Source organism: Homalodisca vitripennis, chromosome 2, assembly GCF_021130785.1.
Source record: "Homalodisca vitripennis isolate AUS2020 chromosome 2, UT_GWSS_2.1, whole genome shotgun sequence".
Classification (NCBI taxonomy): Eukaryota; Metazoa; Arthropoda; class Insecta; order Hemiptera; family Cicadellidae; genus Homalodisca; species Homalodisca vitripennis.
Window position 1 is genome coordinate 216441326 of NC_060208.1, and position 122177 is coordinate 216563502.

A 122177-nucleotide genomic window follows, 5' to 3' on the forward strand; every position below is an offset into this window, starting at 1 on the left:
GTAGTACTAAAATTGTGTATTTATATTGTATTATATTGTTACAAAAGTTTCTTGTAATCAAATATAGAGATGTGGATTGACATGACTTATTTAACAACATGAGCTATAAAATGTCATTTCCCTATTATCAACTTACATTAATGATCTGTAACGAACTTTCGAGGATTTCAATACAGGGCTTTACTTCTTTGTTAGGCACACGTGACCAAATCTGATTTTGTGCGCAGTGAAATGTTCACAAGCATCTTGTAAGTGTTCTATCTAGCTGGGTTTTAGAACCTTTTGACACTGTGGGTGAAGATTTACAAGTCAGCAGGATGGAAAAAAAAACAATGTTTAGTTTATTTGTTTGGCATCCAAAGTTGTCTATAGACGGTTCCTACTCCCGATATGACACTCTCCTACCTGGATTAAACCACATACCAGTATGAACACGATTATAATCGACTGATTTCACGTATATTTAGGTATGGTATACGGTCACCGGTACGGTATGCGGTCACCGGTATGGTATACGGTCACCGGTATGGTATACGGTCACCGGTATAATACTATATACGGTCACCGGTATGTTATACGGTTACCGGTATGGTATACGGACACCGAACCAAGAGGGACCAAGTACAGTCACATTGCTCCCTTTACCCAAGGGTTTCCAGGTTGATGTCGGCACCCACTAGACGGGATTCGGCCTTAGAAGCGTTCAGGCATAACCCCACTGATGGAAGTTTCGTAACACCGGTCGCTATTACAAGTGTGTGAAGTGTCGTTCCTCTCGCAGTGAACAGGACTGCTACTGTAACAACTCGTTATCAGTAGGGTAAATCTAATCTGTCTCACGACACGATATAACAGTAAATTCTACTTACAGACTCGTTATGAGTTCAGTGTACTACTGCTTTGCAATTTTTAAATAAAAACTATTACTCAGTGCTTAATAAGTTATAAATATATTTTGTAATTTACATGTTCATACTTAATACATACATTATATTTTTTGGTAATTTTTCAGCAATATTTTTATGCCCCGCTGTCGATATATTGCATGACGTTGTTTGTTTTCATCGTAGTCCTAAACTTTCCTACAAATATTTGCTATAATAACCCTACGCTTGTTATTCTATAACCAAGAAAATATGTTGAATATCGTGATAGTGTTAAAATTATGGAAGAGGTCTAAGAGTAGATATGTATTAAAAATGATAGCTTTCTGTAAACTAAGTAAATAATTACAGGTCGTTATCTTCTATTAATTAATTCAAGCCTTTTTTTGTAAAATAATTTTAATATTTTTGACTTATCCTATTTACCACCACGAGAGAAGATTATTTTTGGTATAAAAACACCAATGATTTATTAATGTACTTCAACGTAAGTGAACCGCTCGCTGTTAAAATTGGATAAAACGCATAAATCAATGACTAAAGTTACAACACATTGATGGACCTTTGAAGAGAAAGGCGAAGATGATTAATGTTGGAAACTGAAGAATGAACATATCAGAAACCGTTAATCATCGACATCTGTCACGTATTATACTGCAGTAGCCGCTACCCATAGTGTCTTCCCAGTGAAACCTGGAAGGTAGGTGTTTGAGATGATATACTTTTAATTACCTCTATCAATAATTTATTGGCTGGGCATTAGTTGAGCCTATTGCTCTAGGGGCTGGCAAAATCTCATTTGTTCCTCGCTATATCTAGGAAACGAAGTAACCTATAAGTTTTACATTTTGCGTCAAGCTTCATCTTTATTTAGTCAACACTAAGTTCGATTGTGGTGCATATCATTCAATGAGATTTGGCTGAGCGGTAGCGATTATCTTTCTATTGGTATTGTGGGTAACTATGATGGCAAGGAAAATATAACAGAATAAATAAATTTGTAAACGAACTTAGTATAGTAATATTAGATTTTAACATGTGACATTTTCATTCATAGAGGTAAAACATAGCGCAGTGGATTAAGTCAACAGATTTGATTTCAGCGCACTCTTGCGTCGTATAGCAACCTTCCTAGCTCAACGGTACTTTTATTATTTAAATATTGGTTTGAAACCTAACTTAATCAACAAAAAATTGTATATATCATGTGCAAGATATATTGAGAAAGATTTAAACTGCAGAATTAAATTTTGCATCAAACTTCATCTCCACATAAAAAATGAGTTATTATGGAGTATGTCCAACTATGTAATTTCTTTGAGTATCATTGAATTCCATCACTCAGTAGGCAGACACAATATCTCTTTATATTTCTCGGGGGATGTGAACATTTCTTTTCTGTATGTCCGTAAGACATCTGAAGAATAAAATGAACATTAAATTTGAAATTGTACGTAAGTCAAGGCTTACGTAGTGTGCAGTACTGTCACCTTGTCAATATTTATGCATGAGTAGATGTAATAAGTATAACTTGTATTGTGAAACAACATTATACAGAAATGTAAGGAAAATTACTTGAACGTGTTGAATAATGAAAATTAATATCTTTAAGGAACATTAGGCAATACCTTTCGTTCTCCCGAAACTTATCATATGATATAGAGGTTCCATATTGAGAAAGATACAATTTTAAAAGAAAAGGTACGCGATAAATGTTGAAGCATTATTTAGATTTTTAAATTTAGTCTATATTATACTCAATATGCATTTATCTTTATCGACGTTACTATCTTTGATGATGTATTCTAAAATATTTTCAGTAAGACTTATACTACAGTAGTTATGTTAAAATATGGTAACAATTTCATACTGTGCCTATATGATCAATAAAGTACTATAAACGGTGATGGGGTATATTATATTTATGAATTTATTTGAAAAGTTCTTCTCACAGTCTATTGAATATCTTTTTAGAAAACAAGAAAACCAAGGAAAATCTTTTGGTTATTCCACTTGGAATTTAGGATATATGTATTAATCAGGCCGATAGAATACCGATTAAAAGGATATGTTATTTTTATAATCATTGATAATAGGAAGAGAAATGAATAACCGAAAGGGGTTTACTCATACAAATGTAATATCCTTAAGGGAAACTTCAATTAAAAACCCATTAATTTTCTTACGGCCGAATGTAAATGGACAAAATCGCTATAAATTACACAAATGAATCTTTAAATATACTATTAGGTTTTGGATGTTACAGTTCCTTTTGGACAGTCTGACTACATTACAAAGCATCCTTTTAGTTAATCGCTTTCATAGAGGTAGAACAAAATAAGTATCTTAGTTTTAATCCAGTCTAAGATGGATCTACAAGAAACATTGCTTAATTCTTACTAGCGGCAATCTTCATGTGTGTTATGGAACATTTTTTTGGGCTATTTTTGTCCTTTTTGGCGATTTTAAAATTTGTTTGGCTGTTAGGCGAAACGAGCTACGCTGTCTTCTTTTTCGCGCCTTTTCTTACCGGCTTCTTTTACACTCTCACTGTTAGTGGGCTTGGCTCTAGCCCTTGAAATTGGATAACGTTATTAAGAAATGACATTATATCTAAACTAAGTCCTCAACCAGAAAAATGTATGTCAAGTTAAAGCTTAAAATATATATTTATTGATGCATGACAAACATACAGTGTTAAGTATTTTTATAATAGAGTCTACATTCAAAAGTTACAATGGTCTTAGTTTGATGTAAATTAGGTAAAAATATAATTAACACAGATTTTTTAAAGCTACGCCTATAATTATATGTTATAGATAAGATGTTTTAGAAATTAGGAAAATAGCAGATTCGTTTTTCAACTTTGTACTACGATATAAATCTAAACATATTTATTGATTTCAGTTAAACTAACAATGTATATTGTCATGGAATACTTTTACAAATTAGAATAAATGTTTAAACAAACCATAACCAGTATTAATTACTAATTTTGTTACACTTGAAAAACATTGGCTGACTCGTATATAATGCTTAGACTCACAGGTCCCTTGATACTTACACAAAAATATTTTAACATTGCAAACTGCCTATATTATGAAAAAAATCCAATTGGCGTTTTAAATATAAATAACGGTATATTAAATTAGACCAAAATGACAGTAGTTTTTATCTTAAAAATAGTGTAATGTTAAAATCTTTACATTATAACGAAAATTATTTGTATTTAAATTGCTTCTGAAGACAACTACCATCACTTTCGTGTACTTATTTTCCAGTGTTACAACAGACGAAGGTGGGTGCCTGTTTCCAGTGAAATATCTTAGTCGCCGACAGGGGTCGATCACCATGTAGCCCACCCCAAGATCTGTCGTCAGATTTATTACCCCTAAGGATCTCTCCTGCGGCTGCCAAGTATTTATCCTTCTCTCAGACTTCCTCCTCTCTCATCTCCCTCTCTGATAAAACCGCTGAGAGAGCGGAAAGTTCAATCAGACCTTCTTAACGTGATACTAAACATGATTCATACTTGGATTTTGTACAGTAGGTGTGATTATTTTCAGTTTTGAATACCGTCTTGCTGATAAATTTTCGTAGCTAACTCGTAAATTAAAAAATTTTTATTTGCAAAATGTTCTACGTTTAGGCATAAAAAATTAAATAATTGCAAAATTAAATATTTATTATTCTTCAAGATTTATTATTTACTAGTTAAATATTTTCTGAATTCATGCATTTACTGTACTATGAATTACCTTATATATCATCTCAGTTTGTCTGACTGAAACATATAAATGTTATAACGAATTTTTCCATTAAAGAATCCTATCAAATATAGTTGTATCATTTAGTCTTTTACGTCAAGAAGAGATCAGATTGCAGATCTCGAAATGCAGTGTTACCGATTGTATTGTATCACTTAACGGTGAACGATGGCAAATATGGGGAAAAATCATGTTTCCTTCACAATCCTTCCATCGTCGTAAACAAATTTCAAACAAAGAACCACACTGTTATCGTACTCTGACCAATGCCCTAACGTATATTTCAGACTTACAAAATGTAGCATAATGAACTTAAAATCTAAAATTTTTACGTTCTCTAAATCATGATGCAATACACGCAGTGCATGTTAGAAATATGTACTCCTTTGTATTGCATATATCCACCCTGTGATGTATCTACTAGGCGGTCATTCGTTGTCACTCTACCCTAATGTCAACTCGTAATTCAATTACAGAAAGTGAATAAGAACGAAGATTAAGGACAAACGCATACATGAAAACAATTAATGAAACAACGCCTCTTTATAACAGACCTACAAATAATTAGCCTTAACCTACAATAACACAGTGCAGACATACAGACACAGTAGTATGTATGCATAATGTTGCACCAAAGTGTGGTTATGTCATTATTTAATGACCGGTTAAGCCGAGATATGTATTTACATATAAAACTCTTCTACGTCATTTAAGGAAAATGTGAAAAAAACGTAACTGCGTTCTTATTGTATTGCCTAAGTCAATAACTTATTGTTTACAACACAGTATCGCCTTAATAAGCTGATAAAACACTTTACTAACAGGTCGCGGACTTTTGTCGTGACTCAGGCAAAGGGCAATTACTACGATTGAATTAACCGGAAGTGGAGGTGATCAGTCGAGTCAAACAAAATAATTTTATAGGAGCGTCCATTATGATTGAACAAAGTAGGTATTCCATAATATTTCATTGCCAAGTATGTAAGTATGTGTCAAGTATGTTTTATTGTGTATTGTTGGTAATCCAACTTTGAGGAAAACAATGGTTATTGTTCTCTAACAAAAAAGGAGGATATTAGAGTATTATTGCTGTGACAAAATTATTAAGGTATTCGAATAACTTTAATCGAACAAATAGAAAATTATCCAAGTGTAACTAATCTTCACGAAATATACAAGGCATGAGAACACGTCCTTGTTACATTAACATTGTTATAAAAGTATTGAGCCGTTACACTTTGATCTGTACAATCATCCATTGTGTTTTAAAACCCCCTTTGTTTAAGTCGCCCACAAACAGCAGCTAAGAGTCTCCTTTGACTGAAAGGCACTCGGCTTGACACAAGGACGCTTTAATCCAAAGGACTATGTAACGGTTTTCATTATAAATAGCTTATATTTCGGCGTCTCGGAGCCTTTACACCTAATTTCTTCAGCTTCCTTCAAATAAGCCACCAAAATATTATATTAATCCTGATTTTTTTTCAGTTTATTAATTAACACTCCTCCATCTATTAATTAGATATTACTCCTCCATTTCTTGTTTCGATATATAATATTACTTATCATTTTCCTCTTTGGAATGGGGTTCTAAAAACTTATGTCGATTTGGATATATGTAGAAAGCAGTATATAAAAGTGTTAAAATTTTTGAGAATTGTGTCATACATAACAAATAAATTACGATTTTTCAAAAGAGGAGGAAACCTTTAAAATAAAATTTCATTATAAAAAATAATTAAAAACTTGATATTTTATTCTCAAGAGAATTCTTTTTGCCAAAAACCTTCGACTGTATTTTGCTTGTAAAACAACTTTACAAGTGATTTCTCTGACGTAGCCTCTCAATTCAACTTCATCTTGGTGGCAATAAATTGTGTCATTATTATTTAGTACTTTTTGGGACTATTTCATCGACATTTTAACAGACGTTATTAAACCTTTAGTTTGAAATTGCTTTCTTGTTTCGGTTTACATTTAATTCTACGATGTTCTAAAACTATCAATAGTCAGATCTTATTATTTTATTGTTATTTCTGTTAAAACTAGATAAATTTGTGTTTTCTTAGATATTTTATGTACTTACGTTAATCTCTACATTGTGAGCGATTGTTTTTATATTATATTATTGTTATTATTTATTTGTTGTTCTTGCCGATAGTATAATTATTTTGTTACTGTTATTTCACTATGCGTACTTTCTTCCCATTATTTTTTGTTTAATTTTTCTTTTCAAATAAAATTTTAGTATAATTTATTTGTCGCGGAGGAGTATGTATTTAATGTGTATACTATTATATGTGAGGTGGATTAATTTCTAATAAATAAACAGTCGTTGATTGCAGATTGAATGCTGTTACTTTATGATATGAATAGTAATGAATTCATAAAATATTTAATAATTTACCTATCAACTTTTAATTTAATATATATTATATTTTCAATTAATTTTTAACGTGTGCTACATTTTCTTAATACCACACTAATATAACACATACCAGTAATCTTCAAATGTGTTTTTAGATTAAGACTACTTGTTTAAGTATCAAGACATCAAGCACGCTAAAGTTACTACAGGCGTATAAGTTTGTTTTGTAACTTCAAACATGTGCCTTACGTAACTTAGTATATGTTTGTTTCCCATAAGCCTTGAAGATTACTTGGTTTAATCCTACACCATCTTCTGGCGTTTGGAATAAGGTTTTAGGGCCAGACATTGAAGGGAACTTATTCAATAAAATAGCTTCCAGTATAATTTAAAAAATTTGGACAGCTGAATTGTTTTTGTTCAGAGGTTATATGTTTTACATTAAATGGCATATTCCGTAAATGAAATTGTTCTTTCATTGTAGAATAGGGTTCAAAACAAAACACAGGACTAATGGTTTGAAGCAATTTGGTGTTTGATATTGTTAGTTTATCATATTGTAATTCAAGGATGGGGGATTACTAATGATGTATATAGATATTATTAAACTACAAATAAATAAGCAAATTACAGGAATCAAATGTGTTACTGTTTCATACTTTTAATAGAAAAATATGTGTACATTATGTTAAGTACTTGAAGGAAAGAGCGAATTCTGATGTGTTCGTAAACAGCAACTGACGTTGTCAGGACTTTGTCACTCCAACTTCACGCCTTGCACAGTATATGCACTAGCTGCACCGCATTTTCTTTCATGAAATGCAACATAATCTCTTTCACACAACTTTGCTCGTTCCTCACAGCTATTTAAGTGACTACAGTATGATGAATCTTGAATCTTTGTACCATTCTCACACCTGTATAATGCTTTGTTCACTGGGACTATAACGTTTTAAAACTGAACTACAAATATTTATACGGTTAACTAATTGTGTTATCTCCTAATCCTTGCTACTCAAACCTACTAAATATACAACAGTAGACGAATCCGTTGGATCTTATACACAGTGTTTTAACTAAAAGGTGTCATAAATTTCTCTCTCTGGGTACTATAATTCTAAATTTAAAACAAAACATTTTTACATAAAAAAAGATCGAGAAATATCTTCACGAGCCGCTATTCTATTTCTTTAAATAAAATTCTCTCTCTCCCTCTCTCTCTAACTCTTGCGTTCTCTCGCACTCATACCACCTATACAACTACGAATTAATTGAGTTGAAAGTTTTTCTCGAATGTGAATGACAGTTATCATAAAACATTTATTTCGTTGAGACCGACTAACCAAACCAAACCAAAAGTACGTATGACTTTAGTACTTGAAGTTATTAAAATCATTCGGCAGTTATCGTGTTTCTATGTAATGTACCTAAAACAAAAGCGTGATGTAGGCTATTTATAAAAGAAAGAATATTCATCAAAATTTGTTTAAAACATAAAGATGGCTATATATGTTTAACTAACATATAGTGAAAAATTATAAAAATATATAAAAAACGTAAATTGGAAAAATGAGAATTTATTAGAGTTTCTTACATTGTGGTACCCAAAGGTGAAATGGTTATCATCGTATAATATAATAACCTAGAATTTTACTCCTTAATAATTCAGCTTAACGCCAAGCATATCTGGGGGTTTATTTGACATATAAATATGGAAGCAATCTATTTTTATATTCAATAAAGTCTGCAATATTGTTTTTCTTATAAATTGTATTTTAATTTTTGGTATTCAACTGGTGAATAGCAAAATAGATTGGCAATTTTCTATACAAGAAATAAAAATATATACACATACATAAATTATAAAGTATAAACTTTGACAGTCGGCGATCATTGTTGGAGGCCTGTTTAAATACCCAGGCACTAAACCAAAAATCCAAACATGGGCAAACAATCGTATTTGAATCTATTTTATAAAACACGTTTCGTAAAATTTTAGGTAATGATTTCAGGATGTTTTGGTATGCTATTTCATATTTTAATAAGTTTGGTTTTCTACTTGTAAGAGACAGAAGGGTCAATTGCAGGAATACAACTTTTAACGCCAAAGAAAGTACGTTATTGACCAGTTATTGTTATGGAAATAAAAATATGTCGAAAATCGCAATGATACGGTAATATACGAAACAAGCAGCGTTTAATGCCGGCTTGAATGCAAGGAAACGTGCCTTCTGTCGTCAGATCGTAACTAACATGTCACACGCCAACATATAACTGTTCAGCACTGTAAAGCAGTTGTGATTAAACACAGTTCTATCTATTAAGTATCTCTATTTGACTGAATAAGTTGTGGAATTTTTAGAGAGCAATAATGTAGCACGAAGTACTCAGAGTCAAGATGACACTTAGCCGAGAAGAATGATACAGCACTATCGAAACTGTCATTACTTTCTATGAAGGTAAATAGCTTAAGAAAATCCAACTGCCACTTTCTAAATTCAATGCACAGCTTGAAGTTTTCACCAGCTTTTGTTGTGTTTTATTTTAATACCGTTATTTAGGCCTACGTACATACGAGTTGTAAGGTGAAGGGATTTGACCGAATTGAATCGAATTGGGGTCCTTGTATCGTTCAAACCATTATTAGTATAATTAGAGATATTGTGAGTGTCCAAAAGGATATTTGAGAATAGTCTAACTTATATTAGTGAATTTAGTGGCACAGATTTATAATTGACTGAGAATGAGAAGAAGGAATAGATTTGGTAATAAAGTGCAGATTCGGTAATTAAGTTTGGATTTTTTTAAGTGAGGTTCAGGAGCTAAGGAAAAAACTTAATTAATGGAATCACTGAGCCAGATTATCAGTTTGACCCAGAATAAGGAATGGGTGGGGGTTGGAATAAAAAAGGGTAGGTGAGAAGGCAGGCTCTCAAATCGTTTTGCGGTTACTACACGCAATTTTCATTTCCGTTTAATACAAAATTAATCATAGATAAGGAAACATACAACACTAAATAACTGTCGACCTTGTAACAATTTAAATATGAAAAATTCAGTTCACGGTAACTTTAGTAAGTTCAGATTCAGTTCATGTGACTTTAGTATGGTACATAGATAACTTTTGGCATTTTCCTTGTGCCTGTTGAGATAAATTAAAATATGAAATAATTTCAGATAAAGAAAATTAAAGCTTGTTCTTAATAAATATTCCGAAGCTCTTCAATACTATTCCACAATATATAAAACTAAGACAATTAATTTTTTTAATTGAGTAAAAAATATGGGTTTTCATTTGCATCGCTATAATAATAATAATAATAATAATAATAATAATAATAATAATAATCTCTTTATTGCATTCTTTTAACAATTTTTTACATCGTATCACAATCGTCAATAGTTTGTCAATTTACACGATATTATCTACACATTCACGCAACCTCATACTCACAATTCCTACAATCATTCAAGACACAATCGCACTGACCTCAGATCCAGCACTCTCAAATATCCCAGGGGCTTATCATGAATTCATCAACAGAGTAGAAAAGCCTTGGACACCAATAGGAGTTTGAGACGCGTTTTAAATTGATTTTGATTATTGGAAATTTTGATTTCTTCAGGGAGCCTGTTGATTAATCTGACACCAACTTCTTGCGGTAAATGTTGCGCTAATGTCAATCTGCGTTGATGAGTTCGAAAGTTGTCCCTGCCTCTAGTTTCATATTGATGAACGTCACCGCCACGAATCAAGGTGCACCTTGATCTGCAGTACATGATCACCTCAAAAATATAGAGACAGGGCAAAGTCAGCAATCTCAACTCCCTGAAAGATTCCCTACACGACTCTCTGTAATTCAAATTTTCAATGATTCTGACAGCTTTTTTCTGGAGTCTAAAGACGCGCTCCATTTTGTTTTTTGCACAACTTCCCCAAAGTCTTATTCCATACGCAAAATGAGGATGGATTAGGCCATAATACAAAACACATTACAGCTTCTATAATATTATACTTTTATTATACTTAGTATAATATCAACTCTCCCCATTATGTCTCTTCAGTATTACAGCTTTTGGCGCAAATGTGTGGGGTTTTTTAAAGAATTTTCAGAAAAAATTATGGTTGCCTGTAAAGTCGGTTTTACGGTCGAAGATTTTACGTGACAACGTATTTTTCTCGGTAGAATATTTATTGATATATGAATATTATTAAATTGCACAATAGGAACAAGGAATTGAATGAAAATAAGAATTGCACAAATTTTAACTATAGAAATATATTTTGTTTACTAAAACATTGTACATAATTTGAAATTAATTAAAATTTGTTATTGTAAATGGTAAAGTTGAATAAAACATTTACTAAAATTGGAATTTGAAATTCTTGCTAAACACAGTTAAATTCTAACTCCGCGCGTGGTGATTGGTCGGTTTAGTTCGTTTGTTTGGTCGCACTGTTATGACAGGTTAGAGGTTATAATTTGTTATTTTAAATGTTTGACTAGCAATACGCGCTGTTTCTTCTCAATCGACTGAATTACGATTGATTGCAGAGTGATTTAAACTAATAATTTACTTAACACTATCAACATTTGTCAATAGTATGACATAACCTATAAACTCAGTTTCTCAACTTTTGTGTCAATCTAACAATTAATCAATCAATCATAGTTTACGATAATGAAATATCAGTGTACAATTATTTACCTTTATTGTTGTAGTTGTTGTAAATGACGAATCTAAGCACTCCACATTTTCACGAATAAACATAGTTATCTGCTTTATCCCGTGCGGCGGACCCACAGTTATCTGCTTTATCCCGTGCGGATCCCGTGCGGCGGACCCACTGGACGGGCATCGTAACGTTACCGGGCGTTACACTTTTTCATGAGTGACTCCGAGCCGCAACCTAATTTAAGACGTTGTCACGTCAAAAAATATAAACAATACGACCATCTTCCTCTTTTAAGATTATAAATATCTGTCCTTTTTTTGTTTGAATCTCTATAAAAAGCTAATTAAATAAAATATACTTATTTAATATTTGAAACTACATATTTTTACTGTTAATTAAAGAATCATACCGATGAACGTTAAGATCTATTTCCCTCGCAGAAGAATTCGACCTGTGGAAGCATCTACAGATCATAAGAACAGTGTGTTCATTTCTTGAAGATCATATTTAGAGCATAATGAAAGTCTGCCAATATTATTGTGTTCGGAGGAACACGATCGACCATTTATTTTACCTCATATTCTTGTAGTAGTACTTCAGAAATGTACTTAAACATAGTATCAATCTTCCGTTTACCTTTTATTTCTGACAGCTTGGATTATCTTCAGCGAATAAAAAATACTGAACGAAAGTAACAAATATTGTTTGGGATTATAAATTTATAAGTTATCAAAATATTGCAGACTTCTTGTGAAAGAATAATGTAGTAAAGTAGTTTTATTTTGTATCTTTCCAAAGTGTGGTAAGTAATAAAACGATAACTATAACATTTGTTTAATTCATTTTTGTCTTAATCAGTGCGCTATTCGACTAATTAAATTTACTTCAATGACATTGTTGATAAGAATGAAAATCAGTAAATTTGTGGTGTCCTCTCTGAGCAAAAATTAGCCTTTGCGTGAAATTAAAAGTTATATCTCGATCCACTCGGCCGGCAGAGATTACTTGTATGGCCAGCAGGCAGCCAACGTACCGGCCCGGAAGCGTCGTCATTTCACAGTGAAACTATACTCGCACAGTTTCCGTTTTCATACTTCAAGTATAAGATCTATATTTCGCATGGTTTTAAATTCCTTCACATTCTTTCAGGTTTATTATTATTACAAATATATAGTAAACAGTATAAAAAAAATAACAGTGATGTGTATTGTAAAATCTGTCACTACGAAATACTATTATAACACCAAATGCTTAACCTGTTACAAAATATTTTACAATTATTAAATACAGTATATGTAGAATTCAAACCACAGGTTTTACTATACAGTTTAATTATGTGTCTTCACTTACCATTAGTAGCCTAACAGAAATCATTTACCAATATTCATAAAAGCTTTTTCTGCAAACATTCACTACTCTATTACAGATAGTTACAAGTTTTGCACTAATACAGTTTCGTGAAAAACATAAAAATTTCGCATTTCAAGGTCGATTTTTGACATATTACATGAGCAACTTCGCTTGGTCCCCAGAACCGTATATTTTATTATACAGTTGAATACATTTACTTTTAGCTACAAATATCCCGTAGTACAAAATAATAAACTTGTTACCTACAAACAATGTCGATCTCATCATGTAGGATAAGCTGAAAATGATTAAATTTAACAAGGATGTTATCAAACTTGTCACTGATTTGGGTTAAATTGTCATGGTGAATGAATTCCGACAAATATAATGAATAAATGAAACGCATATCTCTCCAAAATAAAACGCCATCAGTTGATCAAACAACATTTAATTATCATGAGTGATCATTTGAATTATTTGCTAATTGTTTACGTACATACAGCCATAGCCACTTTAAGCTTCTTCATAATCCCTTGCACAGTTGTAAACCTTTCTGGAGTTACTCTGAAAGTAAAATGTCCAGGAACTTTTATAAATTTATTATTCTTCAATAAATAATTGCATCTTTAATTAATTTTCCATATAATTTTGATGACATAGGTAATAACAATAAATTATTAGTTACTACTGTACATACTGTATAAATAAGTTAACAGTGGCCGATACAAGCTCCATCTTCAACAACAATTATGTATTATCTTTTTATTGTTTTTTTATAAGAGCTTTCATATTGTTGATTTACTTTTTGTATGTAAATTAATGAAAAATATAAAATAAATATAAAATTGAGTGAATTTACATTCCCTCCGGTATGTTTGAACCCTTTTCTTTCCCTTATTTAAATCTTTCTGTTCTTTATTTTTGTATGTATTAATACCTCCCCCACCTGACGAAGAGGATAGATTAAAATCCTCGAAACGATTTGTTACACATTTTATAATCTATAACGATGGCAAATTTCCAAAATCCTGTTACCCTTTTCAAACCTACCATCATCAATAACAAATATTAAACAAAACAAAAAATGTGTACCTGTATTGAATTTTTTATTTGAACTTGTTTTTAAACCTCTAAAAGTAAAGTAAATGTATTCCACAATCCGCTATTTTAGACTATAGTGTGCACATTGGGCAGTGAATTCAAAAGAAGACAAATGACTTTGGACCTTTTCATGTATCACTTACAATTTATGGTTCCCCAACATTCCATTAAGTGAGGTTTCCCTGTGCAGCTTTGTTTGCTTTGCTACCAAAAATACGCGTGTTCATGCCCCGTTATTGTTAAACATAGGCTACTCTGTGGTTGTTATATTGATTAATGCAAATATATTTTTAAACTATTACGTTATTAAAGATTAAATAATTTTATTTTCGTCGATTGCATTAATTCAATTCTTTTTCCTTATAGCCTATTTTTCTTTCCGAAAATTTAAATAAAACGTATAGAATTATCTAAGATTTGTTCTTATTTATCTATTTTTTCGATTCAAAAAAATTTCTACTCGACGTAGTCAAATTTAACTTTAATTTAAAGAATCTAAAAAAGTTAGCTTTTAAAATGTATGCATTTGGGATAGTAGAACCATACTTTTTGTGATGAGTTAGTTAAAAGTTTTTGTTTTTCACATTAATTAAGCTATACTTTGAGAAAAAAATTCTTAACAAAAAGTGGGCGAGAATTATTTATTTACCTTAACAGTTATTTAAGTATGTTATTTGATAACGGTATCAATTGAATACAATCAGTATGATCTTCAATAAAGAAACAACAATAGAAGTCTTATTTATGTCACACATTTCTTAACCAGTTTGGGGTGATTGGGTGTGAACATATATTTTATTGGTCAAACGCGTAATATTTTAATGTGAAAGAAGCAATAAAATAAGTAGTCTCTATACTTATTCATGGTCGACCATCATAACTTCAAACAGACTGTTACTGTATTTGAACTTGAAATTTTGTTTTTCTTGTTATCCACTTGTTGACATGGGCACTCATAAAAAAACAGTGTCATATTTTCAGTCTCAGTCACCGCACCTAAAAATATAACAGGAGCATGAAATGAAAATTTTTAAAATAAAATTATGTTTTTTATGAGCCTAAAATATACCAGTTTGTTCCTTTAAAATTATACACTATTCACTTGTTTTAATAGTGGCGTAACTATTTTATAAATTATGTTGTGCATTATGTTTAGAGCTGCAACCAGCATTTACATTTTTGTATCATATTCATTCTTTTGGACATGAGCCATGGTGCGATTAGGCTACAATAAAAATAAAGAAAACAATTCAGAAACTACGAAATTGGTTATTCCGTCTAACACAGATAGAGATAGAAATACAAAAACCTACACATAACCTTACTATACACTTAATAAAACGCTATATTCAATATTTCCTGTTCAAAATGGGTGGAAACATTTCTTACTCAATTAAACTATTGAAGGCTTTCCATAACGAAACGAACATATCTCAAGGATTTCATTGTGTAAGCAATGTTTCGAAATGGTGTGAACCGAAAAACTTGTATGTTTGTTTTGTTCTGACACGTAATAACTTCAACTGTTAAAAACGCTGTTTGCGGGGAGGGAAAACAAAAACCTAAATGAGACTTTTTATAGTACCATCACACTTAGACTTCTTACAGCTAATTTTGTACGGATAAATAGTCTTAAGCTAAAAATAAGTAATGCTGTAATCTGGTCCAAGGAATGCTCTATTGCGAAGCTTACGTCCTGGAACATCTCAGAGTAAAAATGGAGTTTATCATCGTATGATTTACATAAATTTATGAGAACATAATCAAGAAAGCCGAGAAACAAGTTCAAGACAAAAATGAAAATAAAAGTTTAGGAAGTATATTAAAAAGAAGGAGGAACTATATTAACTGTGAAGATTTGTATCCAGAATGATTTCAGAGCATAGCTTGATGAAATTTGTCATTTTCAGTGTTTACGTCCATTAAAGGGATCAAAGACAACACTTACACACTTTTTCAACGATAACTGGTGAATAAAATTGTAAAAATTATTTTTAATTTAAACTAAAACCTAAAAATGCATCACATTTTGACAATTAAATATGTTTTGTACAAAAGAATATTTTTGTTATAAAATCAAATTACAAATGTTGTTATTTCACAGGATGCCCACAATAACTCTTAAGAAATTATTTTATATTTTTAATTATAATTTTTTGCGTTCATGTAAATTTTTAATCAGAAACTCAATGTGAGGTTTTGCGAGTATACATTACATTTTAACCCTGTATATGGCAATATCGTCTTAAAATTCTGCAATACACAGTGTATATTACCTATTTTATATAAAATATTAACTTTGAAGAATATATGAGTACTTTCTAAAATCTGATAAGGAGCTTTTGGAATATTGTTAAGCCATGATAGCTTTTTATCGACCATATATATCGGCAAATAATTATTCATTCACAAGAATATTTTTTTTCTAAAATCATGCAGTTTGAATAAACCACTATGCATCTCTCATTAACATGAACAATACGATGAAATATACCTAACGATTAAAGGATGAAATATTGGTTAACTACGCGTTAATTTTAAAAGAAAATGAATTACATTTACCGACGTTATACAAAAAAACGTCGATTTCAGTCTAGTATTAGTTTTTACTGTTCATTTAAATTATTTTTAAAGTGTTATCTCCAAAAATTACACTCCCAGAAGTAGAACTTAGGTGAAATATAAATCAAGATACTATATTTTTCTATATTTGCCTAACAAAGTTTCAATAGGTTTAACTAATCACACTCGTGCAAAATAAATTATTCCTTTACCTTGACAATACGGTTATGTATTGGTTAATGGTTTTTAAAGGGACTTTATCAGCCCTTTTAGTAGTCCGATATCCGCAGTGTCCCCTGGTCTGCCTGACAATTTAACAACGCTAGGCCACAACCTCGTGTGGTCTGTCTGCAGTTTACCTTCCACATCGCACAACCTCACTGTGTTCGTTCCTCATGTCACCCACTCACTCCATCGAGGTGTATTGTTCAACTGTGTAGAACTTGATATCCTGATATAATTTTACTATCTGAAAGTTAGATTTCCGATAGTATTGACTAAAAAATACTACATTTTTAAGTTTTTAAGGTAAAAAAATGTAAAAATATGCATTATTCACGGCATTAACTGTTGTTTGATCAAAAGGGTAAACTTTTCCTATTGCCGACAAAGTAGTACAAGCTCTGGACTTAGGAACATATTAGGAAAAGAATGAAAGGTTTCGTTACAAGGCAAGTATAGTACTAAGCGAATTCCGCCTTCAAAACCCAATCTTAATATTAAGGATCTGGAGTAGGATAGTTTTGGGAAAGATGATGCTCAATATTATACCATGCGACAATGAAAATACTGCTGTTATACTAGATGCTATCAAGAGCATCTAATTGAACTTTGGACGGAGGAAAATCACATAATATGTTAAATAAGGATGGAAAAAAAGTAATTTGAGCATGAAGAGGCCAATGCTCTTTATAAAAATAAAAGCTTTTCCTAACAATTTCACATAAAAAATTGTTCTTAATGGCGCAGTGTAGCGAGTAAAACGGTTATCACAAGATCAAGCAACGCCGAGCGTGGCTGCTGCTGGGATGGGTGACCGCTGAGCGATCCTGTCCTTGCAAAGCAGCCCGCCTGCCCGGCCATTGGTAGTGGTTCAGAAGTCACCTTTAAGCCGTTGGTCCCCAGGTTAAGCGTTAGAGAGAGCTTCTTATTCCTAACTTCACCTGGTAAAATAAGGCATCTTTACTTTACTTTAGTTTCAAAACTGGTTTCTCGCCACTCCAAATATAAACACATGTATAACCTCGCAAAAATTTACAAAAAAAAATTTAAATAACATTAGTAATGCATTATTAGCAATACATGCATCATATCTAAAATATGCCTACTCCTGTCTCTACATACTGTTAAAAGGTAGGTTATTTAAATGTAAAATGAAGAGCTTATAATTATATAGCTTATAGAGAGCTTATAGTTTTGGATTAATAGCAATAAATAAAATACATGAACTAATATTCTAACCATAATATTCGGAGAGATTTGATTATATCTATGAAATCAAACCGTTTCGACCGCAGAGATTCAGTATGATGAAATATCGTTCCTGCGAATTTTCTGTGAAGACGTTATATTGATCTCCCTGTAGTTTAATTTCCCCAGAATTTGATATCTATAATATAATATTAACGACCGTTTTAGCCAAATGACCTAAATTACAGGAATACTTGTATTACAATTTGGAAAGGACAAAGATTGTTCTAAAACCTAGGTTTAAATTATGTTGTCCTCAACTCCCGTCATACGTTATAGGTCCTTAAGAGATGTATACCTCATTGCTTTTGGTTTAATATTATTAATTATGATTAATAGATTATTAATTAATAATTTATTGTTATTATAATCACACTGAAAAAGTAACCGAGTACTTTCGGATAATATCCATGTTTATTATATATGCTAAATACTTCTAAATGTGCCTTTTATAAAATATAGAGATAGATTAATCTCTCTAATGATTTGTTACTGTTGACAAACCAAATATCCATAAATCCAATTCCAAAAATCCATCCTATACTATATTATTAAACTTCGATTTCATTACTTATCTGCAATAACCAAATGAAATGTAAATTCACTGCCATAGGACTCGGTAGTTTTCGGCTGTACATTTTAATTTTATAAATTGGTATATGCAACATTACAATGAATTTAGATACTGACCAGAATTAATTCACTTATAGAAGTGATTGTGAGAGATTTTGTCTTTCTTTTCGACGAAATTGCGTACATATTAAATCAAGCTTTTCCAAACTCAATGTGTCATTCTGGAATATTTTTCTCACTCTCATGAATAAACTAAAAGCTCTCAATCGAAAAATTTGTGTAATTGTTAACTTTTAATAACTATTAAAAAAAGTGTTTTCTGTTAGCTACAACTATTTTTTGTATTATTGTGTTATGATAATTTTTCTTGACGTAGTATTATAATTTTAAAAATTTTAGATAATTCAAATTAAAGTACTACTAGTATCAAGAGATTAGTGGTATAATTTTCTTTTTAAATAATGAAAAATAAACTTACAAAATTCATCCATAGGTTTGAATTTTATTTGTCTATCGATGAAGTAAGTGGAATAAATATTATTGACAGTAATATTTCATTAAATGAAATTACAAAATTTTCAGTTATAAGGTTAAATTTAGATAACCTTTTTTTCAACCTATATTCTTGATTTGAGTCCAACTGAGGAGAATTCGTAATCAAGGGCTATATATGTTTTAAAAAATCTTAGAAAAATATAATTTAAAAAATACTGAGGATAGCGTATTGCATAATTAGAGAACTCGATTTATCCTTTCAAATAATTGTACTTTGAGATCCAGCTAAAAATTTCATTCAGATATTGTTTGTATTACAGAGGAATGTTTAATTCTTGATGAAACAAGTAAAGAGAGTTATTGAATCTGTCCTGTAAAATTGTTAATTACAACACTACTGTATATGTCATTGATAATATAAACTGAATAAATTATAAAAGCTTTATTTCTATAATTAAACACCCTGACTCTAAGAAAATACAAGTACTTTAACATCACCAAAATTCAAGCAGCCATCACATTATTAAATACTGGTAATAAATTAATAAAGAAATAAAAAATCAAATTCAATAAACAAAGCTAAACAACAATGATTAAATCCAAGACACTTATTAAATTTAAAAAAATTACCTTACTAATATTGCCTTTGACTTCGTCTTCAATGAAGAAATTGACTTATCCTGTAAAGAAATCTGGACGGATGAGAAGCAGACACCTATGTACAGACATTCGCCATCGTGGAATTCGATATATAGAAAAGAATTTGTTTTGTTCAAATTTTCAAGTCTACAGCCAAAATCATTCTTGAAATATCCTGGAGACAAACAAACAAAAGAAAAACTTTGTCCCAATGATTGGTTCGGTGACACTGGCTAAATAATACTACAGATTTTCCAGCAATAAAATAACAATGATATAATAAAAAAATGATGACACCGATTTTGATCGTATTAAAAATATTATGGTCAACAGATGATCAATAATTATTTCACCTTCATCTGTCCTATTACCGTAGGAGCCGAGAGTTTTGTCTTAAAATTGGGAGAGAAGTTCACGCTGATTTAGAATTTATTTATGTTTCTGATTTTTTGTTTTAAGTGCTACAGTCAATGAAATATATGATCTGGAAAACATAATCGATTCCCACCAAAAACAGTGCAACTGTCAATCGATTTCGCTCTTGCTTAAGCGATTAAGCAAAATGTCTCTACCAACTAATAGAAAACCCGGTTTCTGTGTTTATACAGTACGTTGTATAAAATACAACGCAAATTCGCTCTCCGCTTCTGGACTATTGTTTACAACTGTAAACTGCAGACTTAAGTTTATTGGTCTATTTAAACAGTCTATTAATTACAAAATTTATCTTATCTGCATGAATTTACTAGGATAAACAGTCCGGTGTATGACTCATCTGGACGTGGTTACAGAGTTGAAAGCTGTCAGCGCAAATTATTATAAACAAACACACTTTACCTTCTTGTTACGGTGACTGTATTCAAGGTTAATTTTCAAAGTTTATTTTTCTTTATGATTATTATCTCGACGGTCAGGTCTTTCAACATTTCATCGTGGGAAATCACTAATTTCATATCTAACCCTCCGAGATTTTCTCAACTCTCGAAAAGCAATGATGGCGTCCTTAGCTGGGGGTTTTTTAGACTGAGTATCCACTAATGTGAATTTGGAAACTAATGGGCTATAAATCGGAGGCATACACTTTTCCTGAGAAATATATCAGTTCTAAAAATAAACAAATAAACGAAATAAATTGTAAAATAGTTAAATAAACGATCCTAGAATGCATGATTTGTACTTCCTCGTGTATCAGAGTCCAGTGATGATGTTATCACTGTGAATGAATCTCTATCGTACAAATATATAAACTTTGTTACGCCTCGTCAGCGAAATTCGCTTCCAAAAATCTATGGAAGTTCTGAATGCAAACCAGTTTTCAGTTCTACATCAATATTTTGTTTTACAGCTCTCATTTTATTTATACTTTAACTTGTTCCACATTGATCGCGCTTTTATGTTTTGACTTTGGCTATTTTATTTTTATTCTGTTTTATTATATCAGTAAGCTTAAAATATATCCGTACCCTCTTTTTCTTATTAAGTGGACAAATATTAAGTGTATTTAATAAATACAAGCTATTGAGAAATAACAATTAAATCATATAGTCCGATATTTTATTGATTTATAATATTTGCCTAACTATAATTAATACGGTGATGATATTCATAATAGTCATATTGTAAAAAAAATGTTAATATAATCACTAAATGGAATGTTTTTCAGTTTGTGGAATAAATTATATGGAATTTTTGTGTTGATAAACATATATGGTCATAGCACTCGCAAAGTTTGACATTGAGTTGTGGTGTAATCAAAACCCTGGCAAGTCCTGGAACTGCGACGCGGCACATCAGATATGCAAATTGTGTTACTAAGCTTCCTCAGCCTGTAATGGGGACGTTGTTACATGCAGTGGGATGAGAACGAATTGGGAGGAATGGAAATACAAATGGGTATGAGAATATTTTATCGCAACAACATCATATGCTATCAATTATATTAATGTAAAAACTAACATCAGAACATAACTTATGTTAATAACTAGTTCGACGCGCTTTACTACCAAATATTATATGGATACTTTAATTTACAGTTATTTAAAAATTCACCAAGCATGCTAAAATAATTCATATATTTCTAATTTTCAGTCATTAAAAATAATGAGCAGTAATAGAATACAGAATGAGTTACAATGTTCCTGGGACTTTGACAAGAGCCAAACTAATTATGAGTATTTATTAATATTTGATGTAACTTAGACCGCAAGCTTGGTTGTCTCTTAATATAACTGGCTTATATTACATAGTGTGAATTAAGAACTGTATCACTATTATATCTTAAAATTATTAATCGATAAACGTGTTTAGTCCTATCTCTATAATAATCTGTAACAATTACTACATCCATTTAAATGGATCGAATTTGCATACATATGTTTGTTTTAAAATTACTGTAAATGAAACAAGTCACATATAACTCTGTCTAAATAGATAAAAAATGACATTGTTTAAGTCACAAAATAATTGTATACAAAACACAATACAAAAGGCACAAATCTGAAGATCAAATTACTTTTTTGTACGTAAACCGAAATTAAAAGCTCAAGATAATTTCTTTTTTACCAAGCAACGTTTTTATGAAAAGCATCCGTATAGAAAGTTATTTTAAAGGTTAAAAACTGAAGTTGGTTTCTCAACATTTCTTAATAGTAAATTAAAACACTTTAATTTATCCTGAACAAAGAAGTAAGCCTTCTGCCAATCTTAACGATATTATAAACCTTTATCCAGCTTTCTTATAATAATTAGTTGCGTTTCCATTGCTGTTTGAATAAATTATAGCAGAGACAATTTTATGAAGTGTAAGTAAAAACTAATACGGTGTTTTAGACGTGTCAAGATTATGAAATCAATTGACCTAATTACCTAGAAATAAAGATCTATTAAACTAATCAATATCATACATTGCTTTTACATAAATTACAGTTTATCGATCTCTTATAAAACGGATATTAATTTATGAGTGAATGACTTTAGTACAAGTCAGACAAAAATAATATCAGTGAAAAAAATATTTAATAAACATGTTTCCATCCTAGCGTGTTCGGCCTCTGTTACTTCTGCCTTTGTTGTCAAAACGTTTATTGCATGTTTTTCAACTTGAGGTTTTATAACATTGCAATTTCTTTTAGTGCTGGTTAAATACGCGTATAGTAATTCTTACAATATACAGCGGGTACCCTGTTTTTCATAAACTGCTGTGAAAGCTAGTTCCAGATACTTACCCGATGTTTTACTTATATATTGCGTCTGCAGTCTTTATATTCTCGGCTGGCAATGCCTAATTAACTCCTTTTTAACTTAAAATACTGTCTTTCAGCCTTCAGGGATGGGGACACTTTTTCTTTTCATTGTTGAATTGTTTCAACCGAAACCGCTCATCTCTTTATCTTAAACCGTATTCCCATTAGACTCTGTCGTACTATAATTCAAACTGCTGAAAACAAAACCAGGCATTATTTAATTGTTTAGAAATCCCTAAACTATTTCTTAAGCCTAATTAATCCTATCAAACGAATGTTTACTTTGATAGTTATAATAATTTGCCAGTTTTAGATACTTAACAATAATTAATATACAAATAAAGTATCTATAATATTGGATTTTAATATGTGCACATTCTAATCTAAGTTACGTATTACCCCACAGAGGTATTAGAAATTCCATAAAACTCAAAAAAAGTTATTTTTAAAACTTTCTTCGGGTTAATTATTTATTTATTTTGTTAGTTTTAAGATTTTGAGAGGTTTTTATATAGAAAAGTCATAAATATTCTCCTAAATAAGTGTGATAATCAAAGGCGCAAGTATTTAAAAGTGTTTATTCATAACTTGTACTTCCCCTAAAATAACTGAATTTGGATGATTAAATGTGTCATGAAACGTAGTGATCATCCAATGTTCATAAAGATGAATTTTAGTCTTAAAAAAAATTGACCAACCGTAAATAGCCTACACACAAAAGGTTTCTGCCATCTTTATACATTTAACGTGATAATTTAATCCATGCGGTAGATGTTTTGGGAAGTGTAGTGGCAACTGAACTCATATGAAAAGTACTCATCACAACCAATCTATTAGAGGACTGCTGATCAATAACTCAACGTCCGTACATTATTTACAGCGTCCGACGTGCGATGCTTTATATTGCATAAAATATGACATTGACAGAAATGATTTTGATATTCTGTAACATCATTCAAATGCATCTATTGTTATTTCATGTTTTAATATTTCTCAGCTACAAATTGCATTGTGTCTGTTATTTTAAATATTTATAAACTCGAATCTGTAAATACGTAATTTTGTTTGCAATAGTTATTCTTATTAGAAAAATATTCATTTATTTACCCAGTTTTTCATATAAAGTTACAATATTTTATTATTAAAGTGAGTAGAAGCAAATCTATAAATATCCAAAATGCAAAATGTCCCCACTGTTGTGTTGTTTTACGCTCACTAAAAAACAAAACGTTATTACCTTTACATATTATGTAAATTATATATTTTTTTCATTGTTATGTACATAAATAATCAGAAGAAAATTTAATTTAAAAGTAAACCTCATTTGTAGCCTTTGAAAGTGACACGTTAATTTTAGGCACGGTTCGTTTTATCATGGTTACGTGATAAAATAATATTATAATAATATACTTCCTCCTGAAAGTATATTATTATTTTCCCCAAAATAATAATACATACTTTGATCATTCTGAATATTTTTGGAAGAATATGACAGATCATTGGAAGTAATTTAGTTGGTGAAACATCTGAAAAACGAACTATAATAAATTTCTAGATTTTAAAATTATTAATTTTTTAATGTGTATCTAATATGGCTATATGACAGTACTTTTCAACTCGATGTTAGAGTAATTTCTACTATGGCAGACAAGTAAACCACTGTACCACTCGTAAGAACAGCTGTATTGTTCGTTACTAACTTCTTGTGTTGACTGTAATATTTTGTATATTTTAAAGGAGGACACTGTGTGTAAACCAAACCAACCAGTTATTGAGGTAATTTAGAACTTTCAATTCCTTACTCTAATACTTTATGTGCTATTCGTAATAAGTACTTAATAAAATCATTCGAAGTATGTGCGTTGCTCAGAGCACTCCTAGTTAATGTTAGATGAACTATTTACTATAAATCATTCCATCGATTTTATTGAGGTCTCTCTGCAATTCATTGAATTATTTCCAGGCATTGCAAATAACTATCCAATAACAGATATTCTCGTTTTTTATTGGACTCTTTATGGATATTTCATCCAAGTAAAATTGCATTAGAAGAATATGTGATGTCATTTATTTTCAGTTATTTAACTTTAAACAATAAAACGAGTAATAAATATGTTGAATAAACATTTCTTAACTCCAACTAATATGTATTTGTGTCATGAAAAATAATAATTTTAATCCTATACGAGAGTAACTCCCTTCGCAGGTATCGTTCACTTTTTCTTGGTAGTAATCAGCTGTTTAAAGGATGCAATAAAAGTACTCTCATAAGATTAAAAATATAACTTTTGAAGCACGAATGATAGAACCTATAGTTAGGTATATTTTTAATTCCTTAAAAGGAATACACCTGGATACATATAAGAGCCTTCTACTGGTAATATATAATTGATATAAGGAATATATATATTAAATTTATAAATTATAAATTATATTCATATAAATCAGGATTATATGATTTGATGTATATATAAAATCACTCAGTTAAATTTTTTTTTAATAAAGTAGTAAATTGTTCTTCAAAGTCGCACATACAAATTTAATAGTTACACATATATAAATTAATAAATTAGTAACCGGAAGTATAAATAACTCAATAATTGCTTTTATTAAGAGAGAAATAAACAATGCATTTCAGATAAACACTTCATACGAAGTTTCAAGTGGTTTAAAACCCAGTTCCATTAAATTATTATAAAATACTCGTTTATTAAATTATTCGAATTGTTTTTCAATCTACTGAAATAGAACATAATTATTAGTGATTACATTTTACCATACCTTATCATCAGTTTTGTATCCGCATGTAATAGAAACTAAAGGCATGTGAGCAAAGTTGCAATGCAAGAAGAGATCAGCACCTGAGGAATATATCAGATTTAATATCTCGAAACGTTATTGTAACTAATTTATTGTATAACTGATCGGTACAGGAAGTTTCTTTGTAATGAAAGATACGCAGTGAAGCAACATACAGACGCTTAAAGAAACATTACCTACTATCTTGTCATAAATCAGGAATGTACCTTACTAAATAAAATGAAAGAAAATTTTTTATACTAAATGTAAGAATTACTTTGTTTTTATGACTTTAAATAATTTTCATTGATTTTTCTCTCTCGATTTTCGTGTAGCAAACATTCAATAGGGGAAAACACTTTAAAACCACATAAAAATCTTAAAAATGACACATATAAAATGATTTATAGGTTAATACTTCATTTCCCTGTAGGTGTAAAACAAGAAATTACACCGTAGGCTATATATATTACTTGCATCTGTTTCGGAACCGACAAGTCTGATTGATCACTTTCAATCGGCAATGAAGCGTGATGAATTTCCCAACATCTGTGTACAAATCTATTTCCTCTCAGAAACCCGGGTATCCGTTATCAATTATCAATCTGAACCAATAGCTAAAGTATGTCACGTGATTTGATATAGCTTTAAATCGGCAATTTTGCGGATGTCCCAATATCTGTGTACAAATCTGCGTCGGAAATATAATTCACTCGAACCAGCAGTGGTCATAAAAGTGCACTAAACTGCGTGCATAGCGGCGTGTAATAACTTCTAGCAGTGCAGATACAAGAGACAATACAGTCTAAATTTTTCTATACATTTAAAGACTATTATAAAATCTATCTGAGTTGCCTTTTGACAAAAGTAGGATTCTCAGAGATATATAATTTCTTGATCGGGAGGGAGGCATATTCAGCCTTCGAACAATAACTACTAAGACGGGAGTAAATTAAAATGACTATAAATATTTACTTTTTAATATATTTTCTTGTTCCTGTTAAGAAATCAAACTCAATATTCAATATTCAGAAATATAATTATCTCGAACCGGAAGTGCTCATATAGGTGCAAAACATACGAAATTGCGTGCGAAGCCGCGGGTAACTGCTAGTAATAAATAAATATTAAATTAATAATTAGTAATAATACTTAAAAGTAAACCTTTAACAGGAAATCCAACTAAAACTGTTCATGACATATGACGAGTAAATACACAGGGGTGTCCTTTAATAACTAACGAAGCTTTAATAACACCCAACCTAAATTTAAGTACATCTAAATTTAAATATATCTAAATCTAAAGAAGTAATCTAGATAAATTACGTCTCTATTGATGGGGCACACTACCAGTTGTAGTTATTAACTACCAGTGTGTCCTCCCAGTGTGTACAATCAATAGTGGTAAACATTTATCCGCTCATAACTTGGGTTATATCTTTGTGTGTACTCTAAGAGTGTACTCTTTTTTAAATACAAAATAACTAGTTTAGGTTTACAGGCAGTAAAGAATGAATTTAGTAAAATACTTTTATCTAAAAAAAAACACTCTTAAGGCAAAAAACCTCTTATAAATGGTGTCCATAAGATTCAATTTATAAAACTGTTTTAAGAATGCCTTTTTATGTTACATTAAATAAGTTTATTCTAAAAAATTCTTTGTTTCTAGCACGCAGTGCAAAACATTCTGTTTCTAGTTATATACCATACGATAATTTCCAAAAATTTTAGCAATTTTGAGATGAGAGAACTAGTGTCAATAACATAAAAAACATAATAATAAGAAATATATAAAGTCAAAATTATTTTGAGTGATAAACGTTTAGCTAATGCAAGGTTTTACTGTGGGTAAAATTTTCATGAACTTCTGGGGTTTTCCCCCCCACCCCCCCCCCCCCCCACCCCCCCCCCCCCCCACCCCCCCCCCCCCCCACCCCCCCCCCCCCCCACCCCCCCCCCCCCCCACCCCCCCCCCCATTTCATTGGTCGGTTATTTGCGACACCTGTTTAATAACCGTTCTGTTGAACCTCGGTCTCTTGTTAATGGTTGATGCCTTTACAAATAAGGGTGGGTCGGCTGACCTTATCTTACAATGTTAGTTAGCCTAAGGAGCACATAGTCAGTGGCCTATATTGTTTATTTTCAAATATATATATTCTTGATTAAATGTTAAATTAATTACTTTTAAAAAGCTAAATTTTACGAATTAAAATTAAAAATGAAACATTTTTAAAATCTAATATGTTATGAAAATAATAGCAAAAACCTAAAAATATAATTTTACCAAACAAATCCAAATCCCCTTTAAAGAGTAAAACAAGAAGATCCTTCAAATTAAAATTACAAATCCTAACAAAAAGATTACAAATCTTTTTATATGTCGGATAGAACATTTTTCATATATTATAATCACATTCGATGAACTAGAAAACGAACCCAATTATATTCTCTAAATATAATGGGTATAACATCAGTTTTTGACAGACAGTACTTGCAGAGTTTTTATTTTGAAGAAACCATTAATGTGGAATTATTCTCTCCTTCAGTCTGTTTCACTCTCTTGAAGATTGTTTATGAACCGCAATATTGTACGTTAACTTGAAAAATGTTCTTTTTAATCTATTAAAATTTATTTCAAGCCTTTTAACTTTTTTATAAGTATGTGCCTTGGTTGATAAAAATTACTAATCTCTTAGTTAAAGATTTTAAGTGGTGATTACAGCTAGCATTCAAAAAAGGCTAATAATTGATTGAATTCATAAAAGTATCGTCATTTCATTCTTTGTTTGAAGGTTATTTTTGACGATGGAAGGATTGTGAAGGAAACAGGATTTTTCCGGACATTTTCCATCGTTTAGTGAAACAAGAAATCAGTAACACTACGTTTCGAGATCTGCAATCTGATCTCTTCTTCAGGTAAAGAACTAACCTATACATATTACAAACTAGGTTAAAATAAACAAATCTTACCAAAGCTTTGTGACACGCCTAAGTCAGGAATCACAACCTACATGTTGTTTGTCAACTTCACTAACTCTATAAACATGCACTTAATAAAAAACTATAAAAAAAAACACTAATCATTAAACTTGAACTACGGAATACAGGTCACAATACGTCTTCATTCGTCTACTAACCACCTACGACTGAAAATTGTTATTGTCATTTCATTATAGCACCGTTATCATTTCTAATATTTAGTGTACTGGTTTGATTTTGTTTCTTTGGTAAAACTAAAATATTCTTGTAAGTACTTTGCAAACTCGTCGTTTCAAACTTCTAATTCTCGTTGTAAGAAAAAGAAAATCAATCTTGTTTCCTAAATTCATCACCAATCAAACAACACTGTCCATTACAAACTATAAGTGTAAATTTCGGGTGCAGTACATTCCGGATTGGTGAGACGTTGATATTAATATGATTGATTGAAACACAGAGGAAACACGTCATTGGTTGGTTATTGTTCCCAGAACAAGTTACGGTTAACTCACTTCCGTTGGAGTTAACTTCAGGAACAGTCAATTACTCGCAGTCTCTTGTCAATTAACTCACAGTCTGACAAGGAGCGCCTCACACACGTTACGTGCCTTTCTTCGCTCTTAATAACAAGAACATCAATTTTGCCATTACGAGTACTTCTTTCCGGGTGATTTGCAATTTATTATTTAGGTTGCTGCGAGTACATCAGCGAGTGTTCAAGTGATAAAGCTCATCATTGAGGAACATAGTCCTCAAATTCATTAATTTGTCACTCAACGAACAAACATTTACATGTTACGTGAATTGCAGTGGTGTTTTACAAAATTCTTTAGCTTTTACAATCTCAGACTTTGGAGCCTATATTTACTGTTTTTACCACTGTTATGTTTTTTGTTTATAAATTATTATTCCGTCTCGAAACGTCGTATTTAATCGTGGCTTACAAATCAATACAAGTTTTCATAATAGTAGTTTGCTTCGCTATTTCATAAGTGTTGGCATTAAAAGAATATCCATACAGGGTGTTCAGTAAAAATATTCCAATAGTTTGAGATTTTGTTCTACACATAAAAATTATCAAAAACGTTCATATTAAGGTATGTGCTAAAATATTTAGTTTCTCCGTCTATCGGTCTGTTTGTGTTTATTATCCAAAAAGTTATATCTTTTGAACCAGTAAATTTAAAGTTATGGAACTTGAGAGTTGTATTAAACCTATAGTATACCCTTCGGAAAATAAAATATTAACAAAATCCTTTTACCAGTTTCAAAATGGCGGACGTTTAAATTATTCCATCAAAATAACTCAAAACCGATTAACGTCCGCTATTTTGAATCGGGTAAATGAATGTTTTTATTATGTTATTTTCCAAAAGGTCCACCAAAGTTTAAAACAATTTCAGTTTCATAACTTTATTTTAACTGGTTCAAAATATATAATTTTGTATAAAAAACACATACAAACAGATAGACGGAAAACGAAAGGTTAGGACATATCTTTATATGAACTTTTTGCTTATTTTTATATGTAGAACTAAATCCTTAAGGATTGGAACACTTTTTCTGAACACACTGTATATACAGCAAAGACAAACGTCTGCTAAAATACTTTTGGTTGTGTAGATAACTGAGTGCCGATAGAGCTACATTATCAGTTTGCCCCAGCCCTTAACAATAATAAAGACTGCAACAGTATCTGCTACACAACAGATGATCCATTTCCCCCGAAAGTGTTAAGTGGTGTTAATTACCCAGGGTAGTGGATAAGTGGATTAGGGAGTTTAAGCGGCGCTTGTCCCCGCGACTTGGACAGTAAATCTTCTCCGTGAACTCTCTCAGGCTGATAACCAATCTGGATCCAACTTTGCTGGAAACTAACTGAGTGACATTTGTCTACATCTGACATTAAAGTTTCAATTATAATAATGAATTCTAACAAGGAAACTAATTTGCTAATTTGGAAACTACATTTAAAGTTTAAATCTGAACCGATCCTGATCTTCATAACGCGATTTGTTTAACTTAGTGTTTCTTTAACTCAGTAAACTTAGTATATTTATCATTTTCAAATATATTTTTAATTATTTGTTTGAACTTTACACAAACAAACCTTTCCTTTCAATATTACTAAGAGCAGTTATGAGTTTCCTATCACAATAAGTTAAATGCACTTGGGAAAAAAGATTGCAAGGCTACAAAATATTCTATTTTAGCAATTTTTGTTGACATAAATTATTTAAATTTTGTAATTTTTCATGAGGCATTATAGTTAAAGTTGAGCTATAATTACTCGATATTGGTTTTTATCTGGTAAAACATTATGGGACTTGCCTGCATATCTTCCTTAAATATTAAAAAATATCAAATTTACGTGGCATATATTATAAATATAAGTCTAAAATTACCACAATTGAAATATTTCGCCATTAGTTTGGAGATCAACCTTCAGGCAACCGATATTAAACAGAACTACTAATAACACATTACTAAAAACTGCTCTTTAGTTCCCATCATTAAACTAAAAAACAAGGAAGGGAATACATAAATTAAACATGTATTTCGATAACGCCAATGTCTGATTAACGCAAGAGTGATTGTCGGTTACATCTAGATTATTGAAACCCTTTGATTGCACCTTTCCGATTCACGTTACAAAACTAGGAACAAACAATAGGGTCTGTGTAAAAAGCGTGTACATTGATAACCTGCCAGAGTCATTGTTGGTATCATACAGATTATTCTAGCAGCGTTGACAGCATCTGTTCAGTTTACATCACCAAACTGCAGACAAACAATAGACTATATCACATTATTCTCCATATTCCTAGGCTCACTACTAACAATCAATGACTACGTGGCAACCTCTTAACAAGAACGTAGCTAGAAAAAGATTTTGGGGTCCATACAAGTAATATTTTCCCGTAGTGGACAGAGGGTAAGGTCCCATTAGAAGTTCTTGTTCCTTAAGAAGTTTCTTGACTCGTTTCTTTGTTGAGACCGATTTTTCAGCAGTACATGTCAGTAATACTGAATTATTTAAATAATAATAATCGTTTCCTAAAAAATGTATTTAAAAAAATTAAAATTTGGGGGTCCTGACCAACTTAGATCCCCTCGCTGGCTACGTACCTGCCTCCTAACGAAAACACAAACTGGGAAGACTAGACTATTACACTTCTCCCATTCTTCGCGATTTCTCGGTGTCCTTCCCCATCCAACTTTATTAAGACACAAAATAGTACAGCATTGGTAACATACTGAACGTAGGATTGGATATTTTTAAAAAAATCATATTTTTTTTCTCTTAGTACAAGTACCACAACGAACGAACTTAACAGTTTTCCAGTTTAATTCGCATCGAAAATTGCTATCACAATTGAAATCTTGGAATATTTCAACCACGCTGTGGGAGCCATTTTGTTGATTGAAGATTGCTCTCCGGGGCGAGGCCGAAATATTTCAGGATTCGAATTGTGATACCAATTATTCAAAGTGATTTTAATCTTGGTTGTAGTCATAGCTGCGCAGGCTTAAGAATTAAATTTTTATTTCCATTGAAGTGTTTTACCTCCTATATAAATCTTTGTAAGTTTGTCCCTTGTTTGGTTTGACTTTAATTTTATTATCTAGGACCTTCTGATCCTCCCAAGCTATTATTTACATATGTTTACAATGTTCTTTACGTATATTCTTTACAAAGGAGGAGGGTAGAACGGGTAGTTTAGTCCAATTCAACATTTACATATATTTTACAGACGACATGAACATACCTGTAAAAATAAAATTTCTGCTGGCATAATTATAACAACAGTTTCTGATTACTATATTATTGCTGGTAAATACAACCTGCTAAGATATCTATTAGGGAGGTATTGAGATGTTTAAAAATGAATTAATGTAATTTTATAGAAACTTTTAGAAATCTATACAAAAACAATGTATTTTTGGAAAATTTGATTTAGGAAACACCACAAAACAGAAATTATATTATATGGGTTTGCAAAAGAAGTGAACAACATGTTAAACAGAGCACGATGAGATAACTAACGCACTATTTCAATTAGGAGTGACTGCCTATCACTGCCTATTTACAAAAGAGAACTTTTGTAGTAAAGGCGATAAATGCTTTCAATTAAGAAAATACCCTAATTATAATTTCCAGCATGGTAGTCATCTTGGGCCAGGTCATCGATGCGCAACCGATACGATCCTGAGAGGTTTCTGTTTATGACAGTGATGTAAATATTGAGCTCACACACCACGACAGAATGAACATCAACACTGTGGTGTAGAACATGGCAACCTAATTGATATATCAATTAGGGAAGACCACAGAGATTCATGTAGCGGCAAACAACAAGCGTAGTGTTGGATTCTCGATATTGCAGCTGTCAACTGTGGTAGGTGTCTCAGTATACTGTTCATGGGGAGTGATGTAAATACTGGAGAGCACATACCCGACGACAGAATGAACATCAGCACTGTGGGTTGTAGAACATAGCAACAGAATTTTTATCTATCAAATCTAGGGAAGTCCACGGAGTTTTCATGTAGCGGCAAACAACTAGGCGTGTAGTGGTTGGATTCTCGATTTTGCGCTGTCCCCCCCAACTTGTGGTATTGTCTCAGTAATACTGTCATCACCAAATCTGGGAGTGATGTAAAATACTGAGCGCACATACCACGACAAAATGAACGATCCAAGCACTGTGGTGTAGAACATAGCAACAGAATTTTATAATATCAATTAGGGAAGACCAATGAGTTTCATGTAGCGGCAAACAAACTAGCGTTAGTGTTGGATTCTCGATATTGCAGCTTTCAAACTGTGGTATGTGTCCTCAGTATACTGTGCATGGGAGGTGATGTTGTAAATACTTGAGGCAGCACAATACCACGCACAGAATGAACAACAGCACTGTGGTGTTAAAACATAGCCACCGAATTTTATGTATCAATTAGTGGCGAAACCACAGAGATTCATGTAGCGGACAAAAAACTAGCGTAGTGTTGGAATTCTCCGATTATTGCAGCTTCAACGTGTGGTAGGTGTTCTCAGTAATACTCCACAGTTTCAATGGCAGTTTATGGGTGTGATGTATAATACTGGAGCGCACATACCACGACTGAGGATTGAACATCAATACTCTGTGGTGTTTATAGAACATGGAACAAATTTAATTGATATGTCTATAGGGAAGACCACTGAGATTCATTGTAGCGGCAAAGTATCGCAAACGATAGTCGTAGTGTTGGATTCTCGATAATATTGCAACTATCAACTGTGGTAGGTGTCTCAGTGTACTACCGATACTGTTTCATGGGAGTGATGTAAATATACTGAGAGCGCACATACCTCACGACATAGAATGAACATCAGCACTCCTGTGGTGTAGAAAAAAGCAACAAGAATTTGATATATCTAATTAGTGGAAGACCACTGATTTTCATGTAGCGGCACACTACAACTAGCGTATGTTGGATCTCTCGATATTGCAGCTTCAACTGTGGTAGGTGTTCTCAGTATACTACGATACTGTTTATGTGATGTGAGGTAAATATTGAGCGCAACATACCACGGGACATAAATGAACATCAGCACTGTGGTGTAGACATGGCAAAACCTACAAATTTGATATACCCAATTAGTGGCGACAACCACTGAGATTTCATGGTAGCGGCACACAACAAGCGTTAGTGTTGGCATTCTCGAGATTGCAGTTTCCAACTGTGGTAGGTGTCTCAGTATAATACGATACTGTTTCATGATGAGTGAAGTAAATATTGAGCGCACATACCACGACTAATGAACATCAACTCTGTGGGGATGTAGAACATGGCAAACCTAACTGATGTATTTATCAATTAAGTGGCGACCACAGAAGATATCATGTAGCGGCAAACAACAAGCGTAGTGGTTGGATTCTCCGATATTGCAGCTATTCAATCTAGGGTAGGTGTCTCAGGTTTTACTCCCACACGATACTTTTATGGCAGTTTATGAGGCAGTTGATGTAAATATTTTGAGACTGCAACTTACCACGACATAATGGAACATCAACTCTGTGGTGTAGAAACAAGGCAAACCTAATATGATATGTCAATTAGTGGAAAGACCACAGAGATTCAATGTTAGCGGCAACAACAAGAATGTGTAGTGTTGGATTCTCCGATAATGCAACTGAAACAGCGTAGGTGTCTCAGTAATACTAACCCGTTACTGTTTTATGAGAGTGATGTAAACTAATGAGCGCACATACCACGACAGAATTGAACATCAACACTGTGTGTGTAGAAACATGTAAAACCATAAATTGATATGTCAATCAATTAGGCAAAGACAGACTGAGTTTTCATGTTGGGATTCTCGATATTGCAATTCAACTGTGGTAGGTGACTCAGTAAACTAACCGATACTGTTTATGAAGTGATGTAAATATTGGAGCGCACATACCACGACATAAAAACATCAACACTGTGGTGTAAGAACATTGGCAACCTAACTGATATACCAATTAGTGCGACCCCAGATATTTTATGTAGCGGCACACGAACAAGCGTAGTGTGGATATCTCGATATTGCAGTTTCAACTGTGGGTAGGATGTCTCAGTATACTTACCGATACTAGTTTTATTTGAGAGTGATTTAAATATTGAGCGCACATACCACGACATAATGAACATCAACTTCTTGTGGTGAATAAACGATGGCAACCTAACGGATATACCGAATTAGTGGCGACCACAAGAATTAATGTAGCGGCAACACAACAAAGCGTAAGTGTTGGATTCTCGTAAATTTGCAGCTTCAACTGTGGTAGTGTGTCCTCAGTATACAACCGATACTGTGTATCGAGATTGATGTAAATATTTAAGCGACCTAACCGACTACATAAAGAACATCAACTCTTGTGGTGTAGAACATTGGCAACCTAACTGGATATACCAATTAGTGCGACCCCGAGAGATTTATGTAGCGGCCACACAACAAGCGTAGTGTTGGATTCTCGATATTGCAGCTTGAACTGTGGTAGGCTGTCTCAGTATACTACCGATACTGTGTATGAAGTGATGTAAATCTGAGCGCACATACCACGACAGAATGACCATCAACACTGTGGAGTAGAACATGGCAACCTAACTGATATATCAATTAGGAAAGACCACAGAGTTTTCATTAGCGGCATACAACCAGCGTAGTGTTAGATTTCCGATACTGCAACTTCCAACTGTGGGTAGGTGCCCAGTATTCTGTTTATTGGGAGTGATGTAAATAACTGAGCGCACCATACAACGACATAATGAAACATCACATGAGGTGTAGAACAAGCCACCGAATTTTATGTATCAATTAGTGGCGACCCACATAGATTCTGTAGCGGCAAACAACAAGCGTAGTGTTTGATTTCCGATATTGCAGCTTCAACTGTGGTAAGTTCATCGGTGTGCTACAGATACTGTCCTGGGAGGTTTTTGTTTATGGCAGTGATGTTAATACTGAGCTCACATCACGACAAAATGAACATCAGCACTGTGGTGTAGAGAGAATTGTTTAAATGTTTTCAGCTACCAATGCCTGAACATTGTTTAAATATAATGTTCTCGGAGCTATAATACACATTTATTTCTTCCAATATTATAATAAATTAGTGTTGTAAATATAATTAATGAAAATACAAATGTTGCGTGATTAAATGTTTATAGTCCAAGGTTACTCACTTACCAGCATAGTTCCATGCCTTGGCCTACACATCAACATGTAAATTCATAATTACTTTCCGCTAATATTCCTTCAGTAACAAGGTTCATAGCTTAATATAGCTCATAGAGTTGGGCATAGAGTTTTGCCAGAATTCCCCCTCCTTGAGACTAATTGAGCTGAATGCTCAGGTTTCGGTACTTAAGAAACTGATTCTTAAATACTTGAGAAACTAATTGGACTATCATAAGTTGCGCATTTTCAAGATGATGTTCCAAGTGTAGAAAAATCCTACAGATTCATACAGAATCTGAAATGTTTACAGATGAACGAGAGCTGATATTTTTATCCGCTGTATGACTGGTTTCACTTGGTTTAGCCAATTAATTTCTCAAGCATTTCCTTATTGTCAACACAGAAATAGGTTTTGCAATGAATGCAAATCTTCTCCACTTTATTCAATAAGTGTAACCATTTAACTGTGTCACCATTTAATGCTTTATCATTCAAAATTACATTTTTAAGTACTAGTTATAGATTGCACCAATTTTATTACCAAAAACAGTCACTTAAAACTTTAAACTTTGCATCCCTATGCTTAAAATAATTTTAAAATTCGTGCTCTTGGTTACTCGTAATGTTCAGAAGTCCTTTTTGAGGGTCTAAAAAAAGTCATAAAAATTAATTTTAAATATTTAAATATCTGTGAAAATTTCATAAAAACCAATTAAATCGGGTGTATTTGACCCACACCATACTCAGTATGACTATATCCAAATCATTGGAAATTTACAAAAGATGTATGATCTTTGAAGAATTGAGGGATATCTCGAGTTTCTTAATTTAAAATTTGCAACATTGAAACGTACACAATTAACATTAATGCACACTATTAAATTTATCAAGTAACAAGGTATGGGCCATTTTTAAATTGAGAGCAGCGTACAAGTGTGTTAGAACCATCACCATTGACAGAAAATTTGTTTTCAAGGCTCAAAGAATAATTTTCAGTAAAGTACTTAATCTATGAAATCTTCTGGTAGGCCTAAATTGTTACCTAAACCAAATTACAAATTCAGATATCAGTAATAGCTTTTAGGTTGTCATTCTTTCGAACAAGATAAACTTTGTGGTACATTACAAATAGCACAACAACGAAAACATATAGAATTCTTAATAATACCACCTACAAATCCAAGAATGTTATTTACTAATTATCGTGTAAATTTTGTCGAAAATACTATTTTGGTTTGAATACAGATCCATTGCTTATAAGAAGTAATAAAATATGTACCTATAAAAAATAATAAAACCGAAATTTCACAATTAATAAAATATTATAATAAATTAATAACACTTTATAATTAACATCAGAACTAAGAATCCATGCTGAAATTAAAAGGATATTTTACTGAAATCAAAGAACTCTGTAAAACTACAAAATGGATTAACGGCAACCAATTTGTTATAAAGCTATTATCTGAAAATTAAGTCAGGATATTAATCAACTAATGGTTTTAATTTTTCATTACACCGCTTGATTAAGTGGAAACTTTTTATTACATTACTTTGATATTGTTCACGGTTTCTTTTAAAAGGCTAAGTGCAATTATTAGATTATTTGAATCGTTTTATAAGGTTATGGATATCATAAGGTATACTTTACTAGACGACGTCAAACTTGCAAATGGATTGATGGGAGGAATTTAAGCAGTTCTGAGATAATGTCGGGAATATGAGACATCGTAATCGTATACGTTAGTCATGATCAACATGTATAACGTAAGTATTTGTCATTAATATAGATTCGTAACAGTTAATATTATAATATTATCAATATAAACGTTTCTTAAACTCAACAATAAATTAAACTAAACAATATACTTTGATTGCGAGTGTTGAGTCAAGCTCCAGTCCACCTTCCTCTTACGTGAAGCGTCTGAAACCTGATGCTGTCGCAGACTCCACTGCTGAAATCTGGATTCATGTTCAGCAGGTACACAATTGATGAGACAATGAGAATACATCGTCACCTAGATTACATTACATTTTGTATTTTAGGAGTGATGTCGAAACTATATAAAGAGTTCGTTAAGAGTCTTCGTTCTTCGTTTTCGACTATTTTTGGAACCCATCCCACCACAACGTTATATACCGTGGTGGGATATACCGTGGTGGCTACAACGTTATATGTATTTTGAGTGTTTTTTTTTTTTATTTATTTCAATCAGGGTGAAAAATCTGAAAATGGGTGATAAATAAGTTGTTTAATTTATTTATGCTACAGCTGATGTTGAAAATGTAGTGCCATCATCGTATAAAGTTATTGTGCAAGACATTTACAAAGATAGGAACAATTTTCGTGACCAACACAACACATAACCAATGCATTCAAAAATTTGCCTTCTCAAGTTGGTGTCAGATTAACAACAGTCTCCCAAAGAATATCAAACAACTAAACGGGAAAAAAATCAAAGCTAATTTTAAAACTCTACCGGTGTAAAAAGAATTTACTCGGTTGATGAGTCTATAATGAATCAATTTTATTAGGATAGTTAATCAAACAATAAATCCGTATTGATTCACGAAAACTTTGAGAATCGAACTTGTGTAAAAGGTGTAAATATAGTTATGTGTCTGAATGTGTTGTTAGACTGGATGGTTAGGTTAAATTTCGCAAGATTGTGATACAATATGTGTACAGTCTGTTTACAATAAAGAACATTATTATTATTTGGCTTTCCTTTTCTGTAAACAAGCAGGCAGATACAAAGTACACTGTAATCTTCCAGAAATCTGAACACTCAATGCACGAAATAGAAGACGTAATACATGTGGGAGACTCTTGAGGAACCAATTTTGTAATTGTAAAACATGAGTTTAATGAAGCACATGCCAGATAAAATGTAAGAATTCATATTTTTTTGTACTGTTTAACTTTTAATATAATATTGAAACGCCCTGTATATCCAAAAAATAACGAAAATAGCGTATGAAACCCAAAATACGTTCGTAAACACAATTAGGTCAAATATTTAAAAAAGACTACATTTTTGTGTACCACTCTATTTCACCTTTGATTCATTCGTTATTTTAAATCTGTGCTATAAAAAAGTTAAATTAAATTAATGACAGTTAAGTTATTAGTCTATCTTCTTCATCTATGATAACTAAAAAAAATTATAACCATATTTTAAGATTAAAATTGCAATATTGTGGTTGCCACGAGTACAGGTTTTAATTATACCAACAATATAAATGATTTAGTTATAACTTTTATAACACACAATAGAAAACATAACATTACTTAAAGAGTGAGATTTATCTACTGATTTAAGCGTATCACTTAAAACAGTGTAAATGCTGGAGGTGAAGAAATGTGTGTGGAAGGAATTTCCATCGCAACAACTGCGCACCGAAGTTGCCCCAGCCCGGTCAATATGATTTGATTGAAACTACTGGAGCATGACGACTCGAATAAAATCAATTCCGGTGGCTTTATTTGGTTTCCTCTTCTTGGTAATAAATACGATTTATTACGTTCACTTCTTCCTCCTATGTGTATTAACAGCATATAAATAACATTTATTTTTATCTCGAGTGTTATGTAATATAAAGGAAAGATAATACTGAGTATATTCTTGAAACTTTACAAATCTTTGATTTTTAAAATTAACTCCTGACAAGTCAAGTCTAGACAAATTTTAATCTTGAGTTTAGTTCCAGTTCAACTTCCTTTTATTGCAGCGTCTGGTACCTGACGCTACCACATACTTGACTCCTGGAACCTGGAGTCATGTTCGTCAGAAAAGATCCAAAGAAAGTCGGTGACGAATAAGCTAAAAACGAACCTTTACATCGTGAAGGAAAAAGGATTTTTCTGGATATTTGCCATCGCTCAGTGATACAAAAAATTACAATTCACAATCCTTCCATCGTCAAAAACAAACTTCTTTACTTAGTTTCCACATTAGAAACAATAAAAGGATGGTGAATTTGTGCTAGTGTCTCTGATGTCGAAACGATGTAAAGGTTCCTTTTGAGCCTCTTCGTCGCCGATTTTCTTTGGATATCTTCAGACAAACATGACTCCTGGAATCGTACACAGCGTCAAATACCAGACGCTGCAATAAAAGGAAGGTGAAATGGGGGTAAACTCAAACATTCACATTAAATCAACCATAGCTACGTCATGTCTAGATACATATTCGGTGAAGGTTACGCCCGAGGGCTATTCAAAAAGTATTTGAAGTAGCGGTACAATATTTGAATATCCGTAAATGCCAGCTGCGCTACGGTAGTATCTTTTAGAGGACAATTCAACCTTTTTGTTTATCCAACGGTACTAGTTATTACAATAACCCTGTCAGTGAAATACCGGGCATAATATGAGAAAATGTAGTATTTAGATATTATTATCATCAACTGTGTGAAGTTTACTATGATAGTTACATAATCGTTTCTCGCCCTTTGCCGATTTGTATCTTTCGGCTGCGGTTTTTTATGTCGAAATTTTCACCACAGAGTAAGGCACGCTACCTTCAGTTCGTTATTGGTTAGGTCGACTGTGCCATAATTTTATCACGCTGGTGGTTCTTAGCGATTCTGACAAACGATACTAATTCCTTGGCTACTGTGTGCCATTCCTGCTGGCGAATCTCTGGTATTATCGTTCACTCGGCCGTGATTGTCGCCAACATTTGTAGTCTTTTACAGATTAGATTTGACAGATCCTTTTAAATTATTAGCGAAAGCGAAGTGAACGCTGAGACTTTAATCTGGACCTCAAACCACACGGCTTTTGATCTTTTTGTTCTGAGCAACAACACTATTCAACCTAGACATACCAGATCACACCAACTGCCGCACTAGTTTCGTATCTTTCAAATGAAGAGGATTTGAACAGAATATGACCAAGATTCGACGTAACTCGAAACATATTCAACATTAACACATAACATTATATAACGCAGTGAAACTAAATGTATCAGCGCTCAAGTTCTTTGCGTATTACATTGAGCCACACATCAAGAGCCATGTTGTAGTAATGGTTGGTAATTTGATATCAGCCCCAGGGCTAAGTATTAGCGCACCCTCCCCCCTCCCCGTAAACTCAGCATGTCAAAATATCGTCACTACTCCCCAGTAAACTTGTGTGTTTCCATATGTTCCCCTCCCATTAACCTCCTCCTCTTTACATCATGTTTATGCTCTACTCATTGGTTGTAACTAAATATGACAAAACAAAACATAAGCTAACATTTTATAACGTCACGGTTTCTTTAATGTTAACATTGTCAACATAATAGCTGTTTCTCGCGGCATCGCACGCTTTTCATAAGCTGTGCACGTGTGTAAGCACTTCTGGTTCAAGAGAATTATATTTCCAACGCCGATGTAGAGTTTACGTTGTTGCAACGATCAAGAAAATATTTCAAAAGTGTACGTTTATAACCACTGTATACGAACATTTATTTATTATTATAAAGTGGTCTAACACTGAAGCTTTAAGTTGAACCAAAAATGTATTTTAAATACAAATATACATCAAAACGTAGCGCCTACAAATAGTTTTAGGCTATTTAATATACGTAACTGTGTCGTAATTGCAGTTTATAATATGCTGGTGCTTTAATAACTTTTGTATTTTGCAGCGTCGCCTGGTGGTGAGTTGCATCAATGGGCATAGCATATAAACTTCCTACTTCAAAAATTACATATACTTACAAATTTTCGTAATTATAGGTTCGTAATTATAGGTTAAATAGTTTCTGAGTCTATAAAGGACATACAGACATGTAAATACCCAAGCACGTTTTTTTCAGCATTGTGTTGTGAAGCTGAAGCGAACGCCAAGACTCGTTCTAGTATTTGGTAGCACAGAAACATGTAAAATATCTAAATCTGTTTAGATAGTCTGTTTACCCCTTAGTCTTGATTACAAAAAATTCTTTGAGCGACTAGTATTTCAACTTTTTCATCCACAGCATCGAAACACTGCGCACATAATCTTGCAGTAATATGTCAACAGTGATCAACAACTGCGAATGTTGATATGCTGTGATTGTCAACAGATTTTCAATCGAGACCGACATCAACCGTTAATGTTTACATCTGTTGATTGAAGATGGATCTCCAAAGTGAGGCTGAATCATGTCAAGAATTCAATTGTTCAAGCACATGTTATGTTGTTGCAAATACATGAAAAGGTCTAAACCAAATGAACATCGTTGCAACGTAGTTAGTAAAGTTTAATTTACATTCACCAATAGGTCTATAATTAAACAGCACCACGTACAAGTCCAAAATAATAATTTGATAAATGAATAACTATATTCACACCTTGAACGACTTTAATTTAAAAGCAGTAATTTTAGATCAACAATTTCAATATTTTCTTGCAATTGTCCACCAATAATTCATAAAGTAACGGTTGTTAACGTATATTAACCTTTCTGGCTATTCTCCAAGCAAGGAATATTAGTGTTCACCTATGTATTGTCCAGTATTGATATTTACCAAATTTTGCAAACAAGTGACTGGAAAGTCGAAAAATGACGCTTAATAAACCCTTCATGTGTGCATACACATACATTTTTTGGTTAGTAGTGATATTTACCGAATATAACAAACAAGTGACTGGAAAGTCGAAAAATAATGTTCAATAAACACCTCGTGTTGGCACACATACATATTTTTCAGCAAATGTCAAGTGTAACATGCGAGGAGTATGAATATTCCAGTTATAACGAGTTAGTAGTTCCTCGCTACATTTTGAATATTCTGCTATCTACAAGTACCACACTTGGTGAGTCAGTTTAGTTAATGACTAACATTTCTTCGGTGAAAATAATATGAACCACTACGTATAAATATATGTATAATTCCATTAAGCTGGCGTTTTGTTGAATTTTATGCTTGATTTGTATGGGTAAAAAACTGTAAATAAATCAGAATACTTTTTTTAACAGTTTAATACAGTAACACTTTTACTCATGTCTTTTCTTAGAAGCAGAGAGCTAATTTGCAATGTCCAGACACACAACATGGCTTATTACTAATTTGTAGAAAAACTTCCCCTAAGAAAGAAATGGATCGACAGTTACCTACACTAGTTATGGTGAAGTTTGAAATGGGACGGTATGAAAAGATAGATTCGTTGAATGAACACTACCGCGGTCGGCGTGGTTTGGAGAGCCAAAATCTAATTCTTGATACTCAAGAATCAAGATTAATTACTTACTAATCCAAGAGCCGACAGTCGATTTCACTCTTTAAACACACATCATATTTTTATATCATATCAGCGAATATATCCTTTCGCTTCCATTTCAAACTTCACTAAAACTTGCGTGGCTGACAATCTATTTTTTCTTATGGGAAATTACTCTATTAATTTCAAGAAAAATACTATATAAGGTATTGTTACTTTATAAGTCACATCCCTTTAAAATAACGCTCTTATACACACACAAATTTTATTGCTTCCGGAATAATTATAGACATTGTATAATATAACAATACTACATTGTTAATGTTACGTTACTGTTACTGTAATAGAGTTATGAAAATGTTGTATGTCATTACATTTTTATTCTATTTTAATTTGTATAATCAATTAATATTTATTGGTTGTTATTATGATATTTTAATATAGTTGTTGTTACAATATTTTAATATGTTACTGTTATGTACCACACCAAAATTTGATAGTAACTTTACCCTATAGTGCTAGACATATCATGGCAATCCTGTGTTGTGGCAAATACACCGCTGTTTAATTCACTTAGGCCTTAGTTATATTGTTTAAACTTCACATAAGTATAGAAGGTTAGTACATTACGACGAGACTAAGAAAGTTACTAACTGAATCTCTTTACATTATTAATAAATAATAAACGGCCATTCTTGCACTTATGTGTATCGTAAATGTTATGTAATTAGATGCATTCATATTTATGTAGCAAGAAAATAAATAAGTATAAATGAAAACTCATTAGTTAATTTAAAGAGTGGAAAACAAGAAGCTTCGATCGATAATAAATTAATCTGCTTGTCTACCTCGGATAAGAAAAATTTAATTCGCCAAACAATCTGTCCAAGATACGGAAGAGCGTAAACACCAGCAAATCGCTTCGAGTTTAGATTAAATTTTCCAGTCTTTTGATCTTACTTCCTGCAACAATGAGATGAGTTCTTGCTTTCTTTGTCCAAGTCTGTCACGAAGCTCGTCTATGAAAAATCAAATTATCAATATTGGATCTGGTTCTGCATTGAACGGTCTTAAAAGCTAGACTTCTAGAGAGAGATTTCAGACCTGTGTTCCTTACAATACAAGGTAGAAAGAAGTACGCCACACCAGGTGTCGTAACATGCCCGCTGAGATTGCATACAAAATTTCAAATCTACATCTCATCTCATTTCATTCTGGAGATGTTCTGCGAATAGATACGACAGAAAGATAAACATACAAAGCAGAAGTTGGCGCAAATATGATGCATCATAGAACTCATTCTAGTAGAAATTAAGTTTCATCCGAAATTTCAAATCTACATCTCATCTCATTTCATTCTGGAGATGTTCTGCGAATAGATACGACAGAAAGATAAACATACAAAGCAGAAGTTGGCGCAAATATGATGCATCATAGAACTCATTCTAGTAGAAATTAAGTTTCATACGAAATTTCAAATTTACATCTCATCTCATTTCATTCTGGAGATGTTCTGCGAATAGATACGACAGAAAGATAAACATACAAAGCAGAAGTTGGCGCAAATATGATACATCATAGAACTCATTCTAGTAGAAATTAAGTTTCATACGAAATTTCAAATCTACATCTCATCTCATTTCATTCTGGAGATGTTCTGCGAATAGATACGACAGAAAGATAAACATACAAAGCAGAAGTTGGCGCAAATATGATACATCATAGAACTCATTCTAGTAGAAATTAAGTTTCATCCGAAATTTCAAATCTACATCTCATCTCATTTCATTCTGGAGATGTTCTGCGAATAGATACGACAGAAAGATAAACATACAAAGCAGAAGTTGGCGCAAATATGATGCATCATAGAACTCATTCTAGTAGAAATTAAGTTTCATACGAAAATTTCAAATCTACATCTCATCTCATTTCATTCTGGAGATGTTCTGCGAATAGATACGACACAAAGACAAACATACAAAGCAGAAGTTGGCGCAAATATGATACATCATAGAACTCATTCTAGTAGAAATTAAGTTTCATCCGAAATTTAAAGTCAACATTTGAAGTCTTATATTGCCACATAATACTTTCAGGCTTCTGTTCATTAAACCGGGTTTCATATTAGTGTTTAAATGATAAAAGTCTCCACACCAAGTCACAATAAAATGTTTTTTGGGTTGGGATAATAGGGATACATTTGTTAATTTATCGCATGTTTGAGTATTTTATATGTTAATTGGGTTTGTTTACAGATTTATTTATTCTGCTATTTTCTCTAAAATTTACTTTTAAGACCAATGTAAAAATATTCGATTGGTCTTAGCTCAGCCAAATTCCAAAGTAGTGAAAAGGACCATCTCGGACTCAGTGTTCCTCATATAAAAATGAAGCTTCATGCACAATTTCTATTCCATAGGTCAGTTCCTTTCCGAGATATCGCGCGGATAAACAAACAGACACAATTGTTTACCCGCCCCCCCCCCGAATAGTAATAATAGTATATAATAAATCACGTAGTAGATAATTCCAATACCATTCAAATTATTCCTAGGCTGAAAGTTGAACTGTTTAAATGGCAACACATCACTGATCTGAGGCCCCCACTTGGGCGACAAGCAATGTCATTGATTTCAAAATTATGATTAGTTACAAAATGTAGCATCAAAAATGTTTTATATGTGTTGATCCTCATTTTTTTTTAAGTTGTGGTTATTTTTATGTTATTCCAAATATAAATTTCGGTTTCTTTAATATTTGACCCTTCTTTAGTTGTAAATATACAATTTTGGTTAGTAAAATACAAAACTAAATTCACCATTTTTTAAACAATTAATAATTTTGAAACTAACTATTCCAATATTATTTTAATTCAGACTTGAACTGAAATAGTCAATGAACACATTCTATCTTTCATATAATACCACGTACTTCATTCGTACTGAGCTTACCATAAGGGCAAACGCGCACTAGCACGGCCAAGACCAAGACCAAGACCACGACCAAGAACGTGCAGCCAGGACAACCTGAAATGATGTGGAGCAACGCGCACTAGTCAGACCAAGACACGACAAACGCAAGACAGACGCACGACCACAGCTGTACGCTCTGGCCGCACAGACCAAGCGCGAGACCAGCTTGACGTTGCGGCCAGACTTCCATGAGCTGTTAAGGTAAACGCGCACTAGCACGGCCAAGACCAAGACCACGACCAAGACCAAGACCAGTACTGGTCTGGAACAGCACGGCCACAACCTCGACCAAGACCAAGACAGTTTTGTAATGTACTAAACAGACAACAGTCAGTCTGAAAAATGGATGTCGAGGAAATAGCAGAGGCCGTGTATGTGTACCGTAAATATGTAAATGGTAAAAAAAAAAACACTGTTGTACAGACATCGCCACCGAATAGCAATGTTATTTCTTCCCATTTTTCCTTCTTCATTATTCTATTGGCATAATCATCTGATGAAAAATCCCACAAACAAGGCCTTTCCTTTACCTACCTCCTGTGTCAAACACTGATTCTGTTGCCATTTTACAATAATGTCTACTAAACTTCACAAATCATAAACAACTCAATCGCACACACAACCTCTCTCAACTATTCCTGGTCGCAGACTGGCCGTAGGCAGTGCGCGTTGTTCTATAAGGGCAAACGCGCACTAGCACGGCCAAGACCAAGACCAAGACCACGACCAAGAACGTGCAGCCAGGACAACCTGAAATGATGTGGAGCAACGCGCACTAGTCAGACCAAGACACGACAAACGCAAGACAGACGCACGACCACAGCTGTACGCTCTGGCCGCACAGACCAAGCGCGAGACCAGCTTGACGTTGCGGCCAGACTTCCATGAGCTGTTATAGAACAACGCGCACTGCCTACGGCCAGTCTGCGACCAGGAATAGTTGAGAGAGGTTGTGTGTGCGATTGAGTTGTTTATGATTTGTGAAGTTTAGTAGACATTATTGTAAAATGGCAACAGAATCAGTGTTTGACACAGGAGGTAGGTAAAGGAAAGGCCTTGTTTGTGGGATTTTTCATCAGATGATTATGCCAATAGAATAATGAAGAAGGAAAAATGGGAAGAAATAACATTGCTATTCGGTGGCGATGTCTGTACAACAGTGTTTTTTTTTTTACCATTTACATATTTTACGGTACACATACACGGCCTCTGCTATTTCCTCGACATCCATTTTCAGACTGACTGTTGTCTGTTTAGTACATTACAAAACTGTCTTGGTCTTGGTCGAGGTTGTGGCCGTGCTGTTCCAGACCAGTACTGGTCTTGGTCTTGGTCGTGGTCTTGGTCTTGGCCGTGCTAGTGCGCGTTTACCTTTAGATCGGATTTCAGACATTTCGAGATGGCAAGAAGATGAACAATAATTGTTTTCGTTAAGTGTTACGAATGACAGAAGCTCTTGACGTTTCGATTATTGATATTTGCCTTCTTCTTCATGTGTCACATCTTAAGATATTAGATCTTAAGATCAAACCATTCAAACACAGGACGATGAACACAAAATTGATAAAGTTTACAATTAAAAAGTTATACACCAAAGACAGTTGATGTGTGTAATTTGATGTAAAAAAAAGAAAAAGAACGACGACACTTCATTGATATTCCGCTGGAACCAATATATCTACTACTGTATAAGCGCGCTTGCTATATTTGTATGGTGTGTGTCATAGTTTTCCGTATTTGCTTGTCTAGACGTGATGCGGAGTTCAGGTATCTTTATATTCGTGGTTTTTACTTTCCTGAGATTATTGCCCAATTTCAATTATTTACAATTGTATGCTTAATATTGTGTTTTAAGATTTGACAACTGAAGATGAATACTGACCCCAGTTCTCGAAACGTTAGGCTATACCTCTACCATCGTTATGGTTACAAAAGGAATAACAACGTTTCGAGGATTGGAATATATCCTCTTCGTGAGTTGGATATGGTAATAGTACATACAAAAATAAAGAACAGAAAGAAGAAAAGAAGGGAAAGAAAAGGGTTCAAACATACCCAAAAGCTGCTCGGAATCTAGTCCAGGCGTTGTTACTGCAGAGAATGCAAGTTCTGAGCACAAGTCACGAGTACGAGAAACACAATCACACATCACACAGGTACGGATCAAAGTAGGATATCAACACGAAAATCATTGTTTCAGATGACAAAGAAAGAGCCGACATCGATTTTCGAGCTTTGGTGTGTTTGAACCCTTTCTTTCCATTTTTTTGTTCTTTCTATTCTTTATTTTTGTATGTACTAATACCTCCCTCACCTGACGAAGAGGATAGATTCCAATCCTCGAAACGTTATGTTATACCTTTTGTAACCATAACGATGGCAAATATGCAAAATTCTATTATCTTGTCAAACCTTCCATCGTCAAAAGAAAATTTTAAACAAAGAAGCTATATACCTCTGTTATTGTAACACAACTAGGGCAAACTTCCATAATTCTATTATTCATTCAAAGTTTAAGGTTAGATTATTTTGACAGCCTGTACCGACAGTGTCAAGGTCACTTACGACCATCTCGGTCTTCGCCCATGGTAGATCTGCGGGTACGTTTCCTCTGTATTCAACACAGAGCTTCCAACTCATTAGTAGACAACATTCTGAGATGGCAAAGCAGGTTAACAATCACGCAACATCTCATACAGTTCCGTTCCTCTTCTCTTATGTTATTCCGATTTGAAAATTAGCAATTCAAATTCTGAATTGGGTTAGTAGATGGCATATGTATAAAATGACGAATTACTAACCATAGTTATAATTGATAAACTCATGCACAGACAACTTAATCCTAGACTGGTGTTTGTTTTACGACCAGTTAACAAAATAACCCTAATCCTGTCTGTGACCGTTGCACTTTTTATCAGTACCAGCGACCTTGTACTGTATCGACTCTCCCCCTTATTCTGTTTGATAAGATCCTGCCACATGCCAGTGGCCCATGAGGACGGGCAGAATAAGGCTTAAGAAAAATGTCAGGCCTGTGTTGTTCTACATTTCGGTAAATGATATTTTATGAATTTAAACGTACGAAGGCACTGTGAACTTGTTCAAGAGCGACTTCTGTGTTCTTTGTTCTCGTGCTTAATGCAGTACAGGTTCATAATTACGCGTTTAACATCTTTCACTAAACAAAGATTTAACATTCATTTTACACAAAGTTTTTACTTTTATTCGTTGTGTGTACAACACCAATTACGAAATTGGTCAAAATTAGCTTCATTACTATTGCAACGTTCATTCCTATGAGTTATTTTAAAACGTAGAAATTGCAAGTATTTCTATATATTTTAAGTAATAAGTAATAACTAAAAACTATCTTACTCTTAGAGCTGTAGTTCCCAAATTGACTGATGGGTCGGCCTCCGCCCAAACTTTCTAGTATGTAACTCAACCCATTTAACTACTAACGAGTATACAAAAAGACAATAAAGAAAACATTCACAGAGTTATTTCCACCAGTCCGGAAATATTGCATTTACGCTCAGACAATAAAACTAATTTAATCTGCGACTCTTCTCCAACTACTCCGAGACAATTTAGCACAATCTACAAGTTGTTTTTATTTTTTAGTTTAAGATTTTCTATTGTGTGTTGAGTTGTGTGTGTTGAAGTTAATGGTGTACTGAGTTGTCTAACAAATTATTTTATTATCCAGTTAGTGCTTCCAGAAAACGTTTTAGATTTTAAATTATACAGTAGTATGTTTCAATAAAATTGTAAATACGTAATTAGCTGAACTTCAGTGAAATCTAACACTAAATTGTCTTGTTTCTGGCAACATTTCTATTCTGTCTGTCTGTCTGTCTAAGTGTCTGCACGACAAGCTTGTAAAAAAATTCAAGATTGAGCTAAAGAACTTTTTGGCCTTAAATTGTTTCTACAGTGTAGAAGAATTTTTTTGAATGTTGTGCGAGCACTTTAAACAACCCACCGTGACCCTTTCCTAGGGCAGTTTGACCTGCAGAAGCCCAGTTTGGGCCAACTCCTGCGGAATTAGAAGAAGAAGAAGAACAATATCTCGAGAAAAAACTGACCTACAGATTTGAATTTTCACAGGAACCTTCATTTTTATGAAGGCAACATCGAATTAAATTATATTGCATGCCAATTTATAGAATTTGACTGAGAGTTAGCGAAAATCTTTACATTGGTCTAGTTAATACCAACGAGAAAATTACAGACACAACAAACTACACAATTACAGATTTGTTAACAAACTAAATACAATATATGACTATAACACATAATACTATAACATATATGTCATATGAAAGTTTAGTATGTGTTATAGTAACACATGTATAAAGTTACGTTGTTACAATATAATGATGAGTATTCCTCCATATGATTCGGTTGGTCGTCATTAAAGCATGTCACTCAGTAGGCTACCAAAAGTTCTATTTTGTCTCTCTGGGAGCTGTAAAAATTTATTTTCTGACTGATATTATGTACATCTGTAACTTCGAAGGACATGTGGAGAATGAAATGAGCTATAGACTTATAATTTTGTATGAAAATTCACCAAAACCTGTAACTCTAAATGTGCTATGGCATACTTCTACTCTGATTATATATCACAGGATTTTTTTATAAATCGCATAAATGTTACATCACATACAAAATATGTTTCACAATATTCTTCCTAGAATCATATTTGATTACAATTTTGTGTACAAATGAAACTGAAATTGTAACGATCAGAGAAATTCTAGACTATCTAGATTTTACTGGACTATATGTGTGGAAATTATTAGCGTAAATTGGCTTATTAACTGAGGGGATGTCAATGCATGTGGTGTAATGTATATAGGGGTGTACTGAATACAAGAGTGTACTGTATGTAGGGGTTTACTGTATATAGGGATATACTGTGTATATGGGTATAGTGTATATAGGAGTGTACTGTATATAGGTGCAAACTGTATATAGGGGTGTACTGTATATAGGGGTGTACTGTATATAGGGGTGTACTGTATACAAGCGTGTACTGTACATATGGTGTACTGTATACTGGAGTGTACTGTACATATGGTGTACTGTATACTGGAGTGTATTGTATATAGTGGTGTGCAGTATAGAGGATTTACTGTATTAGAGGTGTACTGTATACAGGAGTGTACTTTATATAGGAGTGTACTGTATATAGGCGTGTACTGTATACAGGCGTGTACTGTATACAGGCGTGTACTGTACATAGGGGTGTACTGTATATAGAGGTGTATTGTATACATGATTGTACTGTATATAGGGAGTTGAGAATAGTTTGGTTCTTGCACGATAAAATAGAATCCTATTAAAATTAATATTAGCTTACTAATAAACAAACTATACAAATTTAAAATAACATTCGTAGGGGTTTTTTCTTGTTCCCACTTTTATTTTTCCTCAAAGTGGGGTTGATTTTACTAATCCCTCCCGCATTTACGCCAATGGTGGAAATTATTAAATAAAATCTCTAGTGTGAAAATTTCATTATATCGCCCATATACCCCATACGCCATAATATAAGTACTTTTCTAATGTCTCAAAATTAACGTTAATTGTTCGCTATTTGCAATGTTGTCATAAACAACATTGTCATAACACGTTAATATGTTAATGTCGCTTTATTGACCTGGATGATACCATTTGAACTGCATCAAACAATTCCTGTTTCGAAGTTCGCTTCAATTCCGCTGCAAGCAGCACGAGCTAGTGACGATGTCGTTAATGCAGTTTTTAAAACATCCCCATTACATAACATCGAATTTTCGTTTGACCTCATTAATGAAATGTTATATAAATCAATATGAAAATAAATATAGTAATTAGAAACTTTACATAAAAATACAATTTTAAACATGTTCTTAATTACTTTAATCACAAAAAGGGGTGATTTATTGATAGCACATCTCATAAACATATCAAATATTTCATGCGGACAAAAATATTTCATATGTTTTTGTCCTTTTTTATATGTCCATTTTATGTGTGATTGAAATTACGTGAATATTTATTAGTTCAATTTTTGAATGGTTAAAATAATATTATTTACTACTGCTCGTTTTAGTACTTTACCCAACAATTAAAATAGTATTAATCTAGGTTTGATGGAAACTTAAACTATAGACCACCATTTCGAATAGTGTTACTATAGAAATGTTTATTTTCACCGTTCTTCTAACATGAATACTTTAAAATGAGACGCTAGTATTGTATGTTTGGGTGAGCTTCAATGTGTATGAATGGCTAGGAAGAATATGACGCTTGCAACACAATTGTAAAATTGTAACAAATGCAATAAAGAATTTATTTATTTATTTATTTAAAATAATGGCACGCCTTCTCTCATTTTTGGGATAAAATTACTCAATAAAAAAGGAACAAGGTTTATGGAAGAGCAAAACTATGGACATCAACCACGTGTAGGTTAATAATAAATAATAACGACGCGAATTTACACTCGAAATTATTTACATTTAAAAGGTAGAGCTAGCCTGTCATTTCCTTCCTGATCCAAGTTGTGCTGTAAAGAAATCTGTAGTACAAGTTACAAACATCTGGGTGGTTATCACAAGATTACTACAGTAACACAAAATGATGAAAAGAAAAGGTTAGTGGTACTGATATAAATAATGTCATTCCAGAGCCCAATACTATTAAAAATACACCTCTCATTCTTACATCGTGGCAACAAGACAAAATTGAGAATGTGAACATGTCAGATATTAAATTTGGTATCCTTAGACATTGTGAACGGTATATTTACAGTATTTGAAGGAACAATATATATATATATATATATATATATATATATATATAATTATATACAGATTGTTCCCCTCAGTATTTTGGGAGGAATGATTTTGTTTAACATTAGTTGGGTTGTCTCGTCTATAATGATCCTGATTGGATTCCAAAGTCTTCTTTCTAACGGGACGGAATTGTTTGTTTTGTATTTTTCCATACACAGGACAACCTTTGTAGTTAGCCGGATGCTCACTAGAGCACAAAACGCAAGAAGGGGGTACTGTTGAAGGTTTATTGCGTACCTTTGTATCATGTTCCTGGGAACATTTAGCACAACGAAATGTATTTTGGCAATATTATTTAGTATGTCCATAACGTTGGCAACTTTTACATTGAACAACATCCTTCTTTTTATTAGGTAGTTGAAAGAAAACTTTAGCGTTTAGTAAATACTGAATTTGAAATAGAAAATATCTAACACGAAATATATCAAGATTTTAATTGAGTTAGTAGTGCTTTAGCGCTGTGTAAACCAGAAAACCGAAATGGTAGTCACTATAGCTTAACGTGTTTCATCGAATTTATAACTATCTGAAGTTCGTTACTATCGAGCAATGTCGAAAAATAACGATTGCAACACACTGCTCAATGTGAAGAGAAACGCCGCTTGAGCTTAGTTGGGTTGACTACTGAGGCCTTATATTCTGATAGATATTATGTCCAAATATTGTTTTAACATATTTTTACAGTAGTCACCACCACCAGACGTGTCAATCATGTGCTACTTTGCGATTGGCTATTACTCTGTAATTTAGAATGGGGTTAGTTCTGTCACTATGTTATATGCAGTTCTTGTAGTAGTAATAATAATAATAAAACGTCTTTATTGCGTTCACAATAATTTAAGAAAAATTGTAGTCTCCTAACGTATTTCACGTAGGAAGTTACACTTTTAAACAAATTTATATTTCTACAAATTGCAATTGAATTGTGATGCTAGCTTATGTATGTATTAAACTGGCTCGTTTTATAAATCTTTTGGGTATCCAAGTGCACAGTCAATTTTGCATATTGCAACAGCAATGTAACATTTGGCCTATGGAATCTGACTATTTGACTTAGTCCTTATCAACCAGAAAATACGCTTTGCAGAATATTCCGAGATACTATTGGGGGCTGGCCCTTTTATTAATTAGGTACCTTTACCATCAGCATTTCATCTTTGTTTGTTTTGTATATGTCGGAAGCCTAAGAAAGCTTGGAATCTTGGCGCAGTGAATCATCATCGTAGAAAACCAGCGAAAAACTACATTGACATCTCGTATCTTTAATCTAATTATTATCAATGTGTTACAGACTATGAACATGTTAGATGTGTACTAAATAGATGTGTAGGCTACTAAATAGATGTGTACTAAATATTAATGGTCTCTGACTGACGCAACCAGCATTTTCTAATCATGCCTCTGTTTAAAATGTTTTTAACTTACAGTGGTATCACCGATTCAAACTTTCTGGTGACTAATGACGGATAAAGTGTCAAAGGTATTGTACGTATATAAATTACGGTATTCGCAATCATATATGTTTCATTCTACTACATTCCTAAGGTAATTTAGGTTGTAGGTTGGCATCAACTGAACTTGTTCAGTTTGAACTTTGTTTTGTTGTCTTTTTCAGATTTTTGTTGTATCGCTTGTTTTTTTACATAATTTTAAAAGTAAGTACATTCTATTCAATTAAACTAACTTATTAATTTTAATTTTAAATATAAAAACTTCATATTTTTATTATTTGCACTAATATCTCTATCTGTGTAATAATGTAAACATAGTATCGAATTTGACATTCTCCCTGAATAAAGATCGACATCACTGATTCTGTCTGCTGCTACTGCTTCTAGAGTTTGACATCAAACCGTGAATATTGCTGGTTAGTTAGTTCTCATTACAAGTGTAATTTAATTAAAGGTAAGGCCAGTGACTTTTTATCAGTTTCCAATGGAATAATAGTTCTAAATTTTGCTAAATATTTGAACTAACTAGATTTATAAGATTTACAAATGTTGTTTGAGGCATTCGAGGTTAAGGCAATATTGGCGGGACTCCATTACAGTACCATGAAGGCTGGAAGCTTGCTTGTATTGACAAATGTGTAGGCCTATTTCTCGATTTTCATTGCTAGAAGTGGCTAAATTGCCATTTTCTCTGTCGCTATTCATGATTAAAGCCTTATTGCCTTGCATTTAGATATTCTAAAGCTAATTTGTAATATCTAAGCAAAAACTTTTTCACTAAAGATAGTTGTAGTAGGCTTCTTCAATAAAAACAAACTTCTTTCAAGGACCTCTACATCCAAGTGTTCTTTATTAGTGTATTTTAATAAATGAAATAACAATTTAATTGATGTTCCTTCAATATAATATTTATAATTTTCTGATTTATCCATATAACATGTATAAAGGCATAAGTAATATTTTTAAACCCCCAGTAATAAGTTGGAACATAGGCTATGGACATTTTTAGGATGTTTATATACTAATCATTATCATTATCATCTGTATTTACTTTTTACAGATCAATCAAAAGTTTTTAGGCTAGATAGCCTAAGTGTTTTCAGTGAAAGTTTCATTATAAAATCATTTTAAAATTGGTATATTCATAAACTATACTCTATAGGTCTATGCAAACCATCAAAATCAAACAAGGTGGTCTAGATTAATAATATTTGGGAATATAATATATTGTTGTGAGTGTGCTGGTATATATATATATATAGCATCACACTCACCCAGCAAGTGAGAGATCCGGGTTTGAGTCCCTGCGAAGCAAGTACTTTTTGTGATTCAATGTTTATATAACCTAACAATAAGTGGCAATCATGTCAATCGAATTATCAATATTTCTAATTATCTCAACTACTATTCCGAACAATAAAAACCTGTGTTGAACCAAAATTCATTATAGATATTTCAAATTATAGTAAAGCCCAGCTAGGCTTTGTTCTTATGTCTAATAAAAGTAATAATTTAATGATGAATTAAGTCAAATTTCCAGGAGCAAAAAACATGTCAGAGTTAATATGCATCACATATTTCTTGATCTCAGCTTGTGCAAGCATAGGCTACTTCTAAACAAACCGAACGAGCTTGTTGTTGTTGTGTGCTTGCTTATGCGCTGGCAGATTTCGTTAAAAAAGTACCACTCGAATTTTTATCAAAATGACATATTAGCTAGGTGGTATCTTGTACAGTTTTTGAATAACTATACTGGTTTGTTTGTTATTTTGCAACAGGCGCCATTCATTTAAAGCTAATCACACCACTATTTTTATAAAATTGTTCTTCTATTTATTACAACATATTTGTAAAGTTCAGTATCTGCAACTTTACTACCTAGTTCTAGAAATAATAATTTTTTTACAAAGTGACGGCTAGCGACTAAACCACACATTTCTTGACCTATGTTTATAAAACCATTTTTGTTTTGATTGATGTATGTACTATCAACCACAGAATTTTGTGACACCCTTTTGTGAACAATCTGTATATGTGTATCTATTTGAATGTAACAAACATAGCTGTGTAAAAATTACTATTTTGAAAGATAAATATTCTGACAACTTGTGACAAAAATCACATGTTCATTACTTTTGTACCTTTGCGGATGCAGTATAATAAGCGGCCACCAACACAACCAAATCATGATTATTGATTTAAAATATCCATACTATTGAATACAAAATTTGTCCTATAGATATTCACAATTAATCATTGCCAGCTGTTTTTATTTTATTTATGGCCACAGTATAAATAGCGGCCACCCACTCAATCGGGTGATGATTATCGATTTTAAATATTGATATTATTGACATACTACATTTGACATAGATATTCATGATTAATCATTGTCGGCTTTCTTTATTTAGACTAGTAACGTAAGTACAAGCTGTTGTTATTTTGTTTATGTTGGAGATGGTTAGTGACAAATACAAGAACAATGGCGATGAATATATGCAGATATTGGCTCAAAATGTTTTTATAAACAAAGAAATCTTTAAAAACTGGTCTAAGAAGTGAGTCCATTGCTAAGCATCTTGCAAAATATATGTATCGACGAGAAATCATGATCATTGGTGGTGATCCATTCAAGTATTTTTGAAACGCTATCAAATATGTCTACTCTGTGAAGTAATAGTACTATGTGACTCAAGAGTACTTTAAATACCATTTAGTTATATTGTATCGTTAAAAAAAACTAATTTCTTTTACATATAAAAATATAGTTTCTCTATATTAACATTTTTTTAAGCCTCAAACTTAATTCAATTCAACATCATCCGTTCAAAATTTATTCAAAGTAAAAACATATTTGGAAATAAATTCAAAACTAAAATTATTTTTTATTAACTAATGGCGGCAGGAACAGTGACGTACACCTTGTTTTTGTTTCACAATTAGTCACGTTTATCCTTCAAAAGAAATAAGTAAATGTTATTGTTTTGTTGTAATTGTATTTTAATTTGTAAATTATATTAATCTTATGTATACATTAATTTCTATGATTGAAGACTAGCCAAACCATATTGTTCTTTGAAATATCTTTTACGTTATTTAGTCTGACATTTTGCTTTCAGTTCTTTGGATGGTCATGAGTATCGATGATTCCATACCATTTGATAATCATCATACGATTGTGTTGGTGACCGCTTATTTTACTGCAGCACATTTATGTTGTAAGTAAGCTAGTGACACCGGCAATAACAATGCGATGAAAAAGCAGTTTGTATGGAGGAGATGGAAACTAGGTGAAAATCAAATAGTGTTGTTCCACCCCGCACTCTGGTAAAATAGAAAAACATCCCTTGAGATAGTATCCAAGTTTAAGCTTAGTTCATGTGAGCATTTGTAAAGGTTATCTCTAACTTTGGTACTACTAGTAACATTTTTGTGGTAACCTAATCTAAACCTACTTATATATCGGGTAATAACGAGAAGTAGATGGGGACAGAGTGGCCTACATGTTACTGACATTGCCTCCATTTGGCTAACTTTTCTTGATAGCTGCACCAAGGCAAACTCAACATTAACGTCGAAAATACAATCCACTTTAACCAGAAGACCTCATACACGTGCAAAGCGTATGAAATTGCGTGCGAATCTGCTGGTAACTGCTAGTTTTGTAATAATATTAACAATTGTATTACTTTTTCAGGTAAAGCAATAGCAAATTTGGTCTGACATGGATCCAGCAAATTCTGATGAAGACAATCATGATTCAACCGACTCAACATCGCTGCCAACGAATGATGTAAAAGTGGAAAAGTCATCAGCAAATAGTGAGAAAGCTATCAGATTACGAGCAAAACCTGATAGTAAGTTATCTTAAACATAAACTTAGCTATGATGGGAAGGATTGATTTAATGTGAATGATTAGTTAAGCTACATTTCACCTTCTACTCACTCAGTACAGTGTCTGAGCTCTAGCAATGTCACAGACTTCATTCCGTGTCCGTCTGAAGAAATAAAACAAAGTCGATGACGGACATTTAAAATAATCTCTGCATTGTTTCTACATCAGAGACACCTAGACTACAAAAGGTTTTGGTCTGGTTTACCCACCAGCCATCCAGTATAATCCAGATGAGGTGTTCTTATTCTTTCATTTTTTGGATGATGAATCTACAGTCATATCGCTTGTTATCAATTTTTCGCCTGTAAACAGATCAAAATTGAAAAATGTATACCTATTGAGAAAAATACAGTGACAACCTTTTGAATTTCTAACAGAATTTAACCGCTTAACAAATTAGTTAGTAGCTATTTCTGTTGTTTTCCTCTTTTAATTGGTATTAATTCAATTATCTTATTAACATTAAGATGCCTCTTTTTGGCTTTTTTAAACTAAAACATGGTATTTGTAATCCTAAATTTAGATCCCAAATCTCTGACAAATAACTGTGTTTTAAATCATTTACAATATTTATTTTAAGTTAAAAAACAATAAATATCATAAACAATCTGTTATGTAACCTATGTTGCACAAAACTTAGAGCAAGTTCACGCAATAATGGTCTGATGCTTCTGATTCACCCCCTCTACATCCAGCCAGGGTTACATGTGTAGAACATGACTTGATCCTGACTTACTGTACATGCGCGTTAATGCAACAGTGGTCGTGCTACCCCCTCCATTTTCAGTACAGTAATCAAACAGAGGTTGCTTTCTGAACAGCCCTTGTATAATTAGCGGAGTATTAGATCAATAAAGAATGTCTTGTAGTAGATGAATAAAAAAAAATTGTCATATGATGAACAAAACAGATATTGGCAGTGAATCATTAACTACTGTATGGGTGATGTACTATAATTAGTGTGAAGTATGTTAATACCAGATACCGTAGTAGACACATGATAAACAATTATTGTGTTGAACAAAAAGGATGTTGGCTGTGAATGATATGACGATTACTGAAACATGTGAAATAGTGTTATAGGTATCTTTACCCACTCACAGCCAATGTCCACTTTTTCATCAACATGATCATTGTGCAAAATATTGACTCAAAAAGTACTCGTAAAAAACATTCACATGACAAAATTTCATCCTTTAGTGCGGGACTTGCCCTGAACCGGAGTATACCCAGCCACTCCAGTTGTTTTTGCCTACCATCTTGAGTCAGCAAACTGGTCTTTGTTGGTTGTTATTATTTTAAGTTACATTTTAAAATATAGTAATCAAATAACTGTATAAAATGATAGGAACACTTATTACATTACTGTCGTTTTCTAAATGTTTGCATATAATAAAAATACATTTTAATAATTAAGACAGGTGCAAAGCTCAATTTCACACGAGGCACGTTATCCTGCACTAATATCTTTAAAACTAATTCTTAACAATTTGTAATGAATACAGTGTAAATAATCTTGAGCCATTCTAAACAGAAGCGATCATTGCACTCTATATTGTTGAAACGATTAGCTAATTTAATCATTTGTTTGGTTTAAAAAATCAGCTAGATAAAATATCTTAGTAATAGCAATAAGATAGAAAAAGTTGTCCTCCATCAAGTGAGGCAAATAACAGCTTGAAATACATTCAATTGCCATCGATGCAAGGCTTAGAAATACTGTACTGTCTACAGAACTGCACTCATATCACACATGTTAAAGGGTGTGATATGTGTTATGTTAAAGGGTTAAGTGCTTTTATGTCAGTTTTGTCACTAATACTTTATACTGGTTTTCTCATGAAGCATAATAATGCCTGTATATTAACGTTTAATATCCAACTATAAGATGTATTCATAATAACATTATCAAATTTAACACAGTTTTTTATAGATTGATTTTAAGTATATCTTAAATTAGATGAGATTGTTTTGAGGACATGTATTGCATGTTAAAATGAATTTTCAAATTTTTCGCAATTTTGATACAACTTTTTATTTTCAGTTCCTGTAATGTTTTCTGACAGTGAAGATTCATTTGATGGTTACTATTCTAAAAAGAGAAAAAACGATTCAGAAAGTGAAGATGATTGGGCACCCAAAAAAGGTAAAGCTGCCTCACCCAAGAAGAAAGTAAAAACAGAAAAACCGCCCAGAAAGCCTAGAAAACAGAGAGAGTCAAAATCAAAAACACCAAAAGAACCTAAGCCCAAGAAGGAGAAAGGAACGCCCAAACCGAGGAAGCCGAGAGGAAAGAAAGCAAAAGAGGTGAAAGAGGAGAACTCGAATGATGCATCAGACTTAAATGATGAACCAGACCCGCCCCCTGAGAAGAAAACGGAGGAGGAAGTGGACGGAGAAGGTGATGTTGATGGTGATAACGACACAGCTGAGGAGAGCAACCCACCGTCGGCCGAGTACAGTGTAAGTTCGTCGTAATTAAGTCCTCTCGTGAAGGGAAGTGTTGACTTTTACAACTTTCCTAATAATTGTTAGTCATTGAATTAATTAACAATTAGCAGTTGACCTGCTGATTTAATCGTGACTGTACAAATTTAAAATTTTAGGAAATGACATAGTTTTTATAAGAAACCCTCTTATTAAATGAACAGTATTCCTGTTGAAATATTCCTTGCAACTCAGGAGCAAATACGTTTAAGTAAGTAAAAGTAAATTGTTTGTTATATCTCACTGTACCTGCTGACAGTTCTTTTTCCCAGTTTCTTGTGTATTAGATAAGCAATCTTTCACAAGAGAATATTATGTCTTCACATAAGTATTTCATTTATTGAGTGAATCACCCATCAACAGATAAGTTTTGTTATTTTCCTTACTATTCGTTTAGAAAATCTTTTTGAATATTTATGTAAATATTTTGTTATTATTCTAATCTAAAATATTACAATTACAAAGAAGTTGCAACTAATCTCTAATATACCCAATGAAATTTAGAAACCTGTCGACAGATACTTGGTTTGAAATTATCATTATTGTTTTATTTGCTTGTAATAAAATTAACCTCATTAAACAGTATTTATTAATATTTTTTCCAAAATATTAACGAGAAAAGTGGCTTTGAGAAAATAGCGAGAAACATTTTCCTGATGATACCTATGCAGCATCTGTTATAAAACACAAATTATAGTTTCCCTGTGTTTGATATAGCATACACAGCATGTCATACTGCCAACAAAATTCAATTCAAATATAACTGTGGTATTACCCAGTTGAAATAGGACTGTATAATTTAACGGTTGTTTCATTTATAAAATAAATATTAGAACTTTCCATATATTACCAGAAAAAAATAAAACTGCCTGATTTATGTTTTAGTTTATTACAACCGAAGGATACAGTATTCAAAAGGCATTTATAACTGGCCAAAAGTTATCCTGCACTTTAAAAAAATATTATTTTATAACAGTCCTGTTTTACTTGTCAAATTGGTAGGCCTATTTCTTTACTTTGCATAAGACAGACATGTTTTGGCTTGATGTTATGATACAATAGGCCTTCAAACACATTTGTATTATTTATAAGATTAAAAATAATATTTGTATTTCGTATTAAGAAAACCCAAGACAGATTTTACAATTTGTAAAACCATTTAAACATTTTAATTCTATTTTATTATTTGCGTGACCTATTGTTGCTTAGTCATACTGCAAGAAATTAAGTGCTGAATAAAAAGTAAATTTTCCCCAAAAATATTTACTGTGTTTCAAAAATTGACTTGATTTATTATATTATATATAAAATCATGCAGATAGAATCACAATAATTTTTTGAATAAGGTATGAATAATATCTACTTGAAAAAATAAATAATGAATTGGTAGATAGTGTAGATCTAGCAGTAGGTTGCAATATCTCTTTAAATATATTTTCAAATTAATTATCACCTTCGCGACGGCGTAACCCACCAGTGGGTTATGCTGTCTATTAGAAATGTCATGTCCCACTGGTCGAACAATGGTTCTCGAATACTCTCTTAATATTAACCGGCTACATTTTATACATTAAAATATGTTTATGGGCTCTTATTTATCACTCCAGAACATGTTTATCTAAAAAAATGTATGGGCATTTTTCATTTTTGGTCGAAATTGCACTGTAATTTTAAAAAGTACTGTAATTTCTGTTGTCACAAAGTGTTAACGTAGTGTTAAGTCTGTTCTGCTGGAAAAACCTACAACTATACTAGCAAAAGAATATACTGAAAAAGTATTACATTATTTAGAAGTTATTAGGTTGGATCAGGTGTATTTTGGTCATTGGTAACTCACAAAAAAGATTATATATTTCTGGTAGATTTTAACTGTACCTATCACACCTGTTCAAATCTACTTTCTGTAACTGTAACAAACTTTTTTTTTAATAACCATTGAATAGTAAAACGAGTTCTTTTATTATGTACAATAAAATATGTCTGGATTTCAACTACCATATCCCAGGGAATATACTATATGTTTAGAGGAATTAAGCAAAACTATTTAGTGTGATACAAATTGTTTAGCACACTCCAGCATTACTTGATGAATTGATACCAGCTACCAACTAAACTTTAAATATAGTTAATTTTGGTTTATTCTGACAAATTCACGGGGCTGGAATGAAAAAGGTGAGCTGTACTCAGATGTATAACGTGACTTCGTTATATGTAACCTTATATTTCCTAGGGCAAATATATTTTATGTGTAGGAAAAGTAACAATATAACTGTAATCTAACCCAAGTTAAATTTTAACAGAAAACTGTGTAAGTTCAGTGTTTACTGTGGTCTCGTAGACAAGTCAATTAATTATCCAAATTGTACCTTTGGCAGCTATGCTTTTTATAACTATACAGATAAAATAGAATCAATGTTCCTTTCTTTTTTTTTAAGAAAAGTAATGTAAAGTCCACTCTCATTTAAAAATAATTGTGTATTTTTAAAAAGCATTGTTGATAATAAGTACATTTAACATTAACATGAAACAAAAAAAAGAGTGATGAAGAATCAACAAAAGTTTACTGTAATGAATAAACTTCATGCTAAAGCATGGTATGTCAAATGCAATTATTGCTTATTTCTTTTTAAGGCAGCTTTTAATTTTTTTAGTGTTCAATATTTCAGTATCTGTTTAAGAATTAAAAATCAATTAATGTTGGTAATTTAGCAGTAAATCTATATTCTCTGATTTAAAATATTTATTGCTCAAATAATTAAGTTAATTATATCTTTTAGTCCTTTTAGAAGCATTAACTAAAATGTGAAAAACTTAAGAAGTTTTTTTTATTATTTAATAATAGTGTTAACATCAATGATAAAAAAGTAAATAAATGCTCCTGTTTAATATAATGTAATGTTGTGTTTTCTTAAAGGAATAATCAAATAATACTTCTAGATATAATAAGATATTCAAATTTATTATTATAATTTGGGAATGGTGAAGCTATTGTTACTAGAGTAGTATGGGAAACCAGATGATCACCCTTGTTTGTCAATGTTTTTCCTCAAAAACGTATTGTGCATATTAATGTTGAATCTCAAAAGTATTATAGATGTTTTTTGTGTTTAAAAATTACACGTTCAAGTTTATTAACTACATCACACAGTAGAAAATTAAAGGAATTATTGAAGATTTTACAAAACTGTTGAAAAAAAATTTTATTAGATGTAGTTTTTTTTATTTTTGAAAGTCAACTAGATGCAGTATAACATGGAGCACGGTCATTTTATCTTATAAATTAAATTAAATACTCTGTATTTAATGATAGTGAAATTAAAAAGTTTCTTTTCTTAATGTTTTAAAATGACTTATGTACAACTTACTCAATAAAGACCTTGAAACATGTTCTTGTCATATACTATTAGATCACATCTTGTCTGTAATTTTTTATTTGTATCTAAAATATTTTCTTTTGTGCAGGATTTCAGTTTCTTTATAATCTGTTATTTGTTGTTGATTTCTATTTCAAAACAACAGTAAAACATTAAAGTAAAATAAATGTTTCTAAAATCTCTTGGTTTCAATCATTCAAAGCATTTTGGCAATCATCGAAATTGCTGTCAGAAGTGAGCCTTATATTTAGTGTGTTAACAAGACACAAAATAAGCTATAAAATTTTATTTACTAAAATTAAGTTTCATTTTGTAAGGGAATTAACTTTTTAATTTGTTTACTTCAATTTTAAGTGTAAAAATACTTGAGGAAGGTGAAGATTTAGTTTATGCACACTGTTAAGTTCAACTATAAAATAATAAAGTTTGTTTCAAATAATTTATTTTCATGTTATAAATTTTTGTGTATATTCAGCTTGTTGATTTTGTTTGAATTTAAGTATATTTCATTTAAATCCAGCTTCCACTTAGGGTAAATGTTATGCTGTAGATGTAATGTAACTAGTTTAGAGAATTACTAGTGAAGTTGAGTGTAATGTCCAGGAAATGCTTGTGCTTGGAAATTTTATAACTGAGAAGATTTATTAAAACACTGTACACCTTGGTATTTTGTCATTTATTTACCTTTTGGACAAATACATAGTACCTCCATAAGGTTATTTAATTATAGTATAATTTTTTTCTTAAAAACGTAGATACATAATTCTGTGGATAACAAAACACCATGGATATTGATGTTTGGAGTAGGTTTTGAAGAAATTTAAAATGTCATCTGTATGACTACAAACAAAACTGACAAAGTCTAGGACGTGTGGTAATTTGAAAATGTTATAATGTTTATTTACCCCATTATGTTTATCATGGTAGCTTCACATACTCATCCTGAGAACATTGCAGTTGTAGTCAGTATTATACGTACAGAACACAATGCATAATGTATCTTCATTGGTTTCATTTTCTTTATCAAAAGAAATGCAGTGACACTATTTACGTCACAGTCAATGGAGAGTTAATTGCAGCATTCATTTTGAACGCTAGTTTAGAGCACTTCAAATGGCATAGCAACCTTCACTGTGACACTACCAGATGCGTATTAAACGTAGCTACAAAGGCTTTTCAGAAAGGAAGAAATGTTTTGGATTAAAAAAAAACGAAGATCAAGAAAAACATTTTATTAAATACATGTGAAAGAGGAACTAAAATACTATTTTCCAACATACAAATTCAGGCACTTATCATGGTGGACAAACTTTCAAATTCCTGTGTAATACAACTCTGCCACCTGTGATCTCAGCCACTAAATCACGCGTAACTGGAGCTCCTCATCATTGTCAAAATGTTGTGTTGTTAGCCAGGTCTTCACTTTCAGGAACAAGTGAAAATCATTTGGAGCAAGATCAGGACTTTAGAGGGAATGAGAAAAGCCTTCCCAGTTGAATGAGTTGAAGTGTTCTTGGGTACAGTTTGGCATGTGAGGTCGGGCATTGTCATGCAAAAGCAAATTTTTGGAAGACAAATTTCCTCTGCGCTTGTTTTGGACAGCTCTCCTTAGGTTTTGCCATGTTTGGCATTACCGGTCAGTTATTATTGCACCATGCCCGTGAAAATCAGAAAGAGGAACACCTTGTCTGTCCCAGAACAGAAGTTGAGTATTATTCTTTGGGTCACGTCTTTAATTCATTTAAAAACAAACATTCTAACAATAATTACATTTTATCTGTGTGAGGCCTTTTGTTTTCAAAGAAAAGATCGTCAGACCCACATAACTTGTGTTTGTTTTTTTGACTAATTATACAAATCCAATAAGAAAAAAAGCGTCTACAATGAGTCACATCTTGTTGTTCTCGAATGATAAAAATGGAAGCTCATGTCAGAAAATTTAGTGGATATACTTTAGGTTATTAGTTCTCAGTTTAATTTATCATGTAGATTATGTTAATGTCAAAATAGACATTTGTTTTGAACTTATAAATATAAGAGCACTCCATTTCATGTTTAAAATTTTATTTTCTCAGAGTACATATTTTGTTCTTATAAATATTCAAAATTCCAAAACGCACTAATGTTCAAAGTATGAGGAGTATCTGGAAAGTAATGTAATTTTTTAACCAATAGATTCACTGTAAATATTACTTTTTATATCATTCATAGTAGTTCCTTTGGGCATCTACACATTTTCCAGCAAAAATGCTAAGCACAGTGTGCGTCCTTGAAGTCTTCGTAAAGAACCTCGACAAGAACCCTTTGTCACGGCACCTTGAATGGGTTCAACCAACAAATCAAATTTCTTTCAGGATGATTTTGACCTTTAGGAAGAGAAAGAAGTTCGGCGAAGCCATTTTTGGACTGTATGAGAATTGCAGCAAAGTTCTAAGCCCTCAAACCTATATGACTTGGAGCAGTGTAATTTAATAGTGGCGATCTTTATTTCTGTCTCAGGCGAAATTTTTCTAGCACGTCAACATTGTAGGTAGCATTCACGATTTGCCCTACCTTGAGAAGAAACTCTGACCTATGCATCATTTTCACTTTTGGCTTTCTCAATTTGGGGATTACAACCGGGAATTAGCTATTGCAGCTTTGAAATTTGTTTTAGGAATGTACTCAAAACACCATGTTTCATCCCCACTAATGAGATTGTGAAGAAAAATGTTTTAACGGCCATGTGTTTGAGAAATTGTCATTATAGTCCACGATCAGTCAGCGATTCCACCGCATCTCAAAGCACAGGCAATAACAGCGCTGATACAGTAATTGGATTGTGTAGTTGACTGCATTTCTGTCTCTTAGCACACAAAATGTTAATGTTATTATAATAATATTGAAAATTGCATGCTGGTACAATTAAAACTGGTGTGATATAAAAAATAACCGACAAAATATAATTTTATTGTTACTATGCAGCCACATATAATGAAATTTACATAAGATCTATGTTTATTTCTTCAGAGAAATTTAATTTTTTCAGTTGTTTTTTCAAAATTATGTGAGACACCTAGAATATGGTCTTAATAAGGGCCTTAAGTTCTATGCCTCTGAACCTTGTAGTATTTGTCAGTTTGTGAAATTTATACTAAAAATGTCAAATTTCATTTATACAATACAATTTACTACTTTAGACAAAATTTTACCATAATAATTTACCACAATGATTTATAATGAAAATTATTTTTTAAGAACTGCCCCTGTAAGTTGTGCCTTAAAACAGATGCTGCATAGCTGTAATATTACATCAGTTGTAGAGAGAGTAAATGTACTTGTTAATATAATATGTATAGAAAGCAATGTTTATAATGATTTAGAAAATCACTGGTGTTGGGTTGGATTTTATTGTGACTGAGTTCATGTCACATAAGCTCACAGAGTTGTCAAAATAATATTCAAAACTTTTCACAAGTGTTTAAATCAAATTGTGCACCAGGTTTTTGAATATTTTATGTTATCAGTGATCAGTAGAGATAAGCAGATTGTTTAAAAACATCCATTGAAGTCTGTTGACACAAATATAAAATTTAATGGTTACCTGCTGGTAAAAGGACCATTTATACTGATTTCCGAGAGTTGATGAAGATTTTTATCATTTGATTTTCTTGGAGAGATGTTAATGATCATTCAAAATTAAAGTCTACACGTGTTTTTCTGTGCTGAAGACGAGGAAAAAGTGAAGCATTCAAAAGTATGCCCAGTTTGTATTGCCACCAATTATCCAACATTGAGGTCACTAGGGATTAATTAGCTTTGGTTTGTTTTAGTCACTACGGTTAGAATTTGTTTATTTAGTAATATTTTCAAAGGTTTTTAAAACAATTCATAACTTATCATATAATTTTGATTTGCCTTCGTTTTTCTGCAGATTACTATGAAACAGTGGTGTAACCAGGCCTAGAGGAGGGGGTTGTGATTGAGGAGCACACCATACCCGTGGGGGTTATGGAATAAATGTAAATTCAAGTCAATCGGATAATCCTAAATCAAAGTAAAACGTTTATCTGCTGTGTTTGGGACAAGTTAGATTACTGTTATCCATATTTTTTTAATTTTTAGGGCTTTTGGGAAGGACTCTAATCCTCTTGCCCTTCCCTTAATCACACTACTGCTATCAAATATGATTGAACCCAAAATTTGAAGTAACATTTTATTTTTTATTTCCACATTTTACCAAAAAAATCTAGCATCAAGTGAAGATTATAAAATTGAATTAATTCAGGTGCAGAATTTGATTGATTTACCATGTCAAATTACAAGCAGTTTTAATATTATTTTATTTTACTAGCTAAAGAAAGGGTTGATTTTTATTTTCATATTTCTCAAAAGTTCACATATAATAGTATAAAAGAGACAATTTACACACTAAAATGCCTGCTGGCTTAACATTATGAAGGTGAAAACATCTTATTGCTTCCAAATAATTGGTGTCAGTTTTTATCAGTGAGTATTTTGGGATGATGAGAAATACAGTAATTAGATAATTGAATGGATTTCTTACTTAGAGTTAACCAATTAGTATTAATTATGTAGAAAATAAGGTTTGCAAATCACTTGGATATTTGAGATTGATTGTATATTATAGTTGTGTCCTACTTGTAGACTGAAATGCAGCATCTGAGCATTTAGACTTCTTCTCAAGTGTCACAAGGGGGTTCCTAAAAGGATTAAAATGCTATATTCATATTTGTGTGTTAACTATATTTGCTAATATAATATAGAATATTATATGCCAAATTTAAACAACATACACTAAAACTTAAAATTTTCATCAATTGCCATAGTAAAAATATATACAGACATTAATTTATACTAGAGAAGAAAGAGTTGTAAATTAAAGTTAAAATTTAAAAATTGACAGAGATTACAGTCTTAGTTGTTCTAATTTAAAATCAGATTAAATAGTGCTATCTTCATATAAATGTGAATACTTCTAGCTTTTTCTAATCTTATTGATAGTCAATGAGTACATTTCTTATAACAAATAACTATATCTTTTCTGATCAAAAAGTAATATAGAGATTTCTTCACGTTGATTAAACAGCAATATATACAAATTTGAGAGTTTTCTAGAGACTAATGCATTTGCAATGTGAAAGCAATATGTGTAATAAATACTACAGTTGATTGTCTTTGTCATTTAGGAAATAAAAAGCTATAATCAAATTGAATATTATCAGTAGCACTATTATTAATTTTTTTTAAGAAGAAATCTGTGTAATTTTTCATGGTTGGTCAACACAACAAACCCAACTTAACTACCAGAATGTATACTGAATGTCTGTCTGTGTAAATGGAATAGTTAAAAGAGAACGTTTATTTGCTATCTGATATGATTTTCATTTAACTGTCCTAGAGCTATTTTTAAAGAATGATTCTCTTTGTTAATAAATTTTACTAAATTTGTATTGCAACTCAAACCGTTGCATTATCTCTGCACAGTATTGATGGAGAACACTAAAAGCAAAATCATTTACAGTAATAATAAAGGTCTAATAACAGATCCCCGTGGAACAGTTTTAGAAATTAAGTCAGATCCGTTATTTCTCTGAACTAAAATCTTGTCCTATGACTTTGTAGTTAAGTCCAAGTTCCAGTAGTCAAGAATCAAGAATTTTATTGCCATTGACAATTTACATTGAATAGGCAAAGTCAACCTAGTTTGTTAGTTATATAAATATTGCAAGAATAATAACGAGAAAGTACAGAATGAGAATCATTATAAATATAACTATTACGAAACAGTTTAACCTAGACATCCCTTTGATAGTTTATAGATATATATAAAAAAGAGAGAAAAAAGAAAAAAAAATTATTATAATAGTAACAATAAAATATAAAAATTCAATCTTAGGCACAGTAAATTAAGTTATTTAGTTAAAATTGAACATCTATGTTACAATTTAAAAATTCATTTATACTATATAAAATGGGTTTTGAAGAAGCCAATTGTATATTTTATGTTTAAAAGGTCTAAAACTAACAGACTTTGCACCATCAGGCAGCCTATTGAAAAAATTAATACAATTTAGCTTGAAAGAGGTGCCAGTTTTAGCCAGTCTATGAGGAAGTATATTGAGTTTATTCCCCCCTCTAGTGTTATAATGATGAATATTATTCCTAATTGGAAAAATTTCTGTAGGTTTGATTTAGTGTATAATAGTACTTGAAAAAATATACAAATTGACAACTGTGGGAATCTTAAGTTCAATGAAAAGTGGCTTACAGTGATCTAGTGAACCAACTCCCTGCAATATTACGAACTACCTTTTTCTGTAATAAAAGAATATTATTTATATGGGGAGAATGGCCCCAAGCTTAGTATACCATATAGTATATGTGATTGAAACAGACCGAAATATGACATTCTTAAAATATTCTAAGCTTACAAAGTTTTTCAATTTCCATAGTAGATAATTAACTCTTGATATTTTTTTACAAAACTGTTTCGATATGCAGAGGACCATTGTAACTTAGAATCTATATAAAATCCCAGAAGCTTAAAACAGATTCCAGATTAATTTCTTGTTTAAGGCTTAAAGTTAGGTATTGTGTTTTTTCAGGATTAGAAGATAATTTATTAGAAGAAAACCAGGAAAGAGCCTGCTCTTCTGCTAGTTCAGTAATCTGTTTTAAGTAATCAAGATCGTTTGTGACGGGCCACTAAAGTGGTGTCATCAGCATAAATAATGGAAATGAACATTTAAATTTTGAGGTAGATCATTTATATATACTAGAAAAAAAGAAAGGTCCGAGAACTGAGCCTTGAGGCACGCCTTTCTCGACAGGCTTTACAGTTGAACATTTATTTTTTATTGAAACAAATTGACTCCTACTGAATAGATAAGATTGAATTATTTTTAAGGAGTTATCCTCGATGCCATAAAATTTGAGTTTATTTAGCAGAATATTAAATGGAAACGCTATCAAACGCTTTAGTAAGGTCACATAAAACTATAGAAACTGACTCTTTTTTTTCAAAAGCGTCCAAAGATAAATCAATTAAATTAAGTACTGCAGTGGTGGTAGATTTTACCCAGCCGAAAACCATGTTGATTTGTGGAAAGTAAATTATTTGATTCAAAAAAATAACTAAGCTGGTTGTACATTAGTGATTCAAATATTTTTGAAAATATAGGAATAATTGAAATAGGTCTGTAATTTTGGGGCAAGTTTTTATCTCCTTTTTTGTAAACTGGGGTTATTTTTGAAATTTTGAGCGAGGGTGCAAAATATCCCTCACACAGGCATTTGTTGAAAACAAAAGCAAGTGGTTCACTAATCAGATGAATTGTTTGTTTAATGATAGAATTAGAAAGCCAATAATAATCTGTTGATTTTGAATTTGAGAATTTTGAAACCACTTTTATTACATCAGATGAAGATATTTCTGACCAAGTGAACGACAGTTGATTTCCTGCCGTATTTCCCAATAGTTGTTCTGGATTGTTGGGGCTTTGATCTATTTCTGTTAGATAACTGATTAATAGAGTCCAGAAAAAAAGTATTTAATTCATCTGGATCAAGATTGACCTCACTACTCTGGGTTGGAGAATATTTTCATTGCTGATCACCTTCCACGCTGCCTTGCAGGGGTTAGTGGAATTTCCAATATACTCCTCAACTGCTAATCTTTTTGCTTGCTCCAATTCTTTATGGTAAATTCTTTTTTGCTGTAAGTAAATGTTATAGGCAGTCTGATAGTGCTCAGGACCCCCGCTTAAGTGAATTTTTGTAAATTGTATAGAGAGTTAACATTTTTAGTTTTTGTTTCTCTCAAGGCAGGAGTATACCAATCTACCAGTTTAGACCCTTTAGAGCTAGTTTTGTTAGAAATTTTAATTAAAGGAGAGCAAAAGTGCCATAGATTTACATAGGTCTTAAAAAAATTGTCAAATAGAGTTTGTACATTAATTTTGTTCAGTTGAAAATCATTTATCATCTGCCAATTTTCTCTTTCTAAACTAGATTTTAAAACAAATCAAACATGTTCTTTTTTTTGTAATCTAACATATTTTGAATCCAGATTGGTTTTGAGTTCCTGAAGGGCTCACAACCAAATACATGTAAAATAAAAGTGGTACATGATCTGAAAAACAGTTGGTCTCCAAGAGTGATGTCATATAAGTTCCTATTAAAATTAACAATAATATTATCGATACAAGAGTTTAAGCGAGTCGGTTGATTATTACAAGGGAAAAGGTTTAATGCTCTGAGAAGGTTTAAAAATCTTAAGGAAACTGCATTAATTTTACTTTTGTTACCCATTTTCTATATTAAAATCACCAGCTACGATGAGTTTTTGATTATTCTTTTGTAACTTTTTTACAGAATTTTCAAAACTATTGAGAAAAAACTGTCGACATCACCACTTCGGGAGACCTATATATGCTAAATATAACGACATTTGCTTCCAATAATTTAATACAACAGCATTCAAAGTGTGTCTCAGAGTAAAATGTTGATACATTATACAATATTGTATTTAATAGAATTTAAAATGTAAATACCTACACCTCCATTTTTCTTACTTTTCTGCACACAACATGAGCAGGTATATACATTTTTTGGAACAAACAGATTTATTTGATTATCTTCCAACCAATGCTCTGATATGCCACATTAAATTTAATTTCTTTTCTTGACATAAATCTTCTATTTCTAAAATTTTGTTCCTTATACAACAAACATTTATTTGCATAAGCCTAAAAAACAGTCCTTTTGATTACTTTGTTGCTGTACATGGGAAGAGATAGTTGTGGTTGGTGGAGGAGTGTTTGAGGGAGTGATAGTTGTAGGAGCAGAGATTTGTGGAGTGTTGGCTGTTGTAGTGGAAATTTGAGGAGTGTTTATCTGATACAGTAGTGGGTGGTGGAGTGGTGTTAAGTAAACAAATTGAGTGGTGTTAAGTAGTCAATCATACAAAATTAATGTGGAATATCAGATAATATTTCAAACCACAAATAAAGTCACAGTACAGTGCAACCTCACTGTGTTACTATCATTGCACTATCATGTATACAGTACAAAATTTATCAACTTAACACACTGCAATCAGTAACCTCCAATAAATTATGAACAATACAGTAAGCAAAAAATAAAATCACCATCTCACACCATATCTCAGAAACTTTCTATATTATATGTACACTATTCGAAAACAGAAAAACAATGCTGTTAAATACACTGTTGTTACGAGCTGGGATTGCTGATTGATGGCTATGAAGACACACTGCCTTTGTTTACTGGCCGGATTACTGGGAGCACTGGCGCAGGGCCGGACTGTAAAGGGACTATTGTATTCCTACGACTTTAAAACTATTCATCAAAATTTTCACAGTTTAGCCAAATGGTTACTGAAATGTTTTACATTTTATAACACTGGTCTTATGTAGGTTATCAGCCCTAAACAGTACAGCCATTAGATCTGTTCTAGGCACACAGCTCAGCAATTTTTATTGCTGTGATAAAACTGTTATGCACGGATGAAATTCAACAAATGTATGAGACTACATTTATCTCGTATGTTTATCCTCAGTTGGCAATGAAATTTTCAAAATTATGGGTGCCGCTGTATCAAGAAAATTTATATATACTATGAAACGTGTTTGGAAAAATTACACATTATTGGTAAAATCATCTTGCTATGGGGATCTTTCGATCTCAACTCTCCCAGTAAAATATTGGATATAAGTGATATAGGACATGTTACAAAGAATGCAATCCCATCAGTGAGACAAGAGGGACAGAGGCAACAGTGAAGATGATGAAAGCCGAAGAGAAAACTGTGAGTATTAATAATTACAGTTGTATTGCATTTTTATAATCCTCAGCAGATATAAGGGAATCAGATCAACAGATTTATTTAAACCAGTGCTCAAAAATTGTTCCAAAAACATTCAAATGCCAAATTTTAAGCTTGGCTGGATAGAAATATAAATCTCATACATTATGTTAGCCCAAGCAATGGAACAATAATGCGCATCTCGACTATGTCAAATCACTGTTCAAGACAGTGTAAATTGGACATAGTTTCGAAAATATATGATCAAATTTATATACTGGGAGGTATTGGTAATAGTAACTACTACCTAAACTCTATGAATGCCAAGAACCTGATTTGTTTAAAATTCAAATTCAACTAGTGTTTCAGTCTTTTTTCACAAATAACAATGGCTAATGTCCACAATCCAGGTATACTTCCATGGTCATCTAGGGATCAGTGGTGTGATTACAGAGGGATGAAGGGGATAGAACCCCCTCTCCAAAGAGCCCTAAAAATTAAAAAAATAATTTGTAACAATTCAATTTGTTTTGAAAATAGGAGTTAAACGTTTTACCTTAATCAAGACCCCACTAATTCATTCAAATGCAGATTTATTCCATACCCTTTGGTATGGTGTGTTCTCCAATCAAATTCATCCCCTCCTCCACATAGCCAAATCCTAGTTACGCCACTGTGAAGGATTGTAAATAAAAGAAAACAATACTAAAATTGTGAGGACCACAGACTCTCAAAGTATTTATCATCAAAAAGAGAACCAGAAACAAAGACATAATTTTAAATCAGTTAATGATAATACTTGTAGAGTATAATCATTAGTCCAAATTGATCAATACAGATATACCTACCAAATCTTTAATAAGTTGAATGTATTTACCAAGAAAGGTCAACTGGCTTTTATGCTGTACAACACAGAATTACAGTGGCGTAGCCAGGGTTTTTGCATTAAGTTAAGATAAGCAAACTATGCGTGGTTGGTGGGGTTCGCTGGCGTGGTGCAAAGAGGATACGAGGGAGAACGGTGTTTCCGTCAGAGGTCGGCCATGACCAATGCTCATCATTTGCAAGCAGCGGCTGTTACTACACACTTTACCCATCCATTGAGTGATAAGCTTGTTTTCATTACTGTTTGTGACTTACACTGTTTTAATTTACATCTAACTGTGTAGTTTTAATTTTATTTTATTTGCAATTATGAAAAGATGCACAATCAACCAGTTCTTTAAAGCTAATGTAGTAAAGACTGAATGTATTCCTGAGTATGAAGCACCGACTGTGACAATCCGCTTTGCCCTCCAATATCTGCTGCCTATGATGACTCAGAACTGGATTTAAGAAAATACTCTACTTCTTTTGACATAGGTGTAATATCTAAAAATCTGTATGACAGTGAAAAGGTCGTTAGACCAGTGATTTATTAAAGCACAAGATTTTGACTGAACTGTTTGTTCCCGAAAAGATATTTAATCACTCTATAAGAGAACAACAATAATAAACGTAAGATTCAAAAAAGCTGGTTAGAAAAGTGGCATTGTTTTGCATATTCTAAGGAGAAAGATGGTGCTTATTATAAAAATTGCATTGCTTTTGGACCTGAATATATTGGCAAAGGAACTCAAAAAAATGGGGTTTCAGGTGGCTGCTCCATTTAGAAAATGGAAAAACGCAACAGAAAAGTTCACAGCTCATGCTAATTTGGACCACCATAAATTTTCAACAATCACTGCTGAAAACTTCTTGACATTCAAATGGCCAAAGAAAGGAGCAAAATCCTTAGTACTTAAGGTCCATTGTTGATACCATCATATTTTGTGGAGAAAATGAAATCCGTCATGGTCATTTATTTAGAAATCACTGTAGGCCGCTAACTATAAAAAATAAAAATGAAAAGTTCAGAGCCTTACTTAGACTTCATGCTGAAACTGATGAAACATTCAAGCAGTGTTTAAATAAGTGTGTGTGCAAAACACAGCTTATTTGATGTGCAAAACGAGATTATTGATGGTTTTGGAAATTTGATTCAAAAAAACTCAAACAAGAGATAATTAATAGTGATTGATCTTCAATCCTAGATGATGAAACAATGTACGTCTCAGGAAAGATGCAATTTTCGTTATGCATTCGCTACTTTACAAAAGATGCCAAGCCAGTTCTAAAAGAGGATTTTCTTTCTTTTATACAGATCGTTGATTAGTCTGCCAAACATATTTTCACAGTTATTTTGTAAATAGATACATTGGGCTTAGATATGACTAAACTCGTTGGCCAAGGCAACGATGGATGCTCCACATTCAGTGGACATATATCTAGTGACTATCAAAGATTTCAGTATCCATATCCAAAGGCTATGTACATGTTCACTGTACCGCTCACAGGTTAAATTTGGTTTTAAGTGATTCACTTAACGTTCCTTGGTAAGAAACTATCTGGTACCTATTATAAATTATATATAAGATATTCTTAGGAATAATGTGCTGGCTAGTGATGCATTGAAGACCAACATTTCTAATCTAGTCTCTAAAAGTAAAAAAACTCGCCTTTTGGGATTGTGTGAGACTAGGTTCATTGAGTGACATTTTTGGAGCTCATTCCAGCTCTTCAAAGTGGTGTGATGACAAGACAATGATAAACTAAAACAAATTATGGCCATCTTGGACAACTGTGATCAACTTTTCTACCCTAACATAAACTACTTGTTGCGGATTCTCGTAAGACTTTGCTAGTATCTATAGCTGAAGTTGAGAGATAATTTTTGTCACTGAAGAGATTAAAACGTACCTTAGAAATTCCATGGAAAATAATCGGGACTAACTCCATTATCAGTGCATTACCCAGTTTTCCTAACAGCAGACGAGGTGGCAAGATCAGGGATGTGGAATCTTTGTTATAAGATGAACTCAGGAAACTTACATGTTTACTTCAACTTTTTGAACCAAATTGCTATTCTAACTTGAATAAAGTTTTTTTTTTTTTTTATTTGTTTCTCAGTATTAACTTTGAATTAATAAAAGGTTTCATACAATAAATTCTTGCCCAAAAGTAGTGTTTAGCCATTGTATTTTTTAAACTTACTGAGGGAACACGCCCGGACTGTCTTTTTTCTGGTGGTTATAACACCCCATACTCCTGTTATGGGCCCTCCCCGAAAAAATGTCTTGGCTACACAAATGTGTATGCAGGCCTGCCAAAACTTTTGTAATTTGGATATATTTACCAAGAAAGGTCAACTGGCCTTTATGCTGCACAACACAAATTATAGATATGAAGTGTGGTAAAAAAATACAGTGAATGAATTTGTATAGTGGCAACCGCTGTCGCTACATCCATATGATATAATTTGGGTAGTAGCGTGATTTGTTGAGAAAGGCAGCAACAAGTTTCAACACGCTACAGCTTATCAGTCGACTGTTACAGTGAGGTCGTGTTCATCGTGCCTGTTGATCATGGATTTCGTCTTCAAGCAGATCTGGACTTCATGACCAAAATTGTAACTAGTGATGAAAGTTTGGTATATGGATATGACCTTGAGACCAAAATGTCCAATGTAAAACCAATGCATCCTCTCGCCCTGAAGAGGCACGTCAGTCAAAATCAAACATCAAGGTCATGTTCATTGTTTTTTTTGCTAGTAAGGGGATAGTGCGACAGAGTTCGTTCCAAGGGGAACAACTATGAACTCTGAATTTTATATGGGTGTACTGCAATATTTGTGAAACAACATACGAAGAAAGAGACCAGAAAAGTGGGTGAGTGGTTTTTATCTTTATCACGAAAATGTGCTGTGTCACACTGTAAGTATGTAGTTTCAGTAAAGAGATTAAAAATGCAAGCAATCCCTTTACACTAAATTTACAATCTGTGAAATGCAAGGGTTGTCCACATATGTTTTAATAATATATCATACTGGTGAGGCGGAGCTAGAGCCACGATCTTGGTGTCAAAACAAACACACAGTAGCATCCAGCAGTGATATATGCTGACATGCCCCCTCCTAATTTGCTCTCTGTGATATGTTAAAATGTGCACTACAACAACAAATCCTGTCACTTGTGAGATCTGTTCTGTCTTTGTTGATAAAAACCAATTGAAATTTGTAGTCATTTTTGTGATGAGAATGTAAAAAGAATAAGGAGTGAAAGGCAATTGTGAATTTGTTTTCCAAAATGGCCATGCCTATGTTCATGATGAGGAACTTGTGGTAGGCCTAGTCTTGTGGTTGATGAACTGATTTAAAAATAAGCAACAAAATATGTGAAAATTGTTTCATAGTTATGGATTTTTAGAACATTTCCCTCAAAATTAGTGGAGTTTGGTGCATTAAATTGTAGTGGAAAAGCTTGGTGCTAGGGGTTCCCAATACTCTAATGGTAGATAACAAAAAAAGATATCGGCAGCTTTGAGTTTCCTCTGAGGTGTGAAACAAATTAACAAATATATTCTTGTATTAACTTGGAAACATGAATTAAATGCAGCATGGCAATTGTGAAACAATAATCCAATCTATGAAATGGAGATACACAATTATCTATGCTGGTGTCAACTAGTGGTTGAGGTTCAGAAATTTAAAAACAGTTGTGTGTGCTTGTGATGTGCAAGGGTTATCGAAGAACAGGAGGGTAATTTTTAAATATATAAACACTAAAACCATGTATAGTACATAGAACACACATAGACAACTTCTCTTAAAAGCCAAATGAAAAAAAGCACAGAAAAAATGTGTTTACATCATAATTTGCTCTTGTGTAAAGGAATACACAGGTTAGAAAAAGGCCACTAAATGTAGCTTAAAGATAATTAATGAACACAATGACATTACGGGGAAAAGTTTAAAGTTGGTCAACATTGCTGTTCTGAAAATCTGTAACTGGGATAAAGTTGACACATGAATAATAAAAGAGTGTAATGAAGAGAATTTTTAAGCGAAAACTAATTAAGACTTTGTATAAAGACAATCCAAATATACACATAACGTAGCTATGGTAGGAAGGGTTGATTTAATTGAATTTTGAGTTCAGCTCCAATTCACCTTTCTTTTATTGCAGCATCTGGTATCTGACGCTGTCTCAAACTTGACTCCTGGTCATGTTCATCTGAAGAGAGCTAAAGAAATAACTGGAGCTGAACTCAAAATTCAATTGAATCAATCCTTTCTGTCATTGCTATATTATGTGTAGAAAACTCAATAATATTGTTTAGTAAGGAATATTGTTAAGTTCATATGTGTCTGGCAATATCTGGTCATACAGTGATGTGTAATGCATGTTATGAAAGGTAACGTACCTTGTACTAAAGTAGTACAATACTTGTGTTAAGTTTCATATGTGTCAGGCGTTATCTAGTCATACAGTGATGTGTAATGCATGTTATAAAAGGTAACATACCTTGTACTAAAGTAGTACAATACTTGTGTTAAGTTCATATGTGTCAGGCGTTATCTAGTCATACAGTGATGTGTAATGCATGTTATGAAAGGTAACATACCTTGTACTAAAGTAGTACAATACTTGTGTTAAGTTCATATGTGTCAGGCGTTATCTAGTCATACAGTGATGTGTAATGCATGTTATAAAAGGTAACATACCTTGTACTAAAGTAGTACAATTACTTGTGTTAAGTTCATATGTGTCAGGCGTTATCTAGTCATACAGTGATGTGTAATGCATGTTATAAAAGGTAACATACCTTGTACTAAAGTAGTACAATACTTGTGTTAAGTTCATATGTGTCAGGCGTTATCTAGTCATACAGTGATGTGTAATGCATGTTATAAAAGGTAACATACCTTGTACTAAAGTAGTACAATACTTGTGTTAAAGTTCATATGTGTTCAGGCGTTATCTAGTCATACAGTGATGTGTAATGCATGTTTATGAAAGGTTACATACCTTGTACTAAAGTAGTACAATACTTGTGTTAAGTTCATATGTGTCAGGCGTTATCTAGTCATACAGTGATGTGTAATGCATGTTATAAAAGGTAACATACCTTGTACTAAAATAGTTACGATACTTGTGTTAAGTTCATATGTGTCAGGCGTTATCTAGTCATACAGTGATGTGTAATGCATGTTATGAAAGGTAACATACCTTGTACTAAAGTAGTTACGATACTTGTGTTAAGTTCATATGTGTCAGGCGTTATCTAGTCATACAGTGATGTGTAATGCATGTTATGAAAGGTAAACATACCTTGTACTAAAGTAGTACAATACTTGTGTTTAAGTTCATATGTGTCAGGCGTTATCTAGTCATACAGTGATGTGTAATGCATGTTATAAAAGGTAACATTCCTTGTACTAAAGTAGTACAATACTTGTGTTAAGTTCATATGTGTCAGGCGCGTTATCTAGTCATACAGTGATGTGTAATGCATGTTATAAAAGGTAACATACCTTGTACTAAAGTAGTTGTGATACTTGTGTTAAGTTCATATGTGTCAGGCGTTATCTAGTCATACAGTGATGTGTAATGCATGTTATGAAAGGTAATGTACCTTGTACTAAAGTAGTTGTGATTACTTGTGTTAAGTTTCATATGTGTCAGGCGTTATCTAGTCATACAGTGATGTGTAATGCATGTTATGAAAGGTAATGTACCTTGTACTAAAGTAGTTGTGATACTTGTGTTAAGTTCATATGTGTCAGGCGTTTATCTAGTCATACAGTGATGTGTAATGCATGTTATGAAAGGTAATGTACCTTGTACTAAAGTAGTTGTGATACTTGTGTTAAGTTCATATGTGTCAGGCGTTATCTAGTCATACAGTGATGTGTAATGCATGTTTATAAAAGGTAACATACCTTGTACTAAAGTAGTACAATACTTGTGTTAAGTTCATATGTGTCAGGCGTTATCTAGTCATACAGTGATGTGTAATGCATGTTATGAAAAGGTAACATAACCTTGTACTAAAGTAGTACAATACTTGTGTTAAGTTCATATGTGTCAGGCGTTATCTAGTCATACAGTGATGTGTAATGCATGTTATAAAAGGTAACATACCTTGTACTAAAATAGTTACGATACTTGTGTTAAGTTCATATGTGTCAGGCGTTATCTAGTCATACAGTGATGTGTAATGCATGTTATGAAAGGTAACATACCTTGTACTAAAGTAGTTACGATACTTGTGTTAAGTTCATATGTGTCAGGCGTTATTAGTCATACAGTGATGTGTAATGCATGTTATGAAAGATAACATACCTTGTACTAAAGTAGTACAATACTTGTGTTAAGTTCATATGTGTCAGGCGTTATCTAGTCATACAGTGATGTGTAATGCATGTTTATAAAAGGTAACATACCTTGTTACTAAAATAGTTACGATACTTGTGTTAAGTTCATATGTGTCAGGCGTTATCTAGTCATACAGTGATGTGTAATGCATGTTATGAAAGGTAACATACCTTGTACTAAAGTAGTTACGATACTTGTGTTAAGTTCATATGTGTCAGGCGTTATCTAGTTCAGTGATGTGTATGCATGTTATGCTTGTATAAGTAGTACACTACTTGAGTTAAGTTCATATGTGTCAGGCGTTACATACAGTGATGTGTAATGCATGTTATAAAAGGTAACATACCTTGTACTAAAGTAGTACAATACTTGTGTTAAGTTCATATGTGTCAGGCGTTATCTAGTCATACAGTGATGTGTAATGCATGTTATAAAAGGTAACATACCTTGTACTAAAGTAGTTGTGATACTTGTGTTAAGTTCATATGTGTCAGGCGTTATCTAGTCATACAGTGATGTGTAATGCATGTTATGAAAGGTAATGTACCTTGTACTAAAGTAGTTGTGATACTTGTGTTAAGTTCATATGTGTCAGGCGTTATCTAGTCATACAGTGATGTGTAATGCATGTTATGAAAGGTAATGTACCTTGTACTAAAGTAGTTGTGATACTTGTGTTAAGTTCATATGTGTCAGGCGTTATCTAGTCATACAGTGATGTGTAATGCATGTTATGAAAGGTAATGTACCTTGTACTAAAGTAGTTGTGATACTTGTGTTAAGTTCATATGTGTCAGGCGTTATCTAGCCATACAGTGATGTGTAATGCATGTTATGAAAGGTAACGTACCTTGTACTAAAGTAGTTCAATACTTGAGTTAATTTTATATTGTCAGGCATTACTGGTCATATAGTGATGTTTAACTTGGTGTATAGGTTCCTCTTGATCAAAGAAAGCAGCCTATTGATTTGGAGTTTAAGGACTGTACAATATCTTTCTAAGGATCTCTCTTTCTAAGGAATAACTCTCGGTTAAAAGGTTATAGTGACCTGAAACTTTATTCATAGGTTTCTCTTCGGCCTATTTAAAAAGTGTGTCATTGTTTGTTTGTCTATATGTATGATAACATATCCAGCAGGGATCACTTCTGGCTGGTTTATACCTTCCAGTTGAACCTATCAATGGGCACATCAAAAACCGATGTGTCACCTAAATCTGGGCAACCCAATGGATGTCCAGGAGCAGCACATCACTAACCTCAAATGTTGAGATTCTGAGGTGCAAGGGCAATTCGATAGGTCTAGTCTACTGCGGGAGATGACTGTTGGAGTTTGGTGGGGTTCGTTTCCTAACTATCAGGGGTTCTTGCTAGTCTCAACAAGGGTGTGCCTCCCCCTGCCTGCTTTGACTGGAGAGGCTGGTTCAGAGCTGGCCTCCCCTTCTTACACATGATTTTGAGATTAGTGCCCTAATTCTTCCTTCATGGATCTCGATAGGAGGTGGCCCCTACTCCCTAACCTTACTTAATATCCTTTCAATCTGGAAGCAGCGCTAAGGATCCTTATAGGATTAAGTTTAATTTATAAGCTTGTTGTCCTAATAGAACAAAAACAAACAAACAAAAATGTGCGATAACTCTTGATAGAAAGATCTTAGAAATGTCAAACTAGGTATATAGGTTCTTTTCAACCCTAGGAGAACTTATATTGGTCTTGGAATCAATAGGTAAAAGAACAGTCTGTCCATATGTGTGAAACTCTGTTCTATTGGCTTATTTACTTTACTTTTTTTGGTTTTTTTAACCAAAATGTTGGTTCTCTTCTAGTATATTGTTCCTGTTTTCAGAGTAAAAACTCTACCACCCATTCCACAGCGTAAAATTTGTTTTTGTTTACAGGTTCTTGAGAACAGAATGAACCAGCCTCATAGATGATCAATGCCGAGGGTTGAATAACAAAAAATATTGTAAAATACAATTTTTATGGGAGTGTAATTGCAAGCCATTTCTATTATTAAATGCTGTTGTGTACAGGTGCCCAAACCAGCATGGGAACAAGGCGAGCTGCTGTCAGAGATGATCAGTGTTGAGAGGAGGATAGCGGAAAATATTGTGAAACTTTTCGAGAACGAGAACACAATACCATTCATCGCCAGATACAGGAGGGACATGACTGGGGATATGAGTCCAGAGGATCTGAGGAAGGCAAAGGATGCATTTGAAACAATAAAGTAGGAGAAAAATTCTTATTTAGATGTATTTCATTAACATGTACTACTTTCAGTCCCAAAACCATGAAAATGAAATGTTAAGAGTATTTATTAATTACATATCAGAGTTCATCATAACCATAGTCTGTTTTCTACCAATTTGCATGATATAAACACACACATATACAGATAGACCACATGTTATACATCTATACCTTGAAACCTAATCAGATATTGAAATATTTCTAAGTGTATCACTGCTATAAATAACTCAAGGATTACGATTACGAGGATTAATCAAATATTAACCAGACTTATCTTTTCAAGATTCAGTTGATGAAGTGAGTGGCACAATATCTTTGTGTTTTACTAATTGATTTACTAAAATACAATGATAGTAAATCTATAAATACAACTGGATATTATAAATGGGTAAGGGTTATTAATTTTATGGAATTAATAAAACAGAATCATAATTTCAATTATAATGTATGTCCACAGTGGTTAACTTTTTTCCCTCTTCTAAGTTTCTCTCTCAGGATCGGGTTGGTTGTGCTGACAAAATAAGTGGTGAAGGAACCTATCAGTGTTAGCTTGCAGTTATGAAATAAAAAAATTACCAACTAATTCAAAATTTGAGTAAATTAAATTACAAATTATGATTTGGAAATAGCAAAGTGAAAATGTCACTGGTTTAAAAGAATGTTGAGTGTTGAAAAAGAATCCAATTAAATTAATTAAAATCTGCAGCATTAAAATTGCTGCTTTGAGTTCATCTGTTTCTTATAAAAATATAATTTCACAGTTCAGTTCAACAGTTTGGTATAGTTTAGGTTTAAGTTCAAATTTAATGTAAATTTAGATTTTCTAATTAGTTCTTGACAAAAGCTTAAAGATTTTGTGAAATAAAATTGGTTTTTTCTCACTAAATTTTGTAAACTCTTCATGGGGCAGATTTTCTTGTATTGGCCCAAAAGAGGTTATAACTGCGTCCTTGGTACTTGAAAAATATGAAATGTCCTGCTTTTGGTGCTGGAATACTAATTTAAAAGGGAATTATTGATTTGAACTGTGCCCAAAATTTTAATTCTTAACACAGGCCAATTTCAATGTGGAAGAAAGTTGAAAAAGGATGTCCCTTTTCAATATCTAAGCAACAATGCCTTTAGCACTCACTAGCCAGGTAACATGAAGCACTTCTCTTAACAATGTAAGAACAGAGTAAGAACAATTGTTTTCATTTCAAAACTTTTATTACATAAAACAACATTCTTATTTGAATTAATGATGAATGTGACAATAAATACAAATATTTTCTAAGAGATGAAAATTTAAATATTTTAAAACAAGGATTGAACATTTAAACATTAAATAGAGTAAGTAGATTTTGTGATAGCCCAAACATTATTAATTTATTCCTATGGGCTTTACATGTACTCAGTATCTGGCAACGAGAAAACACAGAATAAATCAATGAGTATTGTGAAAAATCATATGACATTTTTTAGTAGCTTATCAACTTATACAGTGAATTTACTTTTTTGGATTGATTAGTTTCATACAAAGTTTGAACGTTTTAGGTTAGCCTGCAAAGTTATTTTATAGCAAGTTAAACAGGAATGGGCCTTTTACTGAGTTTTGTTCAGTGATCTACTAATAAAAAATGGAATGGACGGAGAATGGATCTAATGTATAATAAAAAAGAATCTTGAGAGTTTCTACTAACTTTTTTATGTCTGTTAAATGAAATGTTTGTTAAAGGGTTGATTGAAAACTAATGTTATGGAGATCTAGATTCTTGAAATTAGGAATACTTTATAACAGTACACCTGCTGTCCTGAAAATCAATGGATGTTTGTCATCGGATAGTGCTGTTTTTTTATTTTTATGTGGCTTTACTTGGTTTGTGTATAGAAGATTTATAAGGAAAATTACAGTACATTTATTGATTTTAAAATCTAAATTTGTATATTTTAAATCAGCCTCTTCAAAGATCAATTGACTAAGCATTTACCAGAGCCTCTCTTCCACCAGTTGATGATGAAATCAGTTTAATGCTTTGTGTGTGTCTTTATACACGATAACTTTCAAACGAGTTAAGTTAGAGGATTTAAATTTGTATGAAACTCCACTTCTACTACCTCTATATCAAAATTGAAAATGGGAAACATTGGTTCATTTGGGAGTCGTTTTTTGGGCCATGATGCTATTCACTGTGGGTCAACATGAAGCTTTCCATACTGAAAGGCTAGCTTGCATTTAACTGTGTTAAATAATCGAAGAAATTACCCATAGCATTAATTCATTTTTTTCAGGCAAATTGCTGAAAACAATCTTAAACTAAATGTACTGATTTAATTTTGTATTCTTTATTTAATATAATCTCCTGTTTACATTAAATAAATATGATACTTCTATACATTTTAATAATTAATTATGACTTTTGTGTGTCTTAACAGATCCATTCAAGCAAAATCAACGTCAATTTTAAAAGCCATCAACAAGATTGGTAAACTGAATAATCACTTGGAGCGTTGTATTGTCGGTGCAAGAAGCATCGTAGAATTGGAACACTTGGTGAGTTAATATTTGTAGTACACTGATCGTTAATAGTTTACAACTAAAATTTACCACCAGCATTTCATTGGAATTGCCATCATGAAGTGAAACAATACAGTAATACTCTGTTACAAGATCTGTTGTCTAATATCTTCATCAGATGGATAAACCTTACACGTAGACTACAAACCAGGTTAAAAAGAACAAATCACATCAGTACTTTATGATACAGAGAAGTCAGACATATCGATAAATGTTGTGTATCATCTCTATGTACATTATCTCTAAAACATGCACTTAATAAAACTAACACTAACAATTATAAGTTGAACTAAAGAGTTGAACTGTAGAGTCACACATCTGTTGACAATAGCAAACTGTTATTCTCACAATAGAAACCAGTTGGTGGCACATCAGGAATTCTTCATAAACCATCCATTGTTGTCCACAAACCAAACTTTAAAAACGTTTAGTTAAACTTTGTCCTCATTTGTAATGTTGCATATTTGGGTGCTATAATTATTTTGATATTTCGAGATTTACACCATAGATACAAGAAAATCTTTTGAAGTGAAACTTGGTCAGTCTTTTGCCATTCATCCTTTAGCCATTGACAATTGTCTATTTTTGTATGTTGTAGTGGACTTAATATTTTTTTTTAATAGATTTAACTAAGTTATCACAACGTGATATATTTTAACTTCCAATACTTTTTCAATACTTGTCCAGCCAAATATGGTTTTGACTTCAACAAAACCTTTCATAATCGACACATAAACCTAAAACATCATATTAAAACTCGTTAATAAAACAACATCAGGACTATTTGAAAAAATACATTACTCAGAATTTGTCTAATTTAATAACAAAAGCCAAGAAAACTTATGGCCTCCACCACAAACTGCCCATTTAATGAGTTCCTCCCATCACTAAAAGCCATACAATATTTTAATTACTTTCTGTAGAACTTCTAGGCATCTTGGTAACCTTTTTTTATTCTCTTATTGTTTTACAATTACTGTCTTTTGGATATGTCAAAACTCCACCAAGAGTAATCTTTAATGTATTTATCCTGTATGACCAGTACGCACCGTACAAGGCTGGTGGAAAGCGCACCAAGGCAGATGCTGCGCGACAACTGGGTCTGGAGCCTGCAGCAATGACCCTGCTGGAGGGAACGGATTACATGGCACTGGAGCCTCTAGTCAGGGAGGACACTCCGGGTCGTGAGACCATCTGGGAAGTGGAAGCGAACATTTCGTACATCATCGCTGATGTCATCAGTAAGGACAAAGATGTCCTGGATCATCTGAGAAGCCTGTGAGTCACATATGAGATTGTCAGTCAACATGAAACTTAAGCTGTGTTTGGTCATAAGGAGTAATTTTTTATAAAGGAGAAATCCTTTCTTATGCTAGAAACTCATTTTTTTATGTTTAGGAATACATTTTTAAGAAACTAAAATTGTTGACATTGTGTGCGCTCATTCATACCTAGCTTAAAGGTAGGTTCAGTGTTTTTAAGTGAATTTTCAAGGAAATGTTAAAAAAAAGAACTCATAGTTGAAAGGCGTACTTAAAATGTAATTTGAATGTTACATGGAACATAAGCCCTTCCCACCATAGCTGCATTATGTGTAAAATGTAATAATAAACAGCTTACGTTGCAGTCTGTTGATGGTTCAGGTCTTATGTAACACATAACACATAAATTAAAGTTGTATGACTCTGATGACATTGGTAGTGTAAACAATGTGAGAGAATTTTAAGTTAAAAAACAAAAATTATTAGGTAGTAAGAAATGGCTTAGGTAAAGTATAACGAAATGCAGAATAATCTTATATGTAGTAAGTGTCTAAAAAGATTTTACATAATACAATGAATAACTAATTAATCAACACTTAATTCTGAAGTCACCATAATTGAATATTCATGAAGTTGCCAACTTGCTTGTCCCTGCAATGAGCCAAGCAGCTATCTCCTTCTCCATCACACTAATTTTAACATTTTCAAGATTGTGACAAATAATCTTTACCGTACTAGTTTATTTCTCTATTATTTATTTCACAATATTGCAACAGCTAACTCTTAGTAACATATGGTGTTCCTCAGGGATCTGTGTTGCATCTTGTATTGTTCATGTTCTTCCTCAGCAATTCCCCCAGCATCGAAAAGCCTATGAAGACACACTGCTTTACAAAGATGATACAATACTCATGTTGATAAATGAATCAAAACCTTTTTAGTATTGAAATTGTCATACATATTATCTTTGTAAAAAGTAATGCACTGCAATATTAGAAGCTACAGAGGAGGATAACACCAAATTTCTGGGACTGTAATATACTGTGGGTGAAAGGCACACATGCTGGGTCTTCTGTTCTGGGTTTAGCAATAACCAATTTATTTCTTGACATTTCCACTAGAATGAGTTTTCATGCCCTCTGCTAAGTTTGGTGATTTTTGTGTGTGTGTTTTTCAAAGTAATACAATAAACATCTATTAGAATGGGCTTAGATGTTCTGTTACCATTAGTTTTGTTTGTAAATGGCTGTTGGTTGTATGTTTTTCTCATTGCAGAACTTCAAATAAGTGTGAGTAAAATATTGTGGTTTCCTCTTTATTAGTTCAGATTTATCTATCTATGAAGTGTTTAGCAATTTATAAATATATGTTTTAGAATAGCAATTAGTGCAATAATAAACTATTGCAAGTAAACTGCGTACACACCACAGAACGTCTGCTGCTGCACTAGCTGGTACTGTAAGTAACTCTGGCCGGACAATTCTGTGGATGTCCGGAAGGTGTACCACAAATTTCGAGATATTGGGGTGCAAGGGTAGATTGATACATCTAGTTTAATGTGGGAGTTGACTGTTGGAGTTGGTGGGGCTCCCTAAGTGTTAAAGGCTGTTGCTAACCTAGACATAAGGGCATGCCAAACCTGCCTGTTTTGACTGCAGAGGCTCATACAAAGCAGGCCTCCTCTTCTCCCAAGAAGATATGACAGATCAATGCCCAAAAGTCCTTCCTAATGGATCTCAACAGAAGGCAGCTCCTACCACCAACCTTACCCATCCTTGAAGCAGGGCAAAGATCCTTTTAGTACTAAGTGAAATTTCTCAGTTTCTTGGCCTAAGAGAACAATAATGGGTTATTGTCAACTGACTCTTCTGGAATTCTGCCTTGTTGAGTTCTTTTGTACTGTAAAATACAACAAAACAAGAATATTTCCCAATGAACCAGTTGACAAAACAGACAGAGAACAAAGAAAATCTATTCATCAAAGGGTCCAAGTAACTTCATCTTTTTACAACCAATGTTATGTCTAAATTCTGCAAGAGATTTGCCGCTAGGTAGCAGCACAGGACAGGTATATAATATACGGACCTTTACTAGTAAAATGATTATATTTATTGAATTAAATTCACTGTAGCTCTTTTTTGAATCTCAAATTTTTTATATCACTGGAGTCCTTGTTTACTAGTGTCCACACTTCTCGACATTTTAGATTCTCAACTGAATTTTTTACTGTGGAGAGAAGATAGTGTCATAGATATTAAAAATTAGGTCCTTAGTTTAATGTTGAGCTTTACTTTTGTAACTCAAATACTTTATAAAAAATCATCAAACAGTTTAAAAGCTTTTTTACATTTTTAGCAAATGACTTTTACAGTTTGGAAATGAACGCAGTCCATACAACTATTGCGTTTTTTCAAGTTCGAGTTTGAAAAAGTGGAGTTGTTTTATTACACTGGCTAATGTCATTATTTTAAATTACAAGTATGTTTTTTATTTCAGGCAGCAGAATGCAGGAAACATTAGAATTGAGAGCGCCATGTCAAAAACAGCCAAAAGCAGTGGTAAAGAAAAAACCAACCCTAAAAAAGACACCAAGCCAGAAAATCTTGCACAAAAGAAGGGAGTAGAAGAGGGAAAATATGAGTTGTATTATAATTTTTCCGTTCCGGTCAGACATGTGAAACCACATCAGGTAACATTACAATTAACAAAATTACATGATTAGTTACAAAAAGATGTCTGTAATGAAATGCTTTAGTTTATTATATAACACTCCCTACTATGTGTCTAAGGCAATAAGCCAATAAATTTCTGGTTTATAAAATAAATAATTGTAATAAAGTATGATGTAGTATAATCTCTTTTTGATATATAATATCATGCGAATTTTATAACTTATGAAGTTTTTTATTTAGTATTTAATCAGAACTTTTTAAAATATATTGTAGTAGTAGTACACATAAAAATAAATATTGACATCTTTTTAAATAATATTCTTCGATAATAAATTTACCACCTGTGCTACTACTGACTGTAGATTATCAGAGTAGATGCATTGTCATTGTGTAAAAGCCATGACATTTTTTGCCACAAATCCGGGTTTTTTTCCAATTTCTTCATGCATGCCATTAATATCTAAGAACACAGTGAGCATAACCTTCAAGTTTCTCTGCACTTGTTGATCCTTTTTCGGTCTTAGTGATCCAGAATGCCTCCACTGGGGTGATTGAGCCTTAGTTTCGACGTCATATCCATAAACACATGTTTTGTCACCTATTATAACACATTCTAGTAATTCTGCACCATCATTGACTTCTTTTAGTGATTTTTGAGCAACTTCCATTCGCTGCTGTTTTTGTTCAAAATTTAATACATTTCTTACCAAAAACGTATCATTGTTTAATATCATGGCCCAAGGCAATTGATATGCAAAGATCATCTTCAACTTCTCTGATTGTAATAAGGCGATTGTTCATAACCATTTCTTCCATTTTTCATGTTTTCATCGGTTATTATTGTACAAAGGCAACCAAAGTGTTCATGTTCACGGCCATCTTTTAAATGTTTATACTATTTTTAAATCTTTGTTTTACTCGTAGCATGTTTCACCATGTCTTTAACATTTCTAACATTTGTTGTTATATCTGGTGTTGTCACAAAACAGTAAAGGTTACAAGAATTTACTGATACTTCATTAAGAATGAAGTAATTTTATCCAATTGGGTAATGGATGGGTAATTTTTTGTTGTTAAAAATTAATTCAAAGACTAATTAATTTTAACACATTATTTTGATTTTAATATTATACTTTAAAAAGCATTTAAGAAATTGCACACATAGCACGAGCCATAAATATTCTTTATTCGAGTGGTGATTGTGAGGGCAACCCTGCATTGTCACTAATGATAAACAATAAATATTTGTTACAGGTGCTCGCAATCAATCGTGGAGAGAGCCAGAAAGTGCTCTCTGTAAAGATTGCAGTTCCAGACTGGCTGATAAACAAACTACACGATTTCTGCAAGTATCGGTGGCTTAGGACCGGGTATGAATATCCTCTTAGGCTACATTTCTTTGAGAAAAGCTTCAAGGACGCTTATACCAGACTGAGTACGTTGTTTGTATAGTTGTGTTCCATTAAAATATACAACATTTAGTCAGCTTTTGGGGAAATTGTCATGTTTAATGATGGACCTCCCATATTCCAATGCAAATGTTAGGTTCAGTTAATTTCACCTTCCGCTTAGTGCAGCGTCTGAAACCTGACACCAACTTTTTTAGGATCTTTTCAGATGGACATCCAGATTCTATGAGTCAAGTCTGTAGTAGAGTCAGATTTCAGACTATGTACTAAGCAGAAGGTGACCCAGCAGTGATCACTGCTGGCTGGTTTGTACCTTCCAGTTGAACATACCACTAGTGACTGGGCACAGCAAAAACCGATGTGTCACTTAAATCTGGGCAACCTTATGGATGTCCACAAGCGACACATCACTAACAGCAAATGTTGAGATTCTGGGGTGCAAGGGTAATCCGATAGGTCTAGTCTACTGCAGGAGATGACGTTGGAGTTGGTGGGGTTTGTTCCTTGAGTATCAGAGGTTCTTGCTAGCCTCAACAAGGGTGTGCCACCCCCTGTCTGCTTTGACTGGAGAGGCTGGTTCAGAGCTGACCTCCTATTTTTCCAGGGGGACGTGACTTAAGGATTAGTGCCCTAATTCTTCCTCATGGATCTCAATAGGAGGCGGCCCCTACCCCCTAACCTTACCCAACCTGAATATCCTTTCACTCCACAGGCAGCGCTAAAGTCCTTAAAGGACTATATGCAATTTATAGCTTCTTGTACATAGAGAACAAAAAAAAACGGAAGGTTAAATGAGCTGAACCCAACCCTGTATTGAACCAACCCTTCCCACCATTGCTACGCCATATATCACTTTGGCACCCAAGTAGTGCAGTGTTCAATATTCGCATTTGCAATACAGTCAGGTCATATAACTGTGGGTTGGGAACGACTTAAGTCATCCTTATCCAGCTGAATCTTATTGATACAATGACAGTGTATAATTGTATCAATCATATTATAGTATGATATAATTTTCCATAACTTGAAGATGGTACGGTTTAACCCCTTAGCTCTGTAACCTAGGGGACGCTAGGGAATTGGAGATTTAAACTTTGCAATCTCTGTATGATAATTATAAAATAATAACTATTTTATACAAAATGTTATAGAACACAAGGCACTGATGTTCACACATATAATAGAAGATCATGTGAGGTATCATGAAAGTACAAACTAGAAATTACTTGAATACCTTTAAATCTATAAACTAACTATAACAAACTATAAATCTAATCAATGTAACAACCTTCACAGTGGTATTAAAATTGAAACAAACATTTAAAGTCTAAAAACATAACATAGATGCTTGTTATTGTCTGTATTATAGTTTACTATGGACAGATGTATGGTCAGTTATCATACTACTTAAATTTACAATCAAAAGAACAAATTATTCAGGCATCTTTTGGATAGCTGATGAAGTTAATCATAAGAGGTTTTATGTTATTATAATAGCTGTTAAAATGAGTAAAAACTAGTTATTTATTAGGAAACATATAAAATATATACTTAAATCCTTTAGATAAGAGCTCCAAAATAGCTGTTGATAATGCAGCCATGTAGGGTTATGTGTATTGTTGTAATTACAGGTTTGTTCTAGTATAATTTGTTAGTACTATATTAGAGACTTTTTTAAGTTTTCTCTCTGGTTGTACTTCTTATTCTTCTTACTTATACTGCATTTATCAAAAGTCGTTTAATTCCTCAACTTACTAAATGTTGTTTTTTCTATAACAGTACATCCACTAATCGCCAGGCAAGTTCGGTCAAAACTAAATCAGGAAGCTGAACGGGCAGCTATTGACGTGTTTGCTACAAACCTAAAGAAGCTTCTCCTCACACCACCGTTACGTGGAACTCCGATCCTCAGCATAGATCCTGGTGAGTTAGCATATATTCTTCTCACAGTCACATGCAGCAGGAACAGGTACCTACTTGTGTGTTGGAATTAGATACATTATGAAGGTTTTGAGCTACTGGGCAACATGAACTTTGGTATGAGCCATTCTTTGTCTTTTGATGTCATTAAAAATTAAGAGCTGCCTTTGATGCTATCACAAGTGGTTATACAGAGTCTGTTCAATAATTATCAGGACTGGTTAAAAAAAATCAAAATTTATTGCAGGTATCATTACAACTACTTAATAATCTTCAACATACATTCCCCCTGCATCGATACACTTAGTTCAGCACGTCTCCCACTCGTCAAAAGCCGCTGGAAGTCGGTTTCAGAAATACTGTTCAGAACCTTTCTTGTCACCTCTTGAATCGCCTCGATGGAGTTGAACTGATGTTCTTTGAGCTCCCTTTCATTTGTGGAAATAAGAAAAAGTCTGGTGGAACCAGGTACCGTAAAAACCAGGACACCGTAAAAAATCACATGTCACAAAAATCCACCTCCTGTCTCAAAGCATGCTCACAGGCGACTGAATTAAAATATGCCTGACTGGTGGGAGACCCCTCTACCGAGGCAAACTGGTCAGACCCCTCTCCACCTTATTGAACAGACCCTGAAGTCCATGGCTGAATCTCAAGAGATTTGTCAAGGACTTTAAAAGGTCTCTCTGCAAGACACTATACAAGGACACTGTAATATCTTATTTAAGAGAATGCAAGAACACTGTAAGATCTCTATGTAAGACACTTTTCAAAGACACTGTATTCTCTCTACAAGAGATTCCTTAAGGGTCCCAGTACCATACTCATGTCAATGAATTATTGAATTGAGAAGTTTGATTTTTTCGTATATGAATAAAAAATATAGTAAAGTTCCATTAATCCGGCAAGATTAGGACTTGGGGCATGCCGAATTATCAAATATGCCCGATTATTGGATATAAATTAGAGAAATAATAAATAAACAAACAATCACAGTAAAACACTTTTTTATTATTCAGCTACAGCCTTTAGGTAATCCTCGTTATATTAGAATAGGATTCCATGAATTATTATCATGTGTTGTGTTTATTTCTGTTTGATTGTTGTGTCATCATAAGATGTATTGTAATCTGTAAATGTAACATATGTATATTTTCTACCCAGCAAGTGAAAGACCCAAGTCCGGTCCTGAGGGAGCAAGTATTTTTTGTGATTTAATCTGCATTGAAATTAAATTAGGCTATTGCAGTTTATGAAATTTAACAAATATATCTAAATATAAACAAAATCAAATTTAAAGTCAAGCGGTACCAACTTTAGTAAAAGCTACATTTACAGTGTCATCCCATTAAGTTTTAATACAGTTCAATTTTTTTCTATGCTACCAATGTTTTATCCAGGTGTCTTCCAGTAGTGACACCGTAAAGGGACCATAAGTCACATTGGATTGAATTAACGAGAAATATATAATCTTAAGTGATTGTCAATCCAAGATTATATACATTTTCCTTAGAGCAAGAATTGCACCTATTGTTTTATTTAACACTCTCTATGTGCATATTCCAGCTTAAATTTTCATCACTCATTAGACAACAAGTATTTATTTAGTATTTTTGTTCTATATTTTGGTTGTTTACTATAATTTTAAATTATAATTTACTTTTACTTGTTTGGTTACCATTGAGTAGAAATTCATTTAACTTGGTTAAATCTTTACTGGCAGTGGTATCAATATCATTTTTATCTAGTATCTTTAGTATCAATAGTAAATAATTTGAGTCATCTACATATAGATAAATACCACCTGTTTAACATCCAAGGAGGCCCTTGAGATAGCAAATAAACAACAAAGGACCCAGGATGGATCCCTGAAGAACAATATGCTGTGTTGTCTCCAGGGATGACTTGTTTTCCTGAATATGGTTTGTTATATTTTGCTAACATCTGGATGTTAGCAAAATATAACAAACCATATTCAGGAAAACAATATATAACAAAATAACAATATATAAAACAAAATATAACAAACCATCTCATAGACATCACTTTTTGGTTGTGTGAGTGCCATATTAACTTATCTATAATTCACATTAAACATTTTATTCTGGGGAAGTCAGGACATTTTATTTTTAGCTTTGCATGACACTGTTAAAATTACTTGGACACAAACTAGGAATCAAAATGTATTTGTCCAATTCCACCTTGGTATAAAAATCATAATCTTGAAAATTACAACTGTAATTGTTTTATTAATACATTTTTAAATAATTACAGTAACTGTTTTAAAAATTTGGATGTGACAATAAAATTTAGGGATAAAGTTTGGTTGTTCTAGGTTTCAGCAATGGCTGTAAGGCTGCTGTCATTTCATCTACAGGAACTGTTCTAGCAGCTGAAGTTCTCCATATAAACTTCAAACCTGTCAAGTTCAGGCCACCACCTGAGGATCCTGTCGCTGTTAGACTGAAGCAGCTTTTGTCCACCCACAGGTATGGTATAATAGTTCTCACTGGTCAAATCACTTTGTATGTCAACTACACAACGTGTTCTAGCACCTGAAGTTCTCTATATAAACTTCAAGCCAGTCAAGTTCTGGATGAGGGATCCTGTCAGACCCGTTTTACCGAATAGGCACAGTAGGCACGTGCCTAGGGCGCTAGGCAATTGGCAATTTTGAGGGGGCGCAAAAACATGGGGGGAAAATTGCGTGTGTCCGAACATTACAGCGATGGAAAAAGTAGGGTGAAACAAAAGCTTTCGGTCAACTTATTTTTTGTCGCGCTTTCGAACGGAGAAAGGATCAAAAGAGACTGGGTTATTTACTCATAATCAACAGGGCAGGTATTTTGTAAATTCTGCCCTATGTTTCAATCAGAGGACAATACACATCTTTTAGCAAAGGGTTTAATGATTGGAAAAATTCCTTTGCATTAGCTGAGAAACATGAAAAATCTGACGACCACAGGGCTAATGTTTTGAAATTTATATTGAGGAAAACAACCACATGTAATGCCACCAAACAAATTCAAAGCCAATACCAGGAAGAAGTGAAATATTGGCGGGAAATATTGACAAGAGTTGTGTCTGTTGTAAAATGTTTGTCGAGTAGAGGTCTGCCATCTAGAGGAGATAACCAAGCGTTTGGGTCTACATCAAACAGACTTTTCTTGGCTGTCTTGAGCTGATAAGTGAATTTCACCCATTTCTCGCCCAACACATAGCAACACATGGCAACAGAGGCAAAGGTAATGAATCATTTCGTCTAACGTTTGCAGTGAATTTATTGAAATTGTAAGTAAAGAAGTACTGAAACAAATCTTAATCAAATCAAGCAAGCTCACTATTTCTCTTTAATCACAGACTCCACACCTGACGTGTCACACACAGACCAATTGGCTGTAGTACTTCGGCATGTTTCATTGCCCAATGCTTGCGTCAACGAACACCAGACACAACTCTTACCATGTGTATGCCAAAAATCTGGAAGTTTGGAAGAAGCAACCCTCAGTTTTACTTGAGAAACTTGAGCTAGATCAGACATGTCGTTGCATATAATCAGGTCTTCAGGCAAGGATTAACAGCAAATATGATCTTGCTGACTTTGTACCATGCAGCTCCACTCACTAAACCTTGCTGAGTGTTTTTCTGAAGGCGTGTCCAAAAAGCCCACAATATTTTTTTACACTCCGTACAAGGTCTGTATGCTTTTTTCTCGGCATCCACTTACAGGAAAGAACATCCTAAAAAGTCATATTGAAAAGAGTACTTACTCTTACTCTTACTCTCAGGGCCATTTATATCGGAGGTGATATTTAGCCGCACCAACAAAGCTCCTCCATCTTGAACGGTCCTCCGCATCTTCCTCTGACAGACTGCCCACCTTCTCCATATCAGCTTCACCTGGTTCCACCATCTCACTTTCGGTCTCCCACGGGGTCGTCTTCCTTCTGGGTTACCGTACATTACCCTCCTCAGTTTGCATTTCTCTTCTCTTCTCAAAACATGGCCAGCCCAACGGAGTCTTCTGCACTTTTATTTCTCCTATTACATCCGTACTATTGTAGAGCTCCCCTGATTTCTCTATTATGTTTTCTTCTCCATACCCCTTGTTCATATGATGGCTTTTTCTCATCCTTCTTATTTAGCCTCCACGTTTCGGATCCGTTACAAAAGCAGTGGGAACATATAATTGTTTTGTATATTCTAGTTTTTTAGTTTTGTGAGAGAGAGATTTATGGTTGAAAGAGTAAAGAAGGAAAATCAAAGAAAGATCAGAGAAAGCTAATGGTAAAACCCCTGAGTGACATAAGATGGTCTGCTAGGACAGACGCTCTTCAAGCTTTAAAACAGAAGTCGACATGGAATTAAAATATCTCCTTGAAGAGCTAAAATAAAGACAATACTCAGACACCAAACATAATGCACAGCCGCTTAGTTTCTAAAAAACACTCGGAAATTTCTCGTTATTAACCGTGATCTGAGATGAAATTCTCGAGAGAGTTCATAAATCAAGTAAGACTCTTCAAAATCAAGATTTAGACCTATTTGGTGCTACAAAGGAACTTGAAACACTATCCTCGTTTTTGAGTGAAAAGAGAGATTTATTTGATAATTTCCAGTCCAAAGCATTGAAACTTGCAGAAAAAGAAGAAGCTGTATAGACAAAGTAAGAAAAGAAAGTTAGCTGTAAAGGACAGAAGCATGGAAGAAACATCTCCTCGAGAAAGATTTCGCAACTGAGGTGTTTATTGCCATTGTTGACAACATAGCTTCGCAACTCCACAAAAGAAGGGAGGCCTATAAAAATCTCGACATAACATTCTAAGATCTTACAAAATCTAGAAGAGAAAAATTCCAAAGAGGCGGCTTGTGAAGCTAAACTGTTTAGGAAAAAGTATACAAGAACGATATTGATTGGGAAAGACTTTTTTCCAAGGAATGTAACCGTTTCAAACAATACATGGTTTTGGAGAACCTTTCTAATATCAAAGAAATGTACGCCTACATATAATCAAACATATTAGAGAACACTTTCCCCAATAGCTTGGATATTTCTAACCTTACCTGTGACGAAACTACACAGCTGAACGTACTTTTCAGCTTTTAAAAAGAGTGAATTCAGTAGATTAGATCGTCGATAGCTGAAAAAGCTTAATAGCTTATTGTTGCTGTGCACCCAAAACGACATTACTTTAAAATTAGACTACAAAAGCATTATTGAAAAAAGCTATTGTATGAATCTCTGGTCAATCTAGTAGTAAGCCAAAAAAACCAAAAATAATCTAAAGAAAATTTAAATTAAACGAATACTGTAAATAAATGTAGATACTTCAAATGTATAGAAGGGAGGGTGGCGCGGCGGGTCCATAGGTGGGTGGATAATGGGAAAGGCTCATGAAAAGGAAATCAGGATAATTTGTTAAGTAGAGTTAAAGGACAAGTTAAGTCCCTCCCGAACCAAGACTGGCATTTCAGACTAAATCTAAATTTACACAGGGTATAGGCGTTATGGTAGGGCTGATGGGGAGGGTGGGCGTAATCAGCTGCCAAGGGTATAAAAAGGGGCGCTACTCTTCGATGTGCCTAGGGCGCTGGCAGGGTGTAAAACGGCCCTGGATTCTGTCACTGTTAGACTGAAGCTGCTGTCTTTTTATAAAAATCAAAAACATCAGCTAAACCATATTAATGTGGTATTTTTAATAAACCCTAAAGGAATTAAGAACATGTATTATTTCTAATTTGTCAGTCAAGTGTTCTAAAAGTCATTATTAATCAAGCCCCTTTAAAATTAAAAATTATTCATGTGCTTAATTAATAAACAATTAGAACACACCAATTTGTGTATAGTTAACTTTTTATTCTTATACACACCCAGCAACATCAAGGGTACAGAACAATTACATAAATCCTTTTTACGCATCCTACTCCCACCCATTTTCTAAAATTTTTCCTTTGCTCAAAAATTATGTAAAAATTATCCCTCCTATTTTTTGAGATTTTTGAATGATATATACCTTTATCACTGATGGATGATTTTTTTGCCATTGCTGCTCTACAAAAAAAACTGAAACACATTTTGAGATCAAAGATCTATTCTTTGTTTGAAGTTTGTTTTTGGCAATGGAAGGATTGTGAAGGAATCAGGATTTTTCAGGATATTTGCCATTGTTCAGTGATACAAAAATCAGTAACACTACATTTCGAAATCTGATCTCTTCTTCAGGTAAATAACTAACCTAACACATAATTACAAACTATTTAAAATAAACAGATCATACCAGAGCGTTGTAACACGTGTAAGTCAGTAATCACAACGGTATATCACTATGTATTACTGAACGATTGCAAATGTCTGGAAAAATCCTGTTGCCTTCAGGGATCTATTCTGTGTTTCAGGTATTAAATAGTAAAACATAAGATTAAGTATGCATGAAACTTAAGAAATAAAAAACGTAGTGCTGGATACCCGAACGAAGTTAAACTTTCATAACTTAAGCAAATGAACAAGAAATTGTTCTGTCATAGCTGTGAGCTGATCGGGATAGGCAACGGCAAAGGTTGTCGGGAGACAGAGGAGTACCTAAGTCAGCTGATACAGTCCGGCTGGTTCCAACCGATGGATGTCCAGTACACGATAGTCAGCGAACAAGGGGCTTCCATATACAGCTGTAGCAGTGAGGCAATCCAAGAGTTCCCCAAACTGGACCGGAACCTCATCAGTGCAGGTGATCTAGTCAGAGCTGTGTCTCTCAATTCAGAATTTATGATCCTAGAGAGTACATACATTGTACAGTGATTTTCCAGAAAGTAATGTCATGATTTTTTTTATGCGCCTGTATGTCAGATTCCGCTCGGATCAGTTGGGTAGAGGATAAGTCAGCTAACAAATGCTGGAGAGTAAGAACTGGTATTTCGGCAAAAGCCATTTTTTGACCCAGTGCAATTCTTCAATTGTATTGAAATACTTTTCTTTCATTGATCCTTTCATTCATGGAAACAATATGTCCAGACCGTACAAGGAGGCTGGGAATCATTAACACCACTGCTTTGACCAAGAAAGTGGTAACGAGGAAGTCAATGTGAGTTGGTACGTTGTCGTGATGCAACTTCCCATCCTTCGTGATATTCAGCGGAACGTTGAATCCATGTTCAAATTGTTAGTAATAGTCTTATAAATGATAGTTTTACAAATTTTTAATAATTGTTTAGTACACTCAATCATCAGTGTATATTAAAAACTTTCTTACATTACATTCCCACATGTGGTACTCTTTGATGGTAATCCAGTGCGAGCTTTTAATCCGAAACTCCTTTTTTGGAGTTTCAGAACAATACCCAAGTTTTCCTTGGCGGTTGCCCTATACACTGATATTCTATATGAAATAAGGGAGTGCACTATAAAAAAGTAAATTGATTTTAGTGTTTCCAAATTACAACTGAAAGACATTCTTTGTAAAGCATCCAGAGGAAATATTTGTTTGAAATGTGCATGATATGGTCATCCCATTTTAGATTTTTGTCATTAATAAACACCAAAAACCCTTGTTTTCTCCATCTAATGTATGTAATGTATGTGTATGTCTAATGTATGTGTGTATGTGTGTGTGTTGTATGTTGTTAATTTGTAGGTTATATTCCAACTTGGTTTTACACTGTTTTGTGCAAAATTAAACATAATTTGTTTTTTAGCCATTTAAAAAAAGGTTTTTCTGAGTTAAGAATTTGTTAAGTAATAATAATTTTCCTGTGAGGTCACTCAAGAAAAATACCTGTATACCTTTAACCTTTATACAGTCTTTATTTCCTTTAGTTATAATTAGGTTGGCTACATTAGCATAAAGATAAATTGCATTATTTAGACCAGTGGTTACATGTGGTAATCCTATAATACAGCCCAAAAAAGTGAAGGTCCTAAAATGGATCCTTGCGGTACTCCATAACGAATTGTTCATATTGATGAAAAATCTGATTGAATGTAAATTTGTATTTTAAATATTTTTTTTTTTTAATTTTTCAATGATGTTCCTTTAGTAATGTAATTTTTTTCAATTTCGAGTTAATTTTAACAAACACGTACAACATAACATAAAACATAGCACAGTCAAAAGAAATACTGTAATCTTTTAATAAGATATTAAAAAAGCTAATAAGGTCTTTTTCAGTATATTTATGTGATCAATTTGATGGTAATTTAAACAGAACATTCATGATTTAGAACAGAACACTTGTTTACAATGTCCAGTAGTTATTTACTAGTGTTATGTGATCGTTATTACCTCTACTAAATCAGACATGTGTGTTGCATGGCAGTGTCGCTGGCCCGTCGTGTTCAAGATCCACTGTCCGAGATGGTGAAAGTGGAACCCAAGCACCTGGGAGTGGGCATGTACCAGCACGATGTGCCCGAGAAACAGCTCAATGCTACTCTCGATGAGGTGGTCTCAGAGTGTGTCAGCTTTGTGGGAGTGGACATCAACACAGCCTCTTTGTCTGTCCTCAGGTAGGTAGGACATAGACCAGGTCCTGTGCTTTCAATATTACAGAATTGTCACATTTTGAGAAATTTTTTTACTATTCATGTTTAGGATTTTTATTCTAATAAGTTTAGGTTTTAACTGCTTAGGGAACGTGCAGAAGTTAAAAAAAGTAGTTTGTTGTTTTTCATATAAGATAATATCATGCTCATTTTCTTACCTTCCCCCCTCTCCCATTAGAGTTATTATGTGGAAACTGAATGTAGGTTAGATTTCTTAGACTGGTCACATCTGGACTGTTTAAATTAGGTTTGAGTTTTTCAAAGAAAGGTAGATCTTACCAACTCTAGAAGAAAATTATGGTGTTGCAAATATTATTAACAATTTCAATAAATCAAGATTAATTTATCACGCAGACACAAAGCTGAAAAATAAATATTTGTTGTTTTTAGGCGTTGAGGCATTAGAAACTGTCTTGTCAAATTGACAATTTATAAGAAAAGATTGGTCATCCCATAGCTATGGTGGGAAGGGTTGGTTCAATGTAAATGTTGAGTTTATCTGCAGTTCAACTTCCTCTTTTTCTTCTTCTTCATGCCCTCCTGAAGAAATTCACCACTTTTATCCAAACTATCACTGATGGCGTAGCACTTCCTTGCTAATGCAGGACAGTAAAAAGGTAGGTGTTCAGCAGTTTCCTTCTGCCCATCACACATTCTACAGAATTTATCCTCCTGGAGAATTCCGATTCTGTGAAGATGCTTCCTCAGGTGACCATATTTTGTAATTACACCCATAACCCGAGAAGACACCAATCTACTTAAGTAGAGAAAGTCAGACGCCACCCTGGAGAAGGCGTGTGTAGGACCATTCTGCTCATTCTCAAACCTGGATTCTCATGTTCAGCAAAAATCCACTTTGAGACAGCCCCAAAAAATTCACATCTAGAGATACCACAGAACAGCTTAGGTCCCATCTTGCAAGGGCAACAGCTCTTTCGTTCGCAGAATGACATCACCAGGAACCTAATAAACAGTGACATTGTTGATGTTGCCAAGGGAAGAAACAACTTGATAGTAATCCTAGACAAACTGGTTATTTCTGAGGCTGCACAAAGATAACTTTATTCTCAACATGAAGAGGCACTCCCTCATTGGAGTCACCAAGTGCGTGAATATCTGAATGAAACTCTTCCGGACCGTTGGATTGGTCGTTAACGAGCTGGCGACTTAGCATCTCTCACCTGGGCTCCATGGTCACCAGATTTTACACCCTGTGACTTCTTCCGTGGAGTTTGGTTAAAGGTAACATTTATGTATCACCACTCTCACAGAACCTGGAGAGTTGAACCAGGTCCATATTGGCATAACATCACTGACGAAGGACATGCTTGCCCGAGTAATTAAGTAATTTGAGTATCAATGTGATATTGTTTATGTCCCTGATGGCGGACCTATTGAATATCTGTAATCTCATCTTGAGAGATTCATAAATATGTGTGTAAAGTTTCATATTTGTTTTTCTTAAAGTTTAATAAATGTACGCATTAAAAATACGTACATTCTTTTTGAAACACCCAGTATATTTTAAATTATATATTTTTAATAACGTTAATTGTATATTTCATTTTATGCTTTGTATTTAGTTTAAACTTTATATTTATAAATTATCAAATCGATTGACCTAAGTTCACTATTCTGTAATAATTAATTATTCTCATTTTGCAATAACTACTGATTTTTGTTTTTATTTTTTTTTACAATGTTTAAAATCAATTCAGTTAGTTGTAAGTTGGAAAACATAGGTGATTTAATCTATTCAATGTAAAATTTTCAATGGCAATAAAAGTCTTGATTTTTGATTCTTGATTCTGAAAGTAAAATACTGGCTCAGTCTAATTTTGGCCTCCACAGAAATATCCTGTATCCTACACAGTTGTCTGGCAGGACAAAGACAACATCTGATGTGCCAATTGTAGATCATCTGTCTATCTATCAGACCCTGTTTCAGAGTTTTACTATAAATGCACACTAATACGACTAATCCAACCCAACATAATTGTGTACCTGTTGTGTTGTGTCTGTGTTACATTGTTGTGTATCTGACCTTATCAACCCAATAAAGAATTGTGAAATGTATTTATATAATTAACCCTAAATGGCTCCAGACTGTAAAATATTACATCTGATCTGACAGGAAGATCGCTGGCCTGAACCAGTCCCGAGCCGGAAAGATTCTGGAGTGGAGGGAATGTAACGGGCAGTTCACCAACAGACAGCAGTTACGGCTGGTCAAGGGGATCGGAGACAAGACGTACGAACAGTGCGCGGGCTTCGTGCGAGTGGTTCCTCAGACTGCACAGGCTGGCAGGTAGAACATCTTGTCCAATTTACTTGTAATCGCTCTGAGTTTTGGGGATTGTAGTTTAGTTAGCACCACACTTACCAGAGTAGTGTCCTGTTACTATTTTTAACGTAATGCTGTCTCACATTAGGTTATAAGTATGAGTGTTTTACGTTAAAAGTTTGTTTTGAGGTCCTATAATACCAAAGCTATAAATTTTTCAAATAATTCAATAAAAACACCTTTATTTATTCTGTAAACTTTGTTACAATAAATAGTGTCACTTTTATAATATTATATATAACATAATAAATAATAATAATAATAACATAATAATCTGTGTCTCTAGATTAAGTAATTAAAGTAGTGTAGATATATAAATGGATTCTCCAATAAAACCATAAAAAAATGTTATTGAAGGAATAGTAACACCTCTTACATGGTTATTTAATAAGATGTTGGAGCAAGGGATTTTTCCCAAGGCATTAAAGCTAACTAGAGTGTGTCCAATATTCAAGAAAGGGGACAAATCAAATCCCTCAAGTTACCGCCCAATCTCCTTAATACCTATACTTAGTAAAATATTTGAATTAAACATTAAACAGCAACTTCATTTTTACTTTGTCCAAAATAATGTATACTGTCAAGAACAATTTGGGTTTATTCCAGGGGGAAGTACAATCAAAGCAGTAGAGACTGTAATTGATAATATTCTAATGAGTTTTGAAGAGCGTATGACAACATCTGCTATGTTAATTGACTTAACTAAAGCCTTTGATTGTATAGATCACAAAATTTTAGTGGATAAGTTTCACAGTTATGGAATTAGAAATAATGAGCTTAATTTACTAAGGTCATATCTGAATGACAGAAAACAGATGGTTGTACAATGTAATGATAAATCTAGCTTTAAGAATATTACCAGAGGTGTGCCTCAAGGCTCAATCTTAGGTCCTTTTTTATTTGTAATGGCAGTCAATGATTTCTCATTCAATGTGACATGTAAGTCAGTGTTATATGCTGACGATACTACTCTGATTAACAGCACAAAACATTTAGATGAATTAATGGACAAAGAAAATCAAACATTAAAAATGGCATTAGAATGGTTTGAAGCAAACTCACTTGTAAATAGTAATAAGACGGAGAAAATAGTTTTTTCTTTAAACAATCTATTATTAGAAGAGAGTACTTCAACTGCTAAATTATTAGGCATTTGTTTGGACAGTAAGTTGGATTGGGCCTATCATATTGATTACCTTTGTAAAAAACTATCTAGAATAGTTTATCTTCTAAGAAAGTTAAGAAATTATGTATCTATTGAAACATTGTTATTAGTTTATAATGCCCTTTTTCAATCGCAATTAAGATATGGTGTAACTTTATGGGGAAACAGTACTAGTGCACAAAGAGCATTCATATGGCAAAAAAAAAGCGGTTAGGTCAATAAAAAATGTATCAGACAGAGAAACTTGTGTTCCTCTATTTAGTGAGTATAAAATTATGACACTGCCAAATCTTTATATTTACTGTTGTTTAGTAAGTGTAATAGAAGTCCTCCCCAGCTTTACAATTAGGGAACAAGTACATGGGTATGATACGAGGAGGAAGTATTTTTTAGATCTTCCTCAAGTAAGATTAGAAAAAACTAGAGGTAGCCATATTTTTATGAAAATTAAACTGTTTAACAAATTACCACAAAATGCATGGATTGTACCTTTAAACAATTTTAAGAGAGTATTAGAGAACTGGTTCAAGAATAATGTTTATTACTCAGTCTCAGATTTCTTAAGTAGCGATATTACATGTTTATGCTTTTAAAATTAATATTCGTTGTGTGTCCCATTGATTTGTTAAATTATAAACCGTAATTGTTTGTTTGTATTGTTTGTATTTGTTTTATTTATTCGTGATATAGTATATGTTTTATTTATTAACTTATCTGTATATACATAAATGAATAAGCTGACTTTGTCTATCGCTGTAATTAAGCTTAATGACAATAAAATATTTCTGATTCTGATTCTGATAATAATCATATGTAACATTGTTACATCAAATGGTATTTAAAACAACACTCTAGTACTTATATTAATATTTATTAAACTCCAGTTTTTTTATTAATTTAATTGAAATTACTTTTTTTACTTTCAACTTTATTTTTACACTAAGAAAGACTGATCAAAAGAATAAAGAGCTTTTAAAACTAGGTATTTCTTGAGTTTTCTTTTAAAGTATTTAAATCTTCAATTTTAATGTTTTGTGGAAGAGGTACATAGAATTTAGATCCTGCATATTGTGTTTCTGGTGATGAATCCATAAACAGTGAGAAGGTATAGATAATTCACTATGATCCCTGGTATTGTAGTTAAGTGAATTTCCTAATGATTTTTTATTGTTAAAACTCTGTTTTACATTTGGTACAATCACCTAAATATACATCCCATAGATGTTCCAAGTGTTGTTTACATATGTATTGGAGTACATATTTAAGTAGATGTATAATTTTGATCAAATTTGACATTTTCACACAGCAATCTGCTAATGTTAGGCAGACCTTCAAAAAATATTTATTTAGTTGTATATTCAAACTGAATGTTTTGAACAAAAATATTCTCAAGGACATTTTTAATAATTCAATTTAATTGTTAGCATTTACAGCCAATTCTATTCAGTCCTATAAATGTTTTAACCTAATTCATTGTCATTATTTTACCTAAAGAGCATGTTTAAACATTAAAATGCAGTTGAAAAATGCCCTTGTAGTGTTCATTACATTTTATTATTTATTTGGTATTAGTGTGATCCAAAAGGCTGTTTAAAAAATGAACTTTGGTTATGAATAGCGATGTGTGATTCTAATTGGACTAACATTCGTCATATAATATAATTAATATGTATAATAATACAAAATGTATACTGTATCTTTGTTAAATTGGAAAGTATTAAAAGATAACAAGTTTATATGACATACACAAACATCTTTAATGCCCTTTGTGCCATATATGTGACTACATCTCTGTACCAGAGGACGTATCTAAACAGTGAAACACAATGTAAAAGAAGAAATGTTGAGTAATTATAAAAATGGAGTCTTTATCATACTATTATTTTGTTTATGTTGTTCTCTCATTAACCTAACTCAACAGATCTGTATTTGTGTTGTAGAATGTTGTACTACAGTGGTGTAATATCTGAACTTTAAACATTGATTGGCAATATTTAGACCAGTGTTATATTAGGCTTATAGTGCATTTTTGTGTGATTTTTTTTCATGATGTGTGATATTTACTTATGTTCCTATGGTTCAGAACAGGAAGAATGGATACCTTTTCCTCATAGGGGTTTATTTACCTCATAGCTGAAGTTAGAAACAGATTGTGGGAGTCACCAACTGTTAGCACATTTTGCACAGTACACTCGAGGTTTGTTGGTTATCCGAATTTATTTATATTAAAAGATAAGATGAAGAAACCCATTTCCTTTAACTCTCTGAAGAAGTAGTAGTTGCCTAAGAAGCAGATCACTAGAGTGTACCAAATATTTGTGACTGTTCCAGTTCAAGTCAACAAAGGGAAGAGGCAGCAGTTGCCTAAGAAGCAGATCACTAGTGTGTACCAAATATTTGTGACTGTTCCAGTTCAAGTCAACAAGGGAAGAGGCAGCAGTTGCCTAAGAAGCAGATCACGAGTGTGTACCAAATATTTGTGACTGTTCCAGTTCAAGTCAACAAGGGAAGAGGCAGCAGTTGCCTAAGAAGCAGATCACGAGTGTGTACCAAATATTTGTGACTCTTCCAGTTCAAGTCAACAAATGAAAAGGCAGCAGTTGCCTAAGAAGCAGATCACGAGTGTGTACCAAATATTTGTGACTGTTCCAGTTCAAGTCAACAAGGGAAGAGGCAGCAGTTGCCTAAGAAGCAGATCACGAGTGTGTACCAAATATTTGTGACTGTTCCAGTTCAAGTCAACAAGGGAAGAGGCAGCAGTTGCCTAAGAAGCAGATCACGAGTGTGTACCAAATATTTGTGACTGTTCCAGTTCAAGTCAACAAGGGAAGAGGCAGCAGTTGCCTAAGAAACAGATCACGAGTGTGTACCAAATATTTGTGACTGTTCCAGTTCAAGTCAACAAGGGAAGAGGCAGCAGTTGCCTAAGAAGCAAAGCACGAGTGTGGAAACAGACTTCAACCCCTTGGATCAGACATGGATTCACCCTGAGTCTTACAGTACAGCGTACAGGTAAAGTACAGTTAACTTCTGACTATTCAAGCTTGGATCTACCATGGTACAGGTCAATTATGCCACCAATAAATTTTTTAAGTCATAAATATCTTAAGCATTTTTACAAAAATATGGAAAGTGAGTGTTTAAGACACTTTACATTTATTGTTACAACCTATATGAACCTATAGACACCTTTAGATTTTCAATTATTAACATTGAGAGATGGTCAAAGAAGAAGAACTGAAAGAGAACTATGGATTGAATTGATTTATAAATGGTAATATCCAGTAATTATGGTTTCACAATAAAATTTATATAAACCTTGAACAGGAGGAACCTAGACCAGGCGTATCAACTAGATTTGAAATGTTATTTACCTCCTGCCCCTCTAAATCTTATATAATTATTTCATACAATTGTTTAAGGAGTTTAGCAGTATTCAGTTAACTGACCCAAGAAACCAGCACTAAAGTTGATAAATATAAATGTAACATATTAGAAATATAGCTTTGAATATTGTTTAATATAACTAATAAGAATACACCTTTGAACACGTATTTTTTATTCGTACAATGTACATTTGAATTCGTACATAGATTCGAATAATCCATCTTCATGTACTTGTAGAGGTTAAGATAAATAAATGAAGTTTTTTTTATTCTCTTTTAAGCCTCAGCTCTTAGGCTATGCTGGCTTGTTTAAATCATTGTGGCTATTATTCCTATCATGATTGGACCTCGCGGGGATCTGAACCCGTGATCTCTCAGTTAGAGAGCTGTACTGTATCCACTAGTCTACGGAGGAAGACATAAATGAAGTAAATAAATAGTTAGACCAAATTGACTTATGTTTTAACTACCTTGCTGGCTAAATTTTGTATTTAATTTATATACATAATCAATTTATATAGTTTAAAAGTCTATCAAATAATAAATTTGTTGTTAAGAAATCTTTGTCATTTAATAATACATTAGGATTAATTTTGACACTTTTGTAAATTTCAAAATGTTCTTAAGATGACAATAGGTGACATTTTTTTGTGCATGTGTAAAATTCCAAGATTGTTTTCGATATTTTTGTATGTATAGCCGGTGTTATTTAAATGGTCAGCATATTTTGAATTTGATGATGTCTTCAATACTTTTATATGATCATTAAATCTAATTTTGAAGGATTGGCCAGTTTGTCCAATATAATGGTTTTGACAATTGTTACATTGTTTTAATTTGTGTACTCCACTATTGTTAAATGTTGAATTTATTTTGTTGAATTACTTTTATTTTTGATTATAAGGCCGAGGTTATTAAAAGATTTGAAAGATAATTGATATCCTTGTTTATAAAATGATTTGTTAATTTTGTGACAATGTTTACCAAGATAGTCTGATTGAATGTATTTGATATCTCTTTCTTCTTTCTTCTCAAATACTAGTGGTCATTAAGCAATAGATATTATACTTCTAGCAGTGAAAATAGGATGTTAAATATTCCTGAAAATAAGTTATGGCCACTGAAGGTATTCCAATCTCCTGATCCACTTAAGAATAATTTGGACTTAAAGTTTTGGGGCCCTGTAGTCAGAGAGTGAAACAGTTTTTATGAGTAGGCAAATACTAAAATTTCTCTGCAACATTCCAAAATACTTTAATAGCTCCAATATCTGAGTTGTTTTAGGCCAGTGAGATGATGTAATATGACAGAACTCTGTAATAATTTTGAATCAGAAGTAGATCTTTTTATGGTCTGTATCGTTTCAGTGTTCATTGGCAAGAGGTTCAACAGTTAAACAAAATTGCGACCATCTCTTATGTAAAATTTTGTATGTGTAAGAACACTTCTGGTTTGAATGAATTATATTTCAAACATGATAGTAAACTTTGCCATATTGTCACTATCAAAAAATATACTACATACATATACATGAAAAGTAACATCAGTCAAAAAGCGATACTGGTATAAGACATTTCCGGTGACTACTTTTGGCCTAAGGTTTACTCTGTGCTGTAGAAAAGTGCATTGTTGCCCCAATCAAGAAAATATATACATAAATAGGTATGAAAAGTGTATAAAAGTCAAAGTAGTGATCTTTATGAAATTTTTATAGTTTTTCTATATAACAGTTGGCCATCTTAATTATGGTCCCATAAGAACAGTGTTAAACTTCAAACAATTTTAAGACCTTATCTTTAATTGTAGAATCATGGAAGGAAGAGATCTCGTAATAAAGATCAGTATGCACATATTTTCTTGATCGGGGGAAAAATCAATATTACTTATAGTATCACAAACATTGCAGACTGCAAATAAACCTTTTTAAATATAAGTTAGATTCTAAAAGCCACATATGTGTTTATTTTCTTAGTCAGTGCAACATAAACTCAACTGTGGAACTGTAAATAAATTAGAGCAGAAGTGAATTTAATCGGTTGTATCTGACTCGTGGACCGCTGTATGTAAGTTATATATTTTCTTTATCATGACAAAAAAAGCAAACTATCACTATGGGACTTGAGAAATCTTGGATAGTTTAAAGAAATTAAAAGAGCCCAAAGTAGACACTTTTTAATCGAAGTTGGTTTGTATTGGTAATATATTTTCTTGATCAGGGCACAACTCAAACTCAACTATGGCACTTGAAATTTCTTAGATAGATAATTGATCTAAACAAACGGAAGTTTACACCTTTTGACTAAATTATGTTTTTGAGACTTATAGGTATATATTTATTCATACAACAAAACAGAATCAGTCAAACTTTTATTTACGTTTTGAATCTCTCAACTATGGATACTGAAATAATATGTACCTGTATATCTACTAGTATTTAAAACAATTGTAAAGATTGATCATATTACATCATAAATGCTTTCACTAAGAAAGCTATGGCCTTTGAATTTCAAAATTGCACTTGAAGCCAAAGGTAATTGCTGGTATGGGATAAAAATATTTTGACTTTTGAGTTCTTTTTCATTTGTTTGTTGTTAACATTAAATAAATGGGTAAAATAATAATACATCAATAATTAAATCTTCCTCTATGTGGTGAAATAGAGACTCCTTTCAAGTTAGTTAATACCTTCTGATTGTCCAGAAGGAAACCGTGTTAAATTTAATATAAGTTAATACAATAATCAGTTGTGTTTATTTTTTTTGTATCCATAAAATATAACTTAAACACTAAAATTACTTCCCCACATGCATTATTAAGAAAAGTAACGTGATTTTTATTTAAAAATGTAATAAAGTGCCATAGCAATAAGTTTAATTTATAATTAGTAGAATAAGTGTTAAACATAAACTAATTTATATTTGGCTTGTTTCAGGTTTATTAAAAAATGTGGTGTAGATCTGAAAAATCTTGGAACTCCCCACTTTATTGCAAACGTGGAGAGGACAGTGAGAGAAAATGGTAATAAATATTTACATGTTAAAGAATTCCAAATGAATATAAATGACAGTATGTGCACTATAATCTGTTATTTTTTATATGTGTTTTTATTGTTTGGGGTTGTAGAATGTAATCATGGATTTATTTATTTATAATTTTATGGCCTACATTGGACCACTTTAGTCACTTTATATTTTCTAGTCTTTCTTCTTTTATCCACCCAATATTTCTTCATCCTTTCCGAGCGTAATTTCCTTTCCTCCTCCGGAACCACTCTTCCTATTCGTTGTTTGTTTCTTTTCAGCTGTAGTGTAGAGTGTTTGTCATTCAATATCTTCAATGTGTTTGTCTTGTGTTTTTAAATCCTCTACTGTAATTTGTAACTCTCTCATATCTTCCTTTAATTCTGTGATCCATTTAATGTCACTTTTACTATACCACAGTTTTTCTACTATTTTCCTGCTAATTCTATTTTCAGGTGTTCTTAACAAATGCCCCAGGAATGATATTCGTTTCTTTTTAATTATACTTGTAATGGGTTCTATATTTTTGTAGACTGTTTCATTGGAAGCTAGTCTCCAAACTCCGTCTACTTGATAGTTTTTGTTTAAGCAAGTTCTGACTATTCTTCTCTCCATCTTAAGAACCTTATCTATTGCAATAGTATTTGTTGTTTTAAATATTGTTTCACTTGCGTATGTAATTTGTGGCAGAGCAACTGTTTTGCAGTGTCTTAATTTTGTATTTATTGAAAGACATTTTTTATTATACGTATTCTTAGTAGCATGTTTAATCTTAGTTAGTTTGTCTATTTTATTTTGCCAAGATGGTTTTTCATTCCATGGTAATCATGGATTAAGGAAAGGTTTTTTAACTTTTTAATACGTAACATATTTATACAGTTTACTCTATTATTAATACGAGTAAATGATATCACTACAATGATGCCATAAAATTCAGTGTTTCCTGCCCCATATAAATATTTTATTGCTTATAAAACTGCTTTCAGCTTCATCCAATACTGTGGTGCCTCATTTGACCATGTGAGGCTTTGGCTGAATAGATCCTCTTCTTCTTCTTCTATGGGGTGGCCTATTGCTATGCACTTAAGCCTTTTGCTCACCACCGGAAGCACAACATGAGGCCGATCAGTCTATGGTTTCAGTAGTTCAACATCCGCCGAAAACAACCGATCAGGTCCTCCTGAGGAAATTCGCCACCCTTATCCAAACTACCAAAGATAACGTATCGCTTCCTTGCTACTGCAGGGCAGTCAAAGAGCATGTTTTTAGCAGTTTACTCCTGCCCGTCACACATTCTACAGAACGGATACTCCCAAAGGATACCGACTCTGTAAAGATGCTTCCTCAGGTGACTATGTCCCGTAATCAGACCAATAACCTGAGAAGACACCGATCTACTTAGTGAGAGAACGTTAGACGCCACCCCAGATAAAGGCGACAGTAGAAACATTCTGCTTATTCTCAGACCCGGATGCAGCCTCTATCTTTTCTCATGTTTAGTGTGAACCCATTTCACGACAGCTCCAAAGGATTCACACCTAGATGTGCCACAGAACGGTTGAGTCCCCATCATATTGACGCTGAGACTGAAAATCACCACTTTTTTATAGCTGTAATAATTGAAATCTATCAGTAGCCATAACTCCAGTTATAAACCACAAACTGTTACCTATCTGTCATATTTCAAAGAGTAGCCAAGGAAGTTTAAGCCTTGAGATTGGTTCTATAAGAAAGAAAATTACATTTCACTTCCAGGTTTTTCTTTCATATTATTTTGTTCTCTGTGATCATGGCATAATGCCAAAACACTTTTTTAAAGTTAAATAGAATTTTAAATAAAGGATTACTATAGATTACTTTTATACTAACCTGCTTTCAAGATCTGCTAACTTCATATTCAGTTCAAATCAGTATTGCTTTATTCGTGAAAATGCTAAATTGTACTTAAGGTGAATAATGCTATTGTTCTTCCTACGAAATCAGTACTGAACTAATGGTTTTTCCAGGACTAACTGCTCTGAGCCAAGAGCTATCGACGACTGAGGCAGTTGTGCGTCTGATCGCAGAAGGTCTCAAGAACCCTCTGGACCATGATATACGCTCGGAGCTCAGCAAGCCGCTGTTTCGTCGCGGAGTTACATCACTGGAAGACCTCAAGATTGGAATCATCCTTACAGGTAAATATCCATCCTTATGTTCACAACAAATCCAAGATGTTTCTTACTCTTTTTAATTCAAATTATTCTTACACCTTTTTTGGACATATCAAGTCTGCTTTGACGTGCGTTAATTGAAGAAAACACCAAAATTCTCTTGCCTAAAAATTAAAAATACACTAAATGTTTAGTTATTTAATATCTCTAGTAAAAATTACCATCAAGCCAAAAGGTATTTTCCAATCCATACTGGTATAGCTCAAAATGACCTAAAACACAAACAAGGTGTCCCACAGAGTATTTCTAACTACAGCCCCACCTCACTGCTTTCAACTATCTAACTAATTGAACAAATTTTACAAATTATACTCAAAGTATATATGATATAAAATCAACTAGTATAAACAGTCAGTATGGGTTTTTGACTGGAAAATCAAGTACAACTGAAATTATTGACTTTGCTCAATATTTAGACAACTTGGGAAGTTAAGAATACCATCATAGACAAATACCTTGATCTTAACAAGGCTTTTGATTGCCTTGAACATGACCACATTTTGGCAACAAATGGCACTGAATTGGTTTGTAGGTTATTCAAAAGGCCAAAGCCAGATGGTTTAAATAAAGTAAAAATAAAAGGATTAATAAATACAACAAAATATGAACTTCTGCCAATTATTGTTGGTTCCCCAAGATTCAATTCTGTTCGTGCTGTTCAATTGACGATTTTTTTATCTAAAAGGGTACAGCAAAATGGTAGTGTACGTGAATGACAATGCTACTCATGGAAAATATAGATATTAATAAATAGAGGTGACCCATATTGCCTTAAATATAACACATGACTAATGTATAAAAAGCTATTAGTCTCCAATGAAAGTAAGACCAAGCAGATGTCATTTGGAAGTAAAAAAGGCATATGCAATGCCTGATCTTGCAGGAGCTGACAAAATATAAAATTTTTCTGTCATACTAGCTGAAAATTCGTTCTGGAATAATCAAACTGATAACCTCTGCTTAAAACTTGGTTCAGCCTTGTATACCTTAAAATGAGTTAAGTCCACTATTAAATAGAAGTAACTAGAGCATTACACATTGTTTGAGAGCTATGTACGTTCATAGTATTTCTGTCTAGAGCGATTCCTCTGAAGTCAACCTGTGATGTGTCTTGAGAATGCTAAAAAGGCTATCAGAATTATAGTAGGGTTAGGTCCTAGATAGGTCTGCATGGACTTATTCAAAAATTTGGATGTAGTCACAGTTTCTTCCATCCACATTCTGGACACCATTCTATACTGTTTCACTAAAGACTCTCCAAAGCCAAAGCAAAGTGACATTTATACATTAGATATTCAGAAAATTAAATATTGTCAGTCCACAGAAAAACTATATTTGGCAGAAAACCATTATAACAGGAGTAAAAAAACTTCACATCCTACCAGGTGACTTGGAATCTAGAAACCCTTTCAAGAAGATGTTAATAAATGGCTGCAAGACAATTTTTTTTATACCAAACATGAATTATTTCTTGGAGGGACCACAAAGAGTAATGAAGCTGCTGTAAACTATTTTTACTTTGATTTCATTCGACAACGTAACATTTCTTGATGAAATTTGTAGTAAATAATAATGATTATTGATTATTATTAACCCTTCTAAAAGTATATTTGCCTTGACTAGATGGCAGTTCATGATTCATTGTCAATCAAACACAAAATTATATTTGGTTTATTTAAAAAAAAGAAAAAGGTTCCTAGGATTCAGTTAATTTTTCAATTGCACTGTTTATGTTAGTCTCTTCTGGATAAATTTTTATTCTATTACTTTATTACACTAAACTGATACTTTCCCTTTTTTTAGAATAGAATCGTAAAAGAAACAAAATAATCAAACAGCTCTCTCAATAACTGCTAAGCATGCATCACGCGCATATTATCTTGAACTATCAACGGCTGATACATAAAAGCTGTTGACAATAGATAGCGTTGAATCTGCTGGTTAAACCACATACTAGTTTATAATCCGCATCTATCGAGTATCAGAATTGTGACATAATTAGTAGACGATGTTTAAATGTATTGCAGATTATGACTCTGAAAGTTCACAAGGGGGTAAAATGCATTGAAAATTATGGCTTTGACAGTGGGAGGATTAAATGTTTTAAACATACTTATGTTAATTAACACATTTCTATATTTTATGTTAATTTGTACTATTTCTTTAAACAAGAGTCAGCAAATAAAGTACTCTTTTGATTAAATTCATATATAATATATATCTATATATATAAAAATGAAACTGTTCGTGTGTAACAGCATCACTCACAAACGGCTGGACGGATTCGCCTAATTTTTTTAAAAATTTGTTTCGTCTTGATCTGTAGAAGGTTATAGGATACTTTTTATCCCTTTCCCGATTCAGGATTCCGCCCCACTGGTTACAGAAATACCCGTAAGAAATGCATTGCAGCAAACATATGTTATTAAGTGAAAGAGTCTTTTCAAATTTTTAATCAGCTGTTCTTTGTAAACATATATAATGCGACAAAAAATATATTTTTTTATAAATTTCTTTACACTTATAGTTTTAAAGCATAGAGTAAGCTTAAGAGAAACGACAAATTTTGTTTAAACTGTTTCTGCAATCATAATATATAAAAATGAATGTTTGTGTGTTTGTCCTTTATAGACTCAGAAACTATTGGACCGATCACTATGAAAATTTGTATTTTTCTATGTAGAAGGTTTATACGCAATGCCCATTGATGTAACTAACCACCAGGGTGTACTGAAAGATATAAAAGTTATCAAAGCGCCTGCACATTATAAACTGCAATTACAACACAGTAGTTACGTATATTAAAATATCCAAACACTATTTGAAGGCAAAGAAATATACGGGCAAAGCTTAAGAGACGCGTGCGAAGCCGCGGGAAACAGCTAGTATTATATATATGTTAAAAAATTTGTTAAGACTTTAATTAGCAGAAAACACTTAAAATCTAAGCTCAAAACTAACTGATATGACTATAAAGTAAAGGTTAACGCACAATCTATTATACCTTCCATGAAGTAGGTTAATTAATTAAATACCAAAAGATGCCAACTTTTGTACTATTTCCAGGTAGGGTACAGAATGTTACACATTTTGGCACATTTGTGGACATCGGAGTGGGAATAAACGGGTTGATACCTGCAAGCAGATTGAGGAATGTGACTCCGCAGCTGGGAGACCGCATCGAAGTGCGAGTCTTCAATCTTGAGCCTGAACGCAAGCGGATTGGCCTGGATCTCGTCAAGATACTGTAGAGTCCACCAGCAAGTCGCGTATATGCTGCAGCGCACGCTCCAACTTGTGTGCTTGGAATCTCATATTGTATACCAACCAGTGTTTAGTATAAATAAATATTTTTTGGTGAATCATTAACGTAACCAGATGACCGGACTAAGTAGTGGAAATTAACGAATGGCTTGGTGAAAATGAAATCGGGTAGGGTACTATAAACAGACCCGGTTTTTTATATCGAAGAATGTAATCATCGATACCTACCTAATATTTGCATATCAAATCCTAGACTATCAATCGATATAAAAGTATCTATAATCCTCAATAACAATCATATGTTTTAAATTAAAATATGAATTTAATAATTGCAGTGATCAAACAAATTATTATAACCAAAATTAGGAAAACTGAAGACGTATTTGCTCATCTCACAGTTACAGCTGTTTCTTTCCCACAAATTTCACGTAATAGGTTTTTCGGTATGATTCCAACATGCTGAAGCCACGAAAAACATGTCTTATCAACTTTCAAAGCAATGTTGTGTAGTTTTCTAAAATTTACTGCCTTTTTTAATAATCAAATAACAATAGGTAACAACCTATGTAGAATTGAAATATTACCCTACGTGTATTATTTAAAAGTGTTTACAGCTGTTGATATAGATTATTTAAATTAATTGTTTAAAATAATTAATCAGTATCGATTGATTATATCGATGGTTATGATTAAGTAATATCGTTTGCCAAATTTCGATATAAAAACCGGGCCCGCTTATCATACCCTACCCATGAAATCTATCGTGGGGACATTGATTACTCTAGGTTCTAATCATTAATACAATGGTATTTTATTATGGTATTTCCAATGAATTCTTCGATTGTAATATTGTGCGGTTTCTAAAGATAAACAATTTAGTCTAATATTATTTTTTAAATAGTTAATTTATTATTCATAAAACTGTTAGCCTTCAACAAATGACCAGCAAACACAAACTGGCTTTACAACTTTATTTTATGTTGTAAGACCAAGTGCTAGATAAGGTAAGAATCAGATTCGGTTTGTAGTTCCTTTTAGTTTTCATAGATTTGTTTACCATGGTCTTTAAGGAATAATAAGCTATATAAATTGTTAAAAATAAACATTCCCTATACAAAATTTATGTATGTATAGGCTACCTATTGATTAGCAATTAATTACAGACTTATTGTAGGATCTCGTTCAGCAACCAATCATATTAATGTTTAAGATATTTCTGTTTCTTATAATCGTTTTAATATAATACTATTTAATAATATACAACATATTTACAAAAGTTAGATGTTAAAACTCTTGTTATTTGTGAAAAATTATGTAATTAAAATATACTGATGGTTACATTTTGTGTATAGATAAAATATTTTCAAAGTATGACTGTATTTTCAATTTTGAGTTATAAGTTTTTAACACCTTCATTGTGGCTCTATACTGAGAGATCTTGAGTATTCTCACTCTGACGCTGTGGTTTAAGGAATCTGGCGCAGTTAACACATTAACAAAGTATTATAGTTGCTACTAACAACTCAATTTGTAAAAAAATACATTAAAAAGGAAAATATACATAATATGTTTGACTTAAACCTACAACTGGCTTAAGTGGTTTTAAATTCATTATGTAGAATTAATATGAGCTCTCACGGTAACTCTGTTTTTGCTTTGTTCGTACTAAACCTTATGTCAATTGATTGATAAAGAACTAAAGTTTCATATTGTAACATAAAACATTAGTTGAGTTATTTTTCATTAGAAAATTATAAACTTGGATGATTACATTTTCTGATTATGTTATCTCCAAATACACAATAATTACTGTGTCTATAAAAATTCTCTGTTGAGATTTTACGTTCTACAAAAGTTTTGAGTTTTATTAGAAAAACTATGTTCTTGTCTCTCAGAATATTTAGCTCAAAATCCAGTTAAAAATTTAAACAACAACTTGTGAGGAGACCACACCACACAACAATACTCAAGGTGTGGCCTGACCAGGCAACAATATAGAGTCTTCAAGGCTTGCAGGATGTAATCCTCTGTATTTATGTGACAATGGATATTACATCATTAGAAGATACATTAGTGTATTCCATATGTAAAGTGTCATCATCATGAGAATATACTGACACAGACAAGTCAGTGAACGTGCTAGTTATATTACTGTCAGTTTGGAATATGATGCCATTGAGATTTATAGTTGCTGAAATGGGTGTGGCTGTATAAAGAATATTCTTACAGATACAGTAGAGTCCTGAAAACTGCCTAATGTGGACAGAAGGTTGGCCCGAGTTTGTGAACATGCTGTGTTATTGGGAATGGAGTTAGAAGAGAAAAATACACAAAATACACTAATGTAATTGTATGTATTATTTTCTTAAAAATACACCAGAGAATAAACTGTCCAAATATCCTTATAAAAAGGAAAACTACATACTTTATGAAGACATAAAGTTGTCTATAACAAAAATTAATTGCAAAAACTAGCTAACATTTTTTAAAGAAATGCATAATGTCCAGTTGAATTTGCTGTTTCATCATGAAGAACGAAGGAACAGTTAGTCCATTACAAACGTATCTTGAAAGGATAACAGGATATCAGACATTCGCCATTGTTATAGATAAAAGGTATAACACAAAGTTTTGAGGATTGGAATCTATCCTCTTCATCAGGTGGGGGAGGTATTAATACATGCAAAAATAACAAACAAAAGTAAAGAAGGGAAAGACAGGGGTTCAAACATACTCAAAAGCTGCTTGAAGTTCAGTCTATGCGTTGTCACTGCACAAGATGCAAGTTCCGAGCACAAATCACAAGTACGAAGATCACAATCACACCGGCACAGGCTACTAACAAAAATGGCGATGTCAGCTCTTCTCCAAAGAATAAACTTCAATATTCCATCTGGTACACAATCCAAGACTAGTTGCAAAACATCGGTGATTACTTCCTACAAAGCCAACAATCCTACAGATAAAAAAACAAGGGTGCTTGTTTCCAGGCTACAATTTTAACCCCTTAAGTGCAGAGTTTCCAACGGTGTTGTCACACTCCACTGACAGTATAAATGTAGCAAGTTTCTCTTCCATGACGATCAACTTTAACAGCATTTTTATTTACCAAATGCCGCCAGAATTTCCTGATTTGTCACGTCAGATTGTGGTTAATATATTGAAACCACATCCCAATCACCATCATTCTCAGTAAAGATACACACTACTGTACGCCTAACACAACAATGCGTCCAAACAAATCTAAAATAGACGAAAAGTCCTAATCATTATTATAAACATTTCCTGTCATACCTACTGATCCATAATCAAAATAAAAAAATATGATAGTAGCAACTTCCAAAACACAATTGAAAAAACTAGAAAACAACAACATACAGTTTCAAACGTCCAGGAAAAACTTCACACGTGTGCTTCCACGATAGTTTTTTTAGTTGACCGCCAGAGTGTAGTAGCAATTAAACAGCACTACTGTAGATTTGTAGTAGTTCAAATAAACACTACTAGAGTCCAATGTGTTACAGCTGCCAAACGTCATGTAGCGAAGTAGCGGTTTGGGTGTGGCAGTTAAAAGCAAAGTGGCATCACCAGAATTCAGAATCTCTTTATTTACAAAATCACAAGGAAATGTAATGGTGTCAATTTTACAAAGTTTATGATCTTGAGGTTTCTTGCTTTACAGATCAAATCAAATCAAAAAATTCTTGAGTTGTATATATTGGTTGCTCTATCAGCCAGCTTTGTAGTTGTCTGTGAAGATCTTTCCCTCTTAGGCGTTTCAAGAAATCTGGCAGCGAGTTGTAGAATCTCTGCCCCGCATAAGATGGCTTTTTTGTGTACTTGGTGGTATGGTGCAAGGGAAGGTGGTAGTCCAAAGCTCTTCTTGTGTTGTAGGAGTGTATATGCCCTTACCCCTAGGGAGTCCCAGTTGGTCCCCATGCACAACCACTGGATGTATGTACATGGCTGTGACCGTTAAGATCTTCAACGATTTATAGGCTTCTCTGCAGCTCTCTGTTGGGCTTAAGTCAGCTAGTGCCCTTACTGCTTTTTTCTGGAGGACAAGAATTCTGTTTAGATTCTGTTCAGATGTCCCTCCCCACAGAGTTATCCCATAGCGGATGTGGGATTCTACTAGAGCGTGGTATGCTGCTTTAGCTGCAGCAAAACCTCCTATCCACTTCACTCTTCTAATAACATAGATTCCTGAGCTTAGCTTTTTACTCAGTAAATCCACATGACTAGTCCCATGAGAGATCTGCAT

The 122177-nt window shown here is 32.9% G+C and overlaps 1 protein-coding gene across 3 annotated transcripts; it reads left to right on the forward strand.

The window, feature by feature from the left end:
- The first annotated feature begins 55236 nt into the window (after positions 1–55236).
- Positions 55237–119284, forward strand: LOC124355405 (S1 RNA-binding domain-containing protein 1). Of its 3 annotated transcripts, none has more exons than XM_046806535.1 (17): positions 55237–55295; positions 58789–58948; positions 61032–61450; positions 83946–84142; positions 86581–86698; positions 87765–88000; positions 90481–90673; positions 91911–92091; positions 93845–93988; positions 96321–96474; positions 100511–100710; positions 102296–102485; positions 104656–104829; positions 108923–109042; positions 112349–112434; positions 114443–114613; positions 117716–119284. In XM_046806535.1, the coding sequence occupies exons 2-17, from the start codon at positions 58816–58818 to the stop codon at positions 117898–117900; spliced, it is 2901 nt and encodes a 966-aa protein (XP_046662491.1). In that variant the 5' UTR covers positions 55237–55295; positions 58789–58815; the 3' UTR covers positions 117901–119284. The 3 variants fall into 3 exon arrangements, with proteins under 3 accessions (XP_046662491.1, XP_046662490.1, XP_046662492.1); XM_046806534.1 differs by lacking the exon at positions 55237–55295 and adding an exon at positions 55302–55545; XM_046806536.1 differs by lacking the exon at positions 55237–55295 and adding an exon at positions 55302–55507.
- The last annotated feature ends 2893 nt before the right edge of the window (positions 119285–122177 follow it).

What these genes read in the sequence shown, in the direction of transcription:
- LOC124355405 (XM_046806535.1), top strand. Translation starts at nt 58,816, where the DNA reads ATGGATCCAGCAAATTCTGATGAAGACAATCATGATTCAACCGACTCA. An exon ending in GGACGCTTATACCAGACTGA is followed by an intron (nt 92,092 to 93,844) that starts GTACGTTGTTTG and finishes TTTCTATAACAG; the next exon opens with TACATCCACTAATCGCCAGG. An exon ending in CAGACTGCACAGGCTGGCAG is followed by an intron (nt 104,830 to 108,922) that starts GTAGAACATCTT and finishes TGACTGTTCCAG; the next exon opens with TTCAAGTCAACAAGGGAAGA.